Source organism: Salmo salar, chromosome ssa16, assembly GCF_905237065.1.
Source record: "Salmo salar chromosome ssa16, Ssal_v3.1, whole genome shotgun sequence".
NCBI lineage: Eukaryota > Metazoa > Chordata > Actinopteri > Salmoniformes > Salmonidae > Salmo > Salmo salar.
Window position 1 is genome coordinate 50,948,731 of NC_059457.1, and position 134,196 is coordinate 51,082,926.

Below are 134,196 nucleotides of genomic sequence, written 5' to 3' on the forward strand. Positions count from 1 at the left end.
GAGGGGCAGGGGGAAAAAATCATGCTACCCACTACCCTGTCTCTAAAGAGGGGCAGGGGGAAAAAAATCAATGCATTTAAATAGCAAATGGAGGATGCTACTCCCGTGGTTCATTTTTATGCCAGCCAGATAGGCTATACTCCTGTTGTGCTTAATGTTAGGAAAGTTGAGAAATAAATATAGTAGGCCTAGCCTATAGAAAGCTGATCGGATCCTCCTCTTTTTAATAGAGGCCATCACTCTGTTTTCTCACGCAATTGCATAGCCTATAGAAATGTTGTGCAACATGAGCTCATGGGCTCTCATGAAGTGTTTGATTTTCGAACACATTTGCATTGATGTCAGAGTGATTAGAGGAACAATAGAGTGCTGAGTACCAGGCAGTTATCAAGTTTGGTAGGCTACTAATGACCATCAACAGCATCAGAGCTTGGAGTAGCCTAATTATTGTGACTAATGTGGAATTTGACTGCCATCATGACTCGTGACCGCCGGTGTGGCGGTAATACGTTACCGTGACAGACCAGGGTGCTATGAATGTATTATGAATGTATTATGAACGTATTATGAATGTATTATGAATTTATTATGAATGTACTGATGGTGTCCAAGTGTTATAATGTCAAAATAAGCCAATTAAATTTTAGATATCACCAACAAAGAACCTGATTCAAACCTCTGATGTATAAGATCCTCATTGATTCAATCAGACAAGAGTCTATGATCCAGAGTTGTGTAATTCAGACAGCAATGGATTGTTCCCTGTGAAGCAGCAATGGATTGTTCCCTGGGAAGCAGAGCAGCATGGTTAAGTGAAATAGAGCCAAACCTGGATTACTCATCCGTCAATATTAGTCCAATGGAACAAGTGTTCAAAGCAGTAATTAATGAGGCCAAGGCTACATTCTAAACTGAACCCTATTCCATTCATAGTGCACTACTTGTACTCCTTGTTTTGGAGCTACTCTGGTTGAAAGTAGGGCACTTAATAGGGATTATAGTGCCATTTGGGATGTAGACGAAGACACAGCAGTTATTTATAGACATGAGTAGGACAGATTGGAGGTGACAGATCAGATTCCTTCTAGATGCAATTCAAGCCTGATTGGAAAAAAGGTAATAGATATACATTTGTATTATTGAATCTGATGTGCACCCCAAGGGGAACATAATGAATGGGGTGGGGTGGGGTGGGGGAGGTGAGGTGAGGGGGGAGGGGGGGGGGTAATTAAACACACGTTAGGTGTATTATATTCATTTCATTGTACTAAACCCCTCCCAGCAAATCACTCCCTGCATGTAACACAGTGTGAGACAACACCAGATGCAGCGTTATGCCAGAGTACCTAATTAAAATGTACAAAGTTTGCTAGGTACTGGAGGAGGAAGGATTGCTCCATCTTGCTTTGGGGCAAGAGCGGTGTATTTAGGATAAAAGGGAATAAGAGATTTTGATAATTGTTTACATGTTTTCAGAGTGCCCAATGCCCTGTCAAAATGACTTCCTGTTCCACTCATCTTACTAGTATTCTTATCCTTTGGAGATGTACTTGTTTTCAGAACAACAGGCCTGAACAGTGAAAAGACACACGAGACGAGATGTCCACAGTGAGGGAATGTCTTGTCTGAGACTCATAGGTTGATTTATCTTCTAGTACAGTTATAGATCTGTATGAAGGAGCGCCATGAACACCCATTTCATGACGTCATCTCTTTTATCTGTGACTTCCAGTAGTATAGGCATTGTCTGAAAATACAGGCGTCTGATTGAAAACATAAACAAATCTGGAGTTGTCCAACACACAAACATGAACCATTTTTACTGTCAAAGAAACTCCATGACTCCAATGCAAACTTTTGAGGAAGTAATTGAAGAGAGTTACATCATCTGATGTTCTCAGCTCACCCCAAGAAAGATTGCTACGAAAACAAAACAAGCCTATCAAAAAATACATTATTCATTTAATAACCTCATACTCTTTTGTTAAATTCCAGAATCTTTAGCCGGTTTTCCGCCCTCCACGGTGAAGTTGATGGGATGTACTGTATCACAATCCCCCTCTCTCTGGCAGCTTGCTGATGTCGTGTCAGGTCAGACCAACCACAACACTATCCCACGCTAACCCCTGACCCCTCACCCACAACCATCTGGCTACTGTCCATCCACATTAACAATGGGAGTTTGTTTTTCACATGGTGTGTGTGTGTGTGTGTGTGTGTGTGTGTGTGTGTGTGTGTGTGTGTGTGTGTGTGTGTGTGTGTGTGTGTGTGTGTGTGTGTAAGGTTGCGTGTGAGTCCACCAGTGTTAGAGTGTGCCAGCCATGTTACTGTCTAGTGGGTGGATTACCTTCGCTCCCCCTTCCCACCCATGGACTCTTTCTATGACAAAATTGCTCAATTCTGTGCACACATGGAAGGAGAGGAGATTTTGTGGAAATATGTTTGAAAAAGAAGATATGGTCATTTCCATGTAAAAGGACCAATGTGCACTGACATGTAAAATGACCCATGAGCACCAACATGTAAAGTTCATAGGAGCATGTCAAATTGGGCATCAAATGAAAGCAAAGAGTCTATATTTTTGACACATTAAGGCATATATACATTTTTCAACAATTTTCCATCCTAAAATGTTTAACATTACGAAGAAGCAAAGGCTTTGAATAAAACAGATGGAAAAGGAAAATAGAAAACATCTACCAGAAACAGTCTAAAAAGGTATTAGAAATACACTATATATGCAAAAGTACAGCACCTAACAAAAGTATTCACCCTGCTTGGCATTTTTCCTATTTTGTTGCATTAGAACCTATAATTTAAATCGATTTTTATTAGGATTTCATGTAATGGACATACACAAAATAGTCCAAATTGGTGAAGTGAAATGAAAAAAATTACAGAAAAGTCGTGCGTGCATATGTATTCACCCCCTTTGCTATGAAGCCCCTAAATAAGATCTGGTGCAACCAATTACCTTCAGAAGTCACATAATTAGTTAAATAAAGCCCACCTGTGTGCAATCTAAGTGTCACATGATCTGTCACATGAGCTCAGTATATATACACCTATTCTGAAAGGCCCCATAGTCTGCAACACCACTAAGCAAGGGGCACCACCATGCAAGTGGCACCATGAAGACCAATGAGCTCTCCAAACAGATCAGGGACAAAGTTGTGGAGAAGTACAAATCAGGGTTGGGTTATAAACAAATATCCGAAACTTTGAACATCCCACAGAGCACCATTAAATCCATTATTAAAAAATGGAAAGAATATGTCACCACAACAAACCTGCCAAGAGAGGGCCGCCCACCAAAATTGACGGACCAGGCAAGGAAGGCATTAATCAGAGAGGCAACAAAGAGACCAAAGATAACCCTGAAGGAGCTGCAAAGCTCCACAGAGGAGATTGGAGTATCTGTCCATAGGACCCCTTTAAGCCGTACACTCCTCAGAGCTGGGCTTTACGGAAGAGTGGCCGAAAAAAGGCATTGCTTTAAGAGAACACGTTTGGTGTTTGCCAAAACAAATGTGGGGGACTCCCCAAACATATGGAAGAAGGTTCTCTGGTTAGATGAGACAAAAATGTAGCTTTTTGGCCATCAAGGAAAACGCTATGTCTGGCGCAAACCCAACACCACTCATCACCCCGAGAGAACCATCCCCACAGTGACGCATGGTGGTAGCAGCATCAGGCTGTGGGTATGTTTTTCATCAGCAGGGACTGGGAAACTGGTCAGAATTGAAGGAATGATGGATGGAGCTAAATACAGGGAAATTCTTGAGGGAAACCTGTTTCAGTCTTCAAGAGATTTGAGACTGGGACGGAGGTTCACCTTCCAGCAGGACTATGACTCTAAGCATACTGCTAAAGCAACACTCGGGTGGTTTAAGGGGAAACATTAAAATGTCTTGGAATGGCCTAGTCAAAGCCCAGACCTCAATCCAATTGAGAATCTGTGGTATGACTTAAAGATTGCTGTACACCAGCAGAACCCATCCAACTTGAAGGAGCTGGAGCAGTTTTGCCTTGAAGAATGGGCAAAAATCCCAGTGGCTAGATGTGCCAAACTTATAGAGACATACCCCAAGAGACTTCAGCTGTAACTGCTGCAAAAGGTGGCTCTACAAGAATTGACTTTGGGGGGGTGAATAGTTATGCACGCTGAAGTTTTCCGTTTTTTTGTCTTATTTCTTGTTTGTTTCACAATAAAATATATTTTGCATCTTCAAAGTGGTAGGCATGCTGTGTCAATCAAATGATACAAACCCGCCAAAAATCTATTTTAATTCCAGGTTGAAAGGCAACAAAATAGGACAAATGCCAAGGAAGGTGAATACTTTCGCAAGCCACTGTATGTGGACACCCATTCAAATTAGTGGATTTGGCTATTTCAGCCACACCCATTGCTGACTGGTGAATAAAATTGAGAACACAGCCATGCAATTTCCATAGACAAACATTGGCAGTAGAATGGCCTTATTGAAGTTCTCAGTGACTGTCAACGTGGCTCCGTCATAGGATGCCACCTTTCCAACAAGTCAGTTTCAGATTTACGCCCTGCTAGAGCTGCCCAGGTCAACTGTAAATGCTGTTATTGTGAAGTGGAAACATCTAGGAGCAACAACGGCTCAACCGCAAAGTGTTAGGCCACACAAGCTCGCAGAACGGGACCGGCGAGTGCTGAAATCATAGTAGTCACAAACCACAGTTGGGTTCACAAGTTAGGTATTTTGGTATTTTATTAGGATCCCCATTAGCTGTTGCAAAAGCAGCAGCTACTCTTCCTGGAGTCCACACAAAACATGAAACATAATACAGAATGACATAATACAGAACATCAATAGACAGGAACAGCTCAAGGACAGAACTAGCCTACAGCACAGTACAGTACAGTACAGTACAGTACAGTACAGTACAGGACAGGACAGGACAGGACAGGACAGGACAGGACAACACAGTAAAGAAAAGTATAGTTCAGTAGAGTACAGCACAGAATAGTACAGTACAGTAAAGAAAAGTGCCTTCAGAATGTATTCGTACCCCTTGACTTATTCCATATTTTGTTGTGTTACAGCCTGAATTCAAAATTGATTAAATTAATTTATTTTCTCACCCATCTACACACAATATCCCACAATGCCAAAATGAAAACATGCTTTTAGAATGTTAGCATATTTGTTGAAAATGAAATACATAAATATTTAATTTAAGTAAGTATTCACATCCCTGAGTCAGTACATGTTAGAATCACCTTTGTCAGCGATTACAGCTGTGAGTCTTTCTGGATAAATCTCTAAGAGCTTTGTACACCTGGGATGTACAATATTTGCATATTATTATTTTCAAAATGCTTCAAGCTCTGTCAAGTTGGTTGTTGATCATTGCTAGACAGCCATTTGCAAGTGTTGCCATAGATTTTCATGCCGTTTTCAGTCAAAACTGAAAATAGGCCACTCAGGAACATTCAATGTCATCTTGGTAAGCAACTCCAGTGTAGATGTGGCCTTGTCTTTTAGGCTATTGTCCTGCTGAAAGGTGAATTTGTCTCCCAGTGTCTGGTGGAAAGCAGTCTGAAGCAGGTTTTCCTCTAGGATTTTGCCTGTGCTTAGCTCCATTCAGTTTCTTTTTATTTAAAAAAAACTCCCTAGTCCTTGCCGATAACAATAATACCCAAATATGCAAAGGAAGATTATTGCATATTTATATCTTTGTGTATCTATTTAGGATACATCACCATTAATAGAATTACATTCATTTCCATAATTATACACTTCTGTGTAGTACAGATCAGGGACTTATGATGAAATTCCGTTACCGCAATTCCGTTACCAGGTGTAAATTCACTTCACTTACTGTAGTTCAATAACCAAAATAGATTTTTTCAAAGTCACTGTGTCATGTCATAGCTGATACCCCATTTTTTTCTGCAGACAGCGTAGAATCTTAATTCGGAGCAGATATTTACTTTTTCTTTTATGTAGATGTAACTGATGTGAAATGGCTAGCTAGTTAGCGGGATGCGCGCTAATAGCGTTTCAATAGGTGATGTCACTTGCTCTGAGACCTTGAAGTAGTTGCTCCCCTTGCTCTGCAAGAGCCGTGGCTTTTGTGGAGCGATGGGTAATGATGCTTCGAGGGTGGCTATTGTCGATGTGTGCAGAAGGTCCCTGGTTCAAGGCGAGGAGAGGCACGGAAGCAAAACTGTAACATAGACACATAAAAAACGGTGGGAAATTCTGTTACCATCTGCACAGTTCTTCCAGTAAATGTTTTAATAAAATGTTCAGTTTAAATTGTTAAACGTAGTCCTAGTGCGTAGAGTTGTAGAGTTTGTTTTGAAATCAATGGTTTTTTGTTTGGCATACATTTTAAGTGAAAAATCTCAGCACAAAAGTCTCAGCTCAATTCTGCTATGGTGGAATTGCCCATGTGTCTTACTTCCTTTGTGCCTCAAGCAAAACGGATTTGAAATGTAACCCACTTAAGGTAGATTCAGTGCAGGGCTTTAATAAAAGTGCAAATGATCTTGTCCTCATTTGCGTTCTGCTATAGGATACCTTACTGTAGCCCCCAAGTAAAATGTTTATCACCAAGTTTAAATGTGCAGTTGATAGTACAAGCTTGAATTTGATGTAGTCATACAGACACTTGTTTGCCACAATTTCCCAAAATGCCCCAACAACTCTTTTTTTGTTGATAACCACTGCTTTGCAAGCAAACAATGGAAGGACATACAATCTCAGAAGCCATTCAGGACAATGGTCATTATAAAAACACAATCTGACATGCAAAGCTTGTATCACGTTTTCATTAAAACACAACACAATCTGACACCATCAAAGCTCATATCAAGTTTTCATAAAAACACAAAACAATCTGTGTCACGCCTGCTCCCGCTCTTCCCCCCTGGCGCTTGAGAGCGTCAGGCTCCCCAGCATTGCGCACTCCTGCCACCATCATTACGCACACCTGCCTTCCCCTCGTCACACGCATACTGGACTCACCTGGACTCAATCACCTCTGTCATTACCTTCCCTATATCTCTCTGGTTCCCCTCTCTGGTCCCTGTTTCTGCATTGATTTTCATATGTCCTTATATACTCGTGTGCTGACCCTGTTCCTGTCTTGTTTCTTGTCTGTTCCTTATTAAATGTTGACTCCCCGTACCTGCTTCTCATCTCCAGCGTAGGTCGTTACAATCTGACATGCAACGCTCGTATCAAGTTTTCATATCAAGTGAATATCATCTCAACGGCTGTTTGATACAGTCTTTCAACAAAAAAAACAGCACTTTGAAATCTGAGATATCATGTCATTGCCATAAACATAAATAAACATGAGGATTCAATATTAGCCTTTAAATACAGTATCTGTGTCAGATATGAGATGTTGATCCAGGCATGTAATATTAGTAGACTGATGTAATACATGTTATACCAGAAATGATCATTAGTACGACAAGCACAATCAGTGAGAGTGCTGTACCAGTAGTGTGTACTGGAGGTACTCAGATGGGCTATGATGACATCAGATGAGATAGATCATGTATAAGTCATCTGGGCATGAAGTTCACTGCAGCTTCTGCCTGCTGCACTGACCCATGCATCCACCAGCAATAACACATTCCAGTGTAGGTAGATATGTATTGGTAATGTGATTTCATGCACTGGCTGCATACCAGTCTTCTCACAGATGGTATATAAAATAGAAAAAATGTAAATATAAAAAAATGGCACCCTACTTCCTATAGGCCCTGGTTAAAAGCAGTGCACTACAAAGGGAATTAGGTGCCATTTGGCACCTGCAAATAATAGAGCAGGTAAATCAGGTTGTTATCATGGTACCTGAGGTTATTACCGTGGTACCTGAGGTTGTTACCATGGTACCTGAAGTTGTCAGCATGGTGCCTGAGGTTGTTACCATGGTACCTGAGGTTGACAACATGGTACCTGAGGTTGTTACCATGGTACCGGAGGTTGTCAACATGGTACCTGAGGTTGACAGCATGGTACCGGAGGTTGTTACCATGGTGCCTGAGGTTGTTACCATGGTACCTGAGGTTGTCAACATGGTACCTGAGGTTGTTACCATGGTACCTGAGGTTGTTACCATGGTACCTGAGGTTGTCAACATGGTACCTGAGGTTGTCAGCATGGTACCTGAGGTTGTTACCATGGTACCTGAGGTTGACAGCATGGTACCTGAGGTTGCTACCATGCTACCTGAGGTTGACAGCATGGTACCGGAGGTTGACAGCATGGTACCTGAGGTTGTTACCATGGTACCTGAGGTTATCAGCATGGTACCTGAGGTTGACAGCATGGTACCTAAGGTTGTTACCATGGTACCTGAGGTTGACAGCATGGTACCGGAGGTTGTTACCATGGTACCGGAGGTTGTTACCATGGTACCTGAGGTTGACAACATGGTACCTGAGGTTGACAAATTGGTACCTGAGGTTGACAACATGGTACCTGAGATTCTGTCGTGTAAAGAAAGCCTGCTGATCTAGACATAAACACCAGATCACTTGCGATGTGTTATTCTGTCACGTTAATATGAAGATGATTCAACTGACTCTGTCCCAAATTGCACCCGATATAGTGCACTACTTTGGACCCGGGCCCATATAGCGCTGGTAAAAAGTAGTGCACTATGAATAGCATGCCATTTGGAACGCAACCGTAGTCTTAGGCAACTGTCATGGAAAGACTGTTTTAATTGGCTCATTATATAGAGCGCTCTGTTCCTTCAATGCTATCCCCTTCACCGCTAGATATTATTTACTGCATTAGCATGTCATGGACCATACAAGGAAGTCAAGCTCTGTACAACCCTCAAAATTGAACCCTAGCCGACAGTATACTTGATTGACTACGCACGCCACACTTAATACCCTGTCACCCCTATGTACCTACTACACTGAATATGTTTACATGCACACTAATAATTCAATATTAAACTGATTATGGCACTAGGCCGAGTATGGCATTTTTTATTTTTAACCTTTATTTAACTAGGCAAGTCAGTTAAGAACAAATTCTTATTTACAATGATGGCCTACACTGGCCAAACCCGGATGCCGCTGGGCCAATTGGGCACTGCCCTATGGGACTCCCAATCACGGCCGGTTGTGATACAGCCTGGATCAGGCATCAGTCATGTAAACACTTTATTATACTTATCTTTGCCGGCGTACGGTCATAATCGAATTAAGGATACACCCATAAAAAAAAAACTGGTTTTCTGAACAATCTTTCGAATTATTGGGACACTTTAATCAGAGTACCAGCTGTGTATTTGATCTGCGAATGTGCTAGCACGAGCAGCGCAAGCTAACTTGTTTTGCGCGAGTGAAGTGAGTTCGGAAAAACTTAAAATATCCATTTTAGAAATAGATTTCACATACAAACTTTATATGTCCGAACTCAAAATCAAATACGCTTCCCAAAAACAACATGGTCACTGAGGTAGTGTAACGGTCATCGTATGTAGTAGACCAAGGCGCAGCGGGTTGAGTGCTCATTTTTAAACTTTTATTGAACACTTAAATAACAAAACAAGAAAACGAACGAACGCACAGTATTGCAGGCTAAACACAGCAGTGCAAAAACAACTTCCCACAAACCACAGGTGAAAAAAGGGCTACCTAAGTATGACTCCCAATCAGCAACAACGATGTACAGCTGTTCCTGATTGAGAGCCATACCAGGCCAACAAAGAAATACACAACCTAGAAAATCATAGAAATACAAAACCAGAACAATACCCAAAAACCCCAGAACACATAAAACAAACACCCCTCTTACATAATTACATATCCCAACAAACCCCGAACCACATAAAACAAACACCCCCTGCCACGTCCTGACCAAACCACAATAACCAATAACCCCTTATACTGGTCAGGACGTGACAGGTAGAACGTTTATTGTGATTGCCAATTTTCTGCATTTATCAAAGTCCCATCATGTAGCCTGATTTCAGATGTGTCCATATAAACAGGATTATTAGGAAAATCATTCTTCTTGCAAAGCATGTTAACGTTTAAATCAAACTGTTATATTAATCTGACTATTCACAATAATCGTATTATTGTGTGCATGTAACCATACTCACTATGTCTAGTGTGCCTAACATTCTGCTTAGAGTTGAAGTGTAGCAATTGAGGGGGGAGCAGCTGGCAAGGGAAATGAACCAGTAACAACTATTTTACATGGGCAGGTGCTCCCCTGTACCATAAGAGCCCAGGGACTTCACAATTTGTCTGAGTATGAGTGCTGATCTAGGATCAGCTTGACAGTTTAGATCATAAGAAATTAAGTTTAAATTGACATAAGGTACTGATCCTAAATCAGCATGCTGAGATGCTTTATGAAAACAAGCTCAGACAGAGACTGTAGTCACTTACATACAGGGAGCCTACAGTAAGTTTAATTCCAGTCACCTCTCTTAGGTGACTCAGCAATGCACAGGCTAATTCGGATGCCACCCACGACAGTCAAACCAAGTTGATCCCTTCATTGTACAATCTGTGAATTATAATGCGTGCTGGAGGGGACTCCCATGCATTACCTACTAATTGCGCTGCATCTCTCCCCCCGTCAATGCTTGGGATGCGTTAGCAGCCAATTACCGGTGACCTTCTGTCTTTAGCAGCCAATTACGGGTGACTTTCTGTGTACTTTGAACTCACCTCGTCGGAAAAGATTTGAAAACACAGGGTTTCTGTTTTAGCTCAGGCTGCGAAGTGGAGTTTACAGTGATTTCATTTTGATCCTCTGTCAGTCACAGAAGTAGACTGGTAATGACTCAGGTATTTGTGTGTGTCCTTGTGTGGCTTTTGTCAGTCAGATACCAATATACTCTGCGTATTTTCAAACACAAACAATTCAGGCAGTCCTCTCATATAGTTTTTCACTCAAAAAAGCTAACAAAATCAACCCCAATAATCCAAGGATAAATGTATTGGGGGTTTTAGATAGCAGTTCCTCTCGCAGCAGGGGGCAAGCTTGAATTGAGTTGAATATACAGCATCAGTCCCACTTCCTGTGTATCTTTCAGTCTGAGCTGAGGACACAATGAGGTGTGTTACAAAGGCAAAACCACACCGATGCCATTCAAATGTCAATAATGATACACTGTGCTGTAACATTTTGTTGTGAGACAGGCATTCTTTGCCATAGGAGAACAATGTGACAAAGTGCTGAATGCAATCCCAGGACATGCTGGTGCCATGTGAATTTATAGAAAAATACAATATTATTACCATCCCAAAAACATTGGCAACCTTGTCCTATTGCTTCTGCAGGGAGGCAGCCGTTCTGCTCAGTTCTTTCCCAACAAGCCTCTGGGGAGAAAGCGTGACAAATTCCCCCCTCAAAAACAGGAGGCTGCTGACTGTTGTCTGCAGATAGAGAAAGGGCTGTTTATATGATCATTGTCTCTCTTAACAACTTATCTAGTAGGTTCATTCAAACAATTGTCCAGGGTTCTTCTGGGGCCCATGATTTCACAGTGGACCACAATGCCTTCATGGATATGTGGCATTAGAAAATACATAATTGCACAGTCATGTCAGCTCATCCCATGTCATCTCCCAATCTAATTGTGTTGGTTTAATTCACTTATACTCGTTGTCATTACAGCTGCACAGCATTGTGTATTTCTATGGGCTGGTAGGTAAGGACCTTTAATGAAATGCCTGAATTGTATTACAGGGAACTCTGAAATGCTAATCTCTTTGGCAACAGACCAATAGCTGCACAAACAGACAGACAATTGGATTAATCAGCATCTGTCCCTGACTACAGCGTTAAATAGGCTTTATTTTTTTTTACAAATCTTATCACTGTGCAATTAGAGCTCCCTTTCTTTTGTGTAGAGAGAGAACATTTACATTTTAGTCATTTAGTAGACAACTTACCCAGAGCAACTTACAGGAGCAATTAGGGTTAAGTGCCTCTCACAAGGGAACATTAAGAGATTTTTCACATAGTCATCTCAGGGATTCGAACCAGCAACGTTTTGGTTACTGGCCCGACATGCTTATCCGCTAGGCTACCTGCACACCTTATTCCCTATATAGTGGGAGCCATAGGGCTCTGGTCTAAAAGAGTGTGCCATGTAAGGAGTAGGGTGCTATTTGAAAAAGAGGAAAGTGGTGAGTGATTAATATCTTCTTAGTGCTAGAAGGGGTGTTACAAACACAATCTGCCGCTTTCTACATTTACAGTGAGCTCCAAAAGTATTGGGACATTGACACATTTTTTGTTGTTTTGGCTCTGTATTCCAGCATTTAGGATTTGAAATGATACAATGACTGAGGTTAAATTGCAGTAAGACTGTCAGCTTTAATTTGAGAGTATTTTCATCCTGTAATGTGTGTTTAAGGGAGGCGAAGTCAAGTGCACGAGAGTGGAGTATAATAAACAGGCGCACTTTAATACCGGTTACCAAGTGACAGCACATAACACATACTGTACAAGTGCCAAAAACACGGTCTAAAACAAAAGTGCAACGCCTAACAATCATCCACGTAACAAATAACAATCACTCACAAATACAACATGGGGAACAAAGGGTTAAATAATAAACGAGTGATTGGTGAGTGAAGCCAGGTGTGATAAGACAAAGACAGAACAAATGGAAAATGAAAAGTGGATCGGCGGTGGCTAGAAAGCCGGTGACGTCGACCGCCGAACGAACAAGGAGAGGGACCGACTTCGGCGGAAGTCGTGACACATCCATATTGGGTGAACCGTTTAGAAATTACAGCAGTTTTTGTACATAGTCCACCCATTTTAGGGGGCTAAAAGTATTGGGACAAATTTACTTACAGTGCATTCGGAAAGTATTCAGACGCCTTGACTTTTTCCACATTGTGTTACATTACAGCCTTATTCTAAAATTGATTTAAAAAAAATCCAAAGCAAAAACAGGTTTAGACATTTTTTACACATGTATATAAAATTTAAAAAATGAAATATGACATTTACAAAAGTATTCAGACCCTTTACTCAGTACTTTGTTGAAGCCTAACCCTAACCCTAAGCATTTCTCTGCGGCTGGCCATGCTTTCCACCTGGCCCTCCCTACCCCGGTCAACTGCCTTGCACCCTCCACAGCAACCCGCCAATGCCCCCACCATTTCTCCTTCACCCAAATCCAGATAGCTGATGTTCTGAAAGAGCTGCAAATCTGGACCCATACAAATGAGCCGGGCTAGACAATCTAGACCCTCTCTTTCTAAAATTATCTGCCGAAAATGTAGCAACCCCTATTACTAGCCTGTTCAACCTCTCTTTCGTATCGTCTGAGATTCCCAAAGATTGGAAAGCTGCCGCGGTCATCCCCTTCTTCAAAGGGGGTGACACTCTAGACCCAAACTGCTACAGACCTATATCTATCCTACCCTGTCTTTCTAAGGTCTTCGAAAGCCAAGTTAACAAACAGATTACCAACCATTTCGAATCCCACCGTACCTTCTCCGCTATGCAATCTGGTTTCAGAGCTGGTCATGGGTGCACCTCAGCCACGCTCAAGGTTCTAAATGACATCATAACCGCCATCGATAAGAGACATTACTGAGCAGCCGTATTCATCAACCTGGCCAAGGCTTTTGACTCTGTCAATCACCACATTCTTATTGGCAGACTCGACAGCCTTGGTTTCTGAAATAGTTGTCTCGCCTGGTTTACCAACTACTTCTCTGATGAAGTTCAGTGTGTCAAATCGGAGTGCCTGTTGTCCGGACCTCTGGCAGTCTCTATGGGTGTGCCACAGGGTTCAATTCTCAGGCCGAATCTCTCTCTGTATGCATAAATGATGTTCCTCTTGCTGCTGGTGATTCTCTGATCCACCTCTACGCAGACGACACCATTCTGTATACTTCTGGCCCCTCTTTGGACACTGTGTTAACTAACCTCCAGACGAGCTTCAATGCCATACAACTCTCCTTCCGTGGCCTCCAACTGCTCTTAAATGCAAGTAAAACTAAATGCATGCTATTCAATCGATCACTGCCCGCACCTGCCCGCCCGTCCAGCATCACTACTCTGGAAGGCTCTGACTTAGAATACGTGGACAACTACAAATACCTGGGTGTCTGGTTAGACTGTAAACTCTCCTTCCAGACTCACATTAAGCATCTCCAATCCAAAATTAAATCTAGAATCGGCTTCCTATATCGCAACAAAGCATCCTTCACTCATGCCGCCAAACATACCCTCGTAAAACTGACCATCCTACCAATCCTCGACTTCGGTGATGTCATCTATAAAATAGCCTCCAACACTCTACTCAACAAATTGGATGCAGTCTATCACAGTGCCATCCGTTATGTCACCAAAGCCCCATACACTACCCACCATTGCGACCTGTACGCACTCATTGGTTGGCCCTCGCTTCATACTCGTCGTCAAACCCACTGGCTACAGGTTATCTACAAGTCTCTGCTAGGTAAAGCCCCACCTTATCTCAGCTCACTGGTCACCATAGCAGCACCCACTCGTAGCACGCGCTCCAGCAGGTATATCTCACTGGTCACCCCCAAAGCCAATTCCTCCTTTGATTGTCTTTCCTTCCAGTTCTCTGCTGCCAATGACTGGAACGAACTGCAAAAATCTCTGAAGCTGGAGACTCATATCTCCCTCACTAGCTTTAAGCACCAGCTGTCAGAGCAGCTCACAGATCACTGCACCTGTACATATCCCATCTGTAAACAGCCCATCTATCTGCCTACCTCATCCCCATACTGTATTTATTTATCTTGCTCCTTTGCACCCCAGTATCTCTACTTGAACATTTATCTTCTGCACATCTACCATTCCAGTGTTTAATTGCTATATTGTAATTACTTCGCCACCATGGCCTATTTATTGCCTTAACTTATCTCATTTGCGCTCACTGTATATAGACGTTTTGTTTTCTTTTGTTCTACTGTATTATTGACTGTATGTTTTGTTTATTCCCTGTGTAACTCTGTGTTGTTGTATGTGTCGAAGTGCTATGCTTCATCTTGGCCAGGTCGCAGTTGCAAATGAGAACTTGTTCTCAACTAGCCTACCTGGTTAAATAAAGGTGAAATAAAAAAGAAATAAAAAAGCACCTTTGGCAGTGATTACAGCCTCGAGTCTTCTTGGGTATGACGCTACAAGCTTGGCACAATTGTATTTGGGGAGTTTCTCCCATTCTTCTCTGCAGATCCTCTCGTTCTGTCAGATTGGATGGGGAACGTCGCTGCACAGCTATTTTCAGGTCTCTCCAGAGATGTTTGACTGGGTTCAAGTCCAGGCTCTGGCTGGGCCACTCAAGGACATTCAGAGACTTGTCCCGAAGCCAATCCTGCATTGTCTTGGCTGTGTGCTTAGGGTTGTTGTCCTGTTGGAAGGTGAACCTTCACCCCAGTCTGAGGTCCTGAGCGCTCTGGAGCAGGTTTTCATCAAGGATCTCTCTGTACTTTGCTTCGTTCATCTTTCCCTCGATCCTGACTAGTCTCCCAGTCCCTGCTGCTGAAAAACATCCCCACAGCATTATGCTACCACCACCATGCTTCACCGTAGGGATGGTGCCAGGTTTCCTCAAGACGTGACGCTTGGCATTCAGGCCAAAGAGTTCAATATTGGTTTCATCAGACCAGCGAAACTTGTTTCTCATGGTGTGAAACTTCTTTAGGTGCCTTTTGGAAAATGTGCCTTTTCCTGAGGAGTGGCTTTCATCTTGCCACTCTACCATAAAGGCCTGATTTGTGGAGTGGGGCAGAGATGGTTGTCCTTCTGGTAGGTTCTCCCATCTCCACAGAGGAACTCTGGAGCACTGTTAGAGTGACGATCAGGTTCTTGATCATCTCCCTGACCAAGGCTCTTCTCTCCTGATTGCTCAGTTTGGCCGGGCGGCCAGCTCTAGGAAGAGTCTTGGTTGTTCTTCCATTTAATAATGATGGAGGCCACTGTTCTTGGGGACCTTGAAATGTTACCCTTCCCCAGATCTGTGCCTCGACACAATCCTCTACGGACAATTCCTTCAACCTCATGGCTTGGTTTTTGCTCTGACGTGCACTGTCAACTGTGGGACCTAATAGGTGAGTGCCTTTCCAAATCATGTATAATCAATTGAGTTTACCACAGGTGGACTCCAATCAAGTTGTAGAAACATCTCAAGGATGATCAATGGAAATAGAATGCACCTGAGCTCAATTAAAATTCTGATAGCAAATAGTCTGAATATATTTGTGAGTAAGTTATTTCAGTTTTTTTTGTTCCGTAAATTTTCAAAAAATAAACAGACTGTCTGCGCTTTGTCATTATGTGGTATTGAGTAGATTGATGAGGGGAAAAAACGATTTAATAAATTTTAGAGTAAGGCTGTAACGTAACAAAATGTTGAAAAAGGCAAGGGGTCTGAATGCACTGTATGTGTATTAAAGTAGTAAAAAGTTTAACATTTTGTCCCATATTCATAGTACATTTGTTGGATGCATTTGCTGTTTGTTTTGGTTGTGTTTCAGATTATTTTGTGCCCAATAGACATGAATGATAATGTTGTCATTTTGGAGTCACTTTTATTGTAAATAAGATTATACTGTTTCTAAACACTAATGTGGATGCTATCATGATTACGGACAGACCTGAATGATGAGTGGGAAAGTTACAGACGCACAAATATCATAACCGCCCAAAAATGCTAATCTCCACCGTCATTGTAATGGTGAGAGGTGAGCATGTCTTTGGGATATGATATTTGTACATCTGTAACTTTCTCACACATCATTATTCACGATTCATATAATAAATAACAACAAATTGGTCACCATCCCCATACTTTTGGATCTCATTGTATAACACGTGATGTTGTCAGTAAACTCCACATCGTAATCATATGTTATAAGTCTATATAAATCTATAGCATTTTTTTATCTGAATGGAGCACGTTAGGTGTCCAGGATATTGCATTTCTGATCAATCTGTAACCGGGTGGAATTTGCCCAATACTATGCTGTCACGGGTGTCGTAGGGATTGGACCAAAACGCAGCGGGAACGTGTAAACTCATCTTCTTATTTTATTCAAGAAGGAAAACAAAAGAAACACGTATACAAAAACAAATAACGACACTAAACAGTCCCGTCAGATGCACGAACACAAAACAGGAAACAACTACCCACAAATCCCATAGAAAAAACACCCCTCTTAAATAGGACCTTCAATTAGAAGCAACGAGGAGCAGCTGCTTCCAATTGAAGGGCAACCCAATAAACACCACAAAGAAATAGACATACTAGAACTAACATAGAAATAGACTAACAAGAACATAGCCCAACAAACCCCGAAACACTTTAAACAAACACCCCCTGCCACGCCCTGACCAAACTACAATAACAAACAACCTCTTTTACTGGTCAGGACGTGACATATGCATGTTACGCTCATCGAGGGAAGAATTAGACCAAGGTGCAGCGTGGATCCCTGCTCCTCCTGGCCACGCTGCTTGGTCCTTTGGTGGTGGGATCTTCTGTTACGCTCATTGAGGGAAGAATTAGACCAAGGTGCAGGGTGGAAAGCGTACATCTTTCTTTATTTAGATGAACACCAAAACAAAACCAAAATAAATACAAAACGAAAACGTAACGTTCAGTATGGCATACAGCACAGTACCCAAAACAAGATCCCACAAACAAAGGTGTGAAAAAAAGCTGCCTAAGTATGATCCCCAATCAGAGACAACGATAGACAGCTGCCTCTGATTGAGAACCATACCCGGCCAACAAAGAAATCGAAAACATAGATTTCCCTCCCTAGTCACACCCTGACCTAACCAAATAGAGAATAAAAGGGATCTCTAAGGTCAGGGCGTGACAATGCATGTGTATCCATTGCATTACACATGTTTTAGATATGGAGATGTTTTGTCTTTTACTTTCTAATACATGGTTAAAATGAATATGTGGTGTTTTTCGTCTGAACTGCATTGAAAACAGATATATTTGGGGGAGAAGTGTCTGGTGTTTAGACTTGGTAACAGGATTCTATCCTTTTTTTTCTATTTCTCTTGATTTGTTTGTTTTTCAATGCAGTGCACCCAGTTTGTGACCCAACTCAAGAACGGAACCCTGACAAAGCAAACCTTCAATTAGAGCTGGCAGGCGGAGACATGACAACAAGCGAGAGAGAGGTCTCGTCTCGTCTCGTCTCGTCTCGCCTAACAGTTACAAATGAAAGAGCTGAGCTGTGAAACACTGATCCATCCCCTTAGATTCCACTTCCTGTGGCACAACCAGAAGGACAATAAAGAACCTCCCCCTTTTTGGTCTCTCTTGTAGTCCCCCCGTGGATATCACTACGCCATGGGGTCTCCAATGGCTGCGGCAGGTAGCCTAGTGGTTAGAGCGTTGGGCACGTAACCGAAAGGTTGCTGGATCTAATCTACTGAGCAAGGCAGTTATTATTATTATTAGCAGATTGTGTCTTTTTTTATATTGAGGAATATTTCACTTTCACTGGTCATAGAAGTAACAACATCAGTGCTTGACTTGGGCAGGAGCTCACCAGAGCTGAGTACCAGCACCTCAAATGTTCTACTGCTTGAGCTCTAGTGCCTCAAAAGTAATTCAACAAATGATCTATTACCAGTGTGATCATATATCATTTTTTGTTTATATATCATTTCTAAATGATCTGAGAAGAACAACATTGGCAGGGCAATGAAAGCATAGCCAATATGCAGTGATAATGTATTGGGCCTATAGCCTACCCTAACCTCATTGCTACAGAACTGTTTTTAATTGGTTAGTGTTGCATAGGCTTTTTTTTAAGTCATGTTTTTAACAAATCACAGCGTTAGATCTCGGCTTGCATTTTGACTCAGAAAGTGATCTTGACTCAGAAAAGGTTGGTGACCACTGTATTAGCCTCATGACAAAATGTGTATAATAGCATTATAAAACTTCCATTTTTTTTCTCTACACCATGGAAAAATACATTAAGTTAGCTGATACCTTCCACCCTCCAACCACCCCCCCAAAAAAGGGGATGTTTTATATTGGTATTTTACACATTTTAACATGAGGCTGAGAGAAAATGTAGCAGTTTTAAAGCTAATTTCCTGCAATTCTACACCTTTTGCCATGGGGCAGAGAGAAAAATACCCTGCGGCCCCAAATGCAGTAGTCCGACCCTGAATAGCAGTAAAGACAAGAGAATAATACCAGCCATGTCATTTACATCAAGCCATTATCACTGCTGCTTATCTAGACAGTGTAATTGTTTCTGTTGTCCTACTCCAAGTTGAAGAGCCCAATTTCCCTTTATATTGCCACTTACCGTGACCGCCCCAGCGTGAGGTCAGGTGGCAAGACAATAAACAGCCATTTTGAGAATGAGAACAGTAGAATATGTCAGCCCAATGCTGATTTTTTTGCCGAATTAATGGCAAAAGATCTGATCTTCTGAAAGACCAATTAGGGTCAAAACGATCAGATTTGGGCTGCTTGTGTAAACGCAGCCATGACGTCATCCACATCAGAGAGCTGAGACTGGTATAATCAGATACCGGTCTCTCTTTCACATCATTCGTAAACATCTTCCACAGCATTCTTTTTTTCACTCATTTTTAAGGACATGACCTTCTGGAAGAAGTATCTTTCCGACTGACATTTCATTTCTGATGAGTAATTAAACAGTTGTCAGCATCCCAAGAAGATGTGTGGTTCTGGCCTGATGTTGCCTTTTACTTGTGGGAATTGAAAACCCCAGGCGTCTAGACTCCTCAGAGCTCTCATTTTGGAAGACTGAAGAACGGGGGTTTTGATTTTGGAAGTCTTTTCTTCAGTTTTCACATGACTTATTGTCCTGCCACAGGAGCAGTCTTCATTTCCACCCCACCAAATGTGGTATTGAACGTTTTGATGCAGTTACAGTCAACCCTATATGTATTGGCTGCAACAGTGAAGCTAAAATATTCAATTTGGCTCTATACTCCAGCATGTTGGCTTTGAGATTGAATGTTTCATATTCGGTGACAGTATCACATCCGGCCGTGATTGGGAGTCCCATAGGGCGACGCACAATTGGCCCAGCGTCGTCTGGGTTTGACCCCTGGTAGGCTGTCATTGTAAATAAGAATTTGTTCTTAACTGACTTGCCTAGTTAAACAAGATCTAGTTAAACCAGAGCCTCATGTAAGAGGAATCCCTCCTCCAGAACCTCATGTAAGAGGAATCCCTCCTCCAGAACCTCATGTAAGAGGAGTCCCTCCTCCAGAGCCTCATGTAAGACGTGTCCCTCCTCCAGAGCTTCATGTAAGACGTGTCCCTCCTCCAGAGCCTCATGTAAGAGGTGTCCCTCCTCCAGAGCCTCATGTAGAGGTGTCCCCCCTCCAGAGCTTCATGTAAGAGGTGTCCCCCCTCCAGAGCTTCATGTAAGATGTCTCCCCCCTCCAGAGCTTCATGTAAGAGGTGTCCCTCCTCCAGAGCCTCATGTAAGACGTGTCCCTCCTCCAGAGCTTCATGTAAGAGGTGTCCCTCCTCCAGAGCTTCATGTAAGACGTGTCCCTCCTCCAGAGCTTCATGTAAGAGGTGTCCCTCCTCCAGAGCTTCATGTAAGAGGTGTCCCTCCTCCAGAGCTTCATGTAAGAGGAGTCCTTCCTCCAGAGCTTCATGTAAGACGTGTCCCTCCTCCAGAGCCTCATGTAAGACGTGTCCCTCCTCCAGAGCCTCATGTAAGACGTGTCCCTCCTCCAGAGCTTCATGTAAGACGTGTCCCTCCTCCAGAGCCTCATGTAAGAGGTGTCCCTCCTCCAGAGCCTCATGTAAGAGGAGTCCTTCCTCCAAAGCCTATCTGATTTCATCAAAGTCAGCTGTCACTCTGCCATCGCCCAGCCTTCTGTGCGCACAACTGTCCTTTAATAAAGGTGAAATATATTATTTATTTTTTTAAAGCTCAAACATGCCCATTGAGGAACATACTACATACTGTATAGCTGTGGACATGGTTTATTGTAGTAAAATGACAGACTGTGATAGCTGTCAATACAGTTACAGTTCTTGTTCACTAGCTAAATCTGTTTGATGGTGACTGAACGCTTAGTTCCCAGCCACCTGCCTGTCCTCTGTCCGCTGCAGTGCAGCATCACAAAGACAGTTGTGGAGTGACAATGTGAATTCACAGATGAGGCCGGAGATATCTTCATCAGCAGCACCCTGTGTGTGTGTGTGTGTGTGTGTGTGTGTGTGTGTGTGTGTGTGTGTGTGTGTGTGTGTGTGTGTGTGTGTGTGTGTGTGTGTGTGTGTGTGTGTGTGTGTGTGTGTGTGTGTGTGTGTGTGTGTGTGTGTGTGTGTGTGTGTGTGTGTGTGTGTGTGCATGTGGGTGCCTGTGTGTGTGTGTGTACACGTCCCTGCAGCAGTATGATATAATCAGCCAGATTTGCCATCAAAGGTTATTCAGTAGATGAGACTATCTGGATTGCTCAGAACATTTCTGAGGCTGTTTTATAACACTGAGCATGATGTGACAGAATGGTTTTTAGCTGAATTGTGTTCTTGACAGAATGGTTCTTTTAACTCAAAGTGTTCTGGACAGAATGGGTCTTTTAACTCAAAGTGTTGTGGACAGAATGGCTTTTTTTTAGCTCAAAGGGTTTTGAAAATAATGGATCTTTTGGCTCAAAGTGTTCTGGACAGAATGGATCTTTTGGCTCAAAGTGTTCTGGACAGAATGGCTCTTTTTGCTCAACATTTTCTGGAAAGAATGGCTCTTTAAGCTCAGTGTTCTGGATGCAGGTTAGCTTTTTTCCGTCCCGAATCTTGTTCTGGATTCAGTTCTGCAGTGGTCACTAGCTGGCACAATATATCCTAGTTAGCTACATTCTTCCATAAAGCATAGATAGCTAGCGAAGTAAATTTCATAGTCAACACCAAACTTTTGGAAACTGCCACCCTGCTAACTTATAATACATGCAATGGGCGCTACTAATCTACAGTAGCTACTCTGGCATGATAGCTACAGTCAAACTGGCTAGATTATCTATGTGTGCAGCCAGATGTCAGTTTCAGCACAAACACTGCTATTTAGCCTACGTTTCCTCAACCAAGACCAGCCTCTCACAAAAGGAACTGTAGCTATATGTCACAGCTGTCGTAGAGAGGGGACCAAAGTGCAGCGTGGTTGTAGTTCCACATTTTATTTAATCCGTGAAACTTTGCAATACATAAATAACTGAAATGACAAAACAACAAACCGTGACACAGAGAGAAACAAACACTACTCAAAATATAATAACCCACAAAACCCAGGAAGAAAAACCCCTACTTAAATATGATCTCCAATTAGAGACAACGAGGACCAGCTGCCCCCAACAACCCCCCAAAAACATAGAAATACAAAAACTAGAACTTAAACATAGAAATACAAAACATAGAAAGAAAAAAAAACACCCCCTGCCACGCCCTGACCTACTCTACCATAGAAAATAACCTCTTATTATGGTCAGGACGTGACAGTACCCCCCCCCCAAAGGTGCAGACTCTCAAACAAAAAACAAACAAAAACAAAAGGGAGGGTAGGGTGGGCAACTCCTGTTTATGGCGGCTCAAATGCAGTCCACATAACCTTAACCTCCAGCAGAGGAGGCGGCTCCGGTTCGCTCCACCCGCTGATCCCTCTGCTTTAGTACCGCCGGACCATGGATCGTCGTCGGAGGAACCGGACTGTAGATCATCGCTGGAGGTTCTGGGCTGCAGGCCGCCGCTGAAGACTCTGGGCTGCAGGCCGCCGCTGAAGACTCTGGGCTGCAGGCCGTCTCAGGAGGTTCTGGGCTGCAGGCCGTCTCAGGAGGTTCCGGGCTGCAGGCCGTCTCAGGAGGTTCCGGGCTGCAGGCCGTCTCAGGAGGTTCCGGGCTGCAGGCCGTCTCAGGAGTTTCCGGGCTGCAGGCCGTCTCAGGAGGTTCCGGGCTGCAGGCCGCCGCTGGAGGCTCCGGACTGGGGAGCGTCGCTGGAGGCTCCGGACTGGGGAGCGTCGCTGGAGGCTCCGGACTGGGGAGCGTCACTGGAGGCTCCGGACTGGACACCATCTCAGGAGGTTCTGGACTGGGGACCGTCGCTGCAGGCTCCGTGCCATGGATCATCATTACAGGTTCCGCACCATGGATCATCACTGGAGGCTTTGTGCCATGGATCATCACTGGAGGCTCCGGGCCATGGATTATCACTGGAGGCTTCGTGCCATGGATCATCTCTACAGGCTCCGGGCCATGGATCATCCCTACAGGCTTCTTGCTATGGATTATCCGTACAGACTCTGGGCCATGGATTATCTCTAGAGGCTTCGTGCCATGGATCATCCCTACAGGCTCCGGGCCATGGATCATCACTGGAGGCTTCGTGCCATGGATCATTCCTACAGGCTTCAGACCATGGATCATCACTGGAGGCTTCTTTCGTGTAGCTGGAATAGGTCTCACCGGACTAGAGAACGTCTCTGAGAGCTCTGGACTAGGGAACGTCGCTGGAGGCCGGGTGCGCAGAGCAGGCACAGGGTATACTGGGCCGTGGAGGCGCACTGGAGGTCTGGAGCTTATGGCTGGCACAACCCGTCCTGGCTGGATAACCTCCGTAGCCCGACAAGCGCGAGGCGTTGCAACTGGTCGCACAGGTTTGTGTTGGCGAACTGGGGGTACCATGCGTAGAGCTGGCGCAGGATAACCTGGGTCGAGAAGACGCACCGGAGACCAGGAACGCTGAGCAGGCATACTCCTTCCTGACTGAATGTCAACTCTAGCACGGCACCTGTGAGGAGCTTGCACCGAGCACACTGGGCTGTAGCTGCACACTGGCGACACAGTGCGTATCTCAGCATAATATGGTGCTTGCTCGATCACTCGCCCCCCACAGTAAGCACGGGGAGTTGGCTCAGGTCTCCAACCTGAATCTCCCAATCTCCCCGTGTGCCCTCCCCCCAATTTTTTTGGGGGCTGCCTCTTGTGCTTGCCTTGCTGCCAGGCTAGTTCCTCCTCTCGTCGCCACTCTGCTCTCGCTGCCTCCACCTGTTCCCATGGGAGGCGATCCCATCCAGCCTGGATCTCCTCCCATGTCCAGGATCCCTTGCCATCCAGAACTTCCTCCCAGGTCCATTCCTTTCCACACTGCTTGGTCCTTTTGTGGTGGGTTATTCTGTCATGGCTGTCGAAAGGAGCGGACCAAAGTGCAGCGTGGTTGTAGTTCCACATTTTATTTAATCCGTGAAACTTTGCAATACATAAATAACTGAAATGACAAAACAACAAACCGTGACGCAGAGAGAAACAAACACTACTCAAAATATAATAACCCACAAAACCCAGGAAGAAAAACCCCTACTTAAATATGATCTCCAATTAGAGACAACGAGGACCAGCTGCCTCCAATTGGAGATCAACCCAAAAAACAACAACATAGAAATAGAAAAACTAGAACTTAAACATAGAAATACAAAACATAGAAAAACACAAAACACCCCCAGTCACGCCCTGACCTACTCTACCATAGAAAATAACCTCTTACTATGGGCAGGACGTGACACTATAAAACAAATTGTCTTGCTAAGAAACAATTAGCTATGTTGAATCTTAACCCGGCCAATGCACATGCGAATAGCACATTGCAGTGAGTGTACATATGCTAGCTGTATATAGCTAACTAGCTAATTAGCTAGATCAACACAAGACAGACATGTTGCTGTTCAAGCTTCCATAACAAATTTCTTATGATACAGTGAATTCAGAAAGTATTCAGACCCCTTGACTTTTTCCACAGTTTGTTACATTACAGCCTTATTCTAAAATGGATTACATAGGTTTTTTTCCCTCATCAGTCTACACACAATACCCCATAATGACAACGTGAAAACAGATTTCTATAAATGTTTATAAATGTTTTTATAAAAAAACTTAAATACCTTGTTTACATAAGTATTCAGACCGTTTGCTATGAGACTTGAAATTGAGGTCAGGTGCATCCTGTTTCCATTGATTATCCTTCAGATGTTTCTACAACTTGATTGGAGTTGACAAGTGGTAAATTCAACTGAATGAACATGATTTGGACAGTCACACACCTGTGGAGCTCTGTCAGAGTGACCATTGGGTTCTTGGTCACCTCCCTGACCAAGACCATTGCTCAGTTTGGACGGGCGGCCAGCTCTAGGAACAGTCTTGGTGGTTCCAAACGTCTGTATACAGTAAAGGTCCCACAGTTGACAGTGCATGTCAGAGCAGAAATCAAGCCATGAGGTCAAAGGAATTGTCGTAGAGCTCCGACACAGGATTTTGTCGAGGCACAGATCTGGGGGAAGGATAACAAAAAATGTCTGCAGCATTGAAGGTCCTCAAGAACACAGTGGCCTCCATCATTCTTAAATGGAAGAAGTTTGGAACCGCCAAGACTGTTCCTAGAGCTGGCCGCCCGGCCAAACTGAGCAACGGTCTTGGTCAGGGAGGTGACCAAGAATCCAATGGTCACTCTGACAGAGCTCTAGAGTTCCTCTGTGGAGATGTTCCAGAAGGACAACCATATCTGCCCCACTCCACCAATCAGGCCTTTATGTTAGAGTGGCCAGACAGAAGCCACTCCTCAGCAAAAGGCACATGACAGCCCACTTGGAGTTTGCCAACAGGCACCTAAAGACTCTCAGACCATGAGAAACAAGATTCTCTGGTCTGATGATACCAAGATCTAATTATTTCGCCTGAATGCCAAGCGTCACGTCTGGAGGAAACCTGGCACCATCCCTAAGGTGAAGCATGGTGGTGGCAGCATCATGCTGTGGGGATGTCTTTCTGCGGCAGGGACTGGGAGACTAGTCAGGATCGAGGGAAAGATGAACGGAGCAAAGTACAGAGAGATCCTTGATGAAAACCTGCTCCAGAGTGCTCAGGACCTCAGACTGGGGCGAAGGTTCACCTTCCAACGACCCTAAGCACACAGCCAAGACAACTCAGGAGTGGCTTCGGGAAGTGTCTCTAAATGTCCTTGAGTGGCACAGCCAGAGCACGGACTTGAACCCGATCGAACATCTCTGGAGAGACCTGAAAATAGCTGTGCAGCGATGCTCCCCATCCAACCTGACAGAGCTTGAGATGATCTACAGAGAAGAATGGGAGAAACTTCCCAAATACAGGTGTGCCAAGCTTGTAGCGTCATACCCGAGAAGACTTGAGGCTGTAATAACTGCCAAAGGATCTTCAACAAAGTACTGAGTAAAGGGTCTGAATACTTATGTAAATGTGATATTTCAGTTAATAATTGTTTTATACATAAAAGTTTTTTTCTTTGTATTTATGGGGTATTTAATCCATTTTAGAATAAGGTTGTAACGTAACACAATGTGGAAAAAGTCAAGAGGTCTGAATACTTTCCGAATGCACTGTACATCGTTTGGGAACCTTCACACAGGTAGCATCTAAACAGGTGTCACAAAAAGAGCCGTGTTGAATAGACCAAACTGCAGCGGGAATATGGATGCTCATATTTTAATTTAAAAAAAAGGAGTAAAGCATCCACTGGAAAAACAATACACACGACAGGAACAGTCTTACAGGCATACAAAAACGCAGTGCAAGAACAACTACCCACAACCCCAAAGAAAAACACACACACACCTATATAGGACTCCCAATCAAAGGCAACTCAACACACCTGCCTTCAATTGGAAGTCCCAATCACGAACACAAACATTCACACACACAAAACTGCCACGTCCTGACCCCAAAACTAATACAATAGCTCCATCTGCTGGTCAGGACGTGACAGTACCCCCCCTCAAGGTGCAGACCCCGGAATGCACCTACCAACAGAAAACACCAACAACAAAAAATCCCCAACAAAAACCCATTAAACAATAACCCCTAAACAATAAGGGAGGGAAGGGAGGGTGGCTGCCGTCAACGACGGCACTGTGCTACACCCTCCCTCCCCAACCCACCTATCCTGGAGGTGGCTCAGGTGCAGGACGTGGACCTCGCTCCACCTTCGGCGTCGCCCACTTCGGTGGCGCCGCTATCTGCGCCGGGCAGACGGGCCACTCGGGCTGACCCTGGCAGGCGGACCACTCAGGCTGGGCCGGAGGACAGGAGGGCCACTCGGGCTGGGCCGGAGGACAGGCGGGCCACTGGGGCTGGGCCGGAGGACAGGCGGGCCACTCTGGCAGCTCCGGGCAGTCGGGCCACTCTGGCAGCTCCGGGCAGTCGGGCCACTCTGGCAGCTCCGGGCAGTCGGGCCACTCAGGCAGCTCCGGGCAGTCGGGCCACTCTGGCAGCTCCGGGCAGTCGGGCCACTCTGGCAGCTCCTGACTAGCGGGCCGCTCTGGCAGCTCCTGACTAGCGGGCGGCTCTGGCAGCTCCTGACTGGCAGGCAGCTCAGGTGACTCTTGACTGGCGGGCAGCTCAGGTGACTCTTGACTGGCGGGCAGCTCAGGTGACTCTTGACTGGCGGGCAGCTCAGGTGACTCTTGACTGGCGGGCAGCTCAGGTGACTCTTGACTGGCGGGCAGCTCAGGTGACTCTTGACTGGCGGGCAGCTCAGGTGACTCTTGACTGGCAGGCAGCTCAGGTGACTCTTGACTGGCGGGCAGCTCAGGTGACTCTTGACTGGCGAGGCTGGGCTGACGCACTAGACGCCTGATGCGTGGGGCTGGTACTGGACGTGCCAGCCTGGAGACACGCACCTCCATGCTAGTGCGTATGGCGGGAAACACCGGACCGTAGAGGCGCACTGGCGGTCTTGAGCGCAGGGTTGGCATCACCCCTTCCGGCTCGATGCCTACTTCGCCCTGGCACATGCGGGGCGCTGGTACTGTGCCTACCGGCCTGAAAATCCCAGGCCTCACCACAGCCCCAACCCCAAAGCACGGGACCTGTCCAGTCTGCCCTACAAGGGTACGAGGAGCTGGCCAGGGGCTCCAATCTCGCCCCGCCAAATAGCCCTTGTGCCCCCCCAATTTTTTTTATTGGGGCTGCCTCTCGGATTCTACCTGCCTCCCAGGCAGGTTGTCACAGTGGGCCCGCAACTGCTCCCATGTCCAGTCAATCCTCTCCTCCAATACTTCCAGCGACCAGGAATCCATCTCCTCCCGAGCACGCTGCTTCCAATAGTCCTCCTGTGGCTTCCTCCTCTTCCGCTGCTTGGTCCTTTGGTGGTGGGTAGTTCTGTCACAAAAAGAGCCGTGTTGAATAGACCAAACTGCAGCGGGAATATGGATGCTCATATTTTAATTTTAAAAAAAGGAGTAAAGCATCCACTGGAAAAACACAACACACGACAGGAACAGTCTTACAGGCATACAAAAATGCAGTGCAAGAACAACTACCCACAACCCCAAAGAAAAACACACACACCTATATAGGACTCCCAATCAAAGGCAACTCAACACACCTGCCTTCAATTGGAAGTCCCAATCACCAACACAAACATTCACACACACAAAACTGCCACGTCCTGACCCCAAAACTAATACAATAGCTCCATCTGCTGGTCAGGACGTGACAACAGGCCAAATCATCATCATCATCATCATCATCATCATCTCCATATGCTGGAGGAAGAGGAGGAGGATGAGCAACATCTGAGGGACATTGCAATTTTAGGTGTTCCAGTGGAGAATACAAAATCCCTGGTGGTGGGGTTGGGGGCTGTGTAGGTGGAGGTGAGGGTGTGGTCATTGCAGCTTGGTTTATTTAGTTCCTCATGGAGACTGATTAGCTTGGCGATGGTATTTGTCGTCGGCGGCGGTTTTCTTTGTCTGATACTCTATGTCCCAGACCTTTTAGACAGTCATACAGTGTTTTAACCTTAAACATGCTCAATCCTTCAATTCACTTCCTTACATTTCTGATGTGGGTAAACCGATGATATATATTATTACTATTATTTAATTGTAGGTTATCTGATTCCTGCTATAATGTACTTTTCCCAGATGTAGGCTATCTGATTCCTAGTGGCTGACTAGCCGATTCCTGCTATCACGTGATTTAAGGTAAACCGATCCCTAAATGTTGGCAAATTGATTCCCACTATTGGAGACACCACTGCACTCCCATTGATCAATGTTCACCATACAGCTTTGGTATTATAGGGAAATAGTTCTGCCAAATTGAACCCTAACATTTCATGGATTTCATGGATGAGGAGGACAAGATATATTTTACCATTAAGGCTCAGCTGGAAAACAGACAGTTGCTCACAGAGATCTTTAAATAAGGTCTCTTACCTTTTTTTTGTTGTGACCAGAAATATGTCGGGGTCCAAGCCGAGCGAAACGAGTCAAAAAGTCAGGTCGCTCTCATCTGGGTCACGGCACCAAATGTTGTGGAAAACTCGATCGAAAGATTTAGGCAGAGACTAATTTAAAGTATAATAACAAATCTTTAATACAAGCAGCTGCAAGGTAGATGTCACGGTTGTCGTAAGAACGGGACCAAGGCGCAGCGTGTGTAGAGTTCCACATCTTTATTCTAAAGTGAAACTTCAAGCAAAAACAAATAAATCAAATAAACAAACAACTAAACGTGACTACGTGGTGCACAGGCACAAACACAAAACAATGTCTCACAAACACAGGTGGGAAAAATAGCTACTTAAATATGATCCCCAATTAGAGACAACGATTATTAGCTGCCTCTAATTGGGAATCATACAAAACACCAACATAGAAAATATAAACTAGAACACAGCATAGAAATATAAACTAGACTACCCCCTAGTCACGCCCTGACCTACTACACCATAGAGAAACAAGGGCTCTCAATGGTCAGGGCGTGACAGTAGATCCGTCTTTGATCTGTCAGGGAAGGAGCTTGAAGAGTAAATGGTTCCATGTCCCTTAGTGGGAGGTAGTAATACAATCAAATAGTTTACACAACAGTTATTTATACAAGCAACAGCTCCAGAACACCATGGCCTTGTGTTAGGGTGCAGACATAATAGGACTCTATGTTTTAACAGAACCTTTATGTTTGACCATGCATCCAAAGATAAATGAAGAAATGTAATGTCGTGCCTACTAAACAACTCTAAAATGAAACCCCATTGGGGACAAAATAACTGGGGTGAAACATCTCACCAAGAGAAAAAGACAAAATCAAGTTTTCTTCATGTAACTAGTGATTCAAATCAGATTGTAAAGGACCGAAACTTTTCAGTAGTTTGTATGTGGAATAGGCCCTACTGTTTTCATTGTGCAAGCAACATCAAGTGTAGGTATTCTGCTTGATTGCAATCTGACAGAAGTGTGAAACCATATGCATTTGGCATAAGTTGTGTTGTTGTGGCCTATGTCAAGCAAATCCACTTTGCTATATGCAATGTTGTGTATGTGTGATATCTGTATCTGGGGTATTGGGGAACTGTGTTAATACAGTTAATACAATAAATTAACATTTACATTTACATTTAAGTCATTTAGCAGACGCTCTTATCCAGAGCGACTTACAAATTGGTGCATTCACCTTATGATATCCAGTGGAACAACCACTTTACAATAGTGCATCTAAATCAAATTATATTAAGTAATTGTTTGTCTGACAGATGTGGATTTCTATCTATATTCCACATAATAAGTAATAATAAGTAAATATTACTGTGTACTGAATTGGAGTCAGCCATCATTAGTTCCTGTTTAAATATCAGTGTCAGCTACATACCACATATCCTCTGACTATTTTTGTCCCTTAACAGCTGTTTCATCATGACACTTCTTCAAGTATGAAAGGATGCTATTTTAGAGTCCAAAATATGCAATCTACCAGATCACACAAATCCCCCAAAAATGAAATAATATTTGACAGAACAATGCAATAACACCTTTTAGCAAAAGAAACATGGGAGTGACGTTTTTATGAAGGAAAAAAAAATAATGTTGCCGTTAAGAAAATAGCTCTCTAAAGGTTTTACACGGTGACTGGTCACACTGTGAAGTAGATTGATAAAACCTGTGTTTGTCTGTCAGCGGCAGTAATTCAGTAATTCTCATTTCAAATTTTAAAAAATGAGTCTTTGTATAAGTAAACACAGCTATTTTTCAGCCAAACAATTTTTTGCCTCTTTTGGTTGTGCAGATCTCGGTAGAAGAATAATTATTTCCCATTGTTTTGGTACAGTAGCAGTGTCACAGATCTCATTAGTCAGACCTGTGTAATCTCGGCTTCAGCTTTGCTTTGGTCTCCCCACCATTTGATTAACAAAATCATGTACTCCTAACAGACTCAGTCTGGTTAAAAAACATTGAGGTCAGATTACTTTCAATGACTGTTGCAGTTGAACATATGGCGATTAAAGCTGCAGGTGCAGGTCAAACTGGCTAAGCCCAGTTTGACCATAACAACCTAACTAACCAGTAAAAGGATTGGTTTTGTTAGGCTCTAAGTAAGGTCCAGAGTTGTTCCTGGCCAGGTCACATGGTCGGGACAAAACCCCTAACCCTTATCATAGTCAAAACTGAGAGTCATCATTTTTTAATTGAACCCTCATTTGTCAATTAAAAACAAATAATAGTTTACAAAGTCGACTATTGAGTCGACTTTGCTACCATGTTGTAGTCATGTTGTGTTGCTACCATGTTGTGTTGTCATGCGTTGCTGCCATGCTGTGTTGTTGTCTTACGTCCCTCTTTATGTAGTGTTGTGTTGTCTCTCTTGTCGTGATGTGTGTTTTGTCCTATATTTGTATTTAATTTATTTATATTTTTAATCCCAGGCCCCCTTCCCTGTAGGAGGCCTTTTGCCTTTTGGTAGGCCGTCATTGTAAATAAGAATTTGTTCTTAACTGACATGCCTAGTTAAATAAAGGTTAAATAAATACATTTAAATAAATAAATAGAGAGCCCCTGGTAGCAGTGACTGAGAGAGGGGCACCTAGCCAGGCAGAGATTTGGCCTCAGGTGCCACTGTGGCACAGAAGACAATGGAGGCTCCCAGGAGGAGATGGAGCCAGGTGCCAAGCTCCTACTGATTTCCAACTCTCCAGACAAGGCACCCCTCAGCCAGGGGAAGATGGCATCTCTGATGCGTCAACGAGCTGCTGCAGAGCAGCTCTCTGAGAACTAGAGGGCAGCAGTGGCACGAGGACAGAGCCAGCAGTGGGAACAAACTACTGTTGTTGAGTCAGACTGCCTAATATAGCCCTGAGTGTAAAAGTGTATATACTAGCATTTCATTTATAATTTTTTACTTCACACAGCAATAGAGCTTGTATTAACATTCTAGCCGCATAATCCTTCTTGGGGTAAGAAAACAATTAAATTGGGTTAACACATTTTCTGGTTTCTGAAAACTATCCGTTTAACATGAGCTAGTAGGAATAGTAAAACTGAATTGATGCGCTTCGATCTGCAGCTGAGAAGACGTTTCTGGTCGTTTCCAGTCCTATCACTGATATGTGTCTGTGTTTTATCATTTCATATTTATTCACTGCAGCTCCATAACTCCAGGTAAGGAGCCAGCGACATTGTGCTACCCTACGGCAGCCATCTTCCAGCACTCATTATTTCTTTAGCTGTAATGAGCTCCTCTTAATTTTATGGCCTCTTATGTTCCCTCACAAAGCCATTTTCACACACAATTACTTGTTCCTTCCAGAATAATCTAATACTTTTGTTTAAAAAAAAAGCAGATTATTTCTTGTGGAGAATTAAAACCTTGTGATGCAAAGCCACAGGAGAGGACAGGTTGAGAGCACAAAAGATAACTAGGAATTGAAGTTGACTGAGAGCAGGAATTGATATTTGAACGCCACGACTCAAAGTTTCTCTTAGTCACTATGCAAAGTAATTTCTTGTGACAAGTAGGGTCTTGGGACAGTTGCATAAAAGGACATGCCTGTTGTCCTTCTTGTACTTGCTGGATGTTAATTGCCTTGTCAGCCTATCTTGTAGCCTAAATCTGCATCTCTAGAAAATGTGAGATCGACAATATCAAGCACCTCCAATTGTTGTTGTCAGAGAGGAAGAGGCTAAGCGAGAGGTTTCACTCTCGACAACATCTGTCCAAAATAACCCCAATGTATTTTTATGGGCTTCTTTTGGACCTAAGCTTGTTGCCTGCCTTCCTGCCTTTGGGACAATGACTCCCATTGTTCGGGGCTGAGACATGAGCATCTCGTCATTATATACAGATCTCTGTTGTTGTGTAAAGTCAAAATGGCTATTTCCTTATGCGACGCATATATATTCCGGGTGTTCATCCAATGGCATTGAGGAGTATACCACCTCAGTTACCGACTTCGTCAATGAGTGCATCGACGATGTCATCCCCACAGTGACCGTACGTACATATCCCAACCAGAAGCCATGGATTACAGGCAACATCCACACCGAGCTAAAGGCTAGAGCTGCCGGTTTTTGGTCTCCCATTGGTTCTGAGAATGTAGCCATGAGTTTCCTGACCGGTAAAACTGAACGTTTTTTAAAACGTTCTGAGAACGGAAGTGAACATTTGCCTGTTCTGGGAACATTCATTTATAGGTTTCAGGGAGGTTCTGAGCATGTTTTACTATGGTTTCCTGAGGGTTTTCCTGGGAAGAAAAGCAGCCAACAAATGCTCAGCATATGTGGGAACTCCTTCAAGACTATTGGAAAAGCATTACAGGTGAAGCTGGTTGAGAGAATGCCAAGACTGTGCAAAGCTGTCATCAAGGCAAAGGGTGGCTACTTTGAAGAATCTCAAATATATACATATATTTTGATTTACACTTTTTTGCTTACTACATGATTCCATACGTGTTATTTCATAGTTTTGATGTCTTCACTATTATTCTGCAATGTAGAAAATAGTAAAAAGAAAGAAAAACCCTGTAAAGAGTAGGTGTGTCTAAACTTTTGAATGGTACTGTATATCAGCACAACCTCCAAAAGGATCACATTCAAATAAGTGTCACCCTTTTGACATGTATTGCATGTTAAAGTTGCAATATGTAACTTTTTGGTCGACCTGACAAAATTCAAATAGAAATGTCACGTATGGATCTGTCATTCTCATTGAAAGCAATTTTAAGAAATGGTAGAGCTGTTCTATGTGCACTGTTTCTATGCTACCATTCATAAATTTATTTTTTTGTTTTGGACACCAGCTTCAAGCAGCTGAAAATACAATATTTGGGATATTATTGAAAGACATTTCACAGCGATTTAGATGGTACAATGATTCTCTACACTATACTTGCTACTTTTGTCACATAAACTGAAATTAGGTGAACTATTTTAATTTTAGCAACCAGGAAATAGCGGTGCGATTTCTGCATAGTGCACCTTTAAAGGAGCACCTCAGCTAGCACATTTGGTTCCGTGGAAGTTGTGGGAACGTTTTTGGTTTACCATTGGTTCTGGGAACGAAGTCACCGGTAAAACTGAACGTTTTTCGAAGTCATCTGAGAATGGAAGTGAACTTTTCACCTGTTCTGGGAACGTACATTTTTAGGTTGCAGGGAGGTTTTGAGAACGTTTTACTCTGGTTTCCTAAAGGTTTTCCTGGGAGTTTCATATGATGTAAAATTCATAATACCGGCTGTAATGTAAAACAGGAATACAAAACAAACACATTCTTCAGTAAAAACTAACTGAAACTTAACTGAGTTTCAGATAACAATCGAACAATGAATATATATGAAAACGAATATAAAAACACAAAAATATAATAACCTTGCTGGGTATCAAGGCTACTAACTCACTCATTCCATCCTTTATTCCCTCCTTCACTTACTCACTCACTCATATTGTCTAAAAATGTTACTAGCTGTCAAACCTTGCTTCCTCTGTCCTTGTTTTGTTCAAATCTCACCTCCCTGTCAAAGCACATTGGGGGAGAGGATTGAAAGGTTCCTTCCCTCGGTCCTCCTCCTCCGATGTGCTTTGAAAGAGTGGTGAGGAAAGGAGGAAACAAGGATGGAGGAAGCAAGGATTTGACAGCTAGTGGGTGGGTGGGCAAAATGCAATATAACCATAAAGACAGCATAGTGACACAAGAGTATTTATTAAATGGGCCTTTTCTTATAATGATAATGCAATCAGGGAACCCGCCCTCAGTGCTGAACAGGGCTCAATCTGCTAATTACATGGACAAAGGGGACCTGATCAGTAATCCTAGATCAGCAATATTTGAGCCTGTGCTGTGCCAAGTCAGTAAGTCTCACACAAATATAGACCAGTCCACTGTATTCTACAGGTCCCAACATTTCTGTGGAAATAAGGGTTTACTGGTCTATTCTTCATTGCCCTTTCTATACTTACCAGGGCTGTCAGCTCAAGAGGTTTTGAAACCTATGGGATTGAGAGGATTTTCAGCAACATTGTAAATATTATAATTGTAATATTTATTATATTATAAATGCAAGTTCTATCTGTACTTCAATCAGTGGAGGCTCCTTAGAGGAGGAAGGGAGGACCATCCTACTCAGTGTATTTCGTAAAAATAAAAATAGTGAAACAAAAAAAAGTAGAATTTTTTAGATAAAACTATACAAAATATATTCACGTCACCAAATAACTGATTAAAACATACAGTTTTACAACTAAGGTCTACAGTAGCCTCACACAGCACCCTCTAGGGTAGCACCATGGTGTAGCCGGAGGACAGCTAGCTTCCATCCTCCTCTGGGTACATTGACTTCAATACAAAACCTAGGAGGCTAATGGTTCACACCCCCTTCCATAGACTTACACAGTAATTATAATGACTTCTGGAGGTCGTCCTCCAACCTACCTAATATGGTGACAACAATGTAGGCTGTGTAGCGGTTAGCGGTTATGGTATGAAGGCTTAGAGGGGTTTATGTGCCTTGTCATAGACAGCTGCGCAAGTGAAGGGAAAAGGTGAGAGGAGGAGAAGGATGTGAGTAGGAATTATACAACGAGCAAAGTGAGGATGCTGTATATGACTGCTATGAAAGTGAACTGTTTGTGCGGGTAATCAGGGGTGTATTCATCCTGCCGATTCTGTTGCAGAACCTTTTCTTAAGCGGAAGCAAACGGAACGAAACGAGGATGGACCTAGCTGAATTTGTCCAATTGAAACTCTGGTTTTAGTTCCGTTTTGCTACAGTTTGGACTAATGATTACACCGCAGATCAGCTAGATTCAGGCAATAGTGTGCATGGTGGTATTGAATGTGTCACTGTCTGTCGTCACCTTGATTACGTTATGATATTTTATTTTTAGGCTAAGTTGTAGCAACCTCATGATGGGCATAGGGCAAATTCGAGTATCACGTAGTAGCCTAAACCTATCAATGTTACATTGAACTGGGTGAATGGAATATGAATGACAGTCATCCAACATTTCTGTAATAGAAATAAGGCCTTGCTCATAAAAAAACGGTCCACCATAATCTTAAACGGCACCAACTGCCACGGATACCCACAAAACCCATGGTAGCCTACTTCTTCTTTTAACAGTTGTCCAGAGAACAACTGAAGCTCCAATCCCTAATGCAACAGCCCCACTCCCATCTACCAATGCAACTTCAGCATCTCCAGATGTCACAACCTCAATGTCTGTCAATGTATTCACAACCGCAACTCCTATAACCTCAGCTGCTGTCCCAGTGCTTACTAATACATTTACAACCACAACTCCTGTAACCTCAATTGCTGTCCCGGTGCCTACATCAATAACCACAACTCCTACAACTGCAGCTCCAACTAATGTGTAAACAATACCAGCACCGAGTGTAAAAACAACTGCAGCTCCAACTAATGTGTAAACAATACCAGCACCGAGTGTAAAAACAACTGCAGCTCCAACTAATGTGTAAACAATACCAGCACCGAGTGTAAAAACAACTGCAGCTCCAACTAATGTGTAAACAATACCAGCACCGAGTGTAAAAACAACTGCAGCTCCAAAACAAAAAGTATGTGACTTTTTAGGACGAAATGAGAAGGGATCCAACAATCGCAGCGTTACAGAAATATTGAGAAAGGAAGCAAAGGAAATTTAGTATGACATGGTTGTAGTTCTAGTTCGATTTCAGCTTCATCCACCCTCTGAAACATTTACTTAAAATATTTATGTTTGTCTTATTACTTCCATCTTCCTCAGACCTGACCACGTTTGTACATGCAGAGGTGAAGTTATCCAGCTATGAAAATCTGGATAACGATGCACTCGTTTCAAACATTGAGGAAGTATGTTGACAATCTGATTTTATCTCTTGTCTGTCTTCTCCCTGTCTGTCAGACCAAGGTAAAGACAGATTCAGGTTGGATATTTGACGGATATTCCTTCCTTATGTCCACGAACAGCAGTTAGGGACCATCAACATAGTGACAAATCACATTTTTCTAATTTCAATAGCTCTTTATCCATTACTCCTAAAACATTCAAACCTGGTTCTAGCTAACCCGATGGTATAGACACATTGCACACACTTTTTTCGTCGATTTACATCTTGCATTATTTTAAATTATATATAGCTCCTTGGTCATGTGATCTACTGACCTCAAATAAACAGGGTTCAGAATGTACACTCAGTGGGCCTACACATTGCACACCATTTAGATTGTCCATTTTCATCTCACACATTTTACATTAATTTTCAATGTTTTTCAATGTTTCTAATTTCAATAGCTCCTTGGTCATGTGACCTACTAACCTCAAACAAACAGGGTTCAGAATGTACACTCAGTGGGCCTACACATTGCACACCCTTTAGCTTGTCCATTTTCATCTCACATGATTTTACATGAATTTCTCGAAATGTAAAATTTCAATAGCTCCTTGGTTATGTGACCTACTGACTTCAAACAAGGTTCAGAATGTCCACTGACTATCCTTCTATATTGCACACCTTTTAGTTTGTCCATTTTCATCTCACACATTTTTGGCATCTAGGCCTACACTCCCTGCACGCCTAAATGCCCTCTCCCTGGGCCTGAGAGTATAGCTTACTCCCTGGAATTACTAAGACGTTTACAGTCTCACTGTCAGGAACCATGTGCACATAGCCTGTAACGGGTAGACATAGACTGTAGACGTCTAATTCAAAAAAGGCTCTGTGCACCTGGTAACCCGAAACGAGCTCTGTGCACCTGGTGACCCGCCCGCTTTTATCTGCTCAGAGACTAAGTCTCCAAAAGTTATCAGGTTCATTCACCTGTAAAATGCAGGTTTCTTAAATAGTCTTCGAATAAGTTCAAATCTAGTTTAGTTTAAAATTACTCTTTGGTTCCCTTGGTGCGGAAAACTTGACAGGAGAGCAAAACAACTTGATTGATAGCCTAGTGTTGAATATCAAACATAAATGTGCATTACATTACTTCCTTGGGCATATTACAGATTACAAGTCTCCATGTGCTGTCTCCATACATGTTTCTGTGAACACATACACATATAGTCACTGTTCTATTACCAATGGCAGTTAGGATATCTGACACACAAACAGGTACTATGTTGAAGTTTGAACAGGTCAGATAAAACCTAACCAATTATGGTCCACCCATCAAATGACTGAGGCTGCCGTCTGGCAATAGAATCTCCTGTCCATCTGGAGAAATAAGCAGAGTTGAAGCAGAGTTGATCAGTGACAGATGGAATGAAAGGGGGAGACACTCTAGACCCAAACTGTTATAGACCTATATCCATCCTGCCCTCCCCAACCATTTCGAATCCCGCCGTACCTTCTCCACTGTGCAATCTGGTTTCTGAGCTGGTCATGGGTGCACCTCAGCCACGCTCAAGGTCCTAAACAATATCATAACCGCCATCGATAAAAGACAGTACTGTGCAGCCGTCTTCATCGACCTGGCCAAGGCCTTCGACTCTGTCAATCACCGCATTCTTATCGGCAGACTCAATAGCCTTGGTTTCTCAAATGACTGCCTCGCCTGGTTCACCAACTACTTCTCAGATAAAGTTCAGTGTGTTAAATCAGAAGGCCTGTTGTCTGGACCTCTGGCAAGCTCTATGGGGATGCCACAGGCTTCAATTCTCGGACTGACTCTTTTCTCTGTATATATCAATGATGTCACTCTTGCTGCTGGTGATTCTCTGATCCACCTCTACGCAGACGACACCATTCTGTATACATCTGGCCCTTCTTTGGACACTGTGCTAACTAACCTCCAAACAAGCTTAAACGCCATACAACACTCCTTCCGTGGCCTCCAACTGCTTTTAAATGCTAGCAAAACTAAGTGCATGCTCTTCAACCGATTGCTGCCCGCACCCTCCCGCCCGACTAGCATCACTACTCTGGACGGTTCTGACCTAGAATATGTGGACAACTACAAATACCTAGGTGTCTGGTTAGACTGTAAACTCTCCTTCCAGTCTCACATTAAGCATCACCAATCCAAAATTAAATCTAGAATCGGCTTCCTATTTCACAACAAAGCCTCCTTCACTCATGCCGCCAAACATACTCTCGTAAAACTGACTATCCTACCGATCCTTGACTTCGGCGATGTCATTTACAAAATAGACCCCAACACTCTACTCAGCAAACTGGATGTAGTCTATCACAGTGCCATCCGTTTTATCACCAAAGCCCCATATACTACCCACCACAGCGACATGTATGCTCTCGTCGGCTGGCCCTCACTACATATCTGTCGCCAAACCCACTGGCTCCAGGTCATCTATAAGTCTTTGCTAGATAAAGCCCCACCTTATCTCAGCTCACTGGTCACCATAGCAGCACCCACCCGTAGCACGTGCTCCAGCAGGTATATTGCACTGGTCATCCCAAAAGCCAACACTTCCTTTGGCCGCCTTTCCTTCCAGTTCTCTGCTGCCAATGACTGGAACGAATTGTAAAAATCTCTGAAGCTGGAGTCTTATATCTCCCTCTCTAACTTTAAGCATCAGCTGTCAGAGCAGCTTACCGATCACTGTACCTGTACACAGCCCATCTGTAAATAGCACACCCAACTACCTCATCCCCATATTATTACTTACCCTCTTGCTCTTTTGTACCCCAGTATCTCTACACATCTATCACTCCAGTATTAATGCTAAATTGTAATTATTTTTTGCCTTTAGGGCCTATTTATTGCCGACCTCCCTACTCTTCTACATTTGCACACACTGTACATAGATTTTTCTATTTTTCTTTTCTTTTGTGTTATTGACTGTACGTTCGTTTATGTGTAACTCTGTGTTGTTGTTTTTGTCGCACTGCTATGCTTTATCTTGGCCAGGTCGCAGTTGTAAATGAGAACTTGTTCTCAACTGGCCTACCTTGTGAAATAAAAATAAATAAATAAAATTAAAAGAGTGTTGATATTACTGTACTGTATTCTTAGTAATCACCTCATTGTGGGTGTGTTGAGTGGGTGTGTTTAGTGGATGTGTTCAGAGGATGTGTTGAGTAGGTGTGTTGAGTGGATGTGTTGAGTGGGTGTGTTGAGTGGATGTGTTGAATGGATGCGTTGAGAGGATGTGTTGAGTGCCAGGTTTCGCTGCATCTCATGCATCTGTGAACACATACACACACAGTCACTGTTCTATTATCAATGGCATTTAGAATAGGTGATATCTGACCCACAAACAGGTTCTATGTTGAAGGTTAGAATAAACCTACCTAATTCTGTTCTCCCCAATCGACGTCCGTTGGTGAGCAGGCAAGAGGTGAGAATGGAGGTAAGGTCTTTGCCAGAGCCTCATTGATGGGCATAGCAGTGTAGGTCAGCTCCTGGCCCTCCATCAAAGATAGGTCACACACACACACACACACACACACACACACACACACACACACACACACACACACACACACACACACACACACACACACACACAGGTCTCACACACACACAGACACACACGCACGCACGCACACACACACACACACACACACACACACGCACACACACACACACACACACACACACACACACACACACACACACACACACACACACACACACACACACACACACACACACACACACACACACACACACAGCACTGATTCCATTATCAATGGTGGTTATGATTAGCCTGGTGGAACCAGCCTGATCGCTGTGTTCACCATTCTATTTCACTTCAGATATCATCAAATGCAATCAGGCTGGTTCCACCAGGCTAGATTATACCCTGGGCATTATATGTTGAACAAAAACGATCAGGCTGGTTCTACCAGGCTAAGTTATGCCCTGGATATTATATGCATCTAAGAAGTAGAAAATAAGCAACAAATAATGTCAGTTTACATGAATAATATTTCACAAATGGGTTACCACATGTATCAAAGTAATGAAGTGGGTTACCTCAATATAATAGCCATATCTTGGAAAGCCAAAGTTCCAAAGACTGGACCTAACATTCTGTATAAGCGATCATACAAGAGTTTTTGCAATGATTCCTATGTCAAAGAAAAATATTTGTTGGTCTAGTGTGTGTAATGAGGAACAACCTGACGTTGCACTTGAAGCATTTATTAAACTGGTTATTCCGGTTACTGATAGGAATGCACCCATCAAGAAACGTACTGCCAAATCCCCATAGATAGATGATGAATTGAAAAACTGTATGGCTGAGAGGGATGAGGCAAAGGGAATAGCAAATCAGACTGACAACACAGCAGACAACACAGCAGACTGGCAAATATAAAGTCAAATAAAAAACTGAAAAATTGGGCGTGCAAAATTATTCAGCCCCTTTACTTTCAGTGCAGCAAACTCTCTCCAGAAGTTCAGTGAGGATCTCTGAATGATCCAATGTTGACCTAAATGACTAATGATGATAAATAGAATCCACCTGTGTGTAATCAAGTCTCCGTATAAATGCACCTGCTCTGTGATAGTCTCAGAGGTCCGTTTAAAGCGCAGAGAGCATCATGAAGAACAAGGAACACACCAGGCAGGTCCGAGATACTGTTGTGGAGAAGTTTAAAGCCGGATTTGGATACAAAAAGATTTCCCAAGCTTTAAACATCCCAAGGAGCACTGTGCAAGCGATAATATTGAAATGGAAGGAGTATCAGACCACTGCAAATCTACTAAACTTTCAGCTCATACAAGGAGAAGACTGATCAGAGATGCAGCCAAGAGGCCCATGATCACTCTGGATGAACTGCAGAGATCTACAGCTGAGGTGGGAGACTCTGTCCATAGGACAACAATCAGTCGTATACTGCACAAATCTGGCCTTTATGGAAGAGTGGCAAGAAGAAAGCCATTTCTTAAAGATATCCATAAAAAGTGTCGTTTAAAGTTTGCCACTAGCCACCTGGGAGACACACCAAACATGTGGAAGAAGGTGCTCTGGTCAGATGAAACCAAAATCAAACTTTTTGGCAACAATGCAAAACGTTATGTTTGGCGTAAAAGCGACACAGCTCATCACCCTGAACACACCATCCCCACTGTCAAACATGGTGGTGGCAGCATCATGGTTTGGGCCTGCTTTTCTTCAGCAGGGGCAGGGAAGATGGTTAAAATTGATGGGAAGATGGATGGAGCCAAATACAGGACCATTCTGGAAGAAAACCTGATGGAGTCTGCAAAAGACCTGAGACTGGGACGGAGATTTGTCTTCCAACAAGACAATGATCCAAAACATAAAGCAAAATCTACAATGGAATGGTTCACAAATAAACATATCCAGGTGTTAGAATGGCCAAGTGAAAGTCCAGACCTGAATCCAATCGAGAATCTGTGGAAAGAACTGAAAACTGCTGTTCACAAACGCTCTCCATCCAACCTCACTGAGCTCGAGCTGTTTTGCAAGGAGGAATGGGCAAAAATGTCAGTCTCTCGATGTGCAAAACTGATAGAGACATACCCCAAGCGACTTACAGCTGTAATCGCAGCAAAAGGTGGCGCTACAAAGTATTAACTTAAGGGGGCTGAATAATTTTGCACGGCCAATTTTTCCGTTTTTTATTTGTTAAAAAAGTTTGAAATATCCAATAAATTTCGTTCCACTTCATAATTGTGTCGCACTTGTTGTTGATTCTTCACAAAAAATTACAGTTTTATATCTTTATGTTTGAAGCCTGAAATGTGACAAAAGGTCGAAAAGTTCAAGGGGGCCGAATACTTTCGCAAGGCACTGTATCTACACTGAATAAAAATAAGAACAAGCTATACAATAATAGATAAATATAGATAAATTCTATAAAGAATTGTAGTAAAAAGCTCTGGAATACTTTAAATGAAATTCTAGGCAAAAAAAGCAAACTTGGCTCCATCCTTCATTGAGACAGATGACTTGTTCATAACAAAAACCTTTGATATTGCCAACTACAGTTTTTCCCAATAGTTTCTACACTAAAACTGGCCCATGAGGCATAACGACCCAAATCTGTAACTCATTTAGCAGAATCAGACACCAAATCTGCAATACTACTGGCACATGTTTTGCTTTACACTCAGATAGCAATTCAATAACAAACATTTGGCAAAACACAACACACAAGTATTTACCTTCGGCACAACATTCACAACTAAAATATATTGTGCGCAAATGAAAAGCAATACTGTTCAACAAGCTAAGCTCAATTACTAATTGATCACATTCACTCTTCGCATGTGCAAACACTAATTGTGTAAATGATCACTTTGATCACTTTGCAATCAGTCTTTTGGTATGGATAAAAAGTCCACAGGTGAGTAATCCTGTGTTTGGAGAACAATGGAAGCAAACTTGGCAGAGAGAGGTAGAGGTGGAGGCGAAGGTGAAGGTAGAGGTGGAGGCAAGGTGAAGGTAGAGGTGGAGGCGAAGGCGAAGGTGGAGGTAGAGGTGGAGGTGGAGGTGGAGGCGAAGGTAGAGGTGGAGGCGAAGGTGGAGGTAGAGGTGGAGATGAAAACGAAGGTGGAGGTAGAGGTGTAGACAAAGGCGAAGGTGGAGGTGGAGGTGGAGGCGAAGGCGAAGGTGGAGGTAGAGGTGGAAGCAAAGACGAAGGTGGAGGTAGAGGTGGAAGCGAAGGCGAAGTTGGAGGTGGAGGTAGAGGTGGAGGCAAAGGTGGAGGTAGAGGTGGAGATGAAAACGAAGGTGGAGGTAGAGGTGGAGGTGGAGGTGGAGGTGAAGGTGGAGGTGGAGGTGAAGACAAAGGTGGAGGTGGAAGCGAAGACGAAGGTGGAGTTAGAGGTGGAGGCGAAGGTGGAGGCGAAGGTAGAGGTGGAGGTGGAGGTGGAGGTGAAGACGAAGGTGGAGGTGGAAGCGAAGACGAAGGTGGAGTTAGAGGTGGAGGCGAAGGTGGAGGTAGAGGTGGAGGCGAAGGTGGAGGTAGAGGTGGAGGTGAAGGTGGAGACGAAGAAGAAGGTGGAGGTGGAGGTAGAGGTGGAGGTGAAGGTGTAGGCGAAGGTGGAGGCAGAGGTGGCGGTAGAGGTGGAGGCGAAGGTGGAGGTAGAGGCAAAGACGAAGGTGGAGGTAGAGGCAAAGGCGAAGTTGGAGGTGGAGGTAGAGGTGGAGGCAAAGGTGGAGGTAGAGGTGGAGATGAAAACGAAGGTGGAGGTAGAGGTGGAGGTGGAGGTGGAGGTGAAGGTGAGGGTGGAGGTGGAGGTGAGGACGAAGGTGGAGGTGGAAGCGAAGACGAAGGTGGAGTTAGAGGTGGCGGAGAAGGTGGAGGTAGAGGTGGAGGCGAAGGTGGAGGTAGAGGTGGAGGCGAAGGTGGAGGTAGAGGTGGAGGTGAAGGTGGAGGTGGAGGTGAAGACGAAGGTGGAGGTGGAAGCGAAGACGAAGGTGGAGTTAGAGGTGGAGGCGAAGGTGGAGGTAGAGGTGGAGGCGAAGGTGGAGGTAGAGGTGGAGGCGAAGGTGGAGGTAGAGGTGGAGGTGAAGGTGGAGGTGAAGATGAAGGTGGAGTTAGAGGTGGAGGCGAAGGTGGAGGTAGAGGTGGAGGCGAAGGTGGAGGTAGAGGTGGAGGCGAAGGTGGAGGTAGAGGTGGAGGTGAAGGTGGAGACGAAGAAGAAGGTGGAGGTGGAGGTAGAGGTGGAGGTGGAGGTAGAGGCGAAGGTGGAGGCAGAGGTGGCGGTAGAGGTGGAGGCGAAGGTGGAGGTAGAGGTGGAGGCGAAGGTGGAGGTAGAGGTGGAGGCAAAGGTGGAGGCGGAGGTGGAGGTAGAGGTGGAGGCGAAAGTAGAGGTGGAGGCGAAGAAGAAGGTGGAGGTGGAGGTAGAGATGGAGGTGAAGGTGGAGGCGAAGGTGGAGGCGAAGGTGGAGGCAGAGGTGGCGGTAGAGGTGGAGGCGAAGGTGGAGGTAGAGGTGGAGGCGAAGGTGGAGGCGGAGGTGAAGGTAGAGGTGGAGGCGAAGGTGGAGGTGAAGGTGGAGGTGGAGGTAGAGGTAGTGGTGGAGGCGAAGGCAAAGGTGGAGGTAGAGGCGAAGGCGGAGGTGGAGGTGGATGTGGAGGTGGAGGTGAAGGTGGGGGTAGAGGTGGAGGTGAAGGTGGAGGCGGAGGTGAAGGAGGAGGTGGAGGCGAAGGTGGATGTGGAGGTGGAGGTGAAGTTGGAGGTAGAGGTGGGCTGAAGTTAGAGGTGGAGGTGAAGACAAAGGTGGAGGTAGAGGTGGAGGTGGAGGTAGAGGCAAATGTGGAGGCGAAGGTGGAGGCGAAGGTGGAGGTAGAGGTGGAGATGAAGGTGGCGGTAGAGGTGGAGGCAAATGTGGAGGTGGAGGTGGAGGCAAAGGTGGAGGTGGAGGCGAGGGTAAAGGTGGAGGTGGAGACGGAGGTGGAGGTGAAGGTGGAGGCAAAGGCGGAGGTAGAGGTGGAGGCGAAGGTGGAGGTGGAGGCGAAGGCGGAGGTAGAGGTGGAGGTGAAGGTAGAGGTGGAGGCGAAGGTAGAGGTGGAGGTAGATCAAGAACAAGGAGAGTAATCTCTGATGAAATTCGGGCGACTTTGGTGTACCTTGTGGTCAACCATGATTTGACCTTGAGAGAGGCTGGGCAGAGAGTCCAGGCCAATCTGAGTCGCTTCATCGTAGCATCCATCATTTGGACGTTCCAAAATGAGAATATGTACGTACTGTAGACATTGGACCTATCTACTACTTTTACTATGTGACAGTAATGCAACGTAAAGCACAGTAAAAACTGTAGACTCAATACATGATATAAAGGAAAACAAAGTAATGTATGAAATTGGGAGCTATACTACTTTGTAACATGTTTATCTTGTATACTGTATTACTGTAGTGTTTATTGTACTGTATGCTATTATGTTTTTGCAGAACTGAACGATGATTACGATGTGGTGGTAGAATGGGTCTATTTACAGACTAACAGGAGGCTGCCATTGTGCAAAATGGTAGTTGAAAATAATGCCATAAGACTGCGGGAAATCCAACAACAGATTAGTGAAAACCCTGCCATCTTTCATAACATCAGAGTGAGCTTATCAACCATAGCCCACATCTTTAAAGAAACACCATCTCCGGGGTGAAGCAAATCTGTCCCATTTGAAAGTAATTCCCAAAGACTGAAAGATAAACGGTAGGAATATGTGCAGGTAAGTACTGTACTGGTATTACACTCATGAATCATTAGAGACTCTTTGATGTTGCTGGTGAACTTTACTATACAGCAATTACAGAATTCACTGTTATTTCAGAGAATCATGGAGGTGGATGCAAGTCCCATCCCCCAGAAACTCATATTCATAGATGAGGCTGGATTGAAATTAGCAAAGACAAGGAGGAGGAGAGGAAGGAACATAATTGGTCAACGGGGTACCTGGCCAGCGTGGTGGAAATATCACCACATGTGCAGCTATGAGCCACAATGGGGTCCTCCACCACCATGCTACCCTTGGACCATACAACACTACCCATCTCCTTAATTTCCTGAACACCTTACATGAGAATATTTTTCAGCCAGAGCAGAGAGGGCCAGGTGATCCTGAGCAGCAAATGTATGTTCTAACTTGGGACAACGTGAGTTTCCATTTGGCTGATCAGGTCCGCAACTGGTATCCATGACCATCCCAGGTTTAAAATTCTCTATCTCCCACAATATTCCCCATTTCTCAACCCCATTGAGGAGTTGTTTTCAGCATGGCATTGGAAGATGTATGACCGCAAATCCCATGAACGTATGGCTCTTCTCCAGGCAATGGAGGAGGCCTGTGGTGTGTGATAGAAAAATTACATATTTACATGATTTTTTTTTATATTAATAGTTAACGCTTATATACTTAACAAATAGTAGGATATTTCTGTTCTGTTTAATTCTGTGTTTCTGTAAAGATGTGGTTTCCACTCTAGCTTCCTGCAGTTAGTCTGGGCGAATGGTCAAGGACATCGGTTTTGCTAGAGATAGTTTGAGCTGACAATGACTTGGTGACAAAAACCTAGAGCTGGCATTCCATGTACAAGATGTGGTGTGTGTGACCCGAGATAGAGATAGCCTGGAAGAGCTTAGAACAATGCCTCATTGTCTCATCATCCTGGCATCTGAGAAACTAAGTGGGTTGGAAGTAAAACAAGATCCCGTGCAGATAACCAGCAGTTGGACCAGGGTGACTTATGGGAGGGGTTGAAACCAGCCTGACTAAGCATTTGTAGGTCCTATTTAATATATGTTTTCAGTTAGGCTACTCAGCCCAACAGTCAAGACTGTTGAGTTGACTGGTTTCATTATTGCAATAATTAATCAATATTGAATAAAGATGATTGTTTGAAGAAATGACAAAGTCTCTCTAACTTGAATGGAATATTCCACCACAGGTGACATTCCAGCAGAGTCCTGTCAGGGGTGGATGCGTCATGCCAGAAGATATTTCCCCCACTGTCTGGCCAAGGAGAATATCACCTGTGATGTCGATGAAAAACTGTGTCCGGAACAAAACAACAGACATCACTGATTTTGTTTCTTGGCTTATGATTTAGATTTTACTGTATTTTGACAGTTTCTTTATCTATTCTGTACAATGGATCTAACATACAGTACTGTAGTATAAACAGGCCTATTTTTCTTCCGTTGCATATGAAAAATATATTCTTTACACTGAAATAGGTTCAGATAGTAGATGCAGGACTCCCAAACGAGCTAAATGCCCTTTATGCTGCTTTGAGGGATATAATACGGTGCCTTGTGTGAAAGCCCACGTTTTTACGGATGACTGTGTGATCTCGCTCTCTGTGGCCGATGTGAGCAAAGCGTGTTTAAACAGGTTAACAATTAAACAGGTTAACAATCAGACGGAATACCAGGGCGCGTTGTTAAAGCATGCGCAGACCACCCGGCAAGTGTGTTCATGGATATTTTCAATCTGTCCTTGTGCCAGTTTGTAATCTCAACATGTTTCAAACTGATCACCATCGTCCCTGTTCCCACGAGCTTCCCAAGAGCTCCAAGGTTTGTATCGTTCACAACTAAAGTTGCCAAATAACTCTAAATCTAGCTGGCTTGAGCGTAAAATAATGTATTATAGGACCTGTATCAAATGATCACGTTTACACTCGACATAGCCACTTCATATGTGCACTTGCACCGAAATGGGAAAAATATCCTTTCTATTTTATTCAGCGAAATTCTATTATATTCTCCTTATTATAAAATCATATAAAATAATGGCAAGGGACTGCTAAATGAACAAGCCTACAGCCTATGGCATGGTGCATAGCCAGATAACATACTGTAGACCAACTCATATTCTGTTCTTCTGAAATACATTTTCTTCATATCATAATGTTTCTTTTGACCTGCCTAAAATAAATCATGGATTTATTGTGATGGTGTATGTTAAACTGATTTATTAGACTTTTTAAAATCTAGACGTTCCAAAGGCACAAGCATCAGCGGCTTGTATTCGTCTTGTATTCGTCTTGTATTCGTCTTGTATTCGTCTTGTATTCGTCTTGGAGGCGTGGAGGCATGGAGATGTTAAATGTGTTTATGTTAGTTAACGGTCATTTATCGTGAGACTGGCAGTCTTTCGCATGACAATAACCGGCTGACAAAATTTCACGACCGCCACAGCCCTAGGCATGGGACCTTGGATCCTCAAACAGATACAGCTGCACCATCGAGAGCATCTTGACTGGCTGGATCACCGCTTGGTATGGCAAATGCACCGCCTTTGACCACCATGCGCTACAGAGGGTGAAAGACTTCAGCCACCCAAGCCGTAGACTGACTGTTCACTCTGCTACCGTCTGGCAAACGGTACAGTAGCATCGGTCCTCACACAAACAGGCTCCAAGACAGCTTCTACCACCAAGCCATAAGACTGCTAAATAACTGATCAATAACTACAGGAAGCATTTGATTACAGTCATTGCAGCTAAAGGTGGCACAACCAGTTATTGAGCGTAAATGGGCAAATAGTTTTTCACACAGAGGAATTGGGTGTTGCATAACTTTAAATAAATAAAAACAAGAAAATGTTTTGTTAATCATAAACTCAGGTTCCCTTTATCTAATATTAGGTTTTGGTTGAAGATCTGATAACATTCAATATCAAAAATATGCACAAATAGAGAAAATCTGAAAGGGGGAAAATACTTTTTCACGGCTCTGTATATCACCATATATAGCCAATATATTTGATTTAATTTGCACTTTTTGTTTCTACGCATACTCACAGGACTGTACACACTCACTCACGGACACTCCGACACACACACACACACACACACACACACACACACACACACACACACACACACACACACACACACACACACACACACACACACACACACACACTCACACACTCACTTAATTTGTTCAAACACACATAACATGCACACACATTCATACTGACTCTACACACACGCACGCACGCTCATATACAATCATCCTTTACACTGCTGCTACTCTCTTCATCATATTTCCTGATGCCTAGTCACCTTACCCCTACACCTATCTACCTCTACCACTCCAGTATCCCTGCACCTTGTAAATATGGTATTGGAACTGACCCTGGAACTGACCCTGTATGTAGCTTCTCACTTTCTCGTGTTCTACTTATTTCAATTTATTATGTTTTTTTTTTTTTCCTTGTTATTTTTAGTATTGCATTCTTATTGATTACTGCATTGTTGGGTTTGGAGCTTACAAGAAAGGCATTTCCCAGTACTTGTGCACGTGACGTTAAAACTTGAAACGTAATTTTCTAAACGTGGCTTCGTCTTTTGAGATATTCATTAACACTGGTATGGCAGAAGCACACTTTTGAGAACAGCCAAAATGATGACACTAAGCTGTCGTTGTAATGATGCATCTATTAAGGTACCTAAAAATGAGCTCTTGCATAGCATGACATGAATGCGCTATAGATATGCTATGGATATATTGAATTAACCTTCAATAATGTGGTTGGGACCTGTTATGGCACATTCATGAAACGCTTATTGTTGTGTCATAAATGCATTATGGATATGTAGTCAAAATAAATTGTTACCAAATATTTTGCAGATAATGTGGGCATGAAATGAAAAACATGTTAGGTGGGAGATTGTGACCGTCCTTATTAAAAGAAGGAAAAGAGACAATAAATATTAAAAACTGCCTGTCTCATACCTGTCTCTTGCCTGTCTCATACCTGTCTCTTGCCTGTCTCCTGCCTGTCTCTTGCCTGTCTCTTGCCTGTCTCTTGCTTGTGTCTGTGGTTATTGTAGCTAGAGATATCCTTGTTTTTGTTATATATTGGGCCAACACATTTGATTTTTTTGTATGTACGTACGCAACCTCCAAAATGATCACATTTTAATACGTTTTATACCCTTTTGAAATGTATTACATGTTAAAGGAGCACAGACCTTCAAAATCCCAACTCAGTACAAACCCTTGGTACACACACGCACGCACATACACACATACACACACACAATGCAAATTGCCTCTATTAATGCTATTATGTTTGCTTCTGCTGCCAGAAAAGTAATCTGAACTATACAAGGAAGAAGGAAGAAATCTAAAATCTACATAGAGAACCTGTCTGTTAGCATTCTGGTTTCAGTTCCAGTAATTCACCTTGCCCTTGGAAACAATGTGCTGCAGGTGTCACGTCCTGACCAGTAACAGGGGTTGTTTGTTATTGTAGTTCGGTCAGGGCGTGGCAGGGGGTGTTTGTTTAGTGTGTTTTTGGGCAATGTTCTATGTCTGGTCTATTTAGTCTATTTCTTTGTTTAGGGTTTTTGGTTTGGCCTTCAATTAGAAGCAGCTGTTCTTCGTTGCTTTTAATTGGAGGCCATATTTTAGTAAGGGGTTTTTGTCACTGTGTTTGTGGGTAGTTGTTCAGTGTATAGCGTTTAGCCTTACAGGACTGTCTTTGTCGTCAATTGTTTGTTATTTTGTTTGTGTTTTTTCCTTCTAATAAAGAAGATGAGTACACACGTTCCCGCTGCGTTTTGGTCCACTCTATACGACCAACGTTACAGCATGTTGCAGTTATTCAAGATTGAGAAGACATTGGCTAATCCTTTACTTGAGAAATGAACAAATACCAGTTTTACGCCTAGAACATTCCATTGTTCTGTATGTAAGAACCCTTTTCAGAAAAAGATTCAATCATTGAGGGTTCTGGTAAAAAAAAAAAATACTAAAGATATTTTAGGGGTTATATATGAACCCTTATTGTGTCACGTCCTGACCATTAAAAGGGGTTATTTGTTATTGTAGTTTGGTCAGGACGTGGCAGGGGTGTGTTTGTTTAGTGTGTTTTGGGGTTTTTGGTTTATGTTCTATGTTTTCTATTTCTATGTGGGTTTTCTAGTTTGTCTAGTTCTATGTTAGTTTTGGGAACGTCCTCCAATTAGAAGCAGCTGGTTGTCGTTGCTTCTAATTGGAGGCCATATTTAAGTGGGTTTATTTTCTCTTGTGTTTGTGGGTGGTTGTTCCATGTACCGTACAGGACTGTTTTTCGTCGTTCAGTGTTCATTTCTTTAATAAATCAAGAAGATGATTCACATCCCCGCTGCAGTTTGGTCCGATCATTACGACGATCATGACATATTGGTTCTCTATTGGTTCTACAGAATGCTCCAAAAGTATTGGGACAATGACACTGTACTCCAGCACTTTGGATTTGAAATAATACAATGACTATGAGGTTATCGTGCAGGCTGTCAATTTTAATTGAGGGTATTTTCATCCATATCGTGTGAACCGTTTAGAAATTACAGCACTTTTTGTACATAGTCCCCCTATTTTAGGGGACCTAAAGTATTGGGACAAGTTCCCTTATATGTGTATTAAAGTAGTAAAAATGTAACTATTCAAATCAAATCAAAGTTTATTTGTCACGTGTGCCGAATACAACAGGTGTAGACCTTACAGTGAAACGCTTACTTACAGGCTCTAACCAATAGTGCGAAAAAAAAGGTGTGTGTGTGTGTGTTTAGGTAAGTAAAGAAATAAAACAACAGTAAAAATACATTTGAAAATAAGAGTAGCAAGGCTATATACAGACACCGGTTAGTCAGTCTGATTGAGGTAGTATGTACATGTAGGTATGGTTAAAGTGACTATGCATATAAGATAAACAGAGAGAAGCAGTAGCGTAAAAAGAGGGGTTGGTGGGTGGTGGGACACAATGCAGATAGACCAGTTAGCTAATGTGTGGGAATGCTGGTTGGTCGGGCCAATTGAGGTAGTATGTACATGAATGTATAGTTAAAGTGACTATGCATATAAGATAAACAGAGAGTAGCAGCAGTGTTAAAGAGGGGTTGGGGGGGGGGGGGGGGCACACAATGGAAATAGTCTCGGTAACCATTTGGTTACCTGTTCAGGAGTCTTATGGCTTGGGGGTAAAAACTGTTGAGAAGCCTTTTTGTCCTAGACTTGGCACACAATGACTACATCAAGCTTGTGACTACAAATTTGTTGGATGCATTTGCTGTTTGATTTGGTTGTGTTTCAGAATATTTTGTGCCCAATAGAAATTAATAGTAATAAATGTGTTGTCATTTTGGAGTCACTTTCATTGTAAAATAAAAAATATATTATATTTCTAAACACTACTACATTAATGTGGATGCGGTTCCTGAATGAATCATGAATAATGATGAGTGAGAAATTTAGACGCACAAATATCATACCCCCAAGACATGCTAACCTCTCACCATTACAATAACAGGGGAGGTTAGCATTTTATATCATACCCCCAAGACATGCTAACCTCTCACCATTACAATAACAGGGGAGGTTAGCATTTTATATCATACCCCCAAGACATGCTAACCTCTCACCATTACAATAACAGGGGAGGTTAGCATTTTATATCATACCCCCAACACATGCTAACCTCTCACCATTACAATAACAGGGGAGGTTAGTATTTTATATCATACCCCCAAGACATGCTAACCTCTCACCATTACAATAACAGGGGAGGTTAGTATTTTATATCATACCCCCAAGACATGCTAACCTCTCACCATTACAATAACAGGGGAGGTTAGTATTTTATATCATACCCCCAAGACATGCTAACCTCTCACCATTACAATAACAGGGGAGGTTAGCATTTAATATCATACCCCCAAGACATGCTAACCTCTCACCATTACAATAACAGGGGAGGTTAGCATTTTATATCATACCCCCAAGACATGCTAACCTCTCACCATTACAATAACAGGGGAGGTTAGCATTTAATATCATACCCCCAAGACATGCTAACCTCTCACCATTACAATAACAGGGGAGGTTAGCATTTAATATCATACCCCCAAGACATGCTAACCTCTCACCATTACAATAACAGGGGAGGTTAGCATTTTATATCATACCCCCAACACATGCTAACCTCTCACCATTACAATAACAGGGGAGGTTAGTATTTTATATCATACCCCCAAGACATGCTAACCTCTCACCATTACAATAACAGGGGAGGTTAGTATTTTATATCATACCCCCAAGACATGCTAACCTCTCACCATTACAATAACAGGGGAGGTTAGCATTTAATATCATACCCCCAAGACATGCTAACCTCTCACCATTACAATAACAGGGGAGGTTAGCATTTAATATCATACCCCCAAGACATGCTAACCTCTCACCATTACAATAACAGGGGAGGTTAGCATTTAATATCATACCCCCAAGACATGCTAACCTCTCACCATTACAATAACAGGGGAGGTTAGCATTTTATATCATACCCCCAACACATGCTAACCTCTCACCATTACAATAACAGGGGAGGTTAGTATTTTATATCATACCCCCAAGACATGCTAACCTCTCACCATTACAATAACAGGGGAGGTTAGCATTTTATATCATACCCCCAAGACATGCTAACCTCTCACCATTACAATAACAGGGGAGGTTAGCATTTTATATCATACCACCAAGACATGCTAACATCTCACCATTACAATAACAGGGCAGGTTAGTAAACAGGGGTATGATATTTATGCCTCTGTAACTTTCTCAATCGTCATTATTCACGATTCATTCAGGATTATTGTATAATTTAAAATCCAAAGTGCTGGATTATAGAGCCAAAACTAGAAGAAAAAAAATGTCATTGTCCCAATACTTTTGGAGCTCACTGTATGTAGCACCTTTGTTTTGATGGGACAATAAACATTGAATTCCACAGGTCCGTGCAACGTCTCTCCTGATGTTTTAATCACACACAGGTGAAAAGAGAGGAGGTATCAGGTTTCTAGATGACCAGACCACTCCCACTTTCAACCAGTATAATACTAGACAGATCTGAAAAAAAATTAAACAGACACTGAAATAAATACGTTTGTTTGTGTTGCTAACGAACCTTTCTCTACTGCCCACATTCACAATGCTTTATTTGATTCTCTTTGTTGGAGCGTTCGCCCTGTCCTCGGGGCAATTCACGAGTAAGTAGGCACTTCTGAATCCTATTTTTTGTGCAGTCAATATATATCAATGTAGGTATTGGTATGTTGAGATTCAGTCAAGGCTATTGTGCCTTATCTAGCGAGCCTATACACCGTGTTTTATTGGTCAAAGTGAGTTTCACAAAAAAATCGCTTTGTAGGAATGATGACACAAATTGTGTTAATTGATAGCTATTTAATTACTTTTGTCCAGTTGATGTGTACTTTAAACTGGTAATTGGTTGCAGAAAATGAAGATTATTTTAACCATAAACGTTGACGTAATCTTATCATCAAATAAAGTGTGTACACATCTATGATATGCTTCTGATATGACGCACAACCCGATCTTTCAATCCACATTGGAATCTTTGTCAGATTTGAGCATATCCGAGTTGCATACATTATGGAAATACGTTGTTAAAAATAGGCTAAATAGTATTCGCACTGTTATAGGGGCTAGGCCTACTATAAATTGCAGTCTGGACATGGACATGCCAAACGTAGTCACTAAGCAAGATTAAATTCCCTAGGTTATTGATAAGGCCTAAAAATACAGTGTATAATTCCAATCAAATTCTAATTAAAACCCAAAACAACTTGTTTTAAATAGGCCATGTCTATAAACATAGTAACAGGCACCGTCATTACTCCCGCGGGAGTAGGCATATAATACAGACAAAGCAACTTAGACTATGGAGGGTTTTACACACATCAACACTTTTCACAGGAGCTGGATAAATATCCAATATAAAGAGTAAGGGGGAAAATCCACTGACCGGTATACCACTCACAAATGTAATGTTTTATAAACATGGAACCATCTTACAGATCATAATTGCACTTCTCCAGAAATAGCAGACGAAATAAACCCATGGATGGTGAATCTTTAATAAATTAGATTTTTTTTTTTAAATCAAATTAAACGAAAAACAATCTGTTTTTTAAACAACAATAATGTTTATATGGCCGAGGCTACGTAGGCTCATTGTAATTTGTTCTTAACTGACTTGCCAAGTTAAATAAAAGTAAATGAATATAAACTGAGTTTTCACCACCAGCCCCTCTGGAAACGTATTTCTCAAAACTAACACCCCGACTACACTGCTCGCGAGCGTCAACGAGTGTCTGCGTTACCAAGGAATAAAATATCAGTTCTATTTGTGACGCAGATCGTGCTGCAAATCCTGCCTCTCCCATCTCCTCATTGGTTTATAGAAGCAGATACCCAAGTGCCATCTCCTCATTTGTTATACCCAAGTGGGTGATTGAAAGACGAACTGTGTTGTCACAGTAATACTATGAAAGTTTAGATGCCAATCACCATATAAATTCAAAGAAGAAAAATCCTGTAAGGAGGAGAGATGACTAGAAATGATTCGGTTGACCGTTTTATATGTGGATTAATTGTCGGAGTAGCGGACCTTGTGCATTTCAGGTAAAATAACAACTCAATGTTTATATTTCCAGGACAAATTAGCTAGCAACAGCAAGCTAGCTAAATAGGACAAATTAGCTAGCATGTGCAAGCTAGCTAGCTAAATTGCCATAAATGTTTAATGCTTTTCAACCTGTCCCCAAATTAATAATCTGCAGCGGATCCTAAACATGTGCAGAAATCTCTATCTTTAGTCCAAAACTTCTGTGTTCCAGAAGATCCAGAACCACAGCCACTCCTTATTTCAAAATAGGATATTTATCAGAAGCATGACATCATAAATTGCATTTCTCGTTCCATGAGCATAAGGCAATGTGTGCACATGGCAGGAGGCATGGATGTTCATTCACTGAATATAGATTATTAAATAGCAGACAGTAACCCTACAATAGGTCTAGTTATAACAAAAATATAATCCTTTTTTTTTATTGGCTTCAATGTGGAAATATTCATCTACACGCATTTCAGTTGCATTTCGAAAATTCACTGCATATTTGAGCCATGGACAGTTGGACGTTGCCCAAACGTAAAATTAAGATTCACCTACTATCACTGTTGTTATGGCCTGTTTGTGACTTTGCCACTAGAAAGATAAACAAACTAACAGGCCAATAGCCATGGCAACAAGCGGATTCAGCACCAAGGAATTACCGCGATTTAACAGTTAGGTCCTAAAGCTTGAAAGTGGAAGATGACATTTTTTTTTACAAAATGATAAAGGAAAAACAATAAGCATTCTAATAAGCAGTTCCTAAACAGACTTGCTACGGTCACTGACACCTTTCATTCTATTGTAATAACTTGACCTAGACAGACTTCCTACAGTCACTGACACCTTTCATTCTATTGTAATAACTTGACCTAGACAGACTTCCTAGTCACTGACACCTTTCATTCTATTGTAATAACTTGACCTAGACAGACTTCCTACAGTCGCTGACACCTTTCATTCTATTGTAATAACTTGACCTAGACAGACTTCCTACAGTCACTGACACCTTCCATTCAATGGGCATCACACATAGACCTACTGAATCCAAACTTTTCACTGAAGCTGCATGGACAAAATAATGTCCAATATAAAGAAAAAACGTGAACGCCTGTTGACTGTTTTGCTGCTTGTGATATTTTAATAAAACATTGGTTAAAGGCTACTGATTAAGCTACTGTGTGCGTCTGCTGGCAAGATCAATGCCATAACCAATTGTGTTACTGCCAAGACCAGCTTTTGGTGAGTCTGAAATATCAACAGTAGCCCTGCTTGAAATTGGCACATTTGCCAGCGTTTTTAAGGACACACCTCAAATATGTCCACCCCTCAGAGCAAGCAAGCTGATAAGGCAGGTAAATTGGCGCCAGGGTTGGAAAATATCAGAGCGCTGACTTTCACAAGTCGAAATTAGCCAGAGCGTGCGTTTTGACACTAGCGCAGCCTTAACACTGGGCTCCCGAGTGGTGCAGCGGTCTAAGGCACTGCATCTCATTGCTAGAGGTGTCACTACAGACCCCCTGGTGCAGCGGTCTTAGGCACTGCATCTCGGTGCTAGAGGCATCACTACAGACCCCCTGGTGCAGCGGTCTTAGGCACTGCATCTCAGTGCCTAGCAGACCCCCTAGTTTGAATCCAGGCTGTATCCCATAGGGCGACGCACAATTGGCCCAGTGTCGTCCGGGTTTGGCCGGTGTAGGCCATCATTGTCAATAAGAATTTGTTCTTAACTGACATTTTTACATTTACATTTTAGTCATTTAGCAGACGCGCTTATCCAGAGCGACTTACAGTAGTGAATACATACATTTCATACATTTTTTGTTTGTTTGTTTTGTACTGGCCCCCCGTGGGAATCGAACCCACAACCCTGGCGTTGCACACACCAGGCTGGCGTTGCAAACACCATGCTCTACCAACTGAGCCATAGGGAAGACTTGCCTAGTTTAAATAAAGGTTACATTTTGATTTTTTTTAAATTAAAAACGCCAGCCAATCATAGAGCCTTATATACGTATATTGTTCGGAACCTAAATTAAATGTCTACTTTTATCCAGTCAACTTGTGGTGGTAGAAGAGACGCACGCTTGTTTACATTTAGTCAAACAGCATCCACTGTTGCAATGATATGACTGTTACAGTTCTCCGTTTTTGTTATGACAGCATTAACTTATTATTGGACATTCAGGCTATATTTCTTGTGGCAACACATCCTCCACTCTATTCAAAGTCCACAGCATTGCAAACATTTGGGATTGAGTGGTTAACACCAAGTCTTTCACAAAATTGTGCAACAGGCTGTACATTTGTTTAATCAGCATTGATGATAATCTGTTTTTGCTTCATCAATTCTTTCTTCACAACAGCTAACCCACCGTTTACAACATCAACCACAAGTTCCATAACCTTTACTACTAACCCGTTGTTGGCACCATCAACCACAACTTCTACAACATCAACTGCTGTCCCTGGGTATGCATTCACAACCACAACACCTACAACCACAACTGCTTTCGCGGATTACACATCAATGACAACCGTTGTCCCGGAAGATACAACGACAACATTAACACCCACAACTGGTGTCTCAGAGGATACATCAACACCCACAACCGTCCAACCAACAACAACAATGTTTCCTGCAGCAAGTACGTGGGAATTTAGTTTTTATGTCAAATGTACATTGTGGGCCAAATGTGACTAACAAAGTTTGCTTGCCATCAACTTAGTTAGTTCTTAATATAGAATGTATTAGCCCAAAGTGATTTACAGTACTTACATACAGCCCAGATGTTATTGTATTCAATTCCATTTACTTCCTGAGCAAGGCATGCATTCTTTCTGTCTGTGATCGTAACAATCCTAGCTCATGATCCTCTTTTGAACATTCCCAATCATCATCATGTTATTCATATACAGTACCAGTCAAAAGTTTGAACACACCTACTCATTCAAGGGTTTTTATTTTTACTATTTTCTACGTTGTAGAATAATAGTGAAGACATCAAAGGTCTCTGACCTCCTCCCTATAGGCTGTCTTGTCGTTGTCGGTGATCAGGCCTACCACTGTTGTGTCGTCTGCAAACATAATGATGGTGTTGGAGTCATGCCTGGCCATGCAGTCGTGGGTGAACAGGGAGTACAGGAGGGGACTGAGCATGCACCCCTGGGAGGCTCCAGTGTTGAGGATCAGCGTGGCAGATGTGTTGCTACCTACCCTCACCACCTGGGGGCGGCCCGTCAGGAAGTCCAGGATCCAGTTGCAGAGGGAGGTGTTTAGTCCCAGGATCCTTAGCTTAGTGGTGAGCTTTGAGGGTACTATGGTGTTGAACGCTGAGCTGTAGTCAATGAATAGCATTCTCACATAAGTGTTCCTTTTGTCCAGGTGGGAAAGGGCAGTGTGGAATAGAGATTGCATCATCTGTGGATCTGTTTGGGCGGTATGCAAATTGGAGTGGGTCTAGGGTTTCTGGGATAATGGTGTTGATGTGAGCCATTACCAGCCTTTCAAAGCACTTCATGGCCAGTTGGTCAGCACATGCCCGGAGCACACGTCCTGGTAATCCGTCTGGCCCCGCAGCCTTGTGAATGTTGACCTTTTTAACCTCTATGGGCAAGCGTCCCACCTACTCAACAGCCAGTGTAATCCCGTGGCGCGTTATTCAAATTCCTGAAATGCAAAAACTTTTTCAAACATATGACTATTTTACACCATTTTAAAGATAAGACTCTCGTTAATCTAACCACACTGTCCGATTTCAAAAAGGCTTTACAACGAAAGCAAAACATTAGATTATGTCAGCAGAGTACCCAGCCAGAAATAATCAGACACCCATTTTTCAAGCTAGCATATAATGTCACATAAACCCAAACCACAGCTAAATGTAGCACTAACCTTTGATGATCTTCATCAGATGACAACCCTAGGACATTATGTTATACAATACATGCATGTTTTGTTCAATCAAGTTCATATTTATATCAAAAACCAGCTTTTAACATTAGCATGTGACTAGCATGTGACTAGCATTCCCACCGAACACTGCCGGTGAATTTACTAAATTACTCACGATAAACGTTCACAAAAAGCATAACAATTATTTTAAGAATTATAGATACAGAACTCCTCTATGCACTCGATATGTCCGATTTTAAAATAGCTTTTCGGTGAAAGCACATTTTGCAATATTCTCAGTAGATAGCCCGGCATCACAGGGCTAGCTATTTAGACACCCAGCAAGTTTAGCACTCATCAAAGTCAGATTTACTATAAGAAAAATGTTATTACCTTTGCTGTCTTCGTCAGAATGCACTCCCAGGACTTCTACTTCAATAACAAATGTTGGTTTGGTTCAAAATAATCCATAGTTATATCCAAACAGCGGCGTTTTGTTCATGCGTTCAAGACACTATCCGAAAGGGTAAATAAGGGTGACGAGCATGGCGCAATTTGTGACAAAAAAATTCTAAATATTCAATTACCGTACTTCGAAGCATGTCAACCGCTGTTTAAAATCAATTTTTATGCCATTTTTCTCATAAAAAAGCGATAATATTCCGACCGGGAATCTGCGTTTAGGTAAACAGACGAAAGAAAATAAAGCATTCGGTCGACTCGGGCACGCGCCTAAGCCCATAGTACTCTGATCGGCCACTTGCCAAAAGCGATAATGTGTTTCAGCCAGAGGCTGCCTCGATATCGTTCAGCTTTTTCCCGGGCTCTGAGAGCCTATGGGAGCCGTAGGAAGTGTCACGTTCTTGCAAAGATCATCAGTCTTCAATAAAAAGAGCCAAGATGAAACACAAGTTGTCAGACAGGCCACTTCCTGCATGGAATCTTCTCAGGTTTTGGCCTGCCATATGAGTTCTGTTATACTCACAGACACCATTCAAACAGTTTTAGAAACTCTAGGGTGTTTTCTATCCAAAGCCAATAATTATATGCATATTCTCGTTACTGGGCAGGAGTAGTAACCAGATTAAATCGGGTACGTTTTTTATCCGGCCGTGTCAATACTGCCCCCTAGCCCTAACAGGTTAAAGGTCTTACTCACGTCAGCTACGGCGAGCATGATCACATAGTCGTCCGGAACAGCTGATGCTCTCATGCATGCCTCAGTGTTGCTTGCCTCGAAGCGAGTATAAAAGGCATTTAGCTCATCTGGTAGGCTCGTGTCACTGGGTTAGCTCGCAGCTGTGTAGTATGATTCAATGTTAGCCCTGTATTGACGCTTTGCCTGTTTAATGGTTCGTCGCAGGGCATAGTAGGATTTCTTGTAAGCTTCCGGGTTGGAGTCCCGTACCTTGAAAGCGGCAGCTCTACCCTTTAGCTCAGTGCGAATGTTGCCTGTAATCCATGGCTTCTGGTTGGGGTATGTACGTACAGTCACTGTGGGGACGACGTCCTCGATGCACTTATTGATAAAGCCAGTGACTGATGTGGTGTACTCCTCAATGCCATCGGAAGAATCCCAGAACATGTTCCAGTCTGTGATAGCAAAACAGTCCTGTAGTTTGGCATCTGCTTCATCTGACCACTTTTTTATAGACCGAGTCACTGGTGCTTCCTGCTTTAATTTTTGCTTGTAAGCAGGAATCAGGAGGATAGAGGTTGGGTGATTGTGGAGGCCAGGTCATCTGATGCAGCACTCCATCCCTCTCCTTATTGGTAAAATAGCTCATACACAACTTGGAGGTGTGTTGGATCATTGTCCTGATGAAAAACAAATGACAATCCCACTAAGAGCAAGCCAGATGGGATGGCGAATTGCTGCAGAATGCTGTGGTAGTCATGCTGGTTAACTTTGCCTTGAATTCTAATTAAATCACTGACAGTGTCACTAGCAAAGCACCCCCACACCATCACACCTCCTCCTCCATGCTTCACGGTGGGAACCACACATGCAGAGATCATCTGTTCACCTACTCTGCATCTCACAAAGACACGGTGGTTGGAACCAAAAATCTAAAATTTGGACTCATCAGACAAAAGAACAGATTTCCACCGGTCTAATGTCCATTGCTCATGTTTTTTGGCCCAAGCAAGTCTCTTCTTCTTATGTCCTTTAGTAGGGGTTTCTTTGCAGCAATTTGACCATGACGGCCTGATTCACACAGTCTCCTCTGAACAGTTGATGTTGAGATGTGGCTGTTACTTGAACTCTGAAGCATTTATTTGGGCTGCAATTTCTGAGGCTGGTAACTTATTTTCCTGTGGCGGTCCTCATGAGAGCCAGTTTCATCATAGCGCTTGATGGTTTTTGCGACTGCACTTGAAGAAACTTTCAAAGTTCTTGACATTTTATGGATTTACTGACCTTCATGTCTTAACGTAATGATGGACTGTCATTTCTCTTTGCTTATTTGAGCTGTTATTGCAATAATATGGACTTGGTCTTTTACCAAATAGGGCTATCTTCTGTATACCACCCCTACCTTGTCACAACACAACTGATTGGCTCAAATGCATTAAGAAGGAAAGAAATTCCACAAATTAAATTTTAACAAGGCACACCTGTTAATTGAAATACAATCCAGCCAACCTCATGAAGCTGGTTGAGAGAATGCCAAGAGTGTGCAAAGCTGTCATCACAGCAAAGGGTGGCTGCTTTGAAGAATCTCAAATATAAAATATATTTTGATTTGTTTAACACTTGGTTACTACATGTTTCCATATGTGTTATTTCATAGTTTTTTTGTCTTCACTATTAATCTACAATGTAGAAAATAGTAAAAATAAAGAAAAACCCTGGAATGAGTAGGTGTGTCCAGACTTTTGACTGGTACTGTACAATATAGTGTGTTGTACAATGTAGAAAACAATCAAACGATCTCTAAAAGCTCAAAGGAAAGCATTCCTTCAGATATTAAATTAATTATTATTCCTACTATCCTCATATTACCCTGAGCGTAACTGTAGCGCAATCCTAAGGGTTAGCATTACTAAGACTGTTCATTCTGACTGGTGCCTCTTGATTTGTCATAACAGATTCCTATTTAAGCAGTAAATATTATTGTACAATAATTATCATATTGGCCCCTCCACCACACAGTACTCAGTAATGTGTTGTAGTGGATTTGCCCAAAACATAACATTTTGTATTCAGGACATAAAGTGAATTGCTTTGCCACATTTTTTTGCAGTATGTTTTGGAATATTTTTATTATGTACAGGATTCCTTCTTTTCACTCTGTCATTTAGGTTAGTTTTGTGGAGTAACTACACTGTTGTTGATCCATCCTCAGTTTTCGCCTATCACAGCCATTAAGCTCTGTAACTGTTTTAAATTCACCATTGGCCTCTTGGTGAAATCCTTACGCGTTTCCTTCTTCTCCGGCAACTGCGTTAGGAAGGACGCCTGTATCTATGTAGTGACTGGGTGTATTGATGCACCATCCAAAGTGTAATTAATAACTTCACCATGTTCAAAGGGATATTCAATTTTACCCATTTACCAATAGGTGCCCTTCTTTGCGAGGCATTGGAAAACCTCCCTGGTCTTTGTGGTTGAATCTGTGTTTTAAATTCACCACTCGACTGAGGGACCTAACAGATAATTGTATGTGTTGGGTACAGAGATGAGGTAGTCATTCAGAAATCATGTTAAACAATATTATTTCACCCAGAGTGAGTCCATCCAACTTATTATGTGGCTTGATCAGCAGATTTTTACACCTGAACTTATGTAGGCTTACCATAACAAAGGGATTGAATACTTATTGACTCAAGACATTTCAGCTTTTCATTGTTTATTAATTTGTAAAAATGTATAATTCCACTTTGACATTATGGGGTGTTGTGTGTAAACCGATGACCAAAAAATCTCAATTTAATCCATTGTAAATGTAGGCTTTAACACAACAAAGTGTGGGTGTGAATACTTTCTGAAGGCACTGTACAAGGGAAGGGATCCAAAAATCACAGCGTTGCAGAAATATATAGTATATACTCCCTGAACATTGACCTTAACTATTTATGTGTCTCATTACTTCCATCTTCCTCAGACCTGACCACGTTTGCACATGCAGCGGTGAATTTATCCAGCTATGAAAATCTGGATAACGATGCACTCGTTTCAAACATTGAGGAGGTATGTTGACAATCTGTCTGTCGTCCCTGTGTCTGTCGTCCCTGTGTCTGTCGTCCCTGTGTCTGTCGTCCCTGTGTCTGTCGTCCCTGTGTCTGTCGTCCCTGTGTCTGTCGTCCCTGTGTCTGTCGTCCCTGTCTGTCGTCCCTGTGTCTGTCGTCCCTCTGTCAGGTTGGTATCAATTCAGAATTGAATGCTTGATAAATTCCAATTCCTTTTGTAATTTTGAATCAAAATAGTAAACAGGATGAAGAATTGGAATTAATAAAATGTATTTTAAATTCCAACGTTACGGTAAATGGTTAAAAACTGTAAATCTATAGATTCCAGGTCATGCTGGTGACTTTCCAAGAGAATCTGTAGATCTCCTGCTGACTGTGTAAAGGGAAGCCTTTTGAACAGTGGTAGGCTAATGCAGGCAGATAGTATCATGTATGTGTGTGCAAGATTACAATGTTGGGCCATCTTGGTTCTTTTAGATCAATAGAAAGCGATAGGTTAGATCCACCCAGGACAAGGACCTGCTTTTGTATTTTGAAATCAGTGTGTTAGATTAATTACTTTTTTGTTTTCGTTTTGCTCACGAGTTAGCTATGAGGCATGCAGAGGAGCCATGCTGGTGGAGAGTTTTGGTGAGAACTTGACACGAGGGCTAAAGCAACATGATTGATAGTGTTGGTTTTGACCTAGATAGATGTCACCAAGAGCTTTCTGTTGATCTAAAATCCCCACGTTACTTATTTGGCCCAAAATGTAACTTGGCCCCATACACACAGACCCATGCTACTATCTGCCTGCATAAAATCTTACTGATGTTCAAAAGGCCTCTTTAAACATTTACCAAAAATCTTTGCCTATCTGGTAAATCTATAGATTCCCCTGTAAATGTGTAGATTTACCAATAAGATGGGGATCTATACATATACAGGCAATTCTATTTGATTCATTGTTTTTACACATTTAAAGTAACATATACATAAATTTATTTGTTGTATTTCAGTTCTTGAGGCAAATAAGCAATAATGGCCTTGGACCTCTGAAGATAACAGTGAAACATTTCACAAAATGTAGCGGCGCCCAGTGTGGGGACCAGCAATCCTATACTACCACTCAACCCTCCCCTGACACTCAAACCCCCACTGGCACTCAAACCCCCACTGGCACTCAAACCCCCCCTGACACTCAACCCCCCACTGGCACCCCATCCCCCACTGGCCCTCAACCCTCCCCTGACACTCAATCCCCCACTGGCACTCAAACCCCCACTGACACTCAAACCCCCACTGACACTCAAACCCCCCCTGACACTCAAACCCCCACTGGCCCTCAACCCTCCCCTGACACTCAAACCCCCACTGGCCCTCAACCCCCCACTGACACTCAACCCCCCACTGACACTCAACCCCCCACTGACACTCAACCCACCCCCACTGACACTCAAACCCCCCTGACACTCAAACCCCCCTGGCCCTCAAACCCCCACTGGCCCTCAACCCCCCACTGACACTCAACCCCCCACTGACACTCAACCCCCCACTGACACTCAACCCGCCCCTAGCACTCAACCCACCACACCCTTCACCTATATAGATACCGTTCCGGTTTCATAATCTCCACTGATTCATCAGACATCTGTATAGCCTTCTTGTTGATTGTTAACTTGTGAATAATTTGAAATGGAGTGGGGTAAATTGAAATGTAGTTGCATAAATATACAAGTTCATACTCTAACTTTGAAAGAATAGCTATGATTTTTAAAAGTGAGTGATATTGGTAACACTTCCCATTGAGGTATCCTTTAAGTGAGTTGTAAAAGGTATATGAATACTTCAACATCAACTGTATTGACTGGGATTAGGTTATGTATTTTACTGTATGTCAGGGACTGGTAGATATTGTAATCAACAAGCTTAAATCAATATGTGGAAATATCTCCATACACCCTGAACTTGGATGTAGTAAATAAAAGACTCTGCTTTGTGAAGATTTAAACTGCTTTTTCTATAAATGATGGCAGACTATTTAGAATTATTTGTAATTTTTTTAGCTAAATATTTTGTAGCTTTTTTATTATGTTAAATGTAATACTTTTTAAGATGTATTCTTTGTGTTGTTTTCCTTTGTTAGGTTGGGCCCCTCTCAATCAAACCTGTTTTCAACCCATTGTTATTTATTGAACCTTTTATTTATTACATTTACATTACATTTAAGTCATTTAGCAGACGCTCTTATCCAGAGCGACTTACAAATTGGTGGATTCACCTTATGATATCCAGGGGAACAACCACTTTACAATAGTGCATCTAAATCTTTTAAGGGGGGGGGGTTACTTTATCCTATCCTAGGTATTCCTTAAAGAGGTGGGGTTTCAGGTGTCTCCGGAAGGTGGTGATTGACTCCGCTGTCCTGGCGTCGTGAGGGATTTATCTAGGCAAGTCAGTTAAGAACAAATTCTTATTTACAATGACAGCCTACCCCTGACAAATCCGGACGACACTGGGCTAATTGTGTGCCGCCCTATGGGACTCCCAATCACAGCCGGATGTGACACAGGCCTGGAATCAAATCAGGGTCTGCAGTGACACCTCTTGCATTCAGCTGCAGTGCCTTAGACCGCTGCGCCACTCGGGAGCCAAGTTGTGGTATGTTAGGTTGGGCCCTTCTTAATCAAACCTTTTTATTTCCATCTCATTGTGGTATGTTAGGTTGTGATCCTCTCAATCAAACCTGTTTTTCGACCCCATTGTGCTATGTTAGGTTGTGTCCCTCTCTGACAAACCTGTTTCAAGGCGTTTCTAGGTTCAGACAAAACAACTTTCTTCTTGTGCTCATTTGGAATCATTGATTAAAAATAACATGCCAAATCATCTCTTATGTTGATTATATTGCTAACTGATTTGATTTCAAATTACTTTCAGATGATGTGGGCATGACATTATAAACATGCTGTGTGGTTGATGCATTTGTTGGGAGCGGCTAGTTTAAAGGGGGCCTGAACATACTGATTTCACCTCGGTTTTCCTCCTCATAAGTAAAATGCATTTTCGTTTTGGTGGTATGGTTATGTGTTATGTTCACTATATAAAATAATTTAAAAAATGTGATTTGTATTTGTTCTGCCTCTTGGGCCCCCTATAGGGGCAGTAGGTAGCCATAGTGGCGGCAGGTAGCCAAGTGGTTAGAGTGTTGGGCCAGGTTGCTGGACCAAATCCCTGAGCTGACAAGGTAAAAATATGTTGTTCTGCTCCTGAGCAAAGCAGTTAACCCACTGTTCCCCGGGTGCCGAAGACGTGGATGTTGATTAAGGCAGCCCCCCCCCGCACCTCTCTGATTCAGTTAATTCAGAAGACACATTTCAGTTGAAGGCATTCAGTTGTACAACTAACTAGGTATCCCCCCCTTTACAGACTTGGGCCCAGAACCTGTCACATGTATTTATAATGGAATAAAATTATATAAATATCAATCAGCTACCCAATCAAGGCAGGGCCACCCCAGTTACCCAATGTGGGTCCTCCTCTCCCCATCTGACGATTAGCAGAGTGGCACAAGACAGCGGCAGGTAGCCTAGTGGTTAGAGCGTAGGTGAAAATCTGTCATTCTACCCCTGAACAAGGCTGTTAACCCACTGTTCCCCATTAGGCTGTTAACTGGCTTGCGTAGTTACATTTAAAAACTTTTTTATTTTTATTTAATATAGCCTATACAGTATATTGCCAAAATACATACTTTTTTTAAATGGTATTATTTATTTTGTTGTCTCTTGGGCCCCCCATGGGCCTGGACACAGGGTCTTCATGTAGTGGTCTGGGTGTAGCTGATGCAGAGGAGTCAGGCGCAGGACAGCAGAGATGAGTAACACAAGTAACTTTACTCAAATATTCCAATAACATGTCGTAAATACCGAGCCCACAATAACGGACAGAACATACATAAAGCAATCACGCACAAAAACCATGGGGAAAACAGAGGGTTAAATAATTAACATGTAATTGGGGAATTGAAACCAGGTGTGTAAGACGAAACAAATGGAAAATGAAAAGTGGATCGGCGATGGCTAGAAGGCCGGTGACGTCGACCGCCGAACGAACAAGGAGAGGGACCGACTTCGGCGGAAGTCGTGACACTTCAGCCCAGGTAAGCACCTGCATTAATCCAGCCCTGGACATGTGGGCATGATTGAAATCCATGCCCAACTATCAAACCCAACCAGGAAATCGGCATATCCATAGACACACCTATGCAACATTTCCGTTTCAGTGATCTCCGCCCTGAACGAATAGTGGGGTGAATAGCATGCTATTCTCATGCGTAAGTTCAAGGTGTTATAGAATGCATTTTTGTTGGTAGGCCACTCTGATAGGCCTACATTATGCTCCAATAGCCAGACTAGTCTACTTGGCCACCGTCTACAACTGTAACTTAAAGTGGGTACAAGCTCAGTGGTCACAGTAAACGTTTGCCAGAAGTTGCACAGAATGCACATAGCATTCAAGTTTCCAAGACCAAAAATGTGCTGAAGAAAATGAGAGGGAACATTGGTTAACAGAAACATAGATGTAGAGGTTGTCTGACAGAGACAAAGTAGTGTGTTTGTGCTTAGAACAGTTGTTTTGGAGTGGGCATTTTACTGTTTTATGTCAATGCTGCATAAGACTACATAAAATATAGTAGGGTATTAACATATGTAGCGCATCGTGACTCTATATGTAATGCCTATCAATGATTTATGAAAGCTACATACAACCACAAAGTAAAGTGTTACTGGAGGTTGCATCAGTATTGATAAAGAGCTTACTTTTTTCTAATAGTTTGGATAGACACCAATAATGTGCAACCACATTTTTTTCGGATGTTTTTAAGTTACGCAAAGTATCTCCTCTAGTTTGTGTATGGCTGCAACGCAACTAAACCTAAGATCTGAAGGAAAATGTGTTTGATCGACAAGAAGGAAACTACAAAATGTATATGACTTGTTCAGATCCAGGCCAGGATTCACACTGCTCTGCACTGCGTAGACATTACATTGCACTTGACTTTGAAAAGCAATTTTCATGACGTTCGTGGCGGTCACATTCACAGTAAACTGTGAGAGAAAAATTACATATTTACCTTATTTGTTTGATATTAATAGTTAACAATTCATATTTAACAAATAGTAAGACATTTCTGTTCTACTAATGCTGTGTTTTTGTGAAGGGATGGTTTCCACTCTAGCCTCCTGCAGTTAGTGTGGGCAGATGGTTATTTATTTAACTAGGCAAGTCAGTTTAGAACAAATTCTTATTTACAATGACAGCCTACTGGGGAACAGTGGGTTAACTGCCTTGTTCAGGGGCAGAACAACATATTTTTACCTTGTCAGCTCAGGGATTCAATCCAGCAACCTTTCAGTTACTGGCCCAACCCTCTAACCACTAGGCTACCTTAGGACATGGGTTTTACTAGAGATAGCTTGAGCTGACAAGTGATCTATGATTTGGTGATAAAAACCTACAGCTGGTATTCCATAGATAAGATGTAGGGTGTGTGACCTGAGATAGAGATAGCTTAGAGGACTAGAACAAACCCTTTATAGTTCCTAATCATCCTGGCATCTGGGAAACTCAGCCAGGGTGGGGTTAAAACGGCATCAGGTGCAGATAACCACCAGATGAACCTAAGATGGCTTATGATACCACCCGATCTGTATGTGAGGGGTGGAACCAGCCATGACTAAGCATTTGTAGGTCTCCTATATAAGATCTGTGTTTTTTCATTATCAGGGAACTTTCGGTCCATCCCTTAAGAGTGTGGGGTCGACAGTTTCATTATTGCAATAATTCATCAATATTAAATAAAGATGATTGTTTCAAAAGATGACAAAGTCTCTCTCACGTGATTAGAATATTCCACGACAAAACGCTGTGGATTTCTGCTCAAACGTAAATTACCTTTAAAAGTCAAGTCCAGTGTGCTGTCAACACAGTGCAGTTTGTTTGATTCCTGGCCCCAGTCAGCCTTTCGATCAGCTTTTCATGGCGCTAGGAATACAGCACCATTTGATTAGTTCACAATTGATACCACCACATGAAGATGTGTTTTATATATATTTACACACTATGATATGGGAATAATACTGTGAAATTGTGAAAATTAGGATAATGCCATTTTAGTGTAAGAGCTGTTGGAAAAGATCGCCTGAAATGTAAGCCTGTTTTGGCCATCCATGGTGACATCACCATGCGGTAAATTAGTTAATAGACCAATAGAGTTCTAAACCTCTCTGCCAATAACAGCTACATTTTAATTTTCCACTCCCAGACAGTTCTAGCAAAATTCTTGCTTGAGAAATTGACCCTTGCTAACAAGCTATTGTTTCTTTTTTAACATTTTAAATTAAAACAATTGCAGTAAGGTACAGTATGGTAATTGTTACTCGGAAATGATTTGATATTGAGATCAAAACGGCTGCATTGAACCTTTGAACACTCTCTCACACACACACCCAGTGCCACAGACAGGGCTATTGGAAAACATGTGGCAAGGCAGTATTTTCCACAGCACTTTTCAATCATTTTAATAAAAAAACGACACAAAGCGTTAAAAACAGTGCTGTTTTTTTCTCTCGATTTGCCTCATGATTTGTCAACTCGCGCACAATTTCTCTGTCCTTCACATCAGAGTGCTACTGCATGTTCTTTGCCTGTCTTGACCAATCAGATTCACGGAAATCGCAGGTCGCACAGGCTGGGCACCAAGATCAAGGCCCGCTCCCTGTTTTCCTCTGGCATTTATTTAGCATGTGAGATAACACATCACTCCCGACAGACACAAACAACAACTCTTAAATGTAGCAGCTTATACCCCTAAAACACTAGTGATCTGACATGCTGTATTGCATGGAAAGACAATATTTTTCAGTCTGATCAATTGTCAGCTACTAACAACAGCAGCTGCATACAGTAGCTTAGCCTACTATGCGCCCTGTCCCTCTGGCCAGGGTAAACAAAGCAGTAAAGTTGTGTATTTATAGCTCGTTTATTTGTGAACAAATGTGAATGGGATAAAATTTGGTGACAGACTCTGAGTACATGTTTTATTAGGGTTGCATAAGGCAGGACTACACACAAAAAAGCAAGCTCAGCCCTGTGAGTTTTATTGTCCAATCATTTTGCTTTCTATGTCTGTGGATAGGAACCCCCCCCCCCCCCCCCCAGTCCTTCTTTATAATATAACTCATATGAACAACTACAAGGTTGCTGCAGTTTGACAGGGTTTTCATCCTCCCCAAGGCCAAGAGTTTTTCCAGGAGTTTTTTAAAACCATGTGACCTGATTAGAAAAACTCCTGGTCCCATCATAGCCCATTTCAAACCTTTTTACAACAGATGAATCATGTCAAACCATATAAGGTCCAGAGTTTTACCTGGTTAGGTTACCAGATCAAGAAATAGGTTGCATCATATATGGCACCCCTTAAGGTTCTACAGTATATATAGTAGTTTTCACTAAAAGACACCCAGGCTACAGAGGACAGCTTCTTTCAATTTTAGCAGCTTAACCATTGTCATGTCCTGACCAGTAAAAGGGGTTATTTGTTATTGTAATTTGGTCAGGGCGTGGCAGGGGGTGTTTGTTTTGAGTGTTTCGGGGTTTTGGGGGTTTAGGGTAAGGTTCTATGTTCTCCTATTTCTGTGTTTATCTAGTTTATCTATTTCTATGTTGGATTTGTTTGGGGTTGGTCTCTAATTGGAGGCAGCTGAATCTCATTGCCTCTGATTAGAGACCATATTTAAGTGGGTTAGTTTTCTCTTGTGTTTGTGGGTGGTTTTTTCCGTGTATAGTCTGAGCACCTTACAGGACTGTTTTTCGTCGTTGTTTTCTTTCAGTGTTTTGTTTCCTCTTAAATAAAATAAAATAATTCATATACCCGCTGCATTTTGGTCCACTCCATACGACGACAGTGACAACCACTCAGGCCACCTCCTTGACCTTGGTCCACTGACCACTAATTGGTATTTAAATGTATTTAAATAAGGCTAGTAGAGCAATTCTTGAAAAGCAAGACAAATAGTCTAGAGGACTGGTCTTCCTCAACAGGGAACAGAGACTTGCTGTTATACAATAAGGCTAGTAAGTGAACTGAGGGACCTTACAGATAACTGTACATGTACCTGTTGCACCCTTTACCACCACTGTGATTATTATTATTATTTGACCCTGCTGGTCATCAATGAACGTTTGAACATCTTGGCCAGGTACTGTTATAATCTCAACCTGACACAGCCAGAAAAGGACTGGCCAACCCTCAGAGCCTGGTTCCTCTCTAGGTTTCTTCCTAGGTTCTGGCCTTTCTAGGGAGTTTTTCCTAACCACCGTTCTTCTACACCTGCATTGCTTACTGTTTGGGGTTTTAGGCTGGGTTTCTGTATAGCACTTTGTGACATCGGCTGATGTAAAAAGGGCTTTATAAATACATTTGATTGATTGATATGTGTGGGGTACAGAGATGAGGTAGTCATTCAACAATCATGTTAAACACTATTATTGAACACAGTGAGTCCATGCAACTGATTATGTAACTTGTTAAGCAAATGTTTACTCCTGCACTTATTTAGGCTTGCCATAACAAAGGGGTTGAATACTTATTCACTGAAGACATTTCAGCTTTTAATTTTGTATTAATTTGTACATGGGGTATTGTGTGTCGACCAGTGACAAAACATCTAAATGTAATACATTTTACATTTATTAAGGGTGTGAATACTTTCTGAAGACACTATACTTGCCAAACAGGAAGAAATTCTTGTAATTCCAGGTTCAAGTCAAGTGTTAACATTTCATCTCTAACAAAATGGAAATTCCCTTGCTCAGTTTGCAATACGTGACGCAACAGAAAGTTGCATGCACGTATTGAAGGAATTTTTTTTATTTGTTTTTTCTATCTTACAATTTTGGCAGAACTTTCAACCTGTTTAGAACTGCATGCTCTTCGTATTTCATCGCTTTGCTATTCATCAAAATATATGTTTTGAGAATGCCAAGAGTGTGCAAAGCTGTCATCAAGGCAAAGGGTAGCTACTTTGAAGAATCTCAAATTGTGTTTAACACTTTTTGTTGGTTACTAAACTCAGCAAAAAAGAAACGTTCCTTTTTCAGGACCCTGTCTTTCAAATATAATTTGTAAAAATCCTAATAACTTCACAGATCTTCATTGTAAAGGGTTTAAACACTGTTTCCAATGCTTGTTCAATGAAACATAAACGGTTAATGAACATGCACCTGTGGAACGGTCGTTAAGACACTAACAGCTTACAAACGGTAGGCAATTAAGTTCACAGTTATGAAAACTTAGGACACTAAAGAGGCCTTTCTACTGACTCTGGGAAAAAACAACAAAAGAAAGATGCCCAGGGTCACTGCTCATCTGCGTGAAGGTGCCTTAGGCATGTTGCAAGGAGGCATGAGGACTGCACATAAATTGGCAATGTCCGTACTGTGAGACGCCTAAGACAGCGCTACAGGGAGAAAGGACGGACAGCTGATTGTCCTCGCAGTGGCAGACATTACATTACATTTACATTACATTTAAGTCATTTAGCAGACGCTCTTATCCAGAGCGACTTACAAAATGGTGCATTCACCTTATGATATCCAGTGGAACAACCACTTTACAATAGTGCATCTAAATCTTTTAAGGGGGGGGGTTAGAAGGATTACTTTATCCTATCCTAGGTATTCCTTAAAGAGGTGGGGTTTCAGGTGTCTCCGGAAGGTGGTGATTGACTCCGCTGTCCTGGCGTCGTGAGGGAGCTTGTTCCACCATTGGGGTGCCAGAGCAGCGAACAGTTTTGACTGGGCTGAGCGGGAACTGTGCTTCCTCAGAGGTAGGGGGCCAGCAGGCCAGTGGTGGATGAACGCAGTGCCCTTGTTTGGGTGTAGGGCCTGATCAGAGCCTGAAGGTATGGAGGTGCCGTTCCCTTCACAGCTCCGTAGGCAATCACCATGGTCTTGTAGCGGATGCGAGCTTCAACTGGAAGCCAGTGGAGAGAGCGGAGGAGCGGGGTGACGTGAGAGAACTTGGGAAGGTTGAACACCAGACGGGCTGCGGCGTTCTGGATGAGTTGTAGGGGTTTAATGGCACAGGCAGGGAGCCCAGCCAACAGCGAGTTGCAGTAATCCAGACGGGAGATGACAAGTGCCTGGATTAGGACCTGCGCCGCTTCCTGTGTGAGGCAGGGTCGTACTCTGCGAATGTTGTAGAGCATGAACTTAAAGGATCGGGTCACCGCCTTGATGTTAGTGGAGAACGACAGGGTGTTGTCCAGGATCACGCCAAGGTTCTTAGCACTCTGGGAGGAGGACACAAGGGAGTTGTCAACCGTGATGGCGAGATCATGGAACGGGCAGTCCTTCCCCGGGAGGAAGAGCAGCTCCGTCTTGCCGAGGTTCAGCTTGAGCTGGTGATCCGTCATCCACACTGATATGTCTGACAGACATGCAGAGATGCGATTCGCCGCCTGGTTATCAGAAGGGGGAAAGGAGAAGATTAATTGTGTGTCGTCTGCATAGCAATGATAGGAGAGACCATGTGAGGATATGACAGAGCCAAGTGACTTGGTGTATAGCGAGAATAGGAGAGGGCCTAGAACAGAGCCCTGGGGGACACCAGTGGTGAGAGCGCATGGTGCGGAGACAGATTCTCGCCACGCCACCTGGTAGGAGCGACCTGTCAGGTAGGACGCAATCCAAGCGTGGGCCGCGCCGGAGATGCCCAACTCGGAGAGGGTGGAGAGGAGGATCTGATGGTTCACAGTATCAAAGGCAGCAGATAGGTCTAGAAGGATGAGAGCAGAGGAGAGAGAGTTAGCTTTAGCAGTGCGGAGAGCCTCCGTGACACAGAGAAGAGCAGTCTCAGTTGAATGCCCAGTCTTGAAACCTGACTGATTAGGATCAAGAAGGTCATTCTGAGAGAGATAGCAGGAGAGCTGGCCAAGGACGGCACGTTCAAGAGTTTTGGAGAGAAAAGAAAGAAGGGATACTGGTCTGTAGTTGTTGACATCGGAGGGATCGAGTGTAACAGACCACGTGTAACAACACCTGCACAGGATTGGTACATCCGAAACATCACACCTGCGGGACAGGTACAGGATGGCAACAAAGGCTGCCCGAGTTACACCAGGAATGCACAATCCCTCCATCAGCGCTCAGACTGTCCGCAATAGGCTGAGAGAGGCTAGACTGAGGGCTTGTAGGCCTGTTGTAAGGCAGGTCCTTACCCGACATCACCGGCAACAACGTCGCCTATGGGCACAAATCCACCATCGCTGGACCAGACAGGACTGACAAAAAGTGCTCTTCACTGACAAGTCACGGTTTTGTCTCATGAGGGGTGATGATCGGATTCGCGTTTATCGTCAAAGGAATGAGCATTACACCGAGGCCTGTACTCTGGAGCGGGATCGATTTGGAGGTGGAGGGTCAGTCATGGTCTGGGGCTGTGTCACAGCGTCATCGGACTGAGCTTGTTGTCATTGCAGGCAATCTCAACGCGGTGCGTTACAGGGAAGACATCCTCCTCCCTCATGTGGACCCCTCCTGCAGGCTCATCCTGACATGACCCTCCAGCATGACAATGCCACCAGCCATACTGCTCATTCTGTGCGTGATTTCCTGCAAGACAGGAATGTCAGTGTTCTGCAATGGCCAGCGAAGAGCCCGGATCTCAATCCCGTTGAGCACGTCTGGAACCTGTTGGATTGTAGGATGAGGGCAAGGGCTATTCCCCCAAAAAAATATCCAGGAACTTGCAGGTGCCTTGGTGGAAGAGTGGGGTAACATCTCACAGCAAGAACTGGCAAATCTGGTGCAGTCCATGAGGAGCAGATGCACTGCAGTACTTAATGCAGCTGGTGGCCACACCAGATACTGACTGTTACTTTTGATTTTGACCCCCCCCCTTTTGTTCAGGGACACATTATTCCATTTCTGTTAGTCACGTGTCTGTGGAACTTGTTCAGTTTCTGTCTCAGTTGTTGAATCTTGTTATGTTCATACAAATATTTACACATGTTAAGTTTGCTGTAAATAAGCGCAGTTGACAGTGACAGGACATTTCTTTTTTTGCTGAGTTTACATGATTCCACATGAGTTAGTTCATAGTTTTGATGTCTTCACTATTATTCAACTATGTAAAAAAATAGTAAAAATAAAGAAAAACCCTGGAATGAGTAGGTGTGTCCAAACTTTTGACTGGTACTGTACTTCCTGTTGAACAGACCCTTGGCTCACTAGCTGTATCGAAGATCTTCAGCAAGCTCTTTGTGAACATGGGCTTCTTTCAGGTCCCGCTAGCTGAGGAGTCAGTTAAGCTAACAACCTTCATGACACCTTTCGTGCGTTACTACTTCAACCGCCTGCCTATCGGCATCGCTTCAGAACCTGAACACTTCCAGAATAGAAAGGTGACAGAGGTCACTGAAGGCTTGGAAGATGTCGTCTGTCACATGGATGATGTGTTAGTCTGGGGCCAAACACAAGATGCGTATGATGCAAGACTTCATGTCGCATTGCAGAAGATGAAAAAGGCCGGTGTAACTCTGAACATGGACAAATGGGAGCTGTCAAAACAGGAAGTTAAGTTCCTGGGCCACATTATCTCGGACAAAGGAGTACAGCTCAACCCAACAAAGACAGAGACTGTCAATGAGATGGCAGAGCCATACAATGTCAGCTAGCTGCAGAGTTTCCTAGGAATGGTGAACCAGCTGGGAAAGTTCATCCCCCGTTAACTGAAAAGGACAAACCTCTGAGACCTACTCTCAAAGAACAACCACTGGTACTGAGAGGCCAACCAAGTCAGAGCCTTCAAAGAGCTGAAGGAGGAGATGACATCCACACCTGTTAGCCCTGTACAACCCAAACAAAGAGATCAAGGTGTCAGCCAAGTGTCTTCCTACGGACTAGGAGGGGTGCTGCTGCAAAAGTGGAGCAAGGAATGGAGACCCGTTGCCTGCGCTTCCCTGTCTCTCACACCAACCAAGCATAGATAAACTCAAGTGGGAAAATAAGCTCTGTGGCTGATATGGGAATGTAAAAGATTCACAGACTTTCTCATTGGTCAACACTTTCAGTTGGAAACTGACCTCCTTTCCTGAGCCTTCTGGGAAACCAACACTTGGACAGCCTTCCCCCACGAATCCGGCGCTTCAGGGTGAGACTGATGAGATACTCCGATTGCTCATGTTGATGGAAAGAGTCTGTGTCATACCCTGATCTGTTTCACCTGTCTTTGTGTTTGTCTCCACCCCCCTCCATGTGTCGCCCATCTTCCTCATTATCCCCAGTGTATTTATACCTGTGTTCTCTGTTTGTCTGTTGCCAGTTTGTCTTGTCTTACCAAGTTCTGTTTCCTAGTGACCCCAAGCCTGCCTGCCGTTCTGTACCTGCCTGACTCTGACCCGTTTACGAACCTATGCCTGTCCTGATCCCAAGCCTGCCTGCTGCTCTGTACCTTATTGACTGCCCAGGATTACTGACCTCTGCCTGCCCCCTGTTTGGGTCAATTAACATGTGACTGTAGCTGTCTGCATCTGGGTCTTATCCTGAATTCTGATACTGTGGACCACAGACACACTGTTACGTGCACCAGTCAAAATCAAACAGGTTCCTGTGAGTGTTTCCTAAATGGACAATCTGAGAGAACAACTCAAAGCCAACAATGTGTGCAATGTGTCAGGAAGAATGGTCTGAGTTCAGCGGATGGACCACTGAAACTATACTGGGCAAAGCACGCTTTTCTCACAGTGCACGACAGTCTCCTGTTGAAAGGAACAAGGCTTGTTATTACATCAGCCTTACAAAACAATGTCCTCACCAAGCTGCACAAAGGTCATCAAGGTGTGGTCAAGTGCAGAGAACGCTCACAACAAGCTGTGTGGTAGCCTGGCCTCAGCCAGAAATTGAACAAACTTGTGCTTAACTGCAGGACATGCATTAAAGAGCACACAAACCACACAGAACCACTCATACCATCACAACTTCCAGACAGACCCTGGCAAAGAATGGGAGAGCACTTGTTCACTCTGAAAAGCACCACCTACCTGCTAGCAGTGGACTACTTCTCAAGGTATGTGGAAATTACAAACATGTCAATAAAAAAGTCTGAGACATCGTTTTCCGTCTGAAGTCTATCTTCGCCCACCATGGGGTACATGAGGTCCTGGTTATGGACAATGGGCCTCAGTTCTCCGGAAGAACCCTTTTTTGACTTTACTGGAGAGTATGGATTTTGCCATGTCCAAACTTCCCGCAAAGCATCGGAGAGTTAGAAAGTGCCATTCAGACGGAGAAGAACCTGCTCAAGAAATCAGCCAACCCTTACCTTGCTTTGCTAACCTATCGGTCTACTCTACTGCTAATGGGATGACAGCTTCATACCACAGCGTCAAGACTCCCATTGCTGCTTGAACCATCACTCCCAAACACAGCAGCTGTGGAAAATGAGAGAAGGAGTGCGGATTCAACAAGTGTCACAGAGTCAGCGACCTCAGCAGACTCCCACCTGGAAAACAAGTGTGGGTAAATTACTCAAAAGTCACAGGAACAGTGCTGAGGGAACAAGCAGCACCACGATCCTACATGATGGAAATTCCCCACAGGACTGTCTGCAGGAACAAACATCATCTCATCCCTATGGATGGACCTGAGAACAACAACGCTACGCAGGAGAAGATTCAAGTGTCTTCACCACTCCAACACACTGCGTCGTCAGAACCACCAAGGTCATCCTGGATGTACCTGCTATGCCCAGAACAAGGTCTGGGTGAGCAATAATTCAACCTCAAATATTGGACTTAAGTCAAAGCAAAGTAAAAAATAAAGACAAAACAACAGCTGTCAAGTTGTTACAGTTTTAATTTCCTTGTAGGGTAGATTTGTGTTAAAAGAGGTCTGAGGTCTTTAGACTCCTGAGTGGCACAGCAGTCTAAGGCACTACATCTCAGTGCAAAAGGCATCCACTACAGTCCCTGGTTCAAAACCAGGCAGTCGTGCAATTTTACAATTTTCCAGTATTTCTCAATTAAAAAATGTGCATGAAAACGAGTCGTCTCTCGTTGAATGACAACAAAGACTTTACTGAAGAATCCCTACTGTTGATCAATTACCGACGAAGGGGCGTAGACTTCAGCTACCGACTTCGGCTTGCATCAAGAAAAATATTGTGTGCCCGAACAACCGAAAAAAAACTCTTCGGAACTGTTTTGATTGGGAAGCATGCGGATGCCTTAAGGGTATTCCTGGAAAGTCTCTTGGTAAATGGACTCAAGGGAGTCTGGACACTAGCGACCAGGTCAAACTGTGGCACCTGCTTTGTTGATGAATGTCTCTAGTCTGCAGAAATCGTCCACTTTGATGTTGACACTCCTGCACGTAATTGTGTGCGTGATCACACTTGCCCCAATGCTTTGATAAAATATAATTTTGCTAGTCTAGGAAATGTGGCCTTCTCAAATCACTAGAAGTAAGGACTGACAGCCCATGGGAGTGAGGCTGCAATTCAGTCTCGCTTTGTAGCGTACTTACAGTTAAAGAGAATTTCCAATTGAGCTGGCATACTGTATGCAGCATTTACCGTGAATGTGATCTCCAAGAACGTGGGAACATTGCCTTTAAAAGGCGCATTGTCCCAAAATGATTGTTAACAAACAATGGAATAGAACGCTCATATGTTGAGTTCTGATGGGGTAAGGTAGTTGTAAAAGCTTGAGGCATTTCTAAGTTATATTCTTCATGAATCAATTGCTATATAAGCCTATCAGTCATTTAAAAACCCAGAAATTGACATACCAATTCCAAACTGTAGCTTTTGCTGGCTCAGTGCTAACTACTACATCAACAGCTATATAATGTATTTCCAGTAGCAACACATCACAAATGTACTATCTGTGATGTGCAAGATGCCTTGATTAAGATTGATGTTTAAAAAGAAATCCACTGGGGCTGATATGCTTGATCCATTTCTGCTGCAGCTCTCTGCCCACCTGATTGCTGAATCATTAACCCATATTTTTTAACCTGATGATTATATCTGGTACTATCCCCAAGGTTTGGAAGGTGGCCCTTGTACTCCCCCTTCACAAAGGTGATGACTCTTGCGACCTAAATAATTAATCTGCCTATTTCTACATTTTCATGCCTTGCTAAAATATTAGAATCCATGATTAATTCTAAGCTAAGAACTTTCTTATCTTTTAAATGTACATCAGTCGGGTGTAAAAACCAGGTCACAGCGCTCTCTCTGCTTATTTACAAGCCCTTTAACAACAATGCAGTTTTTTTAAGTGTTAAGAAAGTATTTACTAAAATAAATTGAAGTTTAAAAAAAAAAAGATACATATATACACACAAATATATATATATATTTATATATTAAGTACACACACGCACACACATATACATATATGTACTTAAGTATAAATCAAATTGTATTTGCCACATGTGCCGAATACAACAGGTGTAGACCTTACAGTGAAATGCTTACTTGCAAGTCCTTAACCAACAATGCATCATCTGTGGATCTGTTGGAGCGGTTAGCAAATTGGAGTGTGTCTAGAGTTTCTGGGATAATGGTGTTGATGTGAACCATGACAAGCCTTTCAAAGCACTTCCTGGCTACAGACGCGAGTGCTATGGGTTGGGAGGCATTTAGGCACAGGGACTATGGTGGTCTGCTTGATACATGTTGGTATTACAGACTCAGTCAGGGACAGGTTGAAAATGTCAATGGAGACACTTGCCAGTTGGTCAGCGCATGCCCGGAACACAGGTCCTGGTAATCCGTCTGGCCCCACGGCTTTGTGAATGTTGACCTGTTTAAAGGTCTTCTCTAATCAGCTACGGAGAGCGTGATCACACAGTTGTCCGGATCAGCTGATGCCCTCATGCATGCTTCAGTGTTACTTGTCTCGAAGCGAGCATAGAAGTAATTTAGCTTGTCTGGTAGGCTCGTGTCACTGGGCAGCTCTCGGCTGTGCTTCCCTTTTGTTGTCTGTAATAGTTTGCAAGCCCTGCCACATAAGACGAGCATCGGTGCAGTACGATTCAATCTTAGTCCTGTATTGACCCTTCGCCTGTTTGATGATTTGTCTGAGGGCATAGCAGGATTTCTTATAAGCGTCTGCTACATGAAAGCGTCAGCTCTACCCTTTAGCTCAGTGCGGATGTTGCCTGTAATCCGTGGCTTCTGGTTGGGGTATGTACGTACAGTCACTGTGGGGACGACGTCCTCGATACACTTATTGATAAAGCCAGTGACTGATGTGGTGTACTCCTCAATGCCACCGAAGAATCCCAGAACATATTCCAGTCTGTGCTAGCAAAACAGTCCTGTAGCTTAGCATCTGTGTCATCTGATCACTTCTTTATTGACTGAGTCAGTTTTTGCTTGTAAGCAGGAATCGGGAGGATAAAATTATGGTCAGATTTGCCAAATGGAGAGCTTTGTACGTATCTCTGTGTGTGGAGTAAAGGTAGTCTAGAGTTTTTTTCCTCTGGTTACACATTTAAGATGCTGGTAAAAATTAGGTAAAACAGTTTTGAGTTTCCCTGCATTTAAGTCCCCGGCCACTAGGAGCACCGCCTCTCGATGAGAGTTTTCCTGTTTGCTTATGGCCTTATACAGCTCATTGAGTGCGGACTTAGTGGCAACATCAGTTTGTGGTGGTAAATAGACACCTATGAAAAAATATACAGTTGAAGTCGGAAGTTTACATACGCCTTAGCCAAATACATTTAAACTCAGTTTTTCACAATTCCACAATAAGTTGGGTGAATTTTGGCCCATTCCTCCTGACAGAGCTGGTGTAACTGAGTCAGATTTGTAGGCCTCATTGCTCGCACACGTTTTTTCCGTTCTACCCACAAATTTTCTATGGGATTGAGGTCGGGGCTTTGTGATTGCCACTCCAATACCTTGACTTTGTTGTCCTTAGGCCATTTTGCCACAACTTTGGAAGTATGCTTGGGGTCATTGTCCATTTGGAAGACCCATTTGCGACCAAGCTTTAACTTCCTGATTGATGTCTTGAGATGTTGCTTCAATATATCCACATACTTTTCCTCCCTCATGATGCCATCTATTTTGTGAAGTGCACCCGTCCTTCCTGCAGCAAATCATCCCCACAACATGATGCTGTCACCCCCGTGCTTCACGATTGGGATGGTGTTCTTCGGCTTGCAAGCCTCTTCCTTTTTCCTCCAAACATAACGATGGTCATTATGGCCAAACAGTTCTATTTTTGTTTCATCAGACCAGAGGACATTTCTCCAAAAAGTACGATCTTTGTCCCCATGTGCAGTTGCAAACCATAGTCAGGCTTTTTTATGGCGGTTTTGGAGCAGTGGCTTCTTCCTTGCTGAGCAGCCTTTCCGGTTATGTCGATATAGGACTCATTTTTCTGTGGATATAGATACTTTTGTACCTGTTTCCTCCAGCATCTTCACAAGATACTTTGCTGTTGTTCTGGGATTGATTTGCACTTTTCGCACCAAAGTACGTTTATCTCTAGGAGACAGAACGCGTCTCCTTCCTGAGCGGTATGACGTCTGCATGGTCCCATGATGTTTATACTTGTGTACTATTGTTTGTACAGATGAACATGGTACCTTCAGGTGTTTGGAAATTGCTCCCAAGGATGAACCAGACTTGTGGAGGTGTGCGGGCCGTCTCAGGAGGCTCTGGACTGCGGGCCGTCTCAGGAGGTTCCGGACTGGGAACTGTCACCGGAAGCTCTGGACTGGGAACTGTCGCCGGAAGCTCCGGACTGGGAACTGTCGCCGGAAGCTCCGGACTGGGAAGACGCACTGGAGGTCTGATGCGTGAGGCTGGCACAGGTGGCGCCAGACTGGTAACATGCACCTCAGGGCGAGTGCGGGGAGCAGGAACAGGGCATACTGGGCTGTGGAGGCGCACTGAAGGTCTGGAGCGTAGGGCTGGCACCATCCGTCCTGGCTGGATGCTCACTTTAGCCTGGCAAGTGCAGGGCGCTGGCACAGGATGCAAAACATGGTGCCTGACCGGTCACACGCTCCCCACGGTGAGTACTGAGAGTTGGCACAGGACGTACTGGGCTGTGAAGGCGCACTGGAGACCTGGTGCGTATAGCCGGCCTCATTTGTACCAGAACTTTAACACACTTCTGACTCGGGTGGCATCTGACGGCTAACACGCTCCTCAGGGAAAATGTGTACATACTACGCCAAACCAACAGCTCTCTCTCATCACCCCCCTCAACTATCTCACAGTATTCCTTGCTCAGTCTCTCCCAATATTCCTCTTCGCTCTCAGACTCACGCCTCGGCTTCGCTGACCAACCCGTGTGCACCCCCAAAAAAGTTACTGGGGCTGCCTCTCGTGCTTCAGTCGTTGCCGTGCTAGTTCCTCGTATCGTCGCCGCTCTGCTCTCGCTGCTTTAATCTTCTCCTTCGGACGGCGATACTCCCCGGCCTGCCTCCAGGGTCCTTTCCCGTCCAGGATTTCCTCCCATGTCCATTTGTCCTGACCACGCTGCTTGGTCCATTGGTGGTGGGAGATTCTGTCACGGTTGTCGTATGATGGAGACCAAAGCGCAGCATGTGTATCGTTCCACATTTCATTTAAACTGTGAAACTATGCAAGACATACTAATAAACAAAACAACAAACCGTGACGAAGAGGTGCAACATACACTTACTCAAAATAATCTCCCACAAACCCTAGTGGGAAAAACAACAACTTAAATATGACCCCCAATTAGAGACAACGATGACCAGCTGCCTCTAATTGGAGATCATCCCCCCAAAAAACATAGAAATACATAAACTAGAACCACACAACATAGAAAATTAAACTAGACAAAACCCCCTGTCACGCCCTGACCTACTCTACCATAGAAAATAAAAGCTTTCTATGGTCAGGACGTGACACCTAACAAAAGGCCTCCTGGGATTTTTTAATTTTTATAACATTTAAATATAGGACAAAACACACATCACTACAAAAGAGACAACACGACATAAAGAGAGACCTAAGACAACAACACAGCATGGTAGCAACACAACATAACAACAACATGGTAGCAACACAACATGGCAGCAGTACAACATGGTAGCAGCACTAAACATGGCACAAGCAATATTGGGAACAGCAACAGCACAAAGGACAAGAAGGTAGAGCCAACAAAATATCACGCAAAGCAGCCACAACTGTCAGTTCCTTCAATGTTGATAATTCATTAAGTGCATATTTTATAGGCTTGCTGGAGGTTTGCGCATAAACAAACCTTAAAAATATATATATTATTATTGTTTGAGATATTAAACACACCATCAAAAGCTCGATTATGTTTCATTTGAGGGACCTAGAAAAATGATGTTGTTTTGAAGCTCATTCCATGCAATTAATTCTACGAAGTGTAACAAGACTCGTGACAACTTTTAGGGATAAGATAATAATGTCTAGACACGATTTCCCCAATATTTATTACGCTACTAAATATGTTTTATTATTATAATTTAGATGAGCCTTCTATTTAATTATACATATTCTCTTTTACATAAAGTGAATAGATCAATTGGTAGCGACAGAGTCACACATTGTATAAGATTACTTCCCAAGCTAAATCACATTTTTCAGTAGCAGCTATAGGTTTTTGGCTAAAATGTCCTAGTAGCCTACTGGGTAAAGTTCTTAATGCCTTTGACCGAAGCAAAATAGCTCCATATCATCAAAGGTCCACCACCATATTTTACAGTAAGTATGGGGTTATTTTCTGCATATGCATCATATTTCTTTAGACACAAAACCCACCACTGGTGTGCGTGGCAAAATAGATCTATTTTCATGTCATCCAATAAATGTAAACGCCCGGAGTTTGCTAAAAGCCATTTGCACTTAGATTGGAACTTGTGCTATGGTCCAATGACATGAAAAAAATTGCTCTTTGGCCACGCACACTAGCGGTGGGTTTTGCTTCAAAATAAAGATGCATAACCAAAGATGCATAACCACATTGAAAATCTGTGGTTTGAATTGAACATAAGCGCTGACAAAATATATCAAGGATCTGGAAAGATTCTGTATGGAGAAACAGTCTAAGATTCCTCCCAATTTGTTCTCCAATCTCATAAAAAAAGGCTCAGTGTCGTTATTCTTGCAATGCTGGTGTATTGAAAACCGGTGATCCAATAATTCTAACCCCTAGATTTTTTTGATTTCTTTGTATTACTTGTTAAACAAAATCTCTTCCTCTGAGCGATTGTATAGTATAAAATAATACAAATGGTCCTCTTTTTTTGGTTGCATACATCAGCTCATTATTTGTATTGTTAATTTTGTATTTTTTGCTCATCTTTATCGAGGGATCCAATCATTTGGACCCCACTGTACATCATAGTATATTTACTGTATTTCAATAACAGTGAAACGTGTCACAAAATGTAGCGACGCCCAGTGTGGAGACCAGCAACAACCCTCCACTAGCCCTCAACTCACCACACACCCCACTTCCATCCAGTCACCTATCCAGTTTCATAATATTCACTGATTTATTAGAAAACTGTATAGCTTACTTGTTGACTGGTAACTTCGAATTCTAAACATAAATGACAATTTTAAGGCAACTTGAAATGTAGGTATATAAATATATGTCATGCAAATTCGTACTCTAACTTTAAAGGAATAGCTATGGTATTTAAAGTGAGTGTTATTGGTAACATGGAGCTCATAAATAATAAATTAACAGTATTGGATTTGGTAATGTTCTGGTAATGTACTTTACTGTATGACAGAGACTGGTAGATATTGTAATCAACAAGTTTAAATGAATATGGGGAAATATCTCCATACACCCTGAACTTGAATGTAGTAAATAAAAGACTCTGCTTTGTGAAGATTTAAACCGCTTTTTCTATAAATGATGGCAGACTATTTAGAATGTCATTTTTTAGCTAAATATTTCTAGCTTTTATTATTTTTATTTCATAACTTTTTAAGATATATTCTTTGTATTTTTATTATTTATCAGTAGTAATCAATCAAGTAGTAGTAAGTACAGCACATAAAAACGAAAATGAGATGCCCTGTGTACATGGTAAACATTGCCATCTGGTGGCAACACAAAGATTATGGCTGATAACAAACCTGTTAAGAAACCCCATTGTCTAACGTTTCAATAAAAACATGTTTCAAGGCGTTTCTGATCTCATTAGCATATTTCGGGTAATGGTTTAGCACAGCTCTTTTTTGTGCAACCATGAGTGAGAGTGCCATTCCAGTTTAACTAATGTGTTGTGTTACGCTAACACCATGCTATGGCCTTTTACAGTGGTAAATAACATAGTTACAATATATTAGGAAAGTATTAAGACCCCTTGGCTTTTTCTAAAAGGTATTAAATCGTTTTTTACCTCCTCAGTAATCTACACATAATACATTTACATTTACGTCATTTAGCAAACGCTCTTAATGACAAAGGAAAAACAAGTTTTAAGATATTTTCAGTATTCTTTTTTAAAATATTAGAAGTATTTATCAGAAGTATTTACAGAAGTATTCAGACCCTGTACTCAGCACTTTGTTAAAGTACCTTTGGCAGCGATTATAGCCTCGAGTCTTCTTGGGTATGACGCTACAAGCTTGGCACACCTGTATTTGGGGAGTTTCTCCCATTCTTCTCTGCAGATCCTCTCAAGCTCTGTTAGGTTGGATGGGGAGTGTCGCTGCACAGCTATTTTCAGGTCTCTCCAGAGATATCAAATTTTATTGGTCACATACACGTGATTAGCAGATGTTATTGCGAGTGTAGCGAAATGCTTGTGCTTCTAGCTCCGACAGTGCAGTAATATCTAACAAGTAATATCTAACAAATTACACAACATATATCCAATACACACAAATCTAAGTAGGAATGAATTAAGACTATATACATATGGACGAGCGATGTCAGTAGAAATTAATTAAGATGTTCGATCAGGTTCAAGTCCGGGCTCTGACTAGGCCACTCAAGGACATTCAGAGACTTGTCCCGAAGCCACTCCTGCGTTGCCTTCACTTTGTGCTTACAGTCGTTCTCCTGTTGGAAGGTGAACCTTCGCCCCAGTCTGAGGTCCTAAGAGCTCTGGAGCAGGTTTTCATCAAGGATCTCTCTGTACTTTGCTCTGTTCATCTTTCCGTCAATCCTGACTAGTTTCCCAGTCCCTGCCACTGAAAAACATCCCCACAACATGATGCTGCCACCACGATGCTTCACCGTAGGGATGGTGCCAGGTTTCCTTCAGACGTGACGCTTGGCATTCAGGGTAAAGAGTTCAATCTTGAGAGAATCTTGTTTCTCATGGTCTGAAAGTCATTGGGGGCCTTTTGGCAAACTCCAAGCGGGCTGTCATGTGCCTTTTACTGAGTAGTAGCTTCCGTCTGGGCACTCTACCACAAAGGCCTGATTGGTGGAGTGCTGCAGAGATGGTTGTCCTTCTGGAAGGTTCTCCCATCTTCACAGAGGCACTCTGGAGCTTTGTTAGAGTGACCATCGGGTTCATGGTCACCTCCCTGACCAAGGCCCTTCGCCCCTGATTGCTCAGTTTGGCTGGGCAGACAGCTCTAGGAAGAGTCTTGGTGGTGGTACCCGCAAATAGCACCCGCAAAACACGAGTCTCAACGTCATCAGTGAATAGGCGACTAAGGGATGCTGGCCTTCTAGGCAGAGTTGCAAAGAAAAAGACATATCTCAGACTGGCCAATAAAAATAAAAGATTAAGATGGGCAAAAGAACATTGACACTGGACAGAGGAACTCTGCCTAGAAGGCCAGCATCCCGGAGTCGCCTCTTCCCTGTTGACGTTGAGACTGGTGTTTTGCGGGTACTAGTTAATGAAGCTGCCAGTTAAGGACTTGTGAGGCGTCTTTCTCAAACTAGACACTCTAATGTACTTGTCCTCTTGCTCAGTTGTGCACCGGGGCCTCCCACTCCTCTTTCTATTCTGGTTAGGGCCAGTTTGCGCTGTTCTGTGAAGGGAGTAGTACACGGTGTTGTACCAGAACTTCAGTTTCTTGGCAATTTCTCACATGGAATAGCCTTCATTTCTCAGAACAATAATAGACTGACGAGTTTCAGAAGAAAGTTCTTTATTTCTGGCCATTTTGAGCTTGTAATCGAACTCACAAATACTAATGCTCCAGATACTCAACTAGTCTAAAGAAGGCTAGTTTTATTGCTTCTTTAATCAGAACAACCGTTTTCAGCTGTGCTAACATAATTGCAGAGGGTTTTCTAATGATCAATTAGCCTTTTAAAATTACAATGTGCCATTGGAACACAGGAGTGATGGTTGCTGATAATGGGCCTCTGTACGCATATGTAGATATTCCATAAAAAAATCTGTCGTTTCCAGCGACAATAGTCATTTACAACATTAACAATGTCTACACTGTATTTCTGATCAATTTGATGTCATTTTATTGGACAGAAAATGTGCTTTTCTTTCAAAAACAAGGACATTTCTAAGTGACCCCAAACTTTTGAACGGTAGTGTGCATACATGTACACATACAGTACCAGTCAAAAGTTTGGACACGCCTTCTCCTTCAAGGGTTTTTCTTAATTTTTTACTATTTTCTACAATGTAGAATAATAGTGAAGACATCAAAACTATGCAATAACACATATGGAATCATGTAGTAATCAAACAAGTGTTAAACAAGTCTAAATATGTTTTATATGAGATTATTCAAAGTAGCCACCTTTTGCCTTGATTACAGCCTTGCACACTCTTGGCATTCTCTCAACCAGCTTCACCTGGAATGCTTTTCCAATAGTCTTGAAGGAGTTCCCACATATGCTGAGCACTAGTTGGCTGCTTTTCCTTCACTCTGCGGTCCAACTCATCCCAAACCATCTCAATTGGGTTGAGGTTGGGTGATTGTGGAGGCCAGGTCATCTGATGCAGCGCTCTATCACTCTCCTTCTTTGTCAAATAGCCCTTACCCAGCCTTGAGGTGTGTTTTGGGTCATTGTCCTGTTGAAAAACAAACGATAATCCCACTAAGCGCAAACTAAATGGGATGGTGTATCGTTGCAGAATGCTGTGGTAGCCATGCTGGTTAAGTGTGCCTTGAATTCTAAATAACTCACCAACAGTGTCATCAGCAAAGCACCATCATACCTCCTCCATGCTTCACAGTGGGAACCACACATGCGGAGGTCATCCGTTCACCTACTCTGCATCTTACAAAGACACGGTGGTTGGAACCAAAAATCTCAAATTTGGACTCATCAGACAAAAGGACAGATTTCCACCGGGTTAATGTCCATTGCTCATGTTTCTTGGCCCAAGCAAGTCTTTTCTTCTTATTGGTGTTCTTTAGTAGTGGTTTCTTTGCAGCAATTCGACCCTGAAGGCCTGATTCACGCAGTCTCCTCTGAAGAGTTGATGTTGAAAAGTGTGTGTTATTTGAACTCTGTGAAGCATTTATTTGGGCTGAAATCTGATGGGCAGTTAACTCTAATGAACTTATCCTCTGCAGCAGAGGTAACTCTGGGTATTCCTTTCCTTTGGTGGTCCTCATGAGAGCCAGTTTCATCATAGCGCTTGATGGTTTTTGTGACTGCACTTGAAGTAACTTCCAAAGTTCTTGAAATTTTCAGAATTGACTGACCTTCATGTCTTAAAGTAATGATGGACTGTCATTTCTCTTTGCTAATTTGAGCTGTTCTTGCCATAATATGGACTTGATCTTTTACCAAATAGGTAGGGGTGGTATATCGTCTGTATACCACCCTTACCTTGTCACAACACAACTGATTGGCTCAAATGCATTAAAAAGGAAATAATATATTTAGATATGTTTAACACTTTTTTGGTTACTACATGATTCCATATGTGTTATTTCATAGTTTTGATGTCTTCACTATTATTCTACAATGTTGACAATAGTAAAAAATAAAGAAAAACCCTTGAATGAGTAGGTGTGTCCAAACTTTTGACTGGTGCTGTATATGTATGTATGTATGTATGTATGTATGTATGTATGTATGTATGTATGTATGTATGTATGTATATATATCTCTTCAGCCATTCCTGGACCTGTGACCAAAAACAAGCTACATATGGACAGTACCAAAATAAATGATCTCATGACTGTCTCTTCACAGCAAAATATTCAGAGCTGGGAAGGTTGTATCCCTCATATATATAAGATTCTATTGGTTGCAATAATTTTGTATAATAATTTAACTTGAAAAATTATACGTTTTGAATCCAGCGTCGTTTTCCATATCAGTTCATAATCCATGTGCCATGCAACATCGAAAATCTCTTCCCAGCTATTTTGCAATCTATATGGCACAGCTGTACATTTTTTGGTCCTTAAATTAAACTGGTATATTTATTGATGACAATTTTCTTTAACCAATGTTGGTCTTTAATGCAGTGCCGACAGACAAGCTCCTTACTTTTTCCCCTTCCTCTTGCCTCTTCCATTTTTGCGGTAATGCTGCAATTAGTTGGTTGTAATTCTGTGTAAAGCAGACATTTCCATATATTTTTGTTAGCTGCATGTGTGACATAACACCACCAGTCCTATTTATGATATAATTTACAAAGTTTATACATTTTTTTATTTTTATAAGGCTTTTTTATCAATTGGTATATTTGAGTTTAACCTCAATATTTGTTGTATTATTTGTTTTGTCTTTTCTGGTGGATTAAACTGAAATTGCAACCAACTTTCTATGGCTTGTTTAAAAAATAACTATATTTTGGGGATTTAATTTTAGAATAACCGAAAGTGAGGCCATTCTTGAACATGGGGTGAGACATTCTTACTAATTTGCTGGAGAAGAAGTTTGGATTTAAGTATAACTTTTGTATGACTGACACCTTTAATGAGAGGTCTAATGCTTCAATATTTAATCAATTCTGCCCTTCGATTTCATATTCATATTCATTGCCATTCCAAATAAAATTTAATATTCTTTGCTCATATAATTTAAGAGACTAATGCTCTCCTTTTGATCCCACTGCGTCACCATACCCAGAGGAGCGGTGGCCTCCCTAATCAACCCTGACCCTAATGGTCGACAGTCTAAGGGGTGAACGGGGAAGGGCCCAGCCAAGGGAACAATGCGGATCCCTAAACTAAGGGCGAACGATCTGCCTATAAAATTACCCAGCCGCACCTGAATCGACGAGCGCCTTATGCTGGGAATGCGGGGAAAACTCAGGGAAAGAAACATACAAAAACATATGTGCAACAGAGAGCTCTGGGTGAGAAGAGTGCCGGCTCACCTGGAATGACCCCAGAGCGCCCTGCCTGCTGCCTCGATCCCCAGAGGAACCAACCCAGTGTGACCTCTGCGGCCACAGATGGTGCACGAGCCGAAACCTCCTCCAGTCTCCCTACGCACAGCACCTCCCAGCTCCATGGATACCGGAGCGGCGGTACTGGGGGATGGAACCGATAGAACCCGATCTGGACGTCCGCGGGTGGCCAGCAGGTTATCCAGCCGAATGGACAGGTCCACCAGCTGGTCGGAAGTGAGGGTGGTGTCCCTGCAGGCCAACTCCTGACGGACGTCCTAGCGCAAACTGCAGCGATAGTGGTCAATCAGGGCCCTAACGTTCCATCCCGTGCCGGCGGCCAGGGTCTGAAAATCCATGGCGAACTCCTGGGTGCTCCTCGTCCCCTGCCTCAGATGGAAAAGACGTCCTCGAAATGGTCCAGCACCGCATCTCCTTCTCCCCACACGGCGTTGGCCCACTCCAAGGCTTTCCCAGAGAGGCACGAGACGAGGACGGACACCTTCTCACGACCTGAAGGAGCCGGGTGGACGGTTGCCAGGTAGAGGTCGAGCTGTAACAGGAAACCCTGGCAGCGTGCAGACGTCCCGTCATACTCCCAGGGAAGGGCGAGACGAATCCCACTGGGACCGGGTGAAGGGGGGGCGAGTAGTGGAGACCCTGGTTGTGCTGGTGGAGGCGCTGGAGGAACTCCCTGTCTCTCCCAGCGGTCCATAGTTTGGACAACGCGGTCCATGGCGGCGTCGAGATGGTGGAGCATCGTCGCATGCTCCTGGACGTGCTCCTCCACCTCTATTCCAGGGGCACCTGCTCCTACTGACTCCATATACACTGCTCAAAAAAATAAAGGGAACACTTAAACAACACAATGTAACTCCAAGTCAATCACACTTCTGTGAAATCAAACTGTCCACTTAGGAAGCAACACTGATTGACAATACATTTCACATGCTGTTGTGCAAATGGAATAGACAACAGGTGGAAATTATAGGCAATTAGCAAGACATCCCCAATAAAGGAGTGGTTCTGCAGGTGGTGACCACAGACCACTTCTCAGTTCCTATGCTTCCTGGCTGATGTTTTGGTCACTTTTGAATGCTGGCGGTGCTTTCTCTCAAGTGGTAGCATGAGACGGAGTCTACAACCCACACAAGTGGCTCAGGTAGTGCAGCTCATCCAGGATGATACATTTTTAGTGATCCAATACGTAATATTTATCATAATTTGGTTTTAATCCAAAGATTACAAAAAGTATCTAGATCCTCCATGACATTGTGGAGGGATCCAAATCGTGGATTTAAAAGAAAACATGAATCCTCAGTTTATAATGACATGTTTTTAAGCCCTGGATTTCTAACCCTTTAATATTATTGTTGGATCTGATTTTAACAGCTAACATTTAGATGGCAATAATAAATAGATATGCCGATAGTGGACAACCTTGTTTTACTCCTCTTGACAGTTTAAAACTTTCCAAGAAGTAGCCATTATTTACTATTTTACACCTAGGGTTACTATACATAACCTTAACCCATTTAATAAGCGATTCTCCAAAACTGAAATATACATGGAAATTGATTTCATGAAATCGGCACACAAATACAACACACTATAATACATGCAGTTTGGAAAACTAGAAAGAGTACCCCAGTCACACATATTCAAAGTCTCTGCGGCCTACTGTCTGGCCTACTGTCCGACCATGTATTTGTATATGGCTGTACTGTTAAAGAAGTGCAAAGGAGAAAATGGAGCTGCACCACAACCATAAAACAAAATATCCTTAAATTGTCCCTAACAAGGATTATTCTCATTAACTTAATATGGACAGTATTTAGGCAGTGATGTCAAAGTTGCAGGGCCGTAAATGAGTTAGTTGTAGGCCCAATGAACTTATTATATGATTTGGCCAAATACTGATGATCAATAATACACATTTTCCATTATATTTCTTACCCTCTGTCAGAGGGCTTGCCAGAGGTACCCTCTGCCAAATGGCTTGCCAGAGGTACCCTCTGCCAAAGGGCTTCCCAGAGTTACCCTCTGCCAAAGGGCTTCCCAGAGTTACCCTCTGCCAAAGGGCTTCCCAGAGTTACCCTCTGCCAAAGGGCTTCCCAGAGTTACCCTCTGTCAAAGGGCTTCCCAGAGTTACCCTCTGCCAAAGGGCTTCCCAGAGTTACCCTCTGCCAAAGGGCTTCCCAGAGTTACCCTCTGCCAAAGGGCTTCCCAGAGTTACCCTCTGTCAAAGGGTTTCCCAGAGGTACTGGTACGTTGGATCCCATGCCCAGCGTGGGGCTCGGGGGCAGTATTGAGACATTTTGAAAAAAATATGTGCCCATTTTTAACTGCCTCCTACACCAACTCAGAAGCTAGGATATGCATATTATTAACACATTCGGATAGAAAACACTCTGAATTTTCTAAAACAGTTTGAATGGTGTCTGTAAGTATAACAAAACTCATATTGCAGGCAAAAACCTGTGAAAAATAGATTTAAAAAAATGTGAATTTTGTGACTGTACTATTTAGTGTCATTGTTTTATAGATACCATAGTGAGAAAGGATTCATTTCGCAACACCTACGGCTTCCACTAGATGTCAACGATCTTTATAAAGTTGTTTGAAGCGTCTATGATAAACAGAGAGCAAATTAGAATCCAAGGAAGTTGACATGTCATCACTTCATTTTTTGCGCCTGCGCATAAATCTGAGAAACGTGAGTTTTGTCTTCATTGTTTATCTCAACATAGGATAGGTTGTGTGAAAATATTACTGATGTTTAACGTTAAAAATGGACCAAAAGATTAATGCTAAACAACATTTGACATGTTTGAACGAACATAAATAGATTATTTACTAGGTTTTTTTAGCTTTTCGGCGTGATTTTACAGTCCCCCACCACGTTTTGTGGGAGCATAATGAACGCTAAGTACTTGGTGTTATTTGGACATAAATTATGAACTTTGTCAAAAGAAACCACATTTGTTCCGGACCTGGGATGCCTTCCGGACCTGGGATGCCTGTCTTCTGATGGAGATAATCAAAGGTAAGGGGATATTTACAATGTTATTATCGATTTTAGATGATGCTAACTGTATAGCATAGCCTGTTCTTAGCATAGCACCCCGTTTATTGCAAAATGTGATTTCCCAGTAAAGTTATTTTGAGATCTGGCCATTCGGTAGCAATTACGAGATGATAATATATTATTCTTTGAATGACAATATTATAATTTACCAATGTTTTCGAATAGTAATTTTGTTATGTTCACCGGAAGCATTTCAGAGAAGAAAAAATCTGAATTTCACGCTACTGTAAAATGCTGTTTTTGGATATAAATATGAACTTGATGGAACAAAAATGCATGTATTGTATAACATAATGTCCTAGGAGTGTCATCTGATGGAGATTGACAAAAGTTAGTGCATAATTCAAGCTGGTTTCTGCTTTTGGTGACGCCTGACCTTGAATTGAAAATGGATGTTTGTACTTTTGTGGCTATGTACTGTCCTAACATAATCTAACTTTATGCTTTTGCCGTAAAGCCTCTTTGAAAATCGAACAATGTGGTTAGATTAAGGAGATGTTTATCATTTAAATTGTGTAAAATAGTTGATTGTTTGAGAAATTGAAATTATTAGATTTTTGATGTTTTGAATTTCCAGCCTTGTTAGCAATCCCGGCTCGGGGTTCATTGCTAACCTGTAGCCCCAACAGGTTAAGCTAATCTTCTCAGGAAACGAGGACATTTCTGAATATGTCACATCCAATAACCTTTGCCCAGTTTCATAGTTTTTCTTAGAATTCCGAGTTGGAGGACTGTTCAAAACGATTTTCCCAGTCGAAGCTCGTTTTTTCCCCCAGAGTTCCCAGTTTTCTTGAATGCACTGAAGTCGGAGATTTCCAAGTTCCCAGTTGTTTTGAACGCGGCATCATAGTTGCATACATCAACTAATAACCATTCATCATAGACTGACAGATTGATATAACATGTGGTTAGCTGATACGTAAAATACATATCCAGACGTTGTAAGATCTGGCAGGAGTCAGCAACGCCTAGGCAGAGGAACGTGCCCAGTGTCTCGCCACCATCTGCTGCAGATGAAACAGGTTAGTTGAAAAAAAACTTTGCCTACCTTCAGAAATCACTCACACTTCATCATCAAAAGTATTGACACAGGATTATTGAATATTTGATTATTCAGACCTTAAAATGACCCCTAACCGCATATTGGAACAAAACTATACTTAGTTAATCATTACATGACTTTCTAAACTATGCTGGTATTCTTTGTTTTGTCAATTATTAAAAAGTTGATATTATTTTTATTAGTACCAATCATTTTAAATGGCACCATACAGGGTTATATATGGAACACATTTTGGTTCAGTTAAGAAGAACACCAGGGGTATTATATTTGGTTCAGTGAAAGAGTATAGGCCTATTAATGGAATATTCTGCAACCCCCCTACAAAAAAAAAAAACATGGCAATGCAAACAAATGACTTTGGTTAACATGCTTGTTGTTGGTCTTTTTCTACTTTTCCATTTCATAGATAATACTTTTAACTCCGGTACATCCAAAGTGAAAAACCTAAGCAACTGTACACCGTCATTGTTGACACATGTATTTGATAAAACCGTCATTGTTGACACATGTATTTGATAAATGTTATTCACAATTACTGTATAAAAACCTTGAAATCCCCAAAATGTTTCAGTACAAAGACAGGAGACAAAAGAGGAAAGTCTTATCATTTAAATAAACATTACAGAACAACGTGGCAAGGTCAAGCTTTTTCATGGATGGTAGATGGTAGATGATAGATGATATTCCACACAGCTTTTACCCTCTTCTCCAACGCAGCATTGAGTATTCTGTTGGTAAGTGACCACCGCTGTACCACATGATGTTTTTATCTTTTTGTCTGCCCTGATAATACACAGACGGCAAACAAATATGCAATAAATAGTAGAAAAAGTAACGTTGCATATTTTCAAACCATATTCAACACAATATGGCAAACGTAAAAATCTAAATGTAGAAATGACTTTTCTGTCATTGAAACTAGGTCCACCACTTGGGTTCCTCCTCCTGAAGTTTCAAGTTGTGTCATTCAAATCATTAAAATCCAGACAGAAAATATTTACACAAGAAGCAACCTATTATCACACAGTCAACCTCTCATTTCATTTAGTAAGTTCACCATTCTGCCGTTCTCACTGTTAAACATCGCACAGTGTTCAACACAACGGCTCTTTAGCATTTGTGTTAAAAAAAAGGTGGCCCATTTTTCCCGTGTCCAAGGGCATTGAAATATTTGATATTGATTTATACACTTTGTTCTGGTGGAATTTAGAATTCCCAAATCAAAGCTTTTGATTAAGTTTTAATGTTATTTCTGATTTGTTGTCATCTGTCTAGCTTGTTCTAAAGCTCTTTTTAAAGGAAAATTTTGTGAGCAAAAATGTTAATAAATACATACAGCATTTAACAAAGTGTTAAAGAACAAACAAATATTGATTTTTACAGTGAGTTGATTATATCAACGTATTAGTGTTGGTTAGTTATGTTTTTCTCTGGTGAGATTATTGAAAACATGATGTGAAATAAAAGCATGCAACGTGTGGCTGCGGAACCAACTTTTCCAATCTTTCCTCCGATAGCTGAAGGTCCCGAAGCTTCTGCGCATGTGCGGGACCCTCGACTCCACTCACAGTCTCCGCTCCACTCATAGAAAACAGGCTAGTCTACTCTGGCGAATGGTGTTCGTTTAATAAAGTTAAATCAAAGCTTAGAAATAGGTGGCCGTGGTGGAAAAGTTTGGTAAACCCTGGTGTAGTTGATGGCATTGCATCCTGCAAATAAATATGAAAGGGATTGCATAACTGTATCTGGGAAACTGCATGGACCAACTTCCTTTGCTGGACCAACTTCCTTTGCTGGACCATTTTTGAGGAAGAACTGGGACTACAATCAGATAATTAACAGAAAAAAACATTACTGCTAGGTCAGAAAAACTATTTCTGCAGACGTGAAATAACTGTTCAAATCAGAAAGACCTTTCAAAGCACTTCCCCTTATCCACCACTTGGTGATGCATAGCAACCATATTGTGCCAGAACGTTCACTACACATCAGCTATCAGGGTGGAGAGGTGAGGAGTGTTATAACACATGGGTGTTTGTGTGCTCTTTTTGAATGTACTCCTCAATCTGTGTTATTGTCTTAGCATGACCTTGTGCTATCTATGCCTGACTGTGATACCCTGCCATTAGATTTGATCCTGTAGCAACTTATTGTACCTAACCACTGTTCACTCTAAAAGGAATTTAGTCTGCACTGTCGGACAACATGCACACTAATGTATGACCCGTTCAATTGTAAAGCCCCAATCTACCACTCTAAACTCCTCAAGTCAGTCTATAGTACTAACATCATCATCATCCTTTGTTCTCCTCACATCCCAGTCAAACTATGTTTTCAAAAGCATTCAGGGGTGCATCTTTCACTGGGGACTATTGGGACATGTCGGGTAGGCTGTTTGGAGTTTGGTGCCCCTGAGAGCATTTATACACTCAGCTGCTACAGACCGGATTATACGTCAACATGACTTAAGCCTCAGTTTGTCTCTTTACCCCAGTTTATCAACAGTGTGAATGAACCCATGCCACCGATTGGATGCTGGAAGACATCGGACAGAAGCTTGACACCAAGGCAGTTTGGATGCAGAAATGGAAGGTCGACGACAGATTCCTTGGTCAGCCTGCTAGACATGAAGTCCACTGATGCAAGCAAGACCATCTGCACTATAATAACAGATTGCCAACGCCTTCAACAAAGTTGACCTTTCAGTGGTAACAAAGTGCATGACTCAGCTATGAGTCAAAGAGTCCATTATCCCCTGAGTCTGTAGCTTCATCTCCAACAGGAAGCAGAGGATGTGTTAAGGCACCCTCTTATCGTGGCAAGTTGCAACAGCTGACCTGTTGAGACGCTTCTTAAGACGTTTTCACATTGGCAATTTGAAGTGACTAAAATCACATTTTTTTGCATACGCAATTCGTATCTGTTTTTCCTGCAGTCTGAACATGCAAAAAGCACATGGAATCTGATATTTTGTGCCTCATTTCAAACCACATTCTCAGGTGGTTTTAAATGATACAAATCTGATTCCTGGCCATGTGACCTGTGTCTGAATGTTAAAATCTGGTTGATTTGCCTTCAAGTGCTTTTTAGAGTTATTTGGCATATCTTGTAGCCAGTTTGTGAAAAACATGTGGTAGCTAACTAGCTTGTTAATTGATTACAAACAAATTAGTGAACGTTCCAGAAAACTAAACAGCTAACTAGGTATTTTCTTAAACCTGCATTGTTGGTTAAGGGCTTGTAAGTAAGCATTTCACTGTTAATGTCCTGTTTACTTGGCGCATGTGACAAATAAAATTCGATTTGATTTGAGATAGTTGACTACTGTGGCTTGCCCCAAAAAAAGTACTTGTTTTGGAAGTTGGATTATCTTATCATTTAAAGCTTTAAAAGGTGTTCTTACACTGTGATTTTGAACATTCAGAGCAACTGAGAAACGTCCCTGGCAGACATTGTTGTCATCTTAGAAGATGAAGATATGTGGCAAGATATGTCGTCGTTACTATGACAACTAGTGTAGCCATGTCAGCAAATTACTGCTGTCTGAAAACACACACATCCGATTTGGTCACTTGTAACTTGCTGTATGAACAGACTGTATTCAAAAACGGATTTACAAAAAAATACCTGATTTCAGCATTATGGCCTGTAGTGTGAACAAGGCTTAAGACCATGCCTGGGCAATTCCAGTCTTCGGGGGCCTGATTGGTGTCACACTTCTCCCCCCCCCCATCCCTACTAAACACACCTGATTTAAGCTAATTGCATTTTTAAGGGAAGATTGTGTTCAACATGTTCTAGAACAGATACACAGCTAGGCCAATGTGCACTCCGTGCAGTTCAACCCAAACAAGTGCGAAGTCCTGCATATTTTCTTTACAAACAACCCACAACCTTTGGAACCCCTGTACCTAAATGGACTCACTGCAAACAACATCTGATATTTAACTGCTGGGACCCTGGAGCAAAGATGTCCAGGTGGACCAGCAGGTGGAGTCCTTGGTGAAAAAGGGGATCCAGAAGCTCTTTGTGGTTCTCTGTGGCTCAGTTGCATGGCACATTCAACGCCAGGATTGTGGGTTTGATTCCCACTGGGGCTACCCATTCAGAAAATGTATGCACAGATGCTTCGGATAAAAGCGTCAACAAAATGGCATATACATATTACTTTATATATATTTGTGCTGCGCCGTCTCGAGTGTTTCAGTGTCAACAGACCCGGCCTGGTGGCCATCTACACCACCAACTTTAGGTCTGTACTACATGGCACTCCTATCTCACCTCAACCATGACTGCACAATTGAGAGTGAATACAGAAGCGAGCATGCTGGAATATTCTTGGACCATGATACAGCAGCTACACGTCAAAACACTCAACCCTCAGCCTCTGGCCATCGTCTCCTCCAATCTGATAACAGTAACCTCTTACCGCAACCAATCACCACAACCTCTGGCCATCGTCTCCTCCAGTCTGACAACAGTAACCTCTTACCGCAACCAAACATCACAACCTCTGGCCATCGTCTCCTCCAGTCTGACAACAGTAACCTCTTACCGCAACCAAACATCACAACCTCTGGCCATCGTCTCCTCCAGTCTGACAACAGTAACCTCTTACCGCAACCAATCACCACAACCTCTGGCCATCGTCTCCTCCAGTCTGACAACAGTAACCTCTTACCGCAACCAATCACCACAACCTCTGGCCATCGTCTCCTCCAGTCTGACAACAGTAACCTCTTACCGCAACCAATCACCACAACCTCTGGCCATCGTCTCCTCCAGTCTGACAACAGTAACCTCTTACCGCAACCAATCACCACAACCTCTGGATGAAAATGACACCTATCAAAGCAAGAACTGAATGATCTCTAAGATCATCCATCCCCTACATCAGGGATAGGCAACCCTGTTCCTGGAGTGCTGCAGCTACTGCAGAATTTAGTTCCAACTACAAACCACACCTGGTCAACTGAGCTAATTGATCAGTTCAGTGATTGCCTAAATTCAACACACCTGGTCTTCCAGGTCAGTTAAATCAAAAACAGGGCCAGGGTTTTCTACCCCTGCCTTACATGAACGCCAACTCCAAACAACATCCACAACAATAGTTCCCTAAATGTATGTTGCATGTATGTTATTTTTTTTAATCAGAGTTCAATTGTATTCTGCCATGTGAATGAATTAAATTAATTTGAAAAAATGAGGACAAAGAACTAGTCCTGTCTAACAGATATGTCACTGTAATTTTAGCCATGAATTTGCCACGAGCCACAGCATACCGATTTGTTTTCTAGATTGCTTGTCATCAGGACGCCATATGAGGAGGTCAAGGCTCCCTTGCTCACAATATGAGAGGGTCAACAACGTTATTACAATGGCCTTCAACTTCTACCAATGTCTTTTTAGCTATCGTAAACACAGAATTTAGGTAGAGGGGGAAGGCAGGGGCTCGAGTGTAAACAATCGGCTCGTGAAATCACCCAGTGTGAAGTCTACTATCAGGTCATGTTGTGCAGTGTGCTTTGAATTTGAAGCACAGATCCTATTGCATAGTGTGAGATGCTGCCACCATTTCAGATTGGTGAAATTGTACTTAACATACTTAGCTTTAACATACTGTAGATCTTTACTCTTCTGAGCCTCTTCTTTATGTGCCTCCTCTTGACGAGCCTCCTCTCTACTTGGCTCCTGAATTGCTTCATAGAGAGGGAAATATTATTAGATACAAATGTAATTGATCGGATACATCATGCAACATATACAATTTCAAGTTTTAATAGTTATTAATGCTATCACATTACACACACTGAGGAATCAGTCTTACCTTACGATGACATTGCAAGTGCAGATATTGCCCTTCCCTTAAAGCCAAGGTAACGTATGACCTGTGGTCAGCATCCAACCCTGCCTATAATAAGCATCCTTGTACCTGTAGCTATGTTGTATATGTATTATATAGGATGCCTACCTGCAACAGCTCTCAGCATATCCACTACCGTTCAAACGTGTAACGGTCGTCATAGTAAGTGGACCAAAGCGCAGCGGGTTGAGTGCTCATTATATATTCATTTTGAACACTTAAGAAAACAAAACAAGAAAACGTATGAAAGAACAGGATTACATGCTAAACACAGCTATGCAATCACAACTTCCCACAAAACCCAAACAAAACACACCCCTCTATATAGGACCTTCAATCAGAGGCAACGTGGAGCAGCTGCCTCCAATTGAAGGCCAAATCAATAAACTAAACAGAACTAAAAAGACTAGACTACAACATAGAAATATACTAACATAGAACATAGCCCAAAAACCCCGGAAAACACTAACCAAACACCCCTCTACATAAACACACACCCCGAACCACATAAAACAAATACCCCCCTGCCACGTCCTGACCAAACTACAATAACAAATAACCCCTTTACTGGTCAGAACGTGACAAAACGTTTGGGGTCACTTAAATGTATTTTTTTCTGCAAGAAAAGCAAATTAAAATAACATTAAAATAGCATCAAATTGATCAGAAATACAGTGTATGTCACGGGTGTCGTATTGATTAGACCAAAATGTAGCGGGAATGTGTATACTCATCTTCTTTTTATTTGGCAGAAAGAAGGAAAACCAAAACAAACGTATACAAAAATAACGCCGACAACCAGTCCTGTAAGGCATACAGCTATACACAAAACAACTACCCACAAATCCCATAGAAAAAACACCTCTCTTAAATAGGACCTTCAATTAGAAGCAACGAGGAGCAGCTGCTTCCAATTGAAGGTCAACCCAATAAACACCACATAGAAATAGACATACTAGAACTAACATAGAAATAAGCTAACAAGAACATAGCCCAACAAACCCCGAAACACTCTAAACAAACACCCCTCTTAAATATGAACATAGCCCAACAAACCCCGAAACACTCTAAACAAACACCCCCTGCCACGCCCTGACCAAACTACAATAACAAACAACCTCTTTTACTGGTCAGGGGCCTGTTGCACAAAAGTAGAATTAAGACATCCGGGATAAATGACTCAGCTGAGCTCAATGAAGCCAAAACATGTGCGTCCAGGCTTAATTGGTTGCACAAAGACCAAGCCAGGATGAGCAGACACGGATTCATTAAGCCAGGTGAAACCAATCCTGGATAGGTGCGCGCTCACGGCTCACTCAAATAGACCCCGCCACAGATCACAGATTAACTGATTTACCATGGCAACTAGAGCCGCGTACTTTTCCCCGTCGGAAGCACAAATCCTCATGGAGGCATACGAGGAGGTAAAATATATAATTAAGAAGAAAGGCAACACCGCCACAGTGATAAAGCAAAGAGAAAAAGCGTGGCAAAGTATTGCAGACCGCCTGAATGCGTAAGTAGTGCACAATTACAGTCACCGCTCCGCTGAAACATCACAATTACAATTCAAATATTTAATTCACATCTCCAAAAATGCAGTTGTACTGTAATTATGAAACGGTTAAATTTTTAATTGAAATGCACTGCAGATATGAGTGAAATTGTGTAAAGTAACTCCATCACACTGTATAAAGCTATGATAGATTTTTTGATATTTTTACTGAAAACAAGACAAAAATACCAAGTAATTTTTTGCAGTGTGACTCCATTAAATGTGTGTGTGTGTGTGTGTGTGTGTGTGTGTGTGTAGATTAAACATGAACGGGCCAAAACGGACATGGCAGCAGGTCAAAATCAAATACAAGAACATTCTGCAGAATGGTATGGTCCCTGACTAATATTTAACAAAGCACAAGCATATATTGTACCCAGAAGGTGCCTGCTCACACATTGTCTGTACTGTTTTAGCAGTGAAAAAGAATACCCACAGACAAGGCACGGGTGGTGGGTCACCAAAGGCTGACCTTACCCCAGCAGAGGACATGGCCTTGGAGCTAAATAAAGGCAGGCCCGTCTTAGAGGGGATCCCTGGGGGGAAAGAGACGAGCATAGGTTCCTCCCAAGATGCCACCCGCTTCATTCAAGGTATGTCCTTCCATCTCTACATGGGATACAACCACATTCATATTGAATCAATTTGGACTGTCTGACTTTGGTTTACCTATTGCCTTGCAGTGTCTGGCAGCACTGTGTTCCTGTTAGAGCCACCAGCACAAGCACCAGACGATGCTGATCCAGTGAGTACTCCATCAAAGGCATACTGTAGGCCTGGCATGTCTTGTCTACTAGCTTCAATATGAATCCGATTAAATGTGATAGGGTGAAGGCCCCAGTGCAGCAGCAACAGCACATGATGGAGACGATGATGAGGAGGAGACCATCTCTCTGGATTCCAGAAGGCATGAGGTATCATGTTAAGACTGTGAAAGTACTATTTACTCTACAATGGTGAGGAGTCCTCATCAAAATCAAAAATCTAATTTCTTTTACAGGACCCAGATGCTATACAGTGGGAAAACCAGCCTGGCAACATAGTGCGTATTAATAAAAGGACACCACATCCTGCCAAATTCCAGCTGCGCTAATTGTATTGTGTTCACAGAGCTCACAAGCTATCAGAAAGTTGTATGGCAACCACCTCCGGCGCCAAATAGAACTGGCAGACATAGACATTCAGTACAAGAAGAAAAAGATGGAAAATCTTGCACTGGAGTCCGAAATAAAAAGAGGACAATTAGGAAACTGGACCTTGAAATAAAAAACTTGAGAGGGAGGTGAGATATGCCTTCAATGTACACTGTATGCTAACTGTAACACAAATGTATTAATCATTTTTCTTTCCTCCCCCAGCTCCAAGAAGATGACACAGCTCAAAATAAAAATTAGGTATATTCTCGTAAAGTCAAGTGAGCCATGACATATGAGCTCTTATTGTGAGCACACAGGACGGTGGCATCTTTCTAAGGTTTTTTTTATTTTCCCAGCAATCAGTACAACCAAGTCATCGTTATAAGGCATCGCCCTCTTTTGCCCACCCCCCCAGCACCAGGTGTGGCCACTAGCCTATATGAAGGCCCAAAATTGTGTGTTCCTTTCTGCTCTGACAATGGCATGCCCATTCGTGCGAGATGTGGTGGATGAAGAAGCACTTGTGCTGAGGAGAGCCTTCAGGCGAGAAAGGGTCTTCAGGGACCGGTTGGACCCACTGGCCTTCCCTGATGACCATCTATATGAAAGATACAGGTTTTCTGCAGATGGCATCAGGTATCTATGCAGACTACTGGGTCCCAGGATTAAGCACCGCACTGCACGGAGCCATGCACTGAGTGTGGAGCAAATGGTTTGTGTGGCCTTGCGCTTTTTTTCTAGTGGAGCCTTCCTGTACTCAGTGGGGGATGCAGAACAGCTGAACAAGGCCACAATTTGCCGCACAATAAGGAGTGTGTGTCTGGCTATCAAAGCATTAGCAGATGTCTTCATCTCCTTCCCTCGCCACAGAAGACTCTGTGACATCAAAGAGGAGTTCTATAGGATTGCAGGTAAGAGGATCTACAAATTACAGGACAACTGTTAACACATAGTAGGATACTCATTACTTTGTGTGACAGGTTTCCCCAATGTCATTGGTGCAGTGGACTGCACACACATAAGGATAAAAGCCCCCTCAGGTGCCCATGAGGCCGATTTTGTGAATAGGAAATCCTTTCACAGCATTAATGTTCAGGTGAACATAACTTTTTGATATTGTCCATTGACGAACACTCTGCATTGCCAGTGATGTGCATTGATTGGTGTAATATTCCTCATCTTATGATTTCAGATGGTCTGCAATGCTGACTGTGTGATCAGCAATGTTGTGGCAAAATGGCCTGGCTCAGTCCATGACTCCAGAATCTTTCGGGCCTCTGAAATCTATCAGTGCCTATCACAAGGTAAGCCACACAACCCCTATTTATAACCATCATGGCTGTGTCAAGAATATCACTGTGTTTATGAGGTAGTAATGATGAGATTTTGTGTTGACAGGTGAATTCTCTGGTGTGCTGCTGGGAGACAGGGGGTATGGCTGCCAGCCTTTTCTCCTGACACCTTTCACAGACCCCCAGGAAGCACAGCAGGCCTACAACCATGCCCATGCCAGGACCAGGGCCAGAGTTGAAATGACCTTTGGCCTCCTGAAGGCACGCTTTCACTGCCTTCACAAATTAAGGGTCAGCCCTGTTAGGGCATGTGATATTACTGTGGCTTGTGCTGTCCTCCACAATGTGGCCTGCCTGAGGAAGGAGAGGGCCCCCAGAGTGCCACCAGCCATGGACTGGGACAATCCGGCAATCTTCCCTGATGACGACAGTGGTCGGCTGCTGAGGGACCAATATGTGTTGAATTATTTTAGTTAGTATGTGTGCTTTCAATTTTGGTTAAATATGTCCTGCGGTGGCAGAGGAATTGGGTTTTTTTGGGTTCGTTTTTTTACGAATTTGGCCTCTTATGATGTTTGTGCGGTATACTGTGTGTAATACAAGGCTGCAGGGAGGCTACTGCATCCATTCATTTGTCTGTTCAGTTGATGTGTATGGATTTGTCCTGCATTTATTTTAGTGTGCAGACATGCAGGGTGTGTTATATACAGACCTTTGAATGTGTATGTATCATTTTGTATAATATGCTTGGATTCTGTGCTTTCCATCTTGTAGTCACTGTGACTTCAGTTTCGAAAGGAGCTGATGGTTTACCTGCTTTGTTTTGTCCTTATTCAATAAAGGAACATAATGTTACACATTGTGTTTTTATATTCATATGGAATGTGTATTTGTTTATATGACAGAGTACTAGGGCCACACTGAAGAAAAAGGATAAAGTCATAAATGAGGCTGGTTCTTTCTGCAGAAAAGCTACATATTGTTTTTACAGTTTTGATACTTATGACAATGTGATACTTAATATTCTGGCACATCAGCATGTCTTTGTTTATGAAACCATACTGAAGTACAATTTCACGAAATGCCCCACATCTGTCATTTTAACAACTGTCCTCCTTTAAAACAACCGGTTACAATATTATTACTTGTGTTTTTTTCCCCTCTGTGGCCCTAATATTCTATCATTTTATATATAGCCTTATAGTCTATGGGAAACTGTAAATTATCTAATGATAGCAACATAATCTAAAAATTATTTTTTATCCAAAATCATTGAAATTAATGATCACAAACGTTTAAATAATGACAGTGGGTCTAGTTATGTGATAACAATGTATAGTGAGCAGTGAAATAACTATTGGTTTCCATTTGTGGTGACTGCTGACTGACATTAGGGATGAGATTAAATAGATCCTGGAATTTAGCCTGGTCTGGAGCAGGCTAGCTCCACAGAATAAATCTCCATGGTAATTTATACCATAACATATCCTCCTGCCCCCTATCCATCTTTAGTGCAACCGGATTACGGATCAATTGAGCCAGGATCACCAAGATATCCTGGCTTAATCCCTTATCCTAGTTTTGTGCAACAGGCCCCAGGACGTGACAGTGTAGACATTGTTACTGTTGTAAATCACTGTTGTAGCTGGAAACGGCTGATTTTTTTTAAATGGAATATCTACATAGGCGTACAGAGGCCCATTATCAGCAACCACCACTCATGTGTTCCAATGGCACATTGTGTTAGCTAGTCCAAGTTTATCATTTTAAAAGGCTAATTGATCATTAGAAAACCCTTTTTGCAATTATGTTAGCACAGCTGAAAACTGTTGTTCTGATTAAAGAAGCAATAAAACCGGCCTTCTTTAGACTAGTTGAGTATCTGGATTTGTGGGTTCGATTACAGGCTCAAAATGGCCAGAAACAAATAACTTTCTTCTGAAACTCGCCAGTGAAGAGTTCCTCCAGCATTGTGTTAGCTGTGCCAAAAGCCTGTACACACTGTGGCTTTCCAGGAACAGGGTTGGTGACCAATGGGGGCATTCCACGACCGGTCAGGAATGCCTGATCCCTACTAACCATAGTACAAGCAGGCCTACTATACTTTATAGCAGACATAGTTTATTGTTATTGTAGTATTGGCCTTAAGACTACTCAAACACCCATAAATGCAGTCTTTAGTTTATTTTTATTTTTACAGGGACAGTTTCACATGAGTCAACGTTTCAGTAAAAATGCCGGTTTTAGCCAGCCGGCTAATTTTCAACTGCAGTCCCTTGATCTTGATCTGGACTTGGGCTCAGAACCCAGTGACCTGGTTCATTGGCACTAGTTCCTGAAAACCAACCGCTAGCCCCTGGGAACTTGTGTGGATTTGGAAGTATTGGATAGGTGTAAGCAATTTGCTGATAGCTCCACCTTGACCTCTGATAGGCCAGTTGGGATTAAGGAAATGTCCTGGATGAGATATGTATTTTTTTTTATGTTTCTTTTACAGCTTTATTGCTACATATACAAACATTTTACATATACATTTTACATAAACATTTTGCATACATATTTAGCATTTTACATACAAATTTTGCATACACATTTTACATACATGGTACTTTTCTATAAAGCAGTCACATAACAATAATACTTTTCTATACATAAACTCTTTAATCCCACCCCTCAGCCACTCTCAGCCCATCCCACCTATCACCATAGACCTCGTTTGGTTTCCATGTCCAATATATTTTTCAATTGTGCTGTGATGTTTTACATACTTTTTTAACCTTTCTAATCGTGTAGTATCCACAGATGGTGAGCTAAAGATGAAAACCTTTCCTACGAGTTTTATTATATTATTTATTGGCTGACTGTGGCTTTCCAAATCGCCAAACACTGCTATTGGTAAGGTTCATTTGAAGTGCATGTTGATTTTTTAACCATTCCTGAACCTGTGACCAGAAACAAGCTACATTGGGGCAATACCAGAATAAATGATCTATTGATTCTGTCTCTTCGCAGCAAAATCTACAGAGCTGAGATTGTTGTATGCCCCAAATATATAGCATTCTGTTGGTGGCAAGAATTGTAAATAATAATTTAAAGTGAAAAACTAAGTGTTGAATCAAGTGTAGTTTTTTTTGTACCAGTTCATAAACCATGTGACATGGAATTGGTACATCGAAACTCTCCTCCCATTTATTTTGCGACCTGTATGGTGCAGCTGTCAACTGTCACGATTCTCTAAAGCTGAACCCAGAAGCAGACCAGGACAGGGTGAGTAAAATGAAGGTGAGTATTTATTTACAGTCTCGAGGTGAAAATAGAATAATCCAGGAGACGGAGCGGCAGCGGAGGTGAGTTGATGAGAGTGTATAGGTAGATCCAATGAAGTCACTGAATCCACCGACGGCCAGGCAAGGGAGTTGAATGTTCCGGGAGGATGACTGGACAGAGTAAACCGGGGTGAGTAACCGGCAAAAAGTACAGAACAACAAAACTAACTCTGGTAACATGAGGCTGACACAACATACTGTTCATAGCTAACGATCCGGCAGAGAACGGATGTCAGGTCAGAGCTTATGAAGAGAAGAGGTGATGATCAGGACCAGGTGTGCTGATGGCTGATGAGATGCAGGTGCGGGTAATCGATAGATCTCCCGCCTAGCTTCGTCGCCTGGCAACCAGACAGGATGTGTTCAGAAACTTCAGGAACAACTCCAACAGAAAACAGGCAGCTCAGGCAGAAAACAGACTCAGGAAGCGGGATTCATGACAGTCAACATTGTTGTCCTCAAATGAAACTGGTATATTTTTCTATTTATGCACTTTTCCACTTGCCTCCTCCATTTTTGTGGTAGTGCTGCAATCAGTTGGTTGTAAATTTGGATTGAGCAGATATTCCCATATATTTTCGATAAATGCATACGTGACATAACTCCTCCGTTTCTATTAATAATATCATTAATAAATATAATTCAAAATATTTACATTTTTTTCCATAATCAGTATATTTGAGTTTAACCATGACATTTGTTGTAATATTTGTTCTATGTTTTCTGGAGGATAAAACTGAAATTGTAACCAGCTTTGTGTAGCTTGTTTAAGAAAGGGTGATACTTTAACCAAAATGTAATTTTCAATTAGTTGGAAATGAGAAATTGTAATATGTATAAAGGCCATTTTTGAACAAAAGATGAGCCTTTCTTAACAATCTACTGGAGAACCATTTTGGGTTTAAGTATACCTTATGTATGAGTGAAGCTTTTAATGACAGGTTTAAAGCTTTAATATTTAATCATTTTAGCCCCCCCAAACTCATGTTCATTAAATAAATTGGCACGTTTAATTTTGTCTGGCTTAGAAAATGAAATATTTTTTGCTCATATGATTTTAAAAAACAGTCATCTGGAGTAGACAGTGCCATTAGTAAGTAAGTAAACTGTGATAGGACCAAAGAGTTAATCAATGTGATTTTTCCATAAATAGACAAGTATTTACCTCTCCATGGTTTGAGAATCTTATCTATTTTTGCTAACTTTCTATTGAAATGAATTGTGGTAAATTAATTTATATTTTTAGAGATGTGAATACCAAGTATGTCTACTTCACCAGCCACCCATTTTATTGGTAAACTACAAGGTAGTATAAACACTATTTTTTAACAATCCAATACGGAATATGGTACACTTGTCATAATTAGATTTTAATCCAGAGAGGCTAGACGTGAGCTGGACGTGATCCCATGCTGCCACCAGTGTAGCGGAAGAAAGTGAAAGCTGCAACAGGGACTCAAACGGCCACTGCTATGAACAGCCTAGTAGGCCTCTGGGCAGAGGCAGTAGGCCTATAATGCTGGCATATGCCGTGTTACAATAGCCTAAATATATAACATGATTGACACAACTGTAAAAATCATAATGAAATGGCCTTGGAAGTGCCATAAGTGTAATTTACAAGAGCTTATATGGCTCTTTTAAGTGCCAAGTCATAAAATATACAAGCGCCACAACAATAGCTGACACTTTCACAGTAAATAAATGATAAACCTGAGTGACTGACCAAAGCTAACATAAACTGCTCAGTCATTGAACTTAAGACTTGCTGATTAGTGGTTGACAGGAGGCAGTTTCACTTCGTTTGAGAGTTATACCCATTGACATTCAGATTATCATCATTGGGAAGTTTTGGGGTATTTTTATATTTACTATTATTGTTATTAACATTATTTTAATTTTGACAGTATCAGTATGATCGCATAAAGTTTGATCATTTGTGTAAACAGTACTAACCTCTTTGTATAGGGCAAGAAGTAACTCAGGGACAAGGAATTCTCTTGGACCAAAGAGAGCCACGTGCACACCTAAACAGACTGAAAAATGTTTTATTTCTAAAGTGTATTAGAAAATGGACACAGTATGAATTCAGCTATTTTGGCCATAGTGTGGAGACGGTCTGGTCAAGGTCAATCGCCTTACAACATATTTCCACAGACTAACACAAACTCTAATGTCACGAACTCATTCATTATTCAAAGTAAACAGCAGATATGAAATGTTAGCACTACCTGTGATTTCTCTCTTTGACCCTGGATCCTTTTGACTGGCAAAGTTAGTTGGTGGACCAGAGTCTAGGTTTGGGAGGACAGAAACTTCAGAAGGCGTAGAGACAGAGTTCTTGCGACATATCTCTCTTCAGTCGTCCATTCTGTAGAGAAGCCTGTTGGATATCAGGGTAATATGTACATGTAGGTCGAGGTAAAGTGACTATGCATAGATAATAAACAGTGACTAGCAGCAGCATAACAAAGGGGGTCAATGCAAATAATACATGAACCTGTTTAACTGCATTGATATGGCTTAGTTTGTTTATTTGTTTGCTCTAAAACTAATTTGTCAAACTAATCATCTTCGTATTAATCCCACCACTATTTCAAAAAGGAATCCAGCCCTTTAAGGACTTGCTCCTCTTTTGGGTTGCAGACAAAAGGTAGCTGAAATTACACCCTTTGCAAAAAAGCTCTGGCCCTTCAGGTATTGTATTTGAACTCTATACTCACAATGCCACATCACATTGTGATTGTAGTCTCTCAGTTGCTACAATTACAGTTCTGCTCACCAACATGAGCAGAGAGCAGGCCGATTGGGCCTTTAACAATAGACTCCAGACCGTTTTTGTTGTTGGTCAACTACTTTCCCTTCTACTCTTCAGGACCTATTCTGTGTCAGCAGTAGGTAAGGAATTCAGAGAATTATGTTGGTGTGTATTCAAGCTACAATTGAGACTAATATTGTGATTAATAACAGTTGTAAACAGACAAACTGCCATTGGTTGCCATTAATACATTTATGGTAAAATTACCTAACTATGCATGACAGATCACTGTTAAGTATTTCAAAATTGGATTCGCACTGGTCTAATGTCACTGAGCTGTGAATAATGCCATTCTACCAGTCCTTTCATAAGAGCAAATCGGTTGTACTGGACATATAACTTATTCAGTATAATGATGATTTGATAACATTTGGTATAGAACAAATTCATTTCTCCATCTCAGAAACCACTCCAGTTCACCAATTTCTGAACAAAGGATCAACATTACCGGTCATAATACTTTATTTTTGGCCAATATTCATAAAAGAAAAGAACATGAATAGCCACCATCTCAATGTCACATTGAACAATGGCAACAGGGTAAGAGACATTGTCTGCTTTAGAAATTATATCCGGTCAAACTACTTCAAACAAATGTTCCAGATACTACTGATAGATCCTGCTAGCTCACAGGACTAGCCTGATACTACTGATAGACCCTGCTAGCTCACAGGACTAGCCTGATACTACTGATAGACCCTGGTAGCTCACAGGACTAGCCTGATACTACTGATAGACCCTGCTAGCTCACAGGACTAGCCTGATACTACTGATAGACCCTGGTAGCTCACAGGACTAGCCTGATACTACTGATAGACCCTGCTAGCTCACAGGACTAGCCTGATACTACTGATAGACCCTGCTAGCTCACAGGACTAGCCTGATACTACTGATAGACCCTGCTAGCTCACAGGACTGGCCTGATACTACTGATAGACCCTGGTAGCTCACAGGACTAGCCTGATACTACTGATAGACCCTGCTAGCTCACAGGACTAGCCTGATACTACTGATAGACCCTGCTAGCTCACAGGACTAGCCTGATACTACTGATAGACCCTGCTAGCTCACAGGACTAGCCTGATACTACTGATAGACCCTGCTAGCTCACAGGACTAGCCTGATACTACTGATAGACCCTGGTAGCTCACAGGACTAGCCTGATACTACTGATAGACCCTGCTAGCTCACAGGACTAGCCTGATACTACTGATAGACCCTGCTAGCTCACAGGACTGGCCTGATACTACTGATAGACCCTGCTGGCTCACAGGACTAGCCTGATACTACTGATAGACCCTGCTAGCTCACAGGACTAGCCTGATACTACTGATAGACCCTGCTGGCTCACAGGACTAGCCTGATACAACTGATAGACCCTGCTAGCTCACAGGACTGGCCTAGGTGAAGGAGCACACGCAGAGGGTCAACTGAGGGGCAAAAACTCACATTGGAACCATCAATGTCAACAGGTTACCATGTCACCTGCTCACAGGGACAGATTTACTTAGTATTTATACTAAGTGCGCTTGTTATTTGTCAGAGGAAGTGAATCATGAAATGTAAAACAAAAGTTCAAATGAAGAGGTAAAATATAACAGATCGTTTCATGGTTTTGTTTTTGTGTTTTATTCTTTTTGCAAACTCCCTGGTAGTTAGTATAGTTTCTGGCAAAATTTAAACCATATAAAGCTATTTTGACTGGAAATCTGAAACTGATATACACCATTTATTGGCCCAGCGTCGTCTGAGTTTGGCCGGTGTAGGACGTCATTATAAATACGAATTTGTTCTTAACTGACAGTTTTTAGTTAACTAAAGGTTAAATAAAATAAACAGTTAATCAAATGGCTACCCGGACTATTTACATTGACCCCCTTTTTTATGCTGCTGCTAATCACTGTTTATTATTTATGCATAGTCACTTTGCCTCAACCTACATGTACAAATGACCCTGATATCCAACAGGCTTGTCTGCAGAATGGACAACTGAAGAGAGATATGTCGCACGTGAGGGAAACAACTCTGTCTCTTCGCCTTCTGAAGTTTCTGTCCTCCCAAACCTAGACTCTGGTCCACCAACTAACTTTGCCAGTCAAAAGGATCCAGGGTCAAAGAGAAAAATCACAGGTAGTGCTAACATTTCATATCTGCTGTTTACTTTGAATAATGAATGAGTTCGTGACATTAGAGTTTGTGTTAGTCTGTGGAAATATGTTGTAAGGCGATTGACCTTGACCAGACCGTCTCCACACTATGGCCAAAATAGCTGAAATAAAAAAATGTTTCAGTCCGTTTAGGTGTGCATGTGGCTCTCTTTGGTCCAAGAGAATTCCTTGTCCCTGAGTTACTTCTTGCCCTATACAAAGAGGTTAGTACTGTTTACACAAATGACTAAACTTTATGCGATCATACTGATACTGTACAAATTTAAATAATGTTAATAACAACAATAGTAAATGTAAAAATACCCCAAAACTTCCCAATGATGATAATCTGAATGTCAGCAGTATAAATCTCAAACAAAGTGAAACTGCCCCCTGTCAAACACTAATCAGCAAGTCTAAAGTTCAATGACTGAGCAGTTTCTGTTAGCTTTGGGCAGTCATTCAGGTTTATCATTCATTTATTGTAAAAGGGTCAACTATTGTTGTGGCATTGTATATTTTAGGGCTTGGCACTTAAAAGAGCCATATAAGCTCTTGTAAGGAAAGCCATAATCAATAAATTACTACACTAATGTTATCAGAGATTGTGGCTAGTTACAAGGTTTAGGTTTCAGTTAGGGTTATTCACACTGAAAAGGCACACATTGATTAAGAAACACAATGTAGCAAGCAAGCAAAAAAACACTAATACTCAGAGTGCAGTAAAAACAAAGTAACAGCAGCTCACACTATGGATTAACTAGGGATTAATGATACTGTAATAACATAGGCATAGTCAACTGTGTTTGTATACTCAAGTTATGTTCATAAGTAACTTCATGATCTCTCTGTTCTTTTTGAGAAGCCAGTTCTCTACAGTCTTGGAGAGAACAGAGGGGTGATTTCCCTGCGAATACTGGGAATAAGAAAGAGTGACCTCTGACCACAGATTGCATCACATCGTGGACTCTTCCTAACCTCTCCAACTGAAGATGCAGACCTCCTTCAATTCTTTATTCTCTGTTGTCTTCTTGTTTGTTTATAGTCTATCTCCCGGTAGTGCTGTCAAGATTACTCTCAAATTGTTTTATTTGCCTGTTATATCAGATGTATTAAAAATGAACTTCATTATGATGAAACATTTTACGGTATATTTGTTGGCTCAAAAAACAAGACAGACAACCCCGCCCATAAGACTGGCTAACCAATAGCAATAGGCATAGAGTCTTTAATCCCACCCTTTCTTCCGGTGCTTCTGTCCTTCGGCGCTTTGGAAGTTTCTTATGTACACACTTCATGTTTGTGCATGGAGCTCCCAAGTACAATAGTCCATGTAAATAAAACTTATCATTTGACGTTTTTTTTTTAAACTCTTTGGAGCGTGGTCTGAGCGGTGTGCGTTGTCTTGTAGCTAAATACTAAAGAGCAAAGAGGGCGATTTACTATGGCTTGTCCGATCTATCCAACGGACACACCGCAGCCCACCGAGGACATCGAATTTCAGCAAGTACTGCGTCAAATTGGAGGTAAAGAGAATATATACTTAGTAAGTGATGCCGTCAAATCGGATGAGGAGGACGAAGCCAGTGGGATATTAAAGGAGTTAATTCAGGACATGTTTCATAGCGGGCGCACTGAAAACCTTGGCACGAACCATACCAACAACAACACTAATGGTCAGGTTTATTCCTCTCCAAATAGTCAAGGGGATACTACAAGCGAAAATAATGGGACATGCGAAACAGTAATCAACTGCAAGACTTTGCCTCAAGCCCAGGGGAACAAAATACCTCTGTCAACGAGGCCAAAGGATTTAGTATTGAGTGCCAAGTCTATGGGGGAGGATAAAGGACCACCGAGGCTAAATGGGAACGTCCAAAAGACCAAAACCTCAAGCATGAACAGTTGTAGAAGAAAGCGAATAATAGACTCTCCTATTATAATATTCATATTTAGACAGGAGTTTTTCAGTGGCAGTGCAAACGCAATTTGCATGAAAGAAATTCTGAAGGATGTTAGGTCACGTGCGAAACGTGGCCGTGTCCGCCCAGCACTACTCGGGTTAATATGCTCAATAGGTGAGAGCAATGAGACGCGTGAATCAGTGGGATTTCTGGAGGGCCTGCTTCGTTCAGTGTTTCGGAAACATCCACCAGAAGCAATCTGGGCAGGGCATTTCATTCCCAAGACGGAGGATAGGATGCTGGCCATCAAGAAATATGCATGCAAAGCCATCTATTCGGCCCAATCCTCAGGTGAAATACACATTTTCAAATGTCCAGTTAGTTATTTTATGCACCGTTTCATAGGCCTTATGAATTGTTTGTACTTTTATCATTTTTATGATCTTAACTAATGTTTGGCTATAGGCATATAGCCTATGTAGGTAGGTCAGTTCATGACACACATAAGACTGGGGACATTTTTCATGCATTCGATATTCTCACAGGCTGGTGGACTTCAGAACAAAATAAACATTCATTAAGCAATCTGCCCCATAGATTTGCTGTCAAATGTTCATGCTCATTATTGCCTTTGCAGATAATTCTGAGGAAAGAGGGAACATGTTTTTCAGGCCATTCCAATGTTTGCCTTGGCCTAGAAGACACAGCAGCCAGGCCAACAACACTTCAGCAAACAGGGAAAGAGGTAAAATAAATGTTGTCCTCTTCTCATTCCGCTTTCCATGTACGTCCTTGACAGTATATAAGGTAGATAACAGTTCAATGTTGTTGTTTTTCAGGTGACACTGCTAGTGCAGAGGAAGGGATCCCTATGAAGACTGGTGTTTTGTCCGCTGGACCCCAGGCAGAGTCAGACAGCTGTAACCAGAAAGGACAGTCATGATGACACTCATGGGTCATGATTTCCCACGTCAGATTGTGGACAATACTCAAAAGTTGGTCTCAAGGAACATTGGTGTCTGTACAAGTCTGCCGTTAAGTCACATGACTGACACATTGGCCTTGCAATGGGTTGATGATCAGTCATGGAAGAGTTGCTACATTAGCCTGTGATTGTGAACAATTTGAATTTAGAGATAACTCAAGTTACACAACTTAATACATTTAGTGTACATGCGTATCTTGTGAGGTTACTCTGTTACATAACCATCCATGTATGTTGTCACTTGAAATAATTGTCATGTAATATCTGCTTTTGTTGTTACAAAGAGTTCACCTTGAATTGTAAAACAACAATGAAAAAATGTGTGACCAACAAACACTATGACCATTTACTTCATTCTGTCCGGTAAGTGTTTTGATGTTATTTTATTTTGCTTGACTTTCAATCAACATTAAGCAACTAGTGAGTTTGAAAACAATGTTTTTTAAAACAATATAGATTTAATAGGCGCAATGAGAAAGAGTTAGAAACAATTAGAAAGTCCAAAATGTTAGACGGCATGGTGCCTTAGAAATTAATTCGACACAAAAAGAAATGTCGGGTTAAAAACAACCCGGCCCTGGATAAAAAAAACAACCCAGCCCTGGGTAAAAAAACAAAAACCCAGCCCTGGGTAAAAAAACAACCCAGCCCTGGATAAAAACAACAACCCATTCCTGGATAAAAACAACAACCCAGCCCTGGATAAAAAAAACAACCCAGCCCTGGATAAAAAAAACAACTCAGCCCTGGATAAAAAAAACAACCCAACCCTGGGTAAAAAAACAAAAACCCAGCCCTGGATAAAAACAACAACCCAGCCCTGGGTAAAAAAAAAAAAAACCCAGCCCTGGGTAAAACAAAAACCCAGCCCTGGATAAAAAAAACAACCCAGCCCTGGGTAAAAAAACAACCCATTCCTGGATAAAAAAAACAACCCAGCCCTGGTTAAAAAAAAAAAAAACCCAGCCCTGGGTAAAACAACAACCCGGCCCTGGATAAAAAAAACAACCCAGCCCTGGGTAAAAAAACAACCCGGCCCTGGGTAAAAAAACAACCCAGCCCTGGATAAAAAAAACAACCCAGCCCTGGGTAAAAATACAACCCAGCCCTGGATAAAAAAAAACAACCCAGCCCTGGGTAAAAAAACAACCCGGCCCTGGGTAAAAAAACAACCCAGCCCTGGATAAAAAAAACAACCCAGCCCTGGATAAAAAAAACAACCCAGCCCTGGGTAAAACAACAACCCAGCCCTGGGTAAAAAAACAACCCATTCCTGGATAAAAAACAAGAAACAACTCAGCTACAAAAGTGTCAGTGCTCAACCTTAACATGTGTTGACAATACAACAGAACAGATTAATAGGAATGACATTTACTCTCACAAGTGGCCAAAAATAACTATCTGAAAGCCAGTTCCCCGCAAAGCCACATCTCCAGTCTTCTGATCTGACCCGGTGGATCATAGCTCAATGACCCAAAATCAACAACCCAATTTAAATAAAAAAATGGCTTGTTTTTAACCCAGCATTTGTTTTTGTGTAATGACAATAGCAGTTGCACTAATCCAACCATAATCCAATGGGTTATGGGTTTACTTTAACTTGTATTTAGATTTTAAACTAAAGAATTGTATAATTGCACTGTATATAGTTTGTATATGTATTGCTACATTATATTTCTTGTACGCCTCATTGACTGTTTTAATGCAATTCATTAATAGTTATGAAGCCGCTGCTTGTTATGGAACCAATGGAGTAAAACTAATGCAGTTAATTAATTACAATAAACTTATTTTCAAAGAGTAACCATGTACTCTATCTTTCTTTAAGTTATGTGAAATTACTGATTAAAAGGGGTTGATAACAAAAAGTTGTATTTTACTTTAGTGTAACGTGCTTGCTTTCTCCATCTACAAGTGATAGTTTGCTTTCTCGAATACTAGACATTATTGCTTCAGGGGCCTTTTATTGCAGGTTCACTAGGGTCCTCCGCTATAGTAGTTGATTCCCAGCATGTTCCTCTGCTCAGGTTTGTTTTGTTGCAGCCTTATTCTTATTCTAAACATTCCTCATCAATCTACACACAATACCCTATAATGACAAAGCGAAAACTGTTTTTTAGACATTTTTGCAAATGTATTACAATAAAAAAACAAATACTTTATTTACATAAGTATTCAGACCTTTTGCTATGAGACTCGAAATTGAGCTCAGATAAATTGTGTTTACATTGATCATCAACATTGGGATGTTTCTACAACATGATTGGAGTCCACTTGTGGTAAATTCAACTGATTGGACATGATTTGGAAAGGCACACACCTGTCTATATAAGGTCCCACAGTTGACAGTGCATGTCAGAGCAAAATAATCAAGCCATGCGGTCGAAGGAATTGTCCGTAGAGCGCCGAGACAAGACTGTATTGAAGCACAGATCTAAGGAAAGGTACCAAAACATGTCTGCAGCATTGAAGGTCCCCAAGAACTCATTCTTAAATGGAAGAAGTTTTGAACCACCGATAATGCAATTACTAACTAATATTTGCCATATTTGAATAATTATTGTACCAACTTATCGCCAAGGTTCGTGCAAAGTGAAACTTGAATACAACTGTAGATCTGAACTAATTGGATGGTGAAACTTGCATCCTGCTAACCAGAAAAGCAAGATGAAGCAAAGTCAGGACAATAATAACCTACCCAGGGACTGCGGTTGAAAATTAGCCGGCTTAAACCGGCACTTTTACTGAAACGTTGATTAATGTGCACTGTCCCTGTAAAAATAAAATAAACTCGAACTCAATTCTTGTGCTGCCAAGAGACATACATTTTTTTGTTGTAAAAGAAGAAGAAAAAAGCTGTAGGCATTTAGAATTTAATGTGGAGTGGAGTTTATAGTTAGGTGATGATATCACGTCCCCCGAATACCTTCAAAAGTATTCGACAAAAATCATTCATTCTAAAAACACCGTTTCCATCATTTGTCGACAGAAAAATCCACCCCTCTCGAACGGATAAAAATGTTGTCTCCTATATATGCCATTTCCATTACCCATGTCGCAAAGATTTTATTTGCGACATTGCTTATATCGAAACCTGCCTAACATGATGACCAAACCGGCTCCGAGCGTGCATCCCTGTGGGCCATCGTGCGCATGTTGATTTGTCTATCCCCACCAGACACTTTCAAGACATGCAGGTTAAAATACCAAAAACAGCCATGAAACAACTACTGTATATTCATTTGGGGAGAGGTTGAAACAAATCAAATTATATTTGTCACATGCGCCGAATACAACAGGTGTAGACCTTACCGCGAAATGCTTACTAACAAGCGCTTAACCAATAAAGTATATAAAAATAATATAAATAAACTAAAGTAAAAAAGAAAGTTACATAACAACAACGAGGCTATATACATGTGTCACGTCCTGACCATAGAAAGCTGTTATTTTCTATGGTAGAGTTGGTCAGGGGGGTTTTCTAGTTTAGTTTTTCTATGTTATGTTCTAGTTTTGTATTGGGTTTTGTTTGGGATGATCTCCAATTAGAGGCAGCTGGTCCTCGTTGTCTCTAATTGGAGATCATACTTAAGTAGGTGTTTTTCCCATCTGGATTTGTGGGAGATTGTCTTTGAGGTAGTGTATGTTTCACCGCTGCGGCACGGTTTGTTATGTTGTTATTCCGTTTGTTTTATGTATTGCATAGTTTCACAGTGAAAATAAAATGTGGAACGACACACACGCTGCACTTTGGTCCGCTCCTTCCTATGACAACATGGGTACCAGTACTGAGTCAATATGCGGGGTACAGTCTTGTCGCGGTAATTAGGGTAATATGTACATGTAGGTAGAGGTAAAGTGACTGCATAGATAATAAACAGTGAGTAGCAGCAGCATAAAAAAGGGGGTCAATGCAAATAGTCCGGGTAGCCATTTGATTAACTGTTTATTTTATTTAACCTTTATTTAACTAGGCAAGTCAGTTAAGAACAAATTCTTATTTACAATGACGGCCTCCCAGAAGGCAAAAGGCCTCCTGCGGGGACTGGGGCTGGGATTAAATTAATAAAATAAAAAAATATAGGACAAATGACACATCATGACAAGAGAGACGCCAGAACACTACATAAAGAGAGACCTACAACTTAGCATGGCATGGCAACATAGCATGGCAGCAACACAGCATAGCTACAACATAGCATGGCAGCAACACATGAAAACACAGCATGGTAGCATCACAACATGACAACAACATGGTAGCAACACAACATGGTACCACAAAAAATGGTACAAACATTATTGGGAACAGACAACAACACAAAGGGCAAGAAGGTAGAGACACCACGCGAAGTAGCCACAACTGTCAGTAAGAGTGTCCATGATTGAGTCTTTGAATGAAGAGATGGCGATTAAACTGTCCAGTTTGAGTGTTATTTGCAGATCGTTCCAGCCGCTAGCTGCAGCGAACTGAAAAGAGGAGAGACCCAGGGATGTGTGTGCTTTGGGGACTTTTAACAGAACATGACTGGTAGAACGGGTGTTGTATGTGGAGGATGAGGGCTGCAGTAGGTATCTCAGATAGGGGGGAGTAAGGCCTAAGAGGGTTTAGCAGTCTTACAGCTTGGCAGTAGAAGCTGTTAATGAGCCTTTTGGACCTAGACTTGATGCGGTTAGCTGATACTTAAAATACCTATCCAGGCATTGTAAGATCTGGCATGCGTCCCACCGCCTTAGCAGAGGAACGCACCGACTGTCTGCAGTCTACTTCTAGTTTCATGCAAAAACAATTGCACCAAACATCTTAGCTATATGTATAATTGTGCGACTAAGAACTCCTTGGCAATAACGTCAAAATGAATTACAGATTTCTTGATTATCTTAGACAAAGATTATGGATATACTGACAAGATACATTTCTCTCTGCTCTAACAATGGGAGTCATTGTCCTCAAAGCGGCACAGAGGGCTGTCTAGCTCTCGCCTATCCTTTCTTTGGATTGGTGGATACATGTCAGTATTGTAATCCTTTTTTGAATATTTGATTACAGTTGTTGATGTCAACCGCCTGGTTTCAATGGAGAGAGATGCTATGCTACTAGCCTCATACCATGAATATGCATAGCCAACTTGAGACAACGCCGATATGAAGTGCTTTTTCTCAAAGTTGCCGGGATGTAACGTGCCCTACTTATATCAATACACTAGTAACAACTTTATCATTGCGAAACTTCTATTCAATCAAATTAACCTCACGTAGCAAATAACATTCTGACCACACCGCTCGTGTCGCGTGCGTTGCAAAAGAAATTTGCACATACATGTTATTCAATCATTGCACCCACACTGCTCGCGCGCGCCAACGAGCGTCTGCGTTGCCAGGCGCTAAAATAGAAGTTGCTTCTATTTGTGATGCAGAACGCGATGCAAGTCCTGCCTCTCCCATCTCCTCATTGGCTTTTAGAAGCATATAATCACGTGCCATCTCCTCATTGGTTATACCCATGTGGGTGATTGAAAGATGAACTGAGGTCGGTCGGTCGTTGTGGTAATGCACCTTAGATGCCAGTCGCCATATAAAGTCTAAAGAAGAAAAGCCTGGAAGGAGGAGAGATTACTAGAAAGGATTTGGTTGACCATTTTATGTGTGGATTAATTGTCGGAGTAGAGGACCTTGTGCATTTCAGGTAAAATAACAACTCAACGTTTATATCCCAGGACAAATTAGCTAGCAACAGCAAGCTAGCTAACTAAATAGGACAAATTAGCTAGCAACTGCAAGCTAGCTAGCTAAATTGCCATAAATGTTTAATGCCTTTTGACAAAATAAATTTGCGCACGATGGCGCACGCTGGACGCACGTGCGCGTCCAGTATGGATGTCGTGCGACATCGTGCGCAAATAGATTTTTGCAAGCGTGAGCAGTGTGGGTGCAATGATTGAATAACATGTATGTGTAAATTTATTTTGCAACACTCGCCCACGTGACGCGAGCGGTGTGGTCAGCGTGTAAGCCATTCATTTTTGTTGTTGATCAAATTCGACACTCTCTTTGACCTACATACAAAAACTCTTCGCTTGGTGGGCGAAACAACAAAAAAACGCCACCTGCTGGAGGTATACAGATTTTCTGCCGAGTTGGGCCTTTCGCTTCCTCTTCCTCGGTTTTACTGCTTCTTCTTCAGTGGATTTTTTTATGGCGATTGGCAACCAACTTTAAGCTGCATTATTGCCATGAACTGGACTGGAGTGTGGACCAGAGACAGGGAAGGTCTAAATCCTACCCAATGTTCTTGTCTCTCTAAGGAAACTAAATACATAATTAAATACTACATCCCCTGAAGATTTCCCCAGCAGTTCACTTAATGTTGGCTCTTCAACCCATTACTGCTCATATCTAATAACAAACCTTTCCCTCCCATATTTCTTCCTCTGTTTAAGATTCATTTAGACTATTTTGAGGAAGTGTTACTGGCTATGTTGTTGCTATGGTGGCTCAAAAGGGACAAACAACAGTAATATTGCAGCTTTTTTACTTCGTTCTTCAAGCTAAGGTCTTTAAGGAGTATGCACAGGCATTCGCATCGCATAGGAGCAAACTGAACCTATATATGTGGACACCTTTACTCAATACAATGGAATCACTTATGAGAGGTGCTCTTATCTCATATTTCTTACCACATCCTCCACATTTTTATTATCATGTTTAACTGCTATATGTGTACCCTGTAATTACTCATGGGTCTATAATTAACAACTGATGTGAATTCACTGTCATTATTTCTGACAGAGATTTTCTGTCATTATGTCTGACTCTACGTTCTGACTCTTCGGTGGGGTTTAGCAGCAGATTTCCTTCCAATGTTATGGTGCGTTACCGCCACCTATTGTACTGGAGTGTGGGACAGAGACGGAGAAACTAAATCTTACCTACCAGCCCTGTTTCTCTTAAAAAAGATAACAACATTTTTGAGACTGTATGTAATGACGTTCTACTCAATATACTCTTTGAACTAATTTCCTGTATCCCCTTCTCCCTCATACTTGATCTCAGCCTCTCTCTTTCCCTCTGATACTGCCCACACTGTGTCAATACATGCTCCACTGTCTCTGTTTCCTGGCAATAATCACACTTTCCTGTTGGATGCTTTCCTATCACATTTAAAGTCTTGTTCGACCGACTGTGTCCCACCCTTAATCTTGTAAAAAAATAGCCTCCTCTGTTCTGTCCCTTCCTGCCGTCTTCCCCTCCCCAACTTTCCTCTGTACTTGAAATAAATGCCGGCCCTTAGTATCTCTATTCCACTGCTCCTGCCGTCTCTGGAGCATCACTGTCCATATCAGGTTTTTTAACCTGGCATCTCTACACCACCACTGTCCATATCAGGCTTTTTGCCTCTGCCTTTCTCATTGAAACCACAGCCTTAACATCCCCACTACTAAGTGGTTGTTTAGCCAGTACTTCAACTGACTCATTCCCCTCCAGTCCCACATGGGCTGGGACCCAAGTAAATCTTATTTGTATACCCATCTGTGTAATCTTGCCATGGGTTTGTAGTAAATCATAAAGCAGGTCTTGTCTGCTATGTGAACTAAAGGACTGCAGACTCATCAACACTGCACATGAATCAGAGCAAATAACTATTCTGTCTGGATTGACTTCCTCCACCCACTGCAAGGCCAACAGTATGGCCATCAGCTCTGCCGTATATACAGCCAGACGATCTGTAATACATTTCCTGATTTCCACCTCACATTCCTGCACTACAAATGCTGACCCAGTACATCCTGTCCTTGGATCTCTTGAATCGTTGTAAATGGCTATAAAATCCAGATACATAGTATGCAGACATCTCTTAAACAAATCAGATGGATCAACCCCCTCCCCCTATCTTTCTGTAGTCTCTCCAACACAGTTCTATATCAACTACTGGAAGTGGGAGTAGCCATGGAGGGTTTACAGGTATAGCGACCGTTGGACTAAACTCCCTTCCATACAGTCCCATCTCCGTCGCCTGGGTATTACCCAACTACCCAAAACTTGTGTTCTGTCCTCGCTCATGTTCCCAGGATGCCTGTAAAATGTATTTCGCAGGATGAGACACCTCATGTCCCTGTAGGTTGACCCAATAATTAATTGCCAGCTGCTGTCTCATAATCTGCAATGGCATATCTCCCATCTCCACCTGTAGTGCAGACACTGGGGATGTCCGAAACTCCCCACTACATATTCTGAGCCCTTGCCTCTGATTGACATCTAGCCTTTCTAATGAGGTCTGGGCCGCCGAACCATACACTATACTGCCATAGTCTATTACAGATCGAATCAATGCATCATACATGGTCCTGAATGAAGCACGCCCAGCCCCCCACTCCTTCCCCGTCAGACAGCGCATCACATTTAGTACCTTCTTACACTTTTCAGGTCAGTCTAGTGTCAAAGTACAGCCCAAGGAACCTGAAGGCCCCCACCCTCTCCTGGTTTCTCCCAAAAACAGTTGAAGTGGGAAGTTTACATACACCTAGGTTGGAATCATTAAAACTTGTTTTTCAACCACTCCACAAATATCTTGTTAACAAACTATAGTTTTGGAAAGTCGGTTAGGACATCGACTTTGTGCATGACACAAGTAATTTTTCCAACAATTGTTTACAGACAGATTATTCCACTTATAATTCACTGTATCACAATTCCAGTGGATCAGAAGTTTACATACACTAAGTTGACTGTGCCTTTAAACAGCTTGGAAAATTCCAGAAATCGATGTCATGGCTTTAGGAGCTTCTGATAGGCTAATTGACATAATTTGAGTAAATTGGAGGTGTACCTGTGGATGTATTTTAAGGCCTACCTTCCAACTCATTGCAGCTTTGCTTGACATCATGGGAAAATGAAAAGAAATCAGCCAAGACCTCAGAAAAAGAATTGTAGACCTCCACAAGTCTGGTTCATCCTTGGGAGCAATTTCCAAACGCCTGAAGGTACCACATTCATTTGTACAAACAATAGTACGCAAGTATAAACACCATGGGACCACGCAGCCGTCATATCGCTCAGGAAGGAGATGCGTTCTGTCTACTAGAGATGAACGTACTTTGGTGCGAAAAGTGCAAATCAATCCCAGAATAACCGCAAAGGACCTTGTGAAGATGCTGAAGGAAACAGGTACAAAAGTATCTATATCCACAGTAAAACAAGTGCTATATCGACATAACCTGAAAGGCCGCTCAGCAAGGAAGAAGCCACTGCTCCAAAACCGCCATAAAAAAGCCAGACTATGGTTTGCAACTGCACATGGGGACAAAGATTGTACTTTTGGAGAAATGTCCTCTGGTCTGATATAGAACTGTTTGCCCATAATAGAAAATAGAACTGTTTGCCCATATTGACCATCGTTATGTTTGGAGGAAAAAGGGGGAGGCTTGCAAGCCGAAGAACACCATCCCAACCGTGAAGCACAGGGGTGGCAGCATCATGTTGTGGGGGTGCTTTGCTGCAGGAGGGACTGGTGCACTTCACAAAATAGATGGCATCATGAGGTAGGAAAATTAGGTGGATATATTGAAAAAACATCTCAAGACATCAGTCAGGAAGTTAAAGCTTGGTCGCAAATGGGTCTTCCAAATGGACAATGACCCCAAGCATACTTCCAAAGTTGTGGCAAATTGGCTTAAGGACAACAAAGTCAAAGTATTAGAGTGGCCATCACAAAGCCCTGACCTCAATCCCATAGAAAATTTGTGGGCAGAACTGAAAAACTGTGTGGGAGCAAGGAGGCCTACAAACCTGACTCAGATACACCAGCTCTGTCAGGAGGAATGGGCAAAATTCACCTAACTTATTGTAGGAAGCTTGTGGAAGGCTACCCAAAATGTTTGACCCAAGTTAAACAGTTTAAAGGCAATGCTACCAAATACTAATTGAGTGTATGTAAACTTCTGACCCACAGGGAATGTGATGAAAGAAATAAAAGCTGAAATAAATAATTCTCTCTACTATTATTCTGACATTTCACATTCTTACAATATAGTGGTGATCCTAACAGACCTCAAACAGGGAATTTTTACTTTTTACTAGGATAAAAAAAACTGAGTTTAAATGTATTTGGCTAAGGTGTATGTAAACCTCCGACAGTAAAAACTGTTGAGAAGCCTTTTTGTCCTAGACTTGGCACTCCGGTACCGCTTGCCATGCGGTTGTAGAGAGAACAGTCTATGACTGTGGTGGCTGGGGTCTTTGACAATTTTTAGGGCCTTCCTCTGACACCGCCTGGTGTAAAGGTCCTGGATGGCAGGCAGCTTAGCCCCAGTGATGTACTGGGCCGTACGCACTACCCTCTGTAGTGCCTTGCAGTCGGAGGCCGAGCAATTGCCGTACCAGGCAGTGATGCAACCAGTCAGGATGCTCTCGGTTGCAGCTGTAGAACCTTTTGAGTATCTGAGGACCCATGCCAAATCTTTTTAGTTTCCTGAGGGGGAATAGGCTTTGTCGTGCCCTCTTCACGACTGCCTTGGTGTGTTTGGACCATTCTAGTTTCTTGGTGATGTGGACACCAAGGAACTTGAAGCTCTCAACCTGCTTCACTACTGCCCTGTTGATGAGAATGGGGGCGTGCTCGGTCCTCCTTTTCCTGTAGTCCACAATCATCTCCTTTGTCTTGGTTACGTTGAGGGATAGGTTATTCTGGCACCACCCGGCCAGGTCTCTGACCTCCTCCCTGTAGGCTGTCTCATCATTGTCGGTGATCAGGCGGCTTGTGTCGTCTGCAAACTTAATGATGGTGTTGGAGTCGTGCCTGGCCATGCAGTCGTGACTGAACAGGGAGTACAGGAGAGGAATGAGCACGCACCCCTGGGGGGCTCCAGTGTTGAGGATTAGCGTGGCAGATGTGTTGCTACCTACCCTCACCACCTGGGTGCGGCCCGTCAGGAAGTCCAGGATCCAGTTGCAGAGGGAGGTGTTTAGTCCCAGGATCCTTAGCTTAGTGATGAGCTTTGAGGGTACTATGGTTTTGAATGCTGAGCTGTAGTCAATGAATAGCATTCTCACATAGGTGTTCCTTTTGTCCAGGTGGGAATGGGCAGTGTGGAGTGCAATAGAGATTGCATCATCTGTGGATCTGTTTGGGCAGTATGCAAATTGGAGTGGGTCTAGGGTTTCTGGGATAATGGTGTTGATGTGAGCCCTTACCAGCCTTTCAAAGCACTTCATGGCTACGTACGTGAGTGCTACGGGTCTGTAGTCATTTAGGAAGGTTGCCTTCGTGTTCTTGGGTAAAGGGACTATGATGGTCTGCTTGAAACATGTTGGTATTACAGACTCAATCAGGGACATGTTGAAAATGTCAGTGAAGACACCTGCCAGTTTGTCAGCACATGCCCGTAGCACACGTCCTGGTAATCCGCCTGGCCCCGCAGCCTTGAGAATGTTGACCTGTTTAAAGGTCTTACTCACGTCGGCTACGGAGAGCGTGATCACACAGTCGTCCGGAACAGCTGATGCTGTCATGCATGCCTCAGTGTTGCTTGCCTCGAAGCGAGCATAGAAGTGAATTAGCTCGTCTGGTAGGCTCGTGTAACTGGGCAGCTTCCGTTTGTAGTCTGTAATAGTTTGCAAGCCCTGCCACATCCAACGAGCGTCGAAGCCGGTATAATACGATTCAATCTTAGCCCTGTATTGACGCTTTGCCTGTTTCATGGTTCGTCGGAGGGCATAGCGGGATTTCTTATACGCTTCCGGGTTAGAGTCCCGCACCTTGAAAGCGGCAGCTCTACCCTTTAGCTCAGTGCGAATGTTGCCTGTAATCCATAGCTTCTGGTTGGGGTATGTACGTACAGTCACTGTGGGGACGACATCCTCGATGCACTTATTGATAAAGCCAGTGACTGATGTGGTGTACTCCTCAATGCCGTCGGAAGAATTCAGTCTGTTCCAGTCTGTGATAGCAAAACAGTCCTGTATCTGCTTCATCTGACCACTTTTTTATAGACCGAGTCACTGGTGCTTCCTGCTTTAATTTTTGCTTGTAAGCAGGAATCGGGATGATATAATGTGGTCGGATTTACCAAATGGAGGGCGAGGGAGAGCTTTGTACATGTCTCTGTGCGTGGAGTACAGGTGATCTAGAATTATTTTCTCTCTGGTTGCACATCTAACATGTTGATAGAAATTAGGTAGAACTGATTTAAGTTTCCCTGCATTAAAGTCTCACCGGAGCGATTTCCTGTTTGCTTATTTCCTTATACAGCTGACTGAGTGCGGCCTTAGTGCCGGCATCTGTCTGTGGTGGTAAATAAACAGCCACGAAAAGTATAGCTAAAAACTCTCTAGGCAAGTAGTGTGGTCTGCAATTTATCACAAGATACTCTACCTCAGACGAGCAAAATCTAGAGACTTCCTTAGATTTTGTGCACCAGCTGTTGTTTACAAATATGCACAGATCACCTCCCCTCTTCTTACCATAGTGTGCTGTTCTATCCTGCCGATGAAGCATATATCCCGCTAGCTGAATATCCATGTCATCATTCAGCCACGATTCCGTGAAACATAAGATATTACAGTTTTTGATGTCCCGTTGGTAGGATATTAGTGATCGTATCTCGTCTAATGTATTGTCCAATGATTGCGCTTTGGCGAGTAATATTGATGGTAACGGCAGCTTTCCCACTCGTCTTCTGCGGATCCTAACGAGGCACCCCGCTATGTATCCTCTGTACCTGCGTCTCTTCCTCTTGCAAATAACTGGGATGTTGGCCTTGTCAGGTGTTTGGGGAATGTCCTGTGCGTCCTGCTTGTTGAAGAAAAAATCTTAGTCTAATCCGAGGTGAGCGATCGCTGTCCTGATATCCAGAAGCTCTTCTTACATACATGTGATGTTAAAGCTATTCAGCAATAGCTTGTTGGCCTCGCTGGGTCCTTCCCTGGCTTCTGGCTTGTTGGTCTCGCTGTGTCCTTTCCTGGCTTCCGGATTGTTGGCCTCGCTGGGACCTTCCCTGGCTTCTGGCTTGTTGGTCTCGCTGGATCCTTTCCTGGCTTCCGGATTGTTGGTCTCGCTGGGTCCTTCCCTGGCTTCCGGATTGTTGGCCTTGCTGGGTCCTTCCCTGGCTTCCAGATTGTTACCATTACTGACTCCTTTCAGCTGCCTGGTAGTTCCCCCTCCTCCCACAATCTGTACAACATCAATACCTTATCCAGTGCCTCATCATTAAGATGGGCCAGCATAACACACCTCGTCTTTCCCAGGTGAAGTTAACCCAGCCTTACCTGTTGCCCTTTTCATCTCTGCCATGGTAAATGGTGCATTCAGTGCATCATTTACATCCTCCCTCCTATCCAGCACTCCAGGGTGCTCCTGTCTCGTTCTCTCTCCCCATCATCTGGAAAAGTTGCCAAGCTTTGACAAATGCTTTGACCATCATCTCTGCCTTCTCCTCATCTGTTACTGTCATATCCTCCCCACTCGTCAACACTGGATAGTCCCACTCCCTTCTGACCCCACTCATCCTCTTAATCATTCACCACAATTTCCCCACAAGTGTCGCCCATCCAAGAACCGACGCCAACATGACCTCTTTGCCTGACAGATAGTTCTCCTCACTAGAGCCTGCTTACACTGAATCAGATGTTGGAAGTTATGCATCCTTTTCAGTACTCTAAATGCCCTGTTCCTACTCCTCACCGTTGCTCCACACTCCTCCGTCCACCATGGGACTGCTTTCCTCTTCTCCTCCTCCCTGAACTCTTAGGTATAGCCTCAGTAGCTGCCCCCACTAACGCTGTTCTCACCCAGTTATTCATACTATCCACATCCCTTCTCATATCCACCCGAGCCATCACCTGCTCACTCAGCTCCTGAAACTGATCCCACTTTGCCCTTCCAAACACCCACCTGCCTACTCCACCACTGACACCTCCTCCTCCCTCCGGCCTACTGTGCATACTATGGGGTAATGATCCCTCCCTACTATCGACTCCTCCCATACCCCCCAGAGAGTGTTGTGGGCATTAAAATCCCCACACCACATTACCTTAATTCTATCCTGGCCCTCCAAACTCTCCAGCACTTTTAGGTCCAATATCTGACAAGGATTATATACTGAACAAAAATATAAATGCAACACGCAACAATTTCAAAAACTTTACTGAGTTACAATTCATATAAGGAAATCAGTCAATTTAAATAAATTCATAAGGCCCAGATCTATGGATTTCACGTGATTGGGCAGGGGCACAGCCATGGGAGGGCATAGGCCCGCCCACTGGGGAGCCAGGCTCAGCCAATCACAATGAGTTTCTCCCCACAAAAGGGCTTTATTACAGACATAAATACTCCTCAGTTTCATCAGCTGTCCGGTGGCTGGTCTCAGACGATCCCGCAGGTGAAGAAGCTGGATGTGGAGGTCCTGGGCTGCAGATGTGTGGCCGGTTGGATGTACTGCCAAGTTCTCTAAAATGACATTGTAGGCAGCTTAAATTAACATTAAATTCTGTGGCAACAGCTCTGGTGGACATTCCTGCAGTCATCATGCCAATTGCACGCTCCCTCAAAACTTGAGACATATTGTGTTTTTTGACTAAACTGCACATTTTAGAGTGGTCTTTTATTGTCCCCATCACAAGGTGCACCTGTGTAATGATCATGCTGTTTAATCAGCTTCTTGATATTCCACACCTGTCAGGTAGATGGATTATCTTAGCAAGAGAGAAATGCTCACTAACAGGGATGTAAACAAATTTCTGCACAACATTTTAGAGAAATAAGCTTTTTGTGCATATGTAAAATTTATGGGATCCCTGTATGATAAACTCTGAAGTCGGTTTGAGGCATGTTTTCTGCACACAAATCAGGCTTAGCTGGCACATCTACAATGAACTGCTTGAACTCCTGCTCATTAGCCAACAGGCTTTGAGCATTCCATTGTTGTATTTCCACCATAACTAAGATCCAGTAAAACATGGCTCCACCCTCGGCTGATTGAGGTCATCTCGAACCTCTGCCCCTGTCATACTGATGTCTCCCAGCCGCTTTCACTATTAGATGAATCCTCTCTGTTTCATACTCTACTTTAGCAATGCTATCGATAGCTCCTGCTATGAACGTCACCAGCTTTCTCTTATCCATGTATACCATATCACCGCCTACTTGCCCCGTAATCCCTGGTCTAGATGCTCCTACCCATCTCTCCCTCGAACCTGTATCTCTGTAGACGTGGACCACCCTCACCGCCTCAGCATATGACACCCTTCTCTCCGCTCTCACTTGTTGCATCTCCACTGCCTGCTTCACTGCCTCACACCCACTATATGCCACACTATGAGCACCACCTCAGATGCAGCACTTTGGTTGTACACCATTCCCACACTTCCCATACACATGCTCCCCTCCATACCTGGCACACCGTTTTTTCTCTCTACAGGCTGTTGCCACATGCCCAAACCTCTGGCAGTTATAAAGGCTTCGGTGCATAAGCCCTCACATAATAACTCTTATAAACCCTCTATGTCCTCATAGTGTAACAGAACAAATGGGCTATTTACCCTAACTCTATCCCGCGGGAAGTAGTTTAGAGGTGGGGGTGCTGCGACGCAGAAAAAAATTCATTTGCCCACACTGAAGACTTCTATACCGGTCTGCTAACACAGGACTAGTAAAGACCCAGTGCACTACTTTTGTTAAAAAAATCATCATAATAATAATAATATATATATACTGCTCAAAGAAATAAAGGGAATACTTAAACAACACAATGTAACTCCAAGTCAATCACACTTCTGTGAAATCAAACTGTCCACTTAGGAAGCAACACTGATTGACAATAAATTGCACATGCTGTTGTGCAAATGGAATAGACAACAGGTGGAAATTATAGGCAATAAGCAAGACACCCCCAATAAAGGAGTGGTTCGGCAGGTGGTGACCACAGACCACTTCTCAGTTCTTATGCTTCCTGGCTGATGTTTTGGTCACTTTTGAATGCTGGCGGTGCTTTCACTCTAGTGGTAGCATGAGACGGAGTCTACAACCCACACAAGTGGCTCAGGTAGTGCAGCTCATCCAGGATGGCACATCAATGCGAGCTGTGGCAAGAAGGTTTGCTGTGTCTGTCAGCGTAGTGTCCAGAGCATGGAGGCGCTACCAGGAGACAGGCCAGTACATCAGGAGACGTGGAGGAGGCCGTAGGAGGGCAACAACCCAGCAGCAGGACCGCTACCTCCGCCTTTGTGCAAGGAGGAGCAGGATGAGCACTGCCAGAGCCCTGCAAAATGACCTCCAGCAGGCCACAAATGTGTATGTGTCTGCTCAAACGGTCAGAAACAGACTCCATGAGGGTGGTATGAGGGCCCGACGTCCACAGGTGGGGGTTGTGCTTACAGCCCAACACCGTGCAGGACGTTTGGCATTTGCCAGAGAACACCAAGATTGGCAAATTCGCCACTGGCGCCCTGTGCTCTTCACAGATGAAGCAGGTTCACACTGAGCACATGTGACAGACGTGACAGAGTCTGGAGACGCCGTGGAGAACGTTCTGCTGCCTGCAACATCCTCCAGCATGACCGGTTTGGCGGTGGGTCAGTCATGGTGTGGGGTGGCATTTTTTGGGGGGGCCGCACAGCCCTCCATGTGCTCGCCAGAAGTAGCCTGACTGCCATTAGGTACCGAGATGAGATCCTCAGACCCCTTGTGAGACCATATGCTGGTGCGGTTGGCCCTGGGTTCCTCCTAATGCAAGACAATGCTAGACCTCATGTGGCTGGAGTGTGTCAGCAGTTCCTGCAAGAGGTAGGCATTGATGCTATGGACTGGCCCGCCCGTTCCCCAGACCTGAATCCAATTGAGGACATCTGGGACATCATGTCTCGCTCCATCCACCAACGCCACGTTGCACCACAGACTGTCCAGGAGTTGGCGGATGCTTTAGTCCAGGTCTGGGAGGAGATCCCTCAGGAGACCATCTGCCACCTCATCAGTAGCATGCCCAGGCGTTGTAGGGAGGTCATACAGGCACGTGGAGGCCACACACACTACTGAGCCTCATTTTGACTTGTTTTAAGGACATTACATCAAAGTTGGATCAGCCTGTAGTGTGGTTTTCCACTTTAATTTTGAGTGTGACTCCAAATCCAGACCTCCATGGGTTGATAAATTGGATTTCCATTGATTATTTTTGTGTGATTTTGTTGTCAGCACATTCAACTATGTAAAGAAAAAAGTATTTAATAAGATTATTTCATTCATTCAGATCTAGGATGTGTTATTTTAGAGTTCCCTTTATTTTTTGGAGCAGTATATATAAAAATGTATTTGTATTTGAGAAATTACCAGCATTTCTAACTTGAGTCTGATAATTATCTGTACAAAACAGTTAATCTGATAATACTTGTGGAATATAAAAATGTATTTAAATACTTTGCAAATGCAACTTGTTGAAAACTGAAATGGTCTATTCATTCCTTTTACTAGACGCACATATCCAGACCAACCTGAGTAC

At 42.6% G+C, this 134,196-nt stretch overlaps 3 protein-coding genes across 4 annotated transcripts; 2 read left to right on the top strand and 1 right to left on the bottom strand.

Annotated features, from left to right (window-relative positions):
• Window positions 1–20,157: 20,157 nt before the first annotated feature.
• On the bottom strand, window positions 20,158–45,865 carry LOC123727713 (basic proline-rich protein-like). Its single transcript, XM_045696685.1, has 4 exons — window positions 45,481–45,865; window positions 43,858–45,391; window positions 38,272–38,326; window positions 20,158–20,802 (listed from the first exon to the last, which is right to left on the bottom strand). The coding sequence occupies exons 1-4, from the start codon at window positions 45,863–45,865 to the stop codon at window positions 20,158–20,160; spliced, it is 2,619 nt and encodes an 872-aa protein (XP_045552641.1).
• Window positions 45,866–54,550: 8,685 nt separating this feature from the next.
• On the top strand, window positions 54,551–67,086 carry LOC106574136 (putative uncharacterized protein DDB_G0290521). The gene is made up of 4 exons (XM_014149764.2): window positions 54,551–54,705; window positions 58,499–58,780; window positions 64,137–64,222; window positions 65,220–67,086. The coding sequence occupies exons 1-4, from the start codon at window positions 54,648–54,650 to the stop codon at window positions 65,721–65,723; spliced, it is 930 nt and encodes a 309-aa protein (XP_014005239.2). The 5' UTR covers window positions 54,551–54,647; the 3' UTR covers window positions 65,724–67,086.
• Window positions 67,087–115,082: 47,996 nt separating this feature from the next.
• On the top strand, window positions 115,083–118,514 carry LOC106574134 (uncharacterized protein C2orf72 homolog). Of its 2 annotated transcripts, XR_006759782.1 has the most exons (4): window positions 115,084–116,076; window positions 116,363–116,470; window positions 116,565–116,853; window positions 116,888–118,514. XR_006759782.1 is itself a non-coding variant. In XM_014149762.2 (3 exons), the coding sequence occupies exons 1-3, from the start codon at window positions 115,266–115,268 to the stop codon at window positions 116,666–116,668; spliced, it is 1,023 nt and encodes a 340-aa protein (XP_014005237.2). In that variant the 5' UTR covers window positions 115,083–115,265; the 3' UTR covers window positions 116,669–118,514. The 2 variants fall into 2 exon arrangements, 1 of the variants encoding a protein (XP_014005237.2); XM_014149762.2 differs by having other exon boundaries at window positions 115,083–116,076; window positions 116,565–118,514.
• The last annotated feature ends 15,682 nt before the right edge of the window (window positions 118,515–134,196 follow it).

Bases quoted from the DNA above. Each gene is read 5' to 3' on its own strand.
- LOC123727713 (XM_045696685.1), bottom strand. From the start codon at position 45,865: ATGAAGCGACTCAGATTGGCCTGGACTCTCTGCCCAGCCTCTCTCAAG. The intron at 45,392-45,480 runs ATTTGCCTCTAC...CTCCAACTTCAC, and splicing joins GCCTCCACCTTCGCCTCCAC to CTCCACCTCCACATCCACCT. The intron at 38,327-43,857 runs GTCTTTGCTTCC...ATGTGTTCACAG, and splicing joins CCACCTCTACCTCCACCTTC to AAACATGTATGGAGACAGCA.
- LOC106574136 (XM_014149764.2), top strand. From the start codon at position 54,648: ATGCTTTATTTGATTCTCTTTGTTGGAGCGTTCGCCCTGTCCTCGGGG. The intron at 54,706-58,498 runs GTAAGTAGGCAC...TCTTCACAACAG, and splicing joins GTCCTCGGGGCAATTCACGA to CTAACCCACCGTTTACAACA. The intron at 64,223-65,219 runs GTATGTTGACAA...GTTGTATTTCAG, and splicing joins TCGTTTCAAACATTGAGGAG to TTCTTGAGGCAAATAAGCAA.
- LOC106574134 (XM_014149762.2), top strand. From the start codon at position 115,266: ATGGCTTGTCCGATCTATCCAACGGACACACCGCAGCCCACCGAGGAC. The intron at 116,077-116,362 runs GTGAAATACACA...TTGCCTTTGCAG, and splicing joins CTATTCGGCCCAATCCTCAG to ATAATTCTGAGGAAAGAGGG. The intron at 116,471-116,564 runs GTAAAATAAATG...GTTGTTTTTCAG, and splicing joins TTCAGCAAACAGGGAAAGAG to GTGACACTGCTAGTGCAGAG.